The 138,131-nt window shown below is 57.9% G+C and overlaps 3 protein-coding genes, 1 non-coding gene and 1 pseudogene across 13 annotated transcripts in view; 3 read left to right on the top strand and 2 right to left on the bottom strand.

Moving 5' to 3' along the window:
• The window catches only part of PACS2 (phosphofurin acidic cluster sorting protein 2), a 64,278-nt gene extending 24,309 nt beyond the window's left edge, over positions 1 to 39,969 (bottom strand). For all 4 annotated transcript variants that reach the window (XM_069490862.1, XM_069490857.1, XM_069490868.1 and 1 more), the window contains exons 1-4: positions 39,800 to 39,969; positions 9,959 to 10,046; positions 7,213 to 7,302; positions 6,244 to 6,369 (exon numbers count right to left, since the gene is read on the bottom strand). In XM_069490862.1, the coding sequence (XP_069346963.1) occupies positions 6,244 to 6,369; positions 7,213 to 7,302; positions 9,959 to 10,046; positions 39,800 to 39,918 (423 nt within the window). In that variant the 5' untranslated portion in view covers positions 39,919 to 39,969. The remainder of the gene's footprint in view (positions 1 to 6,243; positions 6,370 to 7,212; positions 7,303 to 9,958; positions 10,047 to 39,799) is intronic.
• An 11,705-nt stretch (positions 39,970 to 51,674) lies between these two features.
• On the top strand, positions 51,675 to 51,860 carry LOC138380961 (small nucleolar RNA U3; annotated as a pseudogene).
• Positions 51,861 to 56,882: 5,022 nt separating this feature from the next.
• Positions 56,883 to 121,485, top strand: BRF1 (BRF1 general transcription factor IIIB subunit). Of its 5 annotated transcripts, XM_069490804.1 has the most exons (20): positions 56,883 to 57,152; positions 65,974 to 66,063; positions 68,263 to 68,294; positions 72,938 to 72,951; positions 74,808 to 74,956; positions 89,262 to 89,293; positions 93,103 to 93,175; positions 102,811 to 102,960; positions 104,217 to 104,310; positions 105,777 to 105,903; positions 106,864 to 106,903; positions 106,993 to 107,085; positions 109,991 to 110,260; positions 111,924 to 111,985; positions 112,893 to 112,974; positions 113,056 to 113,111; positions 114,263 to 114,519; positions 118,407 to 118,458; positions 119,395 to 119,566; positions 120,197 to 121,485. In XM_069490804.1, exons 1-20 carry the CDS (start codon positions 56,969 to 56,971, stop codon positions 120,232 to 120,234), a joined length of 2,067 nt encoding a protein of 688 aa, XP_069346905.1. In that variant the 5' UTR covers positions 56,883 to 56,968; the 3' UTR covers positions 120,235 to 121,485. The 5 variants fall into 5 exon arrangements, with proteins under 5 accessions (XP_069346905.1, XP_069346896.1, XP_069346887.1 ...); XM_069490795.1 differs by lacking the exons at positions 68,263 to 68,294; positions 72,938 to 72,951 and having other exon boundaries at positions 65,974 to 66,054; positions 74,808 to 74,981; positions 111,927 to 111,985; XM_069490786.1 differs by lacking the exons at positions 68,263 to 68,294; positions 72,938 to 72,951 and having other exon boundaries at positions 65,974 to 66,054; positions 74,808 to 74,981.
• LOC138381228 (small nucleolar RNA U13) lies at positions 74,551 to 74,654 on the top strand. Its single transcript, XR_011233138.1, has one exon. It is a non-coding gene; the product is annotated as a small nucleolar RNA U13 (small nucleolar RNA).
• On the bottom strand, positions 91,284 to 97,504 carry BTBD6 (BTB domain containing 6). 3 transcript variants are annotated; one of them, XR_011235743.1, is made up of 5 exons: positions 96,972 to 97,388; positions 96,785 to 96,875; positions 96,496 to 96,614; positions 94,088 to 96,309; positions 91,284 to 91,754 (listed from the first exon to the last, which is right to left on the bottom strand). XR_011235743.1 is itself a non-coding variant. In XM_069490844.1 (5 exons), exons 2-5 carry the CDS (start codon positions 97,187 to 97,189, stop codon positions 95,277 to 95,279), a joined length of 1,461 nt encoding a protein of 486 aa, XP_069346945.1. In that variant the 5' UTR covers positions 97,190 to 97,278; positions 97,477 to 97,504; the 3' UTR covers positions 93,463 to 95,276. The 3 variants fall into 3 exon arrangements, 2 of the variants coding, with proteins under 2 accessions (XP_069346945.1, XP_069346931.1); XM_069490844.1 differs by lacking the exon at positions 91,284 to 91,754 and adding an exon at positions 97,477 to 97,504 and having other exon boundaries at positions 93,463 to 96,309; positions 96,972 to 97,278; XM_069490830.1 differs by lacking the exon at positions 91,284 to 91,754 and having other exon boundaries at positions 93,463 to 96,309.
• Positions 121,486 to 138,131: the final 16,646 nt, after the last annotated feature.

Genomic DNA, 138,131 nt, shown 5'->3' with positions numbered 1-138,131 from the left:
CCTCTCCTCGAGCCTTCCTCTTCCCTGAGACACAACAAGATTGAAATTAGGCCAATTAATAACCTTACAATGGCTTCTAAGTGTTCAAGTGAAAGGAAGAGTCATGTGTCTCTCACTCTAAATCTAAAACTATAGATGATCAAGCTTAGTGGGGAAGGCATGCCAAAAGCCATGACAAACTGAATGCTAGAGCCTCCTGTAGTTGTGAATGCAAAGGAAAAGCTCCTGAAAAAAATTAAAAATGATTCTCCAGTGAACAGAGAAATGATAAGAAAGTGAAACAGCCTTATTGCTGATATGGAGCCTCAGCCTCAGCCAGAGCAAGGCCCTAACTCTCTTCAATTCTATGAAAGCTGAGAGAGGTGAGGAAGCTGCAGAGAAAAGCTGGAGGCCGGCAGAGGTTGGCTCGTGAGGTTTAAGGAAAGAAGCCATCTCCACCACATGAACATGCACAGTGAAGCAACAAGGGCTGATGGACAAGCTGCGGCTACGATCACTGATGAAGGTGGCTACCCTAAGCAACAGATTTTCAATGTAGATGAAACAGTTTTATATTGGAAGAAGATGCCACCTAGGACTTTCATAGCTAGAGAGGAGAAGTCAATGCCTGGCTCCAAAGCTTCAAAGGACAAGCTGACTCTTTTGATAGGGACTAATGCAGTTGGTCACTTTAAGTTGAAGCCACTGCTCATTTACCATTCTGAAAATCTCAGGGCCCTCCAGAATTAGGCTAAATCTACTCTGCCTGTGCTCTAGAAATGGAACAACAGAGCCTGGATGACAGCACATCTGTTTACAGCATGGCCTACTGAATATTTTAAACCCACTGCTGAGACCGACTGCTCAGAAAAAGATTCCTTTCAAAACATGACTGCTCACTGACAATGCACCCTAACAGCAAGAGAACTAGAATCCGAAGTGGAGCCTGAGGATGGGACTGAAGTGCTGCAATCTCACGATGAAACCTGAACGCATGAGGAGTTGCTTCTTATGGATGAGCAAAGAAAGTGGTTTCTTGAGATGGAATCGACTCCTGGTGAGGACGCTGTGAACATTGTTGAGATGACAACAGAGGATTTAGAATATTCCACAAACGCAGTAGGTAAAGCAGCAGCAGGGGTTGAGAGGATTGAATCCTATTTGAAAGAAGTTCTACTGTGACCAAAATGCTGCCAAACAGCATCGCCTGCTACAGAGAAATCGTTCATGAAAGGAAGTCAATCAATGCAGCAAACTTCATTGTTGTCGTATTTTAAGAAATTGCCACAGCCACCCCAGCCTGCAGCAGCCACCACCTGGTCAGTCAACAGACACTAACACTGAGACAAGACCTTCCACCAGCAACGAGATCACAGCCTGTGGACGGCTCAGGTGATTTTAGCATTTTTAGCAATAAAGTACTGTTTAACTAAGGCATAATGCTATCATACCTAGTAGACAACAGTATAGCGTAAACATGATGTTATCAGTGCTGGAAACAAAATCATTCGTGTGACCCTCTTTACTGCAACACTCGCTCTGCCCGGCTGGTGCGGCGCCCGCCGGGCCACAGTGTCTGCCGGGGCTGCCCGTGCCCGCGGCCCACGGCCCTCGGCCACACGCACAGCACGTCGCGTGCTGAACACTGCAGGCAGCCCTGACACTGTGGCAGGTGCTTGTGCAGCCAAACATTTCTAAAAATAGAAAAGGTGCAGTAAAAATACGGCATAAAAGACAAAATGGCACACCTGTGCAGGGCACCTAGCACGACGGAGCCTGCAGGACGGGATGCCACCCTGGGCGAGTGGGCGGGCGAGTGGGGGGGCCGGTAGAGGGGCGGGGGAGGGGGCGAGGGGCGGGCGAGGGGCAGGTGAGAGGGGCGAGTGGGGGGCGGGGGGGCAGGGGAGGGGGTGGGGGAGGGGCGGGATGAAGGGGCAGGTGAGGGGCGGGGCGGGGGAGGGGGAGGGTGGGGCAGCGGGTGAGTGGGCAAGTGGGGGGCGGGGGAGGGGCCGGGGGAGGGGCGGGTGAGTGGGCAAGTGGGGGGCCGGGGGAGGGGCAGGGGAGGGGCGGGGGAGGGGCGGGGGAGAGGGCGAGTGGGGGGTGGGGGGGCAGGTGAGGGGGGTGGGGGAGGGGCCGGGGGAGGGGCAGGGGAGGGGCAGGGGAGGAGCGGGGGAGGGGGCGAGTGGGGGGTGGGGGGGCAGGGGAGGGGGGTGGGGGGCAGGGGAGGGGGGTGGGGGAGGGGCGAGGGAGGGGCGAGTGAACGTGACGGCGAGGACGTCCCTGCTCTCTGCTGTAGACATCACGAGCCAGTGCAGTGCACTCAGGCTACACTGACCTGACAGAGTAACAAAGCAGTCGTGCCACAAGGTGGGGACAGCTACAAGGTCACTCGTGACAGGAATCCTCCTTACTCGGTTATAACCTCATGGGACTCCTGTTGGATTCCATCTGTCGTCCCCTGAAATCACTCTCGAGTGGCGCGTGGCCGTCAGGCCCCCACGGGACAGACCACGGGGAAACGCAGCACGCAGACGGGGTCAGCCGGGCCACGGCTCCCGTGCTGTCCTCACCCTGCCATCTTCCCAGTGCCCCACCCAGAGCCGCCCGTCCCTGGACACCTGGGCCCCCAGGTCTCCTGGGCTGGACCTGGCCCGAGTGCTGTGTGCGGCGCGGGCGGAGGACCCGGGGGCAGGGTGGCATCACGAGGACAGCTTCCCCGGCCACTACCACGCTTCCAGGTCACCCAGAGGCGCCCACTGCGCTCCTGCAGCCTGGTCTCAGGCCAGCCGACCCCCTGGGTGTCACTGAGGAGCCCGACTGGCCGGGGCTCCTGCGTCCCCCAGGCCAGGTCCGCAGGCCCACAAGCCCACCACACGCGCTCCCGTCCCTAGGTGCAGGGGGCTCCCATCGCTGAGACCAGAGCCCTCGGTCTCCTGCCGGTCAGCTCGGTCACCCCGGGAGCTGTGAGAAAGAGGCAGCCGGTGGCAGAGGCGGCCCTGGACGCAGGGCCCAGCAGGGTGGTGGGCGCCGGTCCCTCCCAGACAGCTCAGCTGGGGGTCCGCACCAGAGAAGAACTGGGTCACCCCCCAGAGCGGAGCTGCCCCTCACCAACGTCCCGCTGGGCACCCACTTGGGCCCAGGCCCTCCGCCCCGCTTCTCGGCGCCTCAAGTGAGGGCGCAGGGGCCGGGCCATGAGCCCTGCGGGGCAGCGCTTGGGTGGTGGGGCCCAGGCCGCTCGAGAGGAGGTGACACCCGAGTGTCCTCGTGAGGCCTGCACGACTCTTCTCCCCACACACCCGAGGTCCCGCTCAGGGCCTGCCGCAGCCCTGCCTGTGTCTGGAGGGCCAGCAGGGGAGGGCGCGACTGCTCCAGGCCCCGGCCCTGCTCGGCTGCCCGGCCACGTCCACTGGCCCCGCGCTGCGCCCTCAGGACCCTTCCCTCCCGCTGGGGCCATGTCCGCTAGCCCCACCCCGTCCACTAACCCTGACCTGGGGCCCCACGGCCAGGCCTGGAGCCCACCTGGCGGAGCGGCCTTCACACCCGCGCCCACCTGTGCCTGCCGGGGCTGACACGGGCCTGGGGCTGCCCCAGACCTCACGGAACGACAAGCCCACAGCGGCTCACGGGTGGGAAACAGCCGCTGCAAGACGTAGGACACAGGACCAGAACTGCCCCAGTGCTCGGGGACACAAAGGGCCCCATCGGGTCCCGGGTCAGAGGCTGCCCTTAGGAGGAGATGCCTGAAGAGGCTGGAGGAGGGGAGCGCTGGGGAAGCGTGAGGGGCGGTCATGTGACCATGGCTTTGGGGGTGAAGGGGAGGGAGCTTTGGAGGTGACAGGCAGTGGGGCAGGGTCACACCCAGGGATGGGCCTTTCTCCAAGGACAGAGAGAAGGTGAGGGGCCATAAAGCAGCAGGTGACGTGCCAGGTGTGCCCCTTGGGAAGGTGACTCCGGCATCTCCCAGGGGTCGGCGGAGAGAGCGGAAGGTGGGGCAGGCAGGGGACGTTCCAGCAGAGACAGGACGGGGCCAGGCCCGTGCAGACGGCGTTCAGAGCATGGGCACCGCGCAAGGCGGCTAAGACGGGGCTGACAAGACAGGGGCCCTGCGCAGAGACCGGGTGCAGGGCGGGCACAGCCCACGTCACCAGGAGACACCAAGCACCCCAAGGCTTCTGCTCGACCACAGAAGTGACGGCTCCAGGGCAGGCCCTGTGGCCCCCAGAGCACCTCTGGCCTCTTGCGCACCCGATCCAGCCTGGGGGCAGGAGGGCCACGTGACTGGCGGCCTCAGGCCTGTGGAGGGGCCGCGGGCTTGTTCCCCCAGACGCCTGCTCCGCCCTGTGCCCTGCTGCAGGGACCCCCGGCCACCGAGGCTGGCCTGAGGCTCGGTTCCCACAGGGACAGAAGCCTTGGGTGGTGGCTCGCGCTCTCCACACCCTTCACGCGCAGGGGGAGGGGCTGAGCCCAGGGCTGTGCCAGTGCTTGTCCCGGACACAGGGGTGGGGGAGACAGGAGGGTGGGGGCGCGGGAGGGTGGGGGCGACAGGAGGGTGGGGGCGCGGGAGGGTGGGGGAGACAGGAGGGTGGGGGCGCAGGAGGGTGGGGGCGCAGGAGGGTGGGGGAGACAGGAGGGTGGGGGAGACAGGAGGGTGGGGGCGCAGGAGGGTGGGGGCGCAGGAGGGTGGGGGAGACAGGAGGGTGGGGGAGACAGGAGGGTGGGGGCGCGGGAGGGTGGGGGCGCAGGAGGGTGGGGGAGACAGGAGGGTGGGGGAGACAGGAGGGTGGGGGCGCGGGAGGGTGGGAGAGACAGGAGGGTGGGGGAGACAGGAGGGTGGGGGAGACAGGAGGGTGGGGGAGACAGGAGGGTGGGGGCGCAGGAGGGTGGGGGCGCAGGAGGGTGGGGGCGCAGGAGGGTGGGGGAGACAGGAGGGTGGGGGAGACAGGAGGGTGGGGGCGCGGGAGGGTGGGGGAGACAGGAGGGTGGGGGAGACAGGAGGGTGGGGGCGCGGGAGGGTGGGGGAGACAGGAGGGTGGGGGCGCGGGAGGGTGGGGGCGCGGGAGGGTGGGGGAGACAGGAGGGTGGGGGCGCGGGAGGGTGGGGGCGCGGGAGGGTGGGGGAGACAGGAGGGTGGGGGAGACAGGAGGGTGGGGGCGCGGGAGGGTGGGGGAGACAGGAGGGTGGGGGAGACAGGAGGGTGGGGGAGACAGGAGGGTGGGGGCGCGGGAGGGTGGGGGAGACAGGAGGGTGGGGGCGCAGGAGGGTGGGGGCGACAGGAGGGTGGGGGAGACAGGAGGGTGGGGGAGACAGGAGGGTGGGGGCGCGGGAGGGTGGGGGAGACAGGAGGGTGGGGGAGACAGGAGGGTGGGGGCGCGGGAGGGTGGGGGAGACAGGAGGGTGGGGGCGCAGGAGGGTGGGGGAGACAGGAGGGTGGGGGAGACAGGAGGGTGGGGGCGCAGGAGGGTGGGGGAGACAGGAGGGTGGGGGAGACAGGAGGGTGGGGGCGCGGGAGGGTGGGGGAGACGGGAGGGTGGGGGCGCGGGAGGGTGGGGGAGACAGGAGGGTGGGGGCGCGGGAGGGTGGGGGCGCGGGAGGGTGGGGGAGACAGGAGGGTGGGGGAGCGGGAGGGTGGGGGAGACAGGAGGGTGGGGGAGACAGGAGGGTGGGGGCGCGGGAGGGTGGGGGAGACAGGAGGGTGGGGGAGACAGGAGGGTGGGGGAGACAGGAGGGTGGGGGCGCGGGAGGGTGGGGCCGCGGGAGGGTGGGGGCGCGGGAGGGTGGGGGCGCGGGAGGGTGAGGGCGCGGGAGGGTGGGGGCGCGGGAGGGTGGGGGCGCAGGAGGCCTCAGACTCAAGCAGTGTGTGGGGGAGGCTGCGGACACCCCCACGGTTCAAGCTCTGCACTGAGACACAGGCATGGGACGAGACACGCGGACACGGGAACCAGGGAACCGGCCGGGGGTACACTTGTAGCGACGCCTCCTGGAATGGGCTCCAGAACAGCCCCACCCCGCCAGAATCCGCCCCCCTGAGGGCAAGACAGGCCGCTAGCGGGGCCCAGGGACACGCAGGCACGAGGGAGCCACGCCGAGTGGCGGGTGGGTGGCAGGAAGCCCCACTCAGGGCCCACATTCTGCCCCCACAGCGGCACCAGCCTCGAGGCGCCTCTGGGCATCGAGAGAAAAGTGGACGTTTGGAGCCGGGAGAGAACCCGCCCGGGCGCCCATGAGGCCCAGCCGGCCGCGGCGGCTGCCTGGCGCAGCACTCACCTCGGCCATGCTGACGGAGCCCGCGGCCAGCGTCTTGTAGCCCAGGATGGTCCGGTTCTTGTACCGCTTTCTGCGCTGCAGCATGATCTGAAGCTTGTTGCCTTCTCGCTTGAGGAAGTGAGGGTACTGGGGAGCGAGCGGGGGGCGCGGCCTGAGCATGTGCCCTCCGCGGCCCCAGGCAGCCCCCTCGGCCTCTGGCGTCCCTGCGGCACGTGGTAGGGTCAACCCGGCCAGCGAGGCGTGTGGAGACCAAGTGCCGACACGGCCCCGAGGGCAGGGTCACCGGGACCCTTCCTGCAGCCGACGGCAGCAAGAACGAGCGGGTGGCCACGCCCACTGCACCAGGCGGCCACGCGGCCTGGTCTCTGCGTTGGCAGCCACAGCGGCGGAGGGAGCTATCGTCCAGACGGTTGGGAACAGCTGTGGACGCCCAGACAGACCCGCAGCTCCCCTGCCCAGGAGGCCGAGCACGCGGTTCGGCCCACGCCGTGTGTGGCAGGGGCTCCACCAGCGGCACCCGCCCTCGAGGCCCACCCGAGGGTGCCGTGCGCGCGGCCCAGGTCGCCCGTGCGTCGTACGACGGCGGCTTCTGCAGCGCAGCAGCCTGTGTGCACGGAGCTCACGCTCACAAGCTTTTTCTTGAGAGTTCACAAAAACCGATTTAAAAAACTGTGGGAAATGGGACTGTTCGCTGCCCGACTGCGGTGGTCACAAGCCCGTGGGCAGGTTTCAAAGCCCGGGGACCCCTGCACTGCAACAGGGCGAACTACGTTTCGTAAATCACACTTCAATAAACCTGATGCCCCAAAGGAAAGAATCAGACACAGAACCCAGACGCTGCTTTGCTGGGTGTCGGCTCCCACACGCAGGCCCCGTGTAACCTGCACACGGGGAGAGACGGCTGGGGAGGGTCCCGCCACCCGGGGACACCCACGAGGATGGTCCTGCCGCCCAGGTGCAGGGACCCACCTGCAGTGAGAAGGTCAGGGCCAGGTCCGTCTCCACCTGCCCGCTGGGGGGCAGCACAATCTCGTGGGACCGCAGGATCCGCTTGGAGCCCTGTGAGGGGACAAGGAGAGCAGCCAAAGGCACGGTCACGTGCTGTCGGGCAGGCGGAGTCGCGGAGGCGCCCTGGGTGCTCAGCAGGGGCCTCCGGAGTGTCCGAATCCTGCAGCCGCAGCAGCACCTCTCGGAGCCGTCCTGGGACCCCAGAGAGATCAGGATGGGTCCCGCCAACCACAGCGCGGTGACCCCAGAGACGCAGTGAAGGGGACAGAGGTCCCTGGACAACCCGAAGCCCAAGTCTGTCTGCACGAGCAGCCGCTCGGGACACGGAGCAGTCGTGTGAAAACTAGAATGACCAGGACTGACTGGTCCTCACAGAGAATGACCCGTAAAATCCGGAGACGCTGTCACAGGACAGGGAGCTGAGGAGCCTAGAGACAGACCCAGAAAGTGCACAGCTGGACACACACGCACTCGGTGCCCAGTGAGTGACGCCTCGGGACAGGAGGGACACTGGCCAGCAGGCGGTCGTGGTGCGTGGAGAACGGATCCCTCTGTGTGATAAAGCAGGATCCCAGCCCCAGACTGCACACTGGAACACGCCCCACGCGGGTCACACGGCTCCTCACACAACTGCTGAAAAGCAGCTGGCCAGGCAGGGACGGGCCTCGAGGACTTCACGCCAAGTGCCGCGGCACCCGGGACGCCAGGTTCCAGGAGTGGGTCGGAGGTTACGGGGCGTGAAGAGTGGGGGCTGGAGGGGTGGGGGGCGATGAGGGCTGCAGAGAAACGGGGGGGGGGTCCAGGACGGACGGAAGCCAGGCGGAGGCCCACGTTCGGGTGGGAGCAGAGAGGTGGCAGGGACAGCGGGGGTGGCACGCGGAGGCTCGGCTTGGCCGTCCCGCTGCCCAGCTCTGGGCCACACGTCACACGCTGCGGCTGAGGCAGCACTGCAGCCCCCGCCAGTCCCAAGCCCCCCTTCCAGGCCCCGCTGCCGTCTGGGCTCTCCCTGCCCCTCCCCAGGGCCTCACAGACGTGTCCCCCAAACCCCTGCGCCAAGGCCACCTCAGCACCTGCTGCTCAGAGGACACGGACGGACCCGGCCACACGGAGCACCGAGGACAGAGGACACCCCAGAGGGCCGAGTGCTCAGTCAGGACAGGGCCTGGGGCGGCACCACAGGGACAGACGGTGGCCGGGGGAGGGGCCCAGGAACAGGGTCAGCGTGGGTGGGTCAGCAGTGTCAGGGTGACAGCACCAGGTCCAGAAGCCACCGACGGGCCAAGTCCGCCTCCTAGACTTTCTGCAGGGCTCTGAAGACCTGGTGAGACCTGACCCCTCCCCAGCCAGGAGGCCCGGACACGGCCTTGTGTGGCCTGGTGGCCGCCCCTGAGAGGGCTCCCACGGGCCCAGGATGGCCCGTGCCCACAGCACCTGCGCCGGGGGAGGGCTGGGCGGGGCCGGATACCCGTCACCTCCGCCTGCCCACGAGCCCCCGGGTGTCCTGGCTCCGTGGTCCCAGCAAGTGCCACGCACGCAGCACTCGCCTGGCCTGGGTGGAGCATTTTCTCCAGTCGTTATCTAAAAATGTTATTTTCTGGGAGGGGGGGAGCTGCCCGGGGAGGCGCCGCGGGGCCCCCACACGCCAGACCCCAGCCTCAGCACAGAGGACAGCCCGGCTGCGGGCGCGTCACGCTGGCCCAAGGCTCCGGGCGCTGCTCCCCTGGGCCCAGCAGGTCCTCAAGACCCCGAATCAGAGCAACCGCAGGTGTCGTGCTGCAGGGCAGGGACCGGCCACGAGCTCCATCAACAGGACACTGTCCCCACGGGGCTGACAGGCTGGGGGCAAGACCTGCTCTTGCTACACTTCGATGGCCACACAGAAGGGCAATCCCCCCTCCGAGGATGCAGGGCAGAGCGGCGCAGTCGGGCACACAGGCCACCTGAGAGCCTGGTGCTGGCTGGGGAGGGGCTGCCAGAGGCCAGCCCTGCACACTCCGCACCGGGACTGCTGGGCAGCGAGGGTGGCAGCCACCTCCCATTCCCTAGGGTGGGCCTGGAGCCCAGCGGCAGCCCACGCGGCTGGGGGGACACCAGAGAAGCCAGAGAAGCAGGCAGCACCGGGGCCAGGCGTGGGCAGGAGGCCAGCATGACCCCTTCTGAAACAGCGACTTGTTCAGAGCCTCGAACAAAACGAAACTGAAGCCTGTGACAGGTTTGACTAAGGAAGCTGTGCAAGGTTGGAGGGCCAGCTGGGGTCAGCGGGGAGGGCCGGCTGGGGTCAACGGGGAGGCCCGGGGACCAGGGGCCGGGAGTCCTGGTCCAGCGCTTGTCCCCTCTGCCCCGCCCCCGCCGGGAGCTTCCTGCTTCCCCCTCCCCCCAGGCCTCTTACCCACGGAAGGCGGGCGGGAGGGTGCGGGCGCCGAGTGCAGCCCACCTCCAGGCACCCTCCGGCCTGCCCTGCAAGTGACCTCCAAGTCCTGAAGGCTGGGCCCGCCTCTCCTGGGGGGGACAGGACTGTGCCTGGGAGTTTCCAGCCCTGTGGTCCCAGATCCCCGGTTCCCCGAGACGGCGCCGGCCACCCACTGTTGCGTGTGGGACTCACGTTTGTGCACCGGGCCGACGCACCCCCTGCGCGTGGGACGGGGACGGGGACGGGGACGGCCTGCCCAGCGCCCTGCAGCAGCCGCAGGGGGCGGGAGAGCCTCACCTGCATCTTGACAGCGATCACCACGGAGATGAGCTCCTTCTCCAGCTCCTTGAAGACCACCAGCTTCTTCAGGGTCAGGCTGCACAACCTGCAAGGGCGGGGCGGGGCTCAGGCCTCAGGACGGCCTCTGGGGCGCGCGCCCTCCACCCGGCCCTCCCTGTCCTGCGTCTTCCCAGCGCCCCGGTCACCCCTGCAGACCAGAGGTCTCACCCCCAAGAGCCCTTCCCTGGGCCTGGTCAGGCTGCAGCCACCCTCCGAGTCCCTGCACGTGGCAGGCACCCGCTCAGCACCCCTCGGCTGTGGGGCCTGGGATCCCCTGTCCTGAGGTCCCCTGAGAGCGGGTGTCCCCTCCAGTGGAGGTGGCTCAGTGTGGGTCTGTGGACAGACAGGCAATCTGAGAGCTGCGCGTTCAAGACCACAGAACAAGGAGGCCCACCGGCCCAGCTCCAGCTGAGAGGGCACGGCCTGCCCGCCCCCACCAGCCACCCTGGGCCGGTCAGGGCGTTCCTCTCACCCTCCTCCCACTCTTTACCCGCCACCATGCTGTGCCGAGGCCAGGTGTCACGGAGGTGCCTGCTGCCCCAGCTGGGACAGTCTCGGGGACATGCCCGGCGACCAGTGGTTCCGCCCCTGGGGAACAAAGACGGCGCAGTCCCGGCTGCCCAGGCGGAGCCCGGCGTGCGTGACTGCTGCCCTGTGCTGACACGTGTCTTCTGCAGGCACCTGCCACACACGCCGGGTCCCTGGACCACCCCAGTGAAGATGCCCACGGCTGCCGCCCCTCCCAGGACATGTGGGAGCGCAATGGAATCCGCACACTTTCCAGAAACTCCTCCTTAGCTCTTTCAAATCCAGCTCATTCTCTGCTCCCACAGGGACAAAGTAAGGGAGAAGGCGCAACTGTCCACACCGACTGGACAGCACGGCTTCACAGCCCAGACAGACGCGCTCCCGAGTGTCTGCGTGAGGTCCCGCGTGGGGAAGCTGGGCTCTTGGTGCAGTCACGTGGCCAGCCTCGGACAATGCCACCACGTGCCCAGGAACTGTGTGTGGGGACACCGCGGCAGGAAGGCAGGCCTCGGCCCCTCCAACGCCCTCTACTGGAAGAACCCAGGCAGCAGATACAGGATCTGGTGGCCCCAGGATGTCACGGGGTCCCTGTGTACCCATCAACCGACCTGACAGATGGAGGCCCAGCCCCTGCGCTGGCTTAAGATGGAGTCCAGCTCCCCGTCCTGGGATAAACGAGCCCCCGCCTGGTGTGGGCTGAAGACGGAGACCCCATTCCTATCCTGGCCCCGTAGGTGACGACGGTGACACTGCACTCCGCTGAGCTCAGAAGGCCGAAGGTCAGACACAGGGGCTCCCAGGCAGGACATGCCTGACACACAGTGGGCGTGGCAGGCTGGTGGCCAAGGAAACTGCCCGACAGCACCTGGCACACGAGAGGACTGAGGCCGAGCCCAGCGGGGGCCTTGTCAGTACACAGCCCCCACAAGGCAAGACAGGGCTGCAGACTCCAGGGGCCCCGGACAGGTCGGGCTGCGCGACACCTGCAGGGGACCCGACTCAGGGACGAGCACCGTGTTCCAGACAAGACCACGGAAGCACAGACCAACCCGGCAGGGGTCTGCTTTTCCAAACTGTATATAGACCTGCCCAGCTCAGAACATGTTTGAATTTTTTTAAGAGTTCCAAGTGAGATGTCTGTAAGTCCAGTCTTTAAGATAAGCTGGCATGGAGCTTGAAGAACCAGAATGAAAACCAAACACAGAAACCTGTCGGAGTCCCAGAAGTCACTGTCCTGTGCCGGCGTCGGGCCAGCTCCACTGCCCCTCAGTCTCTGTGTGCACGCCAGGCGTACTGAGCCGCCCGAGGGCTTACGGTCCCCCTCACGCCCACCTGTGACAACAGGAGAATGCCGGGAATCAAGTCAGAGTCTCAGGGACTCGGCAGCTGGTGCCCTGACTGTGTCTGGGAGCTGAGCAGGCAAATTCAACCAAATATTAAAGGAAGAAATAACACCAATTCTACATAATATCTTGCACAAAACCTAAGAGGAAGGAACACTTCCCAAGTCACTTTATGAGATCTGTATCACCCTAAAACCAACACCAGACAAAATCAGTACAAAAAAGAAAACTAAACACCAATATCCCTCATGGACATAGATGTAAAAATTGTCAATAAAATATTAGGAAACTGAATCTGCCAATATAGAAAAATAGTAATTAAAATATCACGATTAACTGGGGTTGCTTCAGGAATGCAAGGCTGGTTCAACACCTGAAAATTGTGATTTGCCATACCAACAAGCTAAGTCAGAAAAAATATATAATCACCTCAATCAACTCAGAAAACCTTTTGAAAAAATTCAATATCCACTTGTAATAAAAACTCTCAGCAAACAAGAAAGTGAATGGAACTTCCTCAACCTGATAAAAAGCATCTATAGGCCACAGGCAGTGGCACACTCCTGTAGTCCCAGCCCTTTGGGAGGCCGAGCGAGAGGATCCCTTGAGGCCTGGAGCAACAGAGTGACACTCAGTCTCTACAAAAAATAAAAAATTAACCAGGCATGGTGGCGCACGCCCATAGTCCCAGATACTCGGGAGGCTAAGATGAAAAGGTAGTTTGAGCCCAGGAGTTTGAGGCTGCAGTGAGCTATCATGGGGCCACCGAATTCTAGCTTGGGCAACTGAGCTGTCTCAAAAAATGATAAATAAATAAATGAACGCTCAGAACAACAGGAAAACAAACAACCTCATAAAAAGTGAGCAAAATATTTGAACAGACATTTCAAACGAAAAAAACAGACATTTCAAAAAAAGAAAACAATCACCACAAAGAAAAACTCAGAGTTGCATATAAAAAAAGGGGAGAGGTGGGAGTAGGGGACAAAACTCTACTATATGATCATTTTTATTTTTTAAATTTTGCTTATATTTTTGGAGACAGAGTCTTACTCTGTTACCTCGGCTTAGAGTGCAGTGGAGTCATGATAGCTCACTGCAACCTCCAACTCCAGAGCTTAAAGCAATCCTCCTGCCTCAGCCTCCCGAGTAGCTGAGACTACAGGCGCAGACCACTGTGCCTGGCCCTATGTGATCATTTTTAAAGATTTCAAAAAGGCAGGGCGCAGTGGCTCATGCCTGTAATCCCAGCACTCTGGGAGGCCGGGGTGGGTGGATCGTTTGAGCTCAGGAGTTTGAGATCAGCCTGAGCAACAGTGAGACCCTGTTGCTACCAAAAATAGAAAGAAATTAACCGGACAACTGAAAATATACAGAAAAAATTAGCCAGGCATGGTGGCGCATGCCTGTAGGCCCAGCTACTTAGGAGGCTGAGGCAGGAGGATCACTTGAGCCCAGGAGTTTGAGGTTGCTGTGAGCTAGGCTGACGCCACAGCACTCTAGCCAGGACAACAGAGCAAGACTCTTGTTTCAAAAAAAAAAAAAAAAAAAATTAAAAATTAAAGAAAAAAAAGAGCAGACCTCAGAGACTATCAACCAATTGCAAACAAGCAGCTCTGCTTGGATCCTGCTTCGGATGAACTAACTATAAACAAACCACAGACGATACTTATCTGGGGGCAGGTTTTAAGACCTGTCCAAATTCCCTCCTCCCCGTTGCTACCACAGCCCTTGTTTCTAGAAGTCCACATTCCTCGCCATTCGTCTTGACCCGGGGCTGGGGGGAGCCTAGCGTTTACTGTCCGCGTGGCGCAGCCCAGCGGCTCTGCACGCTCCTGTCCCAGAACCAGCAGGAGGCCAGAGCCAGCTGCCGAGGGAGGGGCTCCTCCGCAGACGCGCGCGGGAACAGCCAGGGCCCGCTGGTGAGCACGGGGGGAGCGGGGGACACGCCTGCTCCTCTGAGGCACAGCTCTGCCACCACCACGCACACCTACGGCCATTTGGATTCTTCCCCAGTATTCTAAGGTACGTTCAAGCTGATGCTATTTGTGCAAATAACATTAAAAGCATAAAAGAATCATTAGCACACAGAAACCGAGCAGATAAACAACAAACATCACTGGTTTATTATCCGAGGCTGGTCGATTAGACAGCCAGGCAAGACTTGTCACATTATACTTGGCCCTCAAGGAAATCATGGACAAACACAGTGAAAAAATCTACAAAAGAAGGTGATTCATCACGAACCTGCAACTTAATCAAACACCTTCCAATGTCACAGATTCAGTAGTAACAAAAATAAAACAAAGCATATTTTAAAGGCATCTATGTAAAATACACAGGCAGCCCTGGGCTGGGGACAAGCCGCATTGCTGTCTTCAGGTGGGGTCCGCATGTGACTGGGGTCCCCGAGGAGCAGCGCGCTGAGCCATGACAACGCCACGATGACGCGTGTGTAACAGTACCATAAAAATAACACCCCTGTGCTGTGGTACGAAGCTACGGGAACCACTGTGCTCTTTAATTCATACAGACAGAACATAAAGACAAACTCACACAAAAAGTTTAGACACGAGACATTTTTAAAAAGACTAGTAAAGGTTAACACTGCCCTAACGTTGCGTCGACGCTAGGTTAACAGGCATGTTTCGTGTACTTTGACCTTCTAACCGAATCAGTAACCACCTTTCCGGTTCAGCCGTCCGTGTAGCACACTGACGCGTGTCGCTGACGCGCCCACCGGGGCCTGCCTGGCACAGGTCCCCCCATGCCACCTCCCGCTTTGTGACGTTTGCACAGCGAGAGAACAGTGGCATCTGGCCTTTCTCCGAGCCCTGAATTATTTCCACCTCCGTTTCCGCCGTCGTCCCCTTTCTCTGCGCCCGGGCTCACCTGGGCCCGCCGTGGACTCTCGCCTCGGGGCGTGGTCGTCAGGGCAAACACAGACTCGCAAAATCAAAGGGAGAAGTTGAGGTGAAAGGGACGCTGGGCGCGCGTGGCCGTGTAGTCGAGTTGAGGCGCCAACGCACCCTGGACGCCACGTGGGCTGGTTTCCACGTGGGGAGAAACCGGTTCCCGAGTTGTTAACTGCGTTACCCCCGCGGGGAGCCTGGGGAGCCCACGCGTCATCACAGAACCGTGTAAGCCGGGTCATCCTTACCCCGGGGGCCGCGTGACACCCCACTGCCGGGCGAAACCTCCGTGCTCACAACAAAGACAACTTGCCGAACGCCCCGCGCTCCCTGCTGTGCTGCTGTGTCCGCGCAAAACAGGTGACCAAGAACCGGCGTTAACCCCAGTCCTACGGAGTGACGCTCCCCTCTCTGAAACGAGGCACGCAGGGACGCAGGAGAAGCCACGGAGCAGCCACAGAACACACGTGCCACCAGCAAGAGTTGACAGATGTTCTCTGTGCAGACTTATTCTTTTAAGGAAACAAAGGGGCCAGACCACAGAAACCCACTATGTCCTCTCCCCATCACCCTCCCTTCTTGCCCCCTGAAGGAACCACCATCCAGAGGACGGGCGTGCTAGGGCGGCCGAGATCACCAGCTGTCCCCAGACTCCGTCCTCCCCACCCTCCCTTGGCAGTGACCTCCCTCACGCTAGCTGTGTGGCGACGGCTCCCCCGACACAGCCCTGTGGCAGGACGGCTGCACAGGTGGCCCGGGCGGCGTGCGCCCACTTCCCGGAGAGGAGCCCCCTGCCTCTCTCTTCTCCCTGGCTTCAGCGGCAGGACCCAGAGGTGGGAGCCCAGCCCAGCAGAGCCACCTGGCCAGCCCTGGACCCGTCCCTGCCACGTCACAGCAGGCAGCAGACAGCACCAGCTTGTCAGCTCCAGTCCGGCTCCGTTACAGACACGGCGGCCGTGCCCCAGGCTACGAGGCACAGCACACGCTTACTACACGCACATGTGAGCGGCAAAGCGTGTGGCTCATTAGGGTGGGCCCTCATCCATGTGACCGACGTCCTTCTCCGAGGAGGAAATTCCAGCACCGGGAGGCCGTGCGGCCCAGGCAGGCGCCAGCCGCGGTGCCCCGTGAGCCGCCGGTCTGCACAGCCGCTGCCTACCCTGCTGCCGGGCTGACTTTCCCTGCTGATGGCTAAGAATCTTCATCCTGCATGTTAGTCATGGGACTGCGCGCTGCAAGCATCTCCCAGCTGCAGGATGGGACACGAATAAGGCCTTAAAACCTGTTTATCTGACCAAACACGGCTCTGTGACTCGTGTCCCCCTCCCAGCCCGCTGCGCCCCCTCCCTCAGTGCGGTCACTCCCCACGTGGGGCTGTTTGGGGTATGTGTGAGGCAGTGATCTGACTTTTCATTTCCCCTACGAACGTCCAGCTGTCCCCAACCTGTCTGCTCCACGTCCCCACTGATGAGTGGCGTCGCCCTGAAGCGCACCAGGGCCGTGTGTCTGAGCCTCTCTGCTCCCCGTACGTTTGTCCGTGCACCTGCCAAGCCCACGTTCTGTTACCTGGTACAGCTAATTTAAATAAACACGTATCTGCTAAGGAAGCCATTCCCTGCTGAGGACTTCCCTGTTCATGGCCCCCCCAAAATTCATGTGGAAATTCTAACCCGCAAGTGATGGTCCCAGGGGGTGGGGCCTTTTGGAGGCCACGAGGCCACGAGGTCAGGGCTGTCACGAATGGGACTAGTGCTCTTACAAACGACTCCCCGGAGAGCTCGCCTGCTCCTTCCGCCACGTGAGGACACGGCGAGCAGAGGGCTGTCCACCGCCCAGGGGTGGCCCTGCCCAGACACCAAGTCTGCACTGGGACCTCAGACTTCCAGCCTGCGTGACCGTGAGAAGCCAGCGTCCGTGGAATTCTGTCCCAGCAGCCCGGACAGATGAAAATTCCCTCAACCCAAACGCCTCCATTTCTCTTTAACGTTGCTTGTCTACTGCGTACGAATTTTAGAATTGTCTTGCCAAGTTTAATGGAAAATTCCTATACAGAATTTCATGGAACTGAACTGCATTTAGGGAAAGCTGACATCTTTGTGATGTTGAGTCTTTGCATCTCTTTACTCAAGAGTTTCATAACATTCTTGATAAAATGATTAGATGTTTCTCCTGTGAAAGGAGAAACCTTTATTCAATTTATTTCCGGATAGCTACTAGTTGCTTTTATGCATAGCATTTTATTCAAATTGATTACCACAGGTTTTCCAACACTGTTGACTCTACGTGTTGATTGCGTATCAGTCAGCCTTCTAAGACTCTTGTTGGTTCTCATAACTTGTATACTTTTTTTTCCCTATTTTTAAAAGACACGTTCTCACGCTTTGCTGAGATATCTATATACAGATATAGATATAGACATAGATAAAGACACAGATACAGGTATCTCGCTTAAGACATGGTGTCATACCTAAGAAACCATTGCCTAACCCAAGGTCCTAAAAGGTACTTCTGTTTTCTTTTAAGATTTTTACAGTTTTAGTTTACATTTATGTATGTCTGTGTTCATTTTGAGTTAATTATGGTGTGAGGTAAGGGGTCCATCTTCATTCTTGTGTGTCTGGATATCCAGGTATCTCAGCAACATTTGTTAAAAAGACTATACTTGTCTCATTGAATCATCACTCTGAGAACTCTCCAAGGGCCACACGGACCTGGAGGACCCAGAACCCTGAGCAGGCCCAGGGAGCCGGGAGGAGCCGGGCGCAGGGAGGCCGGGCCGTGGGGCTAGGCCATGGCGCCCCTGTGGGTCAGGGGAGATGGGAGGGGGGCGCTCTCTACCCCTCTGGATGCCCCGCAGTGACGCCAGGGAGGAGGGACGCACCACACACCCCTCACCTCTGGTTTTTGTGAGTTGCAAAATAAGTGACATTTCAGAAGGACCATAGAAACCTGACTCAGAAATGTCCCTACACACAAGGCCGAGGAGGCACTTCCATTTCAACACTTTCCAGGCCCAACTCCGCCCACCCCTCCCCAGTCACAGCCCACAGCAGCGGCCACTGGTCCCCTAGGAAGGCCAGGCCAGCACCAGCCCCAGGACAGGCCCCTCAGCCACCTGCCCACCGAGTGGGATGCAAGCCGGAGGCCAGGGGCCGGGGCGCTGCTGCCGCTGAGGAGCACACACAGGTGGTGGCTTAGGGGGCTGCCGTCCACGCACCCCAGGGGAGCGGGGCCGGACACCCCTTTAAACCACCCCATGCTGCGAGGCCGAGCCAGGGCTCTCAGGGCCGGGGCCGGGGCCGGGGCAGGTCCCACCCCTGGGGACTGGTCTTGGGGTTGGGGACCATGTCCACCCTGAACAGGAAGCCGAGAGCCACCCGAGGCCAGCCAGGCACAGCAAGGGGCACAGCCAACCCCAGACAGGTGCCCAACGCTGTCAGCACCGTGGCTTTGGGACTTAATTTTTTTTTCCTGGTAGGAGTGTCATTTGGGGGAACAGTTTGGCAATGTTGATTTCTTTCTCTTTTTTTATTGCGGTAAATACGTGTAACATAAAAGGTACCATTTAACCATTTTTAAGTGTATGTGTCAGTGGCCTTAACACATTCCCCGTGCCGTGTGACCATCACCACCTGCACAACCTTCTCACGTGGCACGTCTGAAACTGTCCCCGGTAGACAACAGCCCCCACCGCACACTTTCCTTCTCTCTGGTGTTGAGGCTGCAGGACGTCCTACGAGTGGAGTCCCACGGCACTCGTCCCTCTGCGACCGGGGTGTCACTCAGCACGGTGTCCTCAGGGCCCCCCGTGCTGCAGCTCCTGCCAGACTCCCCTTCCTTTCAAGGGTGGGAACACGCGGGCGCGCAGCTCTCGCCTTGCCTGTCGGTGGCTGCCCCGTGGCCTGGGGACCGGGAACGGTGCTGTGGACCTGGGAGCGCGGACACCCTCGAGACCTGCTTCCAGCCCCATGCAGTCTACACCCAGGGCGGTGCCCGGGTGCCGTGGTCACTCTGCTTAGTTTTCTGACGCACCTCTGCGCTGCCTTCCACGGCGGCTGCGCCACAGCACGCTCCCGCCAGCAGCGCCCAGGGGGCTGGCCGAGCTTCGAGCAAAAGCTTCTGTGGAGAGAGCTCCACTACAGTCGCCCCCGACACACAGGGCTCCGCAACCCCAGCGGGGAAGCAAGACCCTCACCCAGCAGCACCCTCGGCCCCCCGGAGCGTGGGGCGGGCATGCCCCCGTTCATGCATTCATTCACTGAGCAGGTCCCGATGAGGCAGGGGCGCTGGAGAAAGCTGAGCATGGCTGGTGGTAGCTGGCGGCCACCCAGGCGCGGGTGCTGGCGATGCAGGTGGCCCTGCAGGGCTCCCTTGTGAGAACCGCCCGTGCCCGGGTAGCCTCTGCAGCCTCGCCCCACAATGGTGCCCCGGCCCAGCTGCGAGGACAGCTGCAGGGGCACCCGGAGCCTGGGCAGGGTGCTGGCATGTGGCGTTCCTCTGCCCACAGGGCGGCGGGGCGTGGGGGACGCATGTGGCCAGCTGCCACCGCAGGCCCAGCGCCCACGCGGGGAGGCTCACGCCGTGTATGAGGGCAGCTCCAGGAAACAAAGGCTCCTCAGTTTTCCCTCCAAACAGGACAGCAGGGTTGGGACCCGGTGGCCAGGGCCTCTGCCATCTGTGCTCCCCGTGTGCCTGGAGGGAAGTGGGGAGGCCACGTTCCCCATCGAGGGCCTGCCAGGCTACTGCTGTGTCCTTCAGAAACCCACAAAATGCTCTTCTTGTCCTCCTCGGGCTCTGCCCTCGTGGGGGACGGCAGGGCCCAGGGCCAGGGGGACAGAGTTGGGCCCCCAGCCTGCTCGGGTGGCCTGGGGCCCAGTGTGCACGCGCTCTGCAGTGGCTAGGCGGTGGGGGTGCTGGTCCACGCCCCGCCTGGAGAGCGGGGTCCCCAGGTGACTAGTGTCCGTGGTGGGCAGCGGGGGCTTGGGGAGGAGCAGGCTGACGAGCGGCTGTGGCTGTCACCAGGCCGTGCGGTGGGCCCTGCTCAGGAAGAGGCGATGGTTCGTGTGCCCCTCAGGCAGCCCCACGCGTGCACCCCTGCACCCATGCTCAGGCTTCTCCTGGGAGCTGCCGCGCGGTCTTGGCAGCAGGTCTGGAGCCCAGAGGGTGGAGCAGCGTCCACACCGTCATCCCAGATGGCTGGCAGCCGCACAGTGACAGCCCTGGCCCCTTTTCCCTTCATCCCGAAGGTAAAGTTTCCCTTTTCTGGCACGAGGGCCACTTGCGCATCTAGAGGTGGGAGCGTGAGCCTTCCAGTGTCCCCAGGGGCCCCCAACACGGAGGGGACGGAGGGGACAAGCACCGCTGCCCAGGGAGGAAGCGGGTGGGAGCACCGGGACGGGGGCAGGCGCAGAGCGTGGCGTCCTGTAGGAAGAGGCTCCTGCGTGTGGGGCCGGGCGGGAGCGGGACGCCAGGGCCTGCGCTCTGCCGCCGGCAACCAGGGCGACTGCTCGTCCGTGAAGCAGGTACCACGTGACTCAGCAAATCCCTGTTCACAGGAGTTGAAACAGGTGCCCCGAAGCTCAGGCACACACGTTTCTGTGGAGCGCTGTTCGCAAGAGCCAGAGGCAGAAGCTACGCAAGTGTCCGTGGTCAGATGATGGGAGAACGGAAGTGCGGCCCGTCCGTGGGGAGCAGCTCAGCCACGCGGCGGGAGGCTCCGGCGCGGCGGCACACGCACGGGATGGAGGGCCATACGCCAAGGAAGAGCCAGACACAGAAAGGCTGTGTGATTCCATGACGTGACGCGTCCGGGACAGGCAAACCCACGGGGACAGGGACGTGGGCGCCAGGCTGGGGTGGGGAGTGAGCGCTCGCGGTGTCAGGGAGCCCTTTGGGGTGACGGAGAGATTCTAACGCTGGGTCGTGGTGAGGGCTGCACAACCCTGTGAATACACTAAATGCCACTGAATCCTACACTTCAAATTTTATCATGTATTTTATGACTTTTAAAAAGTTTGTTTTTTTTTTTAAAGGCAGGGATGGCTCTAGATTTGAGGCATGACAGGTAGGTGGGAGAGTGCAGGTGCCTGCTGGGGTGGTGGGCCGGGGTTGGGGGAGGCACGGGGGCTGCGGGGCCACCATTCGCACAGAGGACGCCCGCGGGCTGCTTGTGGCTGCTGCAGGATCGCGGTGGGCTGCAGGTGCTCACCCGGCGCGTGGCCTGTCCGTAGCGGGAAGGTGTGGGGGAGGACACGGCCACACGGCCGCAGGGCGTGAACCAGCCTGGCACGGGGGTCCCGGAGCCGCCCCCTGCAGCGGCCACCATCCTGCAGCGGGGGAGTCTGTGCCCTGCAAGGCCCGGAGCCACGCGGGGCTTGTCCAGCCTTCTTCTCCTCCTCTTCCTCCTCCTGCCGCGTCTTTCTTCCCGCGATCGCGCCCTTCCTCAGGACCTGGGCTGTGCCAGATCCATTCCAGCCCCAGATGCTGTGGTCCCGTTGTCATGGAAGGGACTTTCTGCTTAGCGAGATGGGGGGACCAGGACCCACACGGTCAGCTCCCTGCAGTAAGTGCCGGCAGGGTGGGCGGCGGGCAGGGCGTGGGGCAGAGGCCGGGGGACCTGGGCAGCCTGCACTGGCTGGGCTGTGTGGCCAGGCGTGGCTTGGGGCCAGGTGTCCATCCTGTTTTGGGGTGCAGGGAGGTCACTGGTGGGGCTAGACAGAGGCTGTCTTTGGGGTCTGCTAGCCAAGCAAGGTACCTGCCACCCACTGGTGCCCTGCGAACAGCAGGAGGTCACTCTACACGGGCAGCTGGGATGCGACTGGGGAGGGTGACGCGGAGCCGAGGGCCTGGGGTCGGCCCGGGGGTCAGGAGGGTGCTGGCTGCGCGTGGGACAGGGACCACAGGACGGGCCCAGCGAGCCGGCAGCCGCGTGACTGGGAAGCTGGGCTGGCTCTGCAGGCCCCAGACGACCCCACGCCGCGCTCCTCACCCTCGGCGCCGGACGCTGTGCGCACGTCCAGCGGGAGGGATGGGAAGAGAGGGGGTCGGCTCGGAGACACGTGCACAGGACAGGAGGCTCTGGGAGAGGAATGTTCTGGTGCAGACGAGAGCAAGAACCAAAAGCTGGCGGCAGACATGGAGAGCCCAGTCCAGGGACAGCAGGGTGAAATCGAACAGCTCTCTCAGAAAGTGGAGCAGGCACAGGGACAGGGACAGAAACCAGGGAGAAAGGGGCCTTCGCCGGGGGCCTGGTGTCCCGATAGCAGGTGCTGCAGGGTCGGTGCAGCCCGGGCCCTCGGCCTGCCCTCCTGCCTCCTGCCTGGGCCCTGGCCTCTGCCGAGCCCGCGGGGCGCCGAGAGGTCCCGTCCCTGGCCCGCAAGCAACTGTCGGGGTTGCCCAGCCTCCTTGGGCCTGGCTCCCTCCACCCCTGACCCTGCACCCCAGGCTCCTGGGTACGGATCTTCCCCTGGCTCTGTCGGGGCTCGTCCCCTGCCCCATAGGTCCCCCCAGACGCGTCTCGGTCTGTAGCCACCCTCAGGGCACGTGGTCCACAGAGAGAAGAAACTGCAACGCTGCCCACAGGAGCGGAGCCCGGGCAGGAGACAGAGGATGACAGAGAGGACAGACCGCTCCAGGTATCCCCACAAAACTTATTTTAGGAATCAGACCACTCACCTATGGGGGGGCGGGTCACAGGAGGGCGTTTACAACAGGAGGGACGGGGGGATGCAATCACTGTCCAGCAGGGGACTCAGACCTCAGAACCCACCTCCTGGGCCCCAGGACTGAGGACCACCCAGGAGAGGAGGAGGGCAGAGGCCCAAAGCCGGAGCCTGGGCTGTGGACCTTGAGTCCTACCAGCACCACTAGCCACGTTTGTGCCAAGTGGCAAGAAGCCGCCCAGTCGCCCGAGAACGGAGCTCACGCTTGGGAAGAAGCGGAACTGCGGCTCACCCCAGGCCCGTCCCCATCCTCACTCCCCGTGCCCCAGCGGCCACAGGCCTCGAATAGGATCAGCACAGGCAAGGTCCTCAGCCAACAGAATCCCCAAGCTTCTACTCGGGAGGCTCCCACGACCCCCACTGTGTGGCCCAGCTCAGGAGGGGCCAGTGCACAGGCCCTGAGCACAGCGGCCGAGCGCACCGGGCAAGTCTGGCCCGCCTGGTCCTCCTGCTCCTCACTTGAATCCACGGAGCCCAGAGGGCCTCGAAGACACAAGGACAGCTGGGAAACCCACCCATGCACCATGCTGAGGGTCTGGTGACCAATCAGTAACACTGTCACCCTTTGTGGGGGTAACAGCTCACAAGGCGGAGGACAACTGCACATAAATAGCTCAAAATGGGAGCTCGAAGGGCAGGTTCCTCGTGGATTCAGAAGCAGGAGCACGAAGGCACACCCAGCCTCGCAGCGAGACGCCCTGGCCTGAGCTCGCTGCAGGGCGCAGGCTCCTCAGAAGCGGCCCGGAAATAGAAGGGGGTGCCTGGGCAGTTTCTACCCAGTAAAGGAAAATGCAACGTCTGACCAGATGCTGGCTGAGAATTCTTCTATGAAGAAAGACGGAAATGCTCTTATTAAGCAAACACAAAGTCCCAAGAAGGATAAAAAATAATAACATTGACAATGAATTCACACCCATACACTCCAAATTAAAAGAAAAACTCAGTTGGACACAGTGCTCACGCCTATAATACCAGCACTTTGGGAGGCTGAGGCAGGAGGACTGCTTGAGGCCAAGAGTTCAAGACCAACCTGGGCAACATAGCAAGACCTTGTCTCCGCAAAAAATTATCCAGGTGTGGTGGCACACACCTGGAGTCCTAGCTATTTGGGAGGCTGAGGCAGGAGGACTGCTTGAGCCCAGGAGTTGGGGGCTGCAGTGAGTTGTGATCACACCACTGCACTCCAGCCTTGGCAACAGAGTGAGACCAGGTCTCAAAAAGAAAAAAAAAGGCAGCTATACAGAACACACGTTACCCACAAAGGAACGAGGAGCAGACTTACTGCAAACTTCTGAAAACCACAACAAAGGCCAGAAGACAATAAAACAGAATCATCAAAATACTGAGGAAACAAATTGTCAACTTAGAACTCTTCAATCCCCAAGTGTTAGAGAGACAAAACGTCATCTGCAGGTATTCAAAGACAAAGTTTCCACTCACAACCTTGACTGAAAGAGCTACTGAAGGATATGCTCCAGGAAAAAGAAAACTACCCTCAGGAGGGAGAACTGGGAGGCAAGAGACAAGAGGAGAGCAAAGAACCAGCAAACTTTCAAGTAAAATAAATTCCTAGCAAATTAAATTCAGCTACTCATCGTAACAAATAATCCAGCAAGACCAAGTGGGCTTCATCCCTGCAGACATGCAGGAATGGTTCAACATATGCAAATCTATAACGTAATTCACCACATAAATAAAAATAAAAACAAAGACCACATGATCCTCTCAATAGATGCAAAAAAAGCATTTGACAAAATTCAGCACCCTTTTTTGATAAGAACAATTAACAAAATAGGCATATATGGGACTTACCTTAAAATGATAAAAGCCATATATGCCAAGCCCACAGCCAACATCATACTGAACGGGTACAAATTAAAAGCATTTCCCCTTAGAACTGGAACCAGACAAGGTTGCCCTCTATCACCTCTTCTATTCAACATAGTGCTGGAAGTTCTAGTCAGAGCAATCAGACAAGAGAAGGAAATTAAGGGCATCCAACTGTGGGCTGAAGAGATCAAACTATCACTCTTTGCTGGCAATATAATTTATATCTAGAAAACCCCAAAGATTCTCAAGAGACTTGGAGATAAACAAGACCTGGAATTGATAAACAAGTTCAGCAAAGTCTCAGGTGACAAAATTACTGTACACAAATCAGTAGCATTCATTTACACCAATAACAGTCAAACTGAGAACCAAATCAAAGACGTAATACCTTTCACAATACCAACAAAGAAAACAAAATACCTAGGAATACATTTATCTAAGGAGGTTAAGGACCTCTACAGGGAGAACTGAGAAATACTAAGCAAGGAAATAGCAGAGGACATAAACAGATGGAAAACCATAACATGTTTATGGATCGGCAGAATCAACATTGTTTTTACCACCCAAAGTGACCTACAGGTTCAATGCAATCCCTACTAAAATACCATCACTTTTCATAAATCTAGAAAAATAATTCTACATTTTGTATGGAACCAGGGGAGACCCCGTATAGCCAAAGCAATCTTAAGCAAAAAGAACAATCCGGGAGGCATCGATTTACCAGACTTCAAGTTATACTACAAGGCCATAGTAACCAAAACAGCACAGTATTGGCACAAGAACACAGACATAGATTAATGGAACAGGACTGAGAACCCAGATATAAAACCACCCACATATAGCTATCTGATTTTTGACAAAGCAAACAAGAACATACACTGGGGAAAAGAATCAATATTCAGTAAATGGTTCTGGGAAAACAATAGCCACATGTAGAAGACTGGAACAGGATCTGTACCTCTCACTGTTAACTCACGGTGGATAACAGACTTAAACCTAAGAAACCTAGAATGAAACCGTAAGAATTCTAGAAGAAAATGTTGGAAAAACTCTTACAGGCATCAGCCTAGACAAAGAATTTATGCGTAAGACCCCAAAAGCAATCACAGCAACAACAAAAATAAATGGGACCTGATCTAATTAAACGCTTCTGCACAACCAAGGAAACTACCACTACAGCAAATAGACAATCTACAGAAAGTGAGAAAATATGTGCATGCTATACATCCGATAAAGGCTGATAATTAGAATCTATATAGAACTCTGGAAAAATCAGTAAGAAAAAATCAACCCCATTAAAAAGTAGGCAAAGGACATGAACAGAAACTTTTCAAAAGAAGACAGACTAATGGCCAAGAAACATATGAAAAAATGCTCAACATCTCTAATGATCAGGGAAATGCAAATCAAAACCACAATGAGGTACCACTCACCTCCAGTGAGAATGGCTTATATCAAACAGTCCCAAAACAGCAAATGCTGGCGTGGTTGCTCCTGCACGCACAGTTGCTCCTTAGCCACCGGCTCTGCAGACACAGCGCCAGGGACTGACCCAGCCAAGCCCGGGGCCTCGTGACAGGCCCAGAAGCTCGCGGGGCAGGGGGCACCGGGCCGGCCTCCAGCAGGGTCTGCCCCGGAATCCATCTCAGCACAGTCCCCAGCGCTGCCCGACTATGTCAGCTCCACAGCAAGGCGGAGAAGCGCAGCTCACGCCCGGGAACGCTTGCATTTTCCCTGCGGCTACGCCCCCCAGCCGCGGACTCTGGATCCCGACGGCCCTCTCTCCGGGCCAATGACACGCAAAACGGGGCTGCTGGGATATGTCTCTCACTGAAAAAAAGACTCATCGTTACTCCTTACTCGCAACGGTAACTGGAAAGACACCAGAGAGGAAATTCACTAGAACTGTTTAAATGCGTCTAATCAAGCAGGTATCGGCTTGGCTGGAGGTTCCGGTCACACTGCTGCCACTGGGCCCCGAGCGTTCATTTCAACAGGAAGGTGCTGTCACACCGCTAGCACCCCTCGGGACACGGAAGCAGAGGGAAGACCACCCCCATACACAGGGAGCCCCCAGGCCTGCTACCCTGGTGACAGCAGCTCAGGGCTCCTACTAAAGGCACAGCATGCTTGCAGAACATTCCGGCTTTCAGGTGACACTGACCCCAGAGCAGAACTGCTACCAGTGTCCAGAGAGCACTGTGCCCCACGTTCTCCGGCTGGCGGTGGCAGCTGTCCCTGCGGTCACGTGCCAAGTGCCCCACCTCAGGCCTCTGTGCGGTGGTGGCGGTCACACAGCTCCCCAGCAGCGGGAACGTCAGCGCGTCCGATCGGCCATGCGGCCGTCCTCTCCTGAGGGCCGCCCTGAGCCTGGGAAGGCAGGCGGGTGGTGGGTGTTTCCCACCAGGTCATTGCTGAGGGGACGTGCTCCCCGGGAGGCAAAACGCGGAAGAGGGAACACGGGTGAGGACAGCGTCTCTGCAGCCTCCTCTCCCTCAGTCAAAGGACAGCCAGCGCCTGGGAACGCCAGCCGCCCCGCTGGACGCACGCGAGGCAGCCCCCGCTCGCTCTCCCTTCCTCACACCCCCTGCAGGGACACCCCCCTCGCCTGGACCAAGAGCCACCCGCTGTCAGCGCGGGGAACTCTCCCAGAGAGCGACCCTCGGGCTCACTCCCAGCACCGGGGCCACCTGAAGGTCGAGGGGGTTTTCTGCCAGTATGACCAAGACCATGGGTGACCCCAGCCAAACCGCAGGGGGCTGGGCTGTCGAGGGTCCCACCCCCTGGCTGGGAGCCGCCAGAGCTGGAGGTCACAACCTCTGGCTGTCACGTTACCAGTTAAAGAAACGTGGAGACCTTCCACGATCTGCCAGGGCCACGCGGTGCTCTGAAATCCACAGGGCACGTCTGAGACCACCCCCCCGCCCCCCCACACCCTCCCTGGCGATGCGCAGGGAAGCAGGGCTGAGGCATGACGGGCGCCCACTCCGCCCCCGCACAGACCCCGACGTGCTCTCGGCCGGACCCCTGCCACCAGCACGATTAAGCCGGACAGCGGCAGCGAGAGCAAACCTGAGCCTCCATCCTCCGGTCGCGACTCGCCGAGGGCGTGGGAAGCAAGCGGCTGGTGGAGGAGCTGCCCACAGGAGCAATGACCCCACCCCGGCTCCCGGCCCACCCCTGCAACCCCCAGGGCCCTGGGCCGTGAGCACAGCCTCCCAGCCACCCGCCAGGCCCCGAGGGGGCAGCCTGTAGCTGGCACTGGCTCAGCCCGGACACACCCCTCTCCTGCCACCCTAGGCTGCCACCACTGCCGGCCTCTGGGCCCACCCGGCCCCCCTCTGCGAAGCCTGCCCTCCGTCCTCCTTGCGTCCCAGGGCTGGCTCTGTGCTGGGCAGCGCCAGGCATCCAGAGTGTGGCCCCCCGCCCAGCCGCCAGCTCTGCCCTGGGAGACGCGCCTCTGGCCCGCTGGCCCCCAGGCCTGCCCTGCGGCTCCCCCTCCACAGCTGCTCGTCCCAAAGCAAACGCCGCCCACGGAGTTCACCTCCTGCCTGGCAACACACACCATGCTCAGCTCCACTTCCTGCCAGAGCTGCGGGCGGAGGAGAGGAGAGAGCTGACGCGGGTGTGATGCCGTCTGCGTCACTCTCTACTGAACTTCCTAAAGGGTGACAATCTTTAAGTTACGTTGCAACCCAGAGCAGCTCGGCCGTCACAACAGGAGGCCCGAAGCCCAGGCTGGAGCCTGACGGCAGGCGCGGGCCAGAGGGCACAGGTCACCAGAGGGCACAAGTCACCAGAGGGCACAGGTCACACACCCGGACCAGGGCAGGTCTCCACAGCCAGGACTCCCGGCCCCTTCTGCCAGGGGCACCCCAGGCCCGAGGCGGGTGGGGACAGGGAGCCGCCAGCCGTGCGGAGGGGACTCATTGCACGCCACAGGGCCGCCCGAGGACGTGGAAGGGCCGCCCACCCCACTGTCCCGCTGGGAGCACCTCCAGGAGGCCCCAGCAGGGCCTGCGCCCAGCCGCCCCCTCAGCGTCACATGAAGACACAGAAACGGGTCCGACGCCCACCAAGGCAGCACAGGGCCGTGAGGGGCTGGCCTGGCAGCCGGGCGTCGGCCTCCAGCGAGGCGGCTTCCCACGGCATGCTCAGGGGCGACTCGGGAGCCACGCTGTGCCGCCGCCCAGGCACAGCTGTGACACCACCGGTGGGCGGGGAAGCCCCCGCCCCGTCCGTGTCCAGAACTCACAGGCGCTGTCACGAGGCCCAGCGTGGACCACCCGTGCCCCTGAGCCCAGGAATGCAAAGGTGATGGGAAACGTCATCCAATCCTTCTGCATCTAAAACTAGGGAAGTCCTGGCTGGGGGTGACGCAGTAAGAGGAAAATATCGCGGATGCCTCCTGCGAGGGCAGCTGCAGTTACGAGGCTCAGGTTAAACAAGAGATGCCGGTGGTGTCCCCAGCCGTCAACGGGTCCCTGGTCACCACTGTCCTGACGCAGACGTGGGCCCTGCAAAGGGCGGGGAGCAAAGCAGCTGGGGGGACACCGAGCAGCCCTCAGGCCCCTCTCACGGCTCACGTGAGAAGCAGGTCTGAGAGGGGATGAGCACCTGAGGCTGACCCCGCAGGCCATGCCCGGCTGAGTGGGGGACAGCGCGGGTTGACCCCACACGGACCAGGCGGTGCCCACGCACGATGCAGGACGTCCGGTGAAGGGTGGACCCACCGCGCGGCCACCTCGAGGGCTCCTGGGGCTGCCGACTCGGGCACACGCCCAGCTGCTCCGCGACAGCTGCCGCGGGACGGGCGGAATCCAGACGCGGAGACTGGAGCGGCGGAGCCGGACCCGGCCTGAGCCCGGTGAGGCCGTCTGAGCACAAGTCCTCATGCGTCCCGCCGAGCTTGCCCAAGGATGGAAGTCGGGAGGTTGTGGGAGGAGGGGTGCACGGGGCTAAAGCCCCCGACCCCAGAAAGTGCTCCCAGCCCAGCCCACCCTGTCCCCCCGAGCGGGGGCTCCTCATAACCCATCTGCCTCCACGATGGCCGTGCAAGCCAGGAGAGAGCCTGCCGCCGGGGGGCAGAACCCACTGCAGGCCACCCCAACCCCTCCCACAAGCTGCCTGTCCTGGCCCCCACCACCGCCACCTGACCCCTGCCACCCTGACGACGGGCCCTCAGAGCTGGGCTGCAGGGTCTCAGCAGCAGCCAGGTGCCGTCTGTGGCCAAGGGGTGCAGAGCAAAGGCAGGTTGGGGCCGTGGGGATGGGAGAAGTGGCCGCTGGCCCCAGGCCCGTGAGCACCTGCAGCGGGAAGGGCAGACCCACTCTCCTCAAGCGACGCCCACAACCTGTTTCCGCTCCTCGTGGTCCCAGACCCCTCTGTTTAGGGGCCCCGCCACCCCAGGGGATCCATCCTGGCCCCAACCATGCAGGAGACCCAGGCCACGGCCTGACCACCCTGGGCACGACAGCAGCAGCCGGGCACAGGAGCCCTGCTGCCCGGGATTCCCAGAGCGCCTGCGCCCCGTCTGCAGGGCACAGACACAGGGCACTGCCTTCCTCTGCAGCTGGAGTCCCGGGGTGACACGGACGAGCTCGAGCACTGTTGCTAGAAATTCAGCTTCTCAAGGCAGTGACACCCTCCCCGTTCTTACAGCCCTTTGCAAAGTCGGCCTCTGGTCAAGCACACATCAGCTCCAACCCACCTCCCGCGCAGAGGGGAGCTCAGCTGCTAAATTTGTTCACACGCTATTTTTAGGGCCTCTCCCAGTGCCACTGTCAAGCAATCCACCGAAGCCGACCAGGAGCTCATACACACTCACCGTGGAAAGGCCACGTGGCCCCATCTCTCCTGAGTGCCAGCAGGACGGCCACAGAGAGAGCCGGTTCCCACGAGACAGAGCAGCAGGGGGGCAGCGTCGGGAATGCTTGACCAGCAAGCCGGACCCAACCCCCTGGGCCGGGGAGGCGTCACACCCAGATCAGGGCCTGGGTGGAACCACAGCGCAGGGGCACAGACCCCCTCCTGCCACCACCATCCCACGTGCACCCGAGCACCCCCACCTCTGCGAGGGCCACTCTGGCCACACGACGTGACACTCGGGCTCCCAAAGGGCCCAAGACCCCCCTGAGCTGACACTGCCCTGCTGCCTCCACACACCCAGCCCGGGGTCCGAGACCCCGGTCGTCAAGATGGACTGCAGACCCACTCTCTGGAACAGTCTCGCCTCCTGCCAGCTGCACCCACGGGCACCTGCTCCGTCACACCCTCCTGGGGCACCGGGCTCACCCCCCACAGAGGGAAGGAGGGAACGGGCTCCGATGCCCGGGAAGGGAGAAGGGACGTCGGGCTGACACCAGGGCCTCCCCGTGCCCAGGGGCACCATACCCTGCACAGTCCTCTGCACAAAAGCCAATCCAGGAAAATAAAGGGGTTCACAGCACTGAGAACCGCTAGGTATGAGGTTGCAGAGTGCCGGCAGCGACCACGGGCAAGGCAGAGTGAGCGCCTGGTCCTGCGAGCAGACGGGGGCAGAGGGGACGTGCGCTGTGCTGGCCGTGGCAGTAGACCAGGCCCTCCTGCAAACCCCACCCAGGCCTGCGGGCGCCACCGCCCTGCCCCTCGGCCCCGCCCTAGGCCACGGGCTGCCCAGGTCAGCTCCTCGGTGCAGCCGTCCACCTCAGACCACAGCAAACCACCCGAGACTCCACCCCCACCCCCCTCATCTCCTCCTCCAGCGAACTCTCATCAGCGCAGCCTGCCACCCAACCTGCACCGCTCTCCCAAACACACACCCTCGGAATAGTCCAGTGACTTCCCCATAACTCAGAATGAAACCCACATTCCTAAGCTTGGCATCTCGGTTCAATTACAGGAATGTCCGCCAAGTAGCTACTCATGCAGGCTCTGGCCGTACCAGGCAGGACACGGTCCCCACCGCTGGAACCACAGCCAGCCGCGGCAATGCTACAGGCGGGGGGGAGGCAGCTGGCCGTGGACAGAAGCGAAGGGAGGGCTGAGCACAGGCTGCTGCTCCGGGGCTGTGCGAGGCCTGCCCAGCCGCTGCCCCCTGCTGACACCACCCTCCAGACAAGAGTGTCCTGGGGAGGAGCAGCATGTCCCAGAGGTGAGAGGAGAGAATGAGGCAGAGGCAACACCTGCAGAGAGAGCAGCTGAGAACGTTCCAGCACTAAGGAAAATCATCCATCCCAAAGTCAGAGTGCATGAACCCCCAACTCGGCCAATCACAATGGAACCTGCACCCAACACGCCAGCACACAGTCGACCACAAGGCCACCCAGACCTCCTTCAAATGTGCCACGGCCGCTGGCCGCTGACTTCTCAATTGCAACACTGGAAGCCAAAGCCAGCTGAGTTATGCCTTCGACGTGCGGAGCGAGGAACATGCCACCATGGGGCCACGACCAGCACACACCTTCCAAGAACAAGGGCATACGAAACACTCTGAAACACACAGCCTCGGCCAGCGAGCAGAGATCCCCACCGCAGGGAACCCTGAGGATGTCTTTCCCACAGGAGGAGGAAAACGATTCTTAGTTCTGAGATGCGAGAAGAACAAAAAAAGTGGTGAGTTTTAAAGCTAATCAAATGGTAAGAGTATAGAGTAATAACAATAATATCTTGTAGGCTTAAAAAGATAACGATTAAAATACATAATAACAAAGCACACAAATATGAAAGGATTGGAGTAGAATAAAAGGCTTTTAAAGGCCCACGTGGCTCAGGAGGAAACTAAAACACAATTAACTCTAAAACATGACAGCCAGTGTGCACATTAAAAGGTACAGGGTGACCACTAAAGAAATAAAAGTAGTGGCCAGGCGCGGTGGCTCACGGCTGTAATCCTAGCACTCTGGGAGGCCGAGGCGGGTGGATCGCTCAAGGTCAGGAGTTCGAGGCCAGCCTGAGCAAGAGCGAGACCCTGTCTCTACTAAAAATAGAAACAAATTATATGGACAACTAAAAATATATATAGAAAAAATTAGCCGGGCATGGTGGCGCGTGCCTATAGTCCCAGCTACTCGGGAGGCTGAGGCAGTAGGATCGCTTGAGCCCAGTAGTTTGAGGTTGCTGTGAGCTAGGCTGACGCCATGGCACTCACTCTAGCCCGGGCAACAAAGTGAGACTCTGTCTCAAAAAAAAAAAAAAAAAAGAAAGAAAGAAAGAAATAAAAGTAGTGATAAATTTCACCACTTATCAAGGGGAAAAACGAAATAAGGAAAAAATTAGCCAGGCATGGGTGACACGAGCCTGTAGTCCCAGCTACCGGGGAGGCTGAGGCAGGAGGATGCCTGAGCCCAGGAGTTGGAGGCTGCAGTGAGCTGTGATGATGCCACTGCACTCCAGCCTGGGAGACAGAGAGAGACCTTGTCTCTAAAAAAAAAAAAAAAACAAAGAAAACAAAAAACAAAAAAAACGGAAGACATATACGATAATAAAAAGCACAAAAATAGCATGCATAAATCCAAACATCAGCAATTTAGACAAAGACAACTATAAATGGAATGGATATTGCACTTAAAAAACAAAGACTGTCAGATGGAATGAAAACAAAATTGAGATACGTGCCAAAAAAACAGACACATCTAATATGTAAGGATATACAAACATTTAAAGGAAAAAAGGTAGAAAAATATATAACAGGCAAATACTATCCAAAAGAACACTCACATAGCTATACTGTCATCAAAGTCAATACTAAGACAAAAAGCACTACTGCGTAGAAAAATAGCCACACAGTAAGTAAGTTGTTACAATTCAAACATGTAGGTACCTAATAACATAGCCCCAAAATGTATAAAGCAGAAACTGACAAAACCACAAGAGAAACAGACAAATCTACCCCCAGATTAGAAGATTCTACCATACTTCTCAAGTAGACAAAAAAGAAAAAGGATTTGAAGATCACAATAAACCAGCCTTGAGCTAAGGGACAGATAGGGAACACCACCAACTGCCAAACACATATTCCTTTTAAGTACAAACAGAACGTTTACAAAGACTAACCTCATAAAGTGCCATGAAACAAGGTGCAAAAAATGTTAAGGACTTGGTGTCACACTTGACGTCTTCTCTGACCACATAATAAAATTGGAAATGAATAATGGGAAAAAAGAGAAGAAAATAATTGACAATGAAAAAATAACTAGAAAAAAATGTTTATATATTAAGAAACTTAAAAGTATTATATAAGTTTAAAGAAGCAACAATAAAAATTTAAAAATATTATAACTGAATGATACTACATATAAAAGCTTGTGAAATGTGGGTAAAGCACTACTCAGAAGAAACTCTGTAGCTATTGATGCTTGCACGAAAGGAAAGAAAGGAAAAATAAGGAGCTATGTCTTTATCTTAAGAAATTAGAAAAAGAACAGCAAAATAAACCCAAGGAGTGCAAATGGAAGAAAATAAAGAACGAATATTCGTTTTTAAAAACTGCGGGACCTTTGGAGGTGGAGAGCAGAATGACAGAGACCTGGGCCCAGGAGGGTGTGGGCAGGTGGGGCTTGAGGAGAGGTAAGTCAGGGTACAGACGCACAGGTAGGTAGAAGGTGTAGTTCTCATGTTTGATAGCGGAGTAGGGCAACTATAGTTAGCAACAGTGTATCGTAGATTTCTCAGTAGCTGGAAGAGAGAAGTTGAAATGTTACCAACAAGTGAGTGAGGTGGAGGTGAAGGATACCCCAATACCGACTTGTTTACACATTCTGTACGTCCAACCTTTTTTAAAATTGATACGTAATATTTTAGATCACATGTACCCCACAAATATGTAAAATATTAGGTATCAATTTTTAAAACCCGATGCCCGCTTGGGGGAGACAGTTGGCGACAGCGCCTGTCCACACACACAAATGGTCACTGTGAGCAATCAAAAGGGGACAGCACTACCGATCTCGGATTTTTTTTAAATGAAAGAATATTATAAAAAACTTTATGCCAATAAACTTGAAGATCTGGATGAAATGGACAAATTTTCAGAAAAATATAATTTTCCGAAACTAACTGAAAGGAGGGGGAGCGTCCTCCAACCATTACAGAAATTGAACTTTCCACAAAGAAATTCCGAGGTCAGGTTATTTTACAAGAGAATTCTGCCAAACATCTGAGGAACAAACAATTCCCATGTCACACGAGCCACGCCACGCCACGCCACGCCACGCCCAGCAAAGGAGGAACCGCGGCTGACGCACCCGATCGGGGCATCCTGGCACCGCAGTCCGACCAGGGCATGGAAGGGAGGAAGATCGCGGGCCCAAGACACCAACGCGAAAGCCCTAAGGACGGTACTGATAACCCAAACCCACCAACGCACAGAAAGGGCCATGTAAGAGGACCAAGCTGGTACTGTTCCAAGAATAGATGGTTAATGTTCGCAAATCAATTTATGTAAATTACCACACTAGCAATGGAAGGACAATCACATAATGCTTTTAATAAAAGCTTCCCGTTATGTTCAACACCCACTAATAACAACTTCTTAAACAAGTCTTAGCAAGCCATGAATAGGATGGGATTTTTTGCCTTCATAAAGTATCTACAAAAAGTTACAGCACACATCATACGTGACGGTGAAACACTGAAAATTTTCCTTAAGGTCAGAACAAAACAAGGGTATCCACACAACCTTGCAGTGTGACGGTCGGCAAGGCAAGAAAAAAAAGGCATGAAGATTAGATTAGAAAGAGACAAATCTGTCATTTGCGAAAGATGAAAATATACACTTAGAAAACGCAAAAAAAAAAATCTATAAATAAGCTGTTAGGTTAAAAAATAGTAAAATTACTGGCTTCAAAAATCAACTGAATTTCTATACCGCAGCAACTAACATAATGAAAAGATGACTTTTACTATGACATCTAAAATACAAACATCTAGGAATAAATCTAACAAAAAATACAGCATGCAGAATCTATACAACTCTCAAGATACGTTAAAGACCTAAGTAAATAGAGACAGAGCACAGTTCAAGGAACAGAACACTCAGTATCACACAAAATGTCAATTCTCTCCTACCTGCTCCGTAGAGTGAAAAAACTTCCAATTATAAACCAAACACGGTTTCTGTGGAACTTAAAAAGATAATTCTAGAAGTTGTAAAGGCATTTCGACCCCATCTCACACCATATTCAAGTTAATTCAAGATGAATAACAGACCTAAATATAAAAGTTAAGACCATAAAGTTTCTAGAAAAAAGCAGAAAAATACCTTCATGAGCTTGAGATTTCTTAGATAGGATACCAAAACAACTAACCAAAAAGTAAATAAAGTGGATTTCATCAAAATTAAAAATTTCTCATCAAAAAACACCATCGAGAAATGAAAAGGCAAACCACAGACTGGGAGGAAATGTTTATAATCCGTGTATCTGACAAAAGACATCCACCTAAACTGCATAGAAAACTCCCACAACTTGGCCGGGTGCTTCGGCTCATGCCTGTAGTCTCAGCGCTTCGGGGGGCCGAGGCGGAAGGATCCCCTGAAGCCAGGAGTTCGACACCAGCCTGAGTAACACAGCAAGATCTCACCTCTACCAAAAATTTTTAAATATTGGCCAGGTATGGTGGCATGCGCCTGGAGTCCCAGCTACTCAGGAGGCTGAGGCAGGAGGATCACTTGAGCCCAGGAGTTGGAGGCTGCTATGAGCTGTGATGACGCCACTGCACTCTAGCCCAGGGCAACGGAGTTAGACTTTACCTCAAGAATATAAATAAATAAATAAAACTCCCACAACTCCACAAGAAAAAGTACCTAATTAAAAAACTAGACTTGACCAATGCTTCATGAAAATAAAGGAATAGCCAATAAGCGCATGAGAAAGTGCTCAACATCCCAGGTAAACACAGATTAAAACCCTAAGGAAAAACCATCACACGACCGTTAGCAAGGCTAAAATGGAAAAAAACAGAACAAAAAACCCAGGTAATACAGAACGCCACCCAGAACAGCTGGTGGGAGAGGAGGACGGAGCCACTGCTGCAGAACTTGGCAGTTTCTTACACAGGTGAACACACACCTCCCCTGTGGCCAGTTCTTACCAAAGAGCAGTGAAAACACGTGTCCATGAAAGCCCTGTACAGGAAAGGTCAAAGCAGCTGCAAACACACTAACCCCAAACTGGGAAGAACCCAGACGTCTGTCAGCAGGAGCAGTTTAAACAAGGCGTGGTCTGTTCTTGTAAGGGAATATCATGCAACAGTCAAGGAAAGAACTATCGACAATGCGACGCACAGACGGTCGCACACGCTCTAGGCTGCACGTTCCAGAACAGACGACTCGGACCGCGGTGGGGAGGGGGCAACCACGGGTCTGACCAGGGAGGTACCCAGGGACCTCAGGTGAGCCAAGGACCAGGGTTTGTGGAAATGAATATGCAAATGAGTGATAAGCACGTGAAAAGGCCTCTCGGAATGTAAAAATGAATTAATAACCCTCAACAGGAAAAATAAATCAAGTGAGAGGTACAAAGGCCCCAAATGGCCAAGTCCCTGCTGAAGAGTGTGCAGGGGGCCTGCTCCACGGCGGGGCACCCGGGAGGAAGCTCTGGGAATCCCGGCAGCGAGGCACAGACAGACCGCACAGAGGACAGGTGCAGACCCCCTGCCATGTGGACACTGCCCGAGGAACCCCCGCAGTAGCCCACCGAGAAGTGCCGCTGGGGACCGTGGGGGCCCAAGGCGCCGCAAGGAAAACCAGGACACTGGGTCTCCCTCACCTCATAGCCCAGAGTGCCGGCACAGAGCTGCCGGAGACAGAGACCTCTCCCAGCACCTCCCAGGAAGGAAGCAGAACCGAAACAAGAGCAATGCCAGAGCCCACGGTCGATGGAGAGAGCGCACCAGGCCGACACTGTGAGTGCATCAGAAGACTGCGGACTCACAGAGAGTCCATCAGAGAGCACAGGACGCTCGTCCCTGCAAGAGGGCATTCGCAACACATTTAGCCAAAAGAGGATCCCCGGCCTTAAAGAAACTGCTGAGACTCAAGCACAAAAAAAAGGAAAAGTTGGCAAAAGAAACGAACAGAAATTTCACTGATGAGGAAGTACAAATGGCCTAAATTAGTAATCGGAGAAATTCAAATTAAAACCATAATACCATTTCACACCCACTGCGTTGGCAAAAACTAAAAGTCAGACAAGTGTTGGCAAAAACGTGCAGTAATGGGGACTAACATCCCCGCTGGTGGGGGCTGGAGTTGGCACAACCACTCTGGGAAGCTGCCCAGTAGTACGCCGTGCGCACACCCCGCACCTCTCGATCCTGCTCCCGGGGCACGTGCCTAGGACACGCCCTGCCCGTCCGCAGGGAGAGGCACGCGCGAGGACAGGTACGGAACGTCTACAGCAGCACGTTCGTAACCAGCCAGAAACTGGAAACAAGCCAAGGCCTCTTACAGAAGCAGGGATGCACCAGGGACACCGCGTAGCGGCAAACACGTCCACAGCCATCAGCACAGAGGCGGCTCAGAAACTTAAAGACTGGGCAAAAGCAAGAAGTAGGAAAGATCACAGGGGGAATGGAACCTTTTAGTTAGAGTCCCCAAATGAGCAAACCTAAGTCACAGGGTGCGTGCACGGGTGGCACAGGCATACAGCAAGGCTGGAGAGGACAGGTACGGGGCAGCAGTCCACAACAGACTCTGCACCTGCCCACTCTGACAGCTGCTCCCCGGCCCCGCGGCCGTCGGCTCCACACCTGCTGTCCTCCTGCCTCACCCTTGCTCCCACACCCCGTCCGGGCCAGAGCCCCAGAACCCTCAGCACCTAGTGCTGCCCTGCCCCCACACCCTCCCCCCAAGCCGTCTCCACACAGACACAAGAGTGGGCTTTCCAGACCCTTCTAGAACAGAGCCCAGCTCCACAGCAGGGCTGAGAAGGCCCCTAGCTCCTCCTGTCACACTTCCCCACCTCCCTCAGGTCAAAGACTTCTGGGCTCATTTGGGGAGCGCCAGGAGGCCCCGGGAGGCTTCTGAGGAGCTGCAGCAAGGGCAGGCTACGCTCCATGCTGACTGCGGGGTGCTGCGGGCAAGCACGGGCTGGGAGACAGCCGACAGCCAGCACAGGGTCTGGGCTGGGCGTGATGGCAGTGAGGAGCCAGGAGCGCAGTCAGGAGGGGCTGGGGGGTCCAGCACGACCCCTGGGTGTGAGGCCTGATACGGGGGCAAGCGCCAAGACCAGGAAAGGAAAGGGGGCCAGGCCTGGGGAGACACTCCTAAGCTGGGCCCCAGAGACTTCCCAGAAGAGATGCAAATAGGCGAGTCGGGAGTCCCTGGCCCCAGACCTTGGGCTAATCCTGACCCTCGAGTTCCACGTGGACACCGAGTCCTCCGGAAGGCCCCGCCAGGTGTGGGATTCATTCTGTTGCCCGTCCTTCCTTTCCACTGTGCACAGCGCTGTGCTCCAGAGGGCGAGACCCGCTGCCCAGCGCCCTCTGCACCCCCAACACCTCACTCAGAAATACCTGTTGAAAGGGCCTCAGCAGAGTATAAGGGCCCACCTGAAGCGGACTTGCAGGGAAACAGCTCAACAGCAGGGAGCCCTCCGCCCCCCGTGGGGTCCCCTCAGCGGCCTAGCACCCCACTCCCTGCGCCTGGACGCCCTGCCCAGGTCCCTGTCGCAAGGGCCACCTGCCCTCACATCTCCCCAAGGAGAGCTCTCACCCTCACCTGCAGCCACCCCTCGGCCTGGCGTCTATTCCAGGGCCAGAACCCTGGGAGAGACTGCCTCTCCCTCCTCAGCCTGGGAGCTCCCCGAGCAGGAATCAAGTCGAGAAGAAATCACGAAAGTTTCAAGCTGAGCGGCATAAACGGGGAAGGTGCAAGTCGAAGGAGAGTCGGCTGCCCACACCTCTCACCGGCGCGTAAACCTTGCCACAGGTGACGGGGCCCCCGACAAACGGAGAGCGGCGAGCGCTTGCAACGGCAAGACTAACAGCAGGTCCCAAAGAGCAGAGCTGACTTAGGAGACGTCTCTAGGTGACCAGGGCAGCTCCGGCCGCTTCAGACGGGACGAATACACTCTGCAGTCGCGGCCTAAGTCTGCCTGAACCCGGGCACTGTGCCCCGAGGGCCACTCCCGGGCGCGGGTTTGACAGCGCTGCTCGACGCGACAGGAAACCTGTGGTACCCGGAGCGGAGGAAACAGCCTGGGTGCGCTCGGCCGGCGCTGCGGCAGGAGGCAGGTGCACAGGTGTACAGGCGAGAGCGCACGGGAGCGCCCCGGGGCACGGCCCGGCCCGAGCCGCACCGCGTCCCCGAAAGCCCCGCGCAGCCCTCCCGGCGGGGCCCGGCGCCCGCAGGCCAGGCTCGCGGGCGGCGGCGGGGCTGGGCCGCGGGGCGCGGGCGGCGGGGTCGGCGAGACGGCGGCCGCAGGCCCGCGGAGGCCCGGCCGCCCGGCAGGTGCGGCGGACAAAGCGCGGCGGGCGCGGCCGTACCTGGGCACGCAGCTGGGGCTGGAGCCGTCCACCTCCCAGGTGGCGAACAGGTTCATGGGCACCGGCGTGTTGAGCGCGCCGGGCGCGCCGGGGAGGCCGAGGCGGCCCCGCTCGGCCATGGCGCCGGCCCCGCCGCTCCCTCGGGGCCTGGGGCTGCGGCGGGCCGCGGACGCGCGGGGCGGGCCGGGCGGAGGGCGGCGGCGCGGTCACATGGCTGCCGGGCAGCTGCGGGACGGGCCGGGCCGCGCGTCGGACAGGCCCGCGGGCGGCGACGAGCTGCGGCCGCTCCGCCCCGCCCCTCCGGCCGCCCCGCCCGCCGCGCCGCGCGCCCGCCCCCCTCGCCCCGGGGCCACCGATTGGCCGCCAGGGAGCGCGCTCGCCGGCCCAGGCCAATCGCCGCCTGCGGGGCGGGGCGCGCGCCGGAAGTGAGGTCCCCGCGCCCCGGGGCGCCCCCGCCCGCCGCCCGGGAGCGCGCACCCGCGCCTGCGCACAGGCCCCGCCCGGCGCGCCCCGCCCCGCCCCCCGGGAGCAGCCGGGGGCCTCGGGGACCCGCCCCCGCGCGCCGTCCTGACCCCGGCCCCGCCTCGTGGCCGCGCGGCCCTCGGAGGTCGCAGGCCTGGGGACGCGGAGCAGCCCGGGCGCCCCGCCCGCGAGCCCCGTGGGGCCTGGTCTCGCCCGAGCCCCGAGCGCGGTGGCCACTCCTCGGGGCGACGGAGAGCGGCCCCGGGACGGGCCCTCCCGCCTCTGGGCGGTTCTGGCCAGACCCGCGGGTCCCGGTGGCCGCACTCGGGGAGGCCTTTCCGGCCCCTGTTGCGTCCGCGCACGCAGGGCGCTGCCGGAGCCTTTCCCTGCCGCCCCCGCCGTGTCCACGCGTGTCTCCCTGAAGCGAGCCCAGCCCGAGCGAGCGGACCTGGAGCCGACCCTCCCGCCCGGCCGGGCCGCCCTGTCGCCGGGAAGGCCCCAGGCCGCTCCCTCCCCCGCCAGGACCGGCCTCCAGCCGCGACTCCCGAGCGGGAGCTGCAAACAGCTGCGGCTGCTTAAAGCCAGGGTCCCCCTTTGGCGAGAACAAGGGAATCTGTGTTTCCCACATGTTGCCGGCTTCTTTGGGGTGGTCTCTCCGTCCCCGCCAGCTGACGGGGATTGTCTTACACCGCTGTTCTGGGGGCAGAGCTTGCGGGTCTCCTACCTATGAGATGGGGGAGGGGTGACTGCCCAGAGAGGGGGTGACAGTGGGCTCTGAGCACAGGCTGCCTTTGATGGGAGGGCGGAAGACAGGGCTCCATTCACCCCAGCGTTTGGCCTGCGGTGCGCGGGACAGGACAGAGGGTGCGGTGGCATCAGATGAATGGGCCGCCTGACACATTGTGTCTGTGTGTGCCAGCATCTACCCGGGCAGGGAGTGCGGCTGAGGGTGGAGTGAGGAGATGCAGGGTGACTAAGCCGTGCACACTGGGGCTTGACACCAGCCGCCACTGTTGCGCTGTGCCCCGCCCCTGTACCAGGCACTGTTGGGAGCCCTTAGTGCATAGGATGGCTCTTTTCCATCCCAGTTTACAGAGGAAGAAACTGAGGCACGTGAGATCGTGCAGCTACTGAGGTGAGGAGTCAGGGAATGGACCCACACAGTCTGGCCCAGGGTCACCCCAAGTAGCCACCACGGTACGTGTACTTAAATACTTCTAGGCAGAGAGGCATGGAGTCAGAACCACTGTGTGCACCGTGCCTGACTCTGTGTTTGTTCTTAAAGGTGGGATCATGTGGACACCAGAGTGTTGGTGGTGATGGGATTGCGGTCTCGTGTATTTTCCAAGTGGACAGATGTTGCTTTGGTAATCAGAGGTATGTTTTCAGCCAGAACCTGTTGCTTGCACTGTCACCCCCGTTTGAAAATGATGCTGTGTTCATCCTCTTGTGGGCGGTGGGTCCCAGGATGAGCCCCCCGAAGCCTGGGAGACACCCCTCCCCATGAGCCTGGCATGGTGTGACCCCCCCCAACCCTAATGTTTGGAGCACATTTTCTCTTTCTGATGATTTTTTCTTTAAAGCAGAAGCTTAGTTGAAGACAAAGCTCTCTAGACAGCTGGGGTAGCTGGGGAGGAGGCCCAAGGACCGGGACCTTCAGAGCCCTGGGGTCCCAGGAGGACACCCTGAATCCCACTGATGAAGACATACAATATGCTGCCTGCCCACAGAGCTGGTGAGCTCGCTCGCTCCTTTCTTTTTTTTCTTTCTTTCTTTTTTTTTTTTTTTTTTTGAGACAGTCTTACTCTGTTGCTCAGGCTAAAGTGCAGTGGGGTGATCAGAGCTCACTGCAACCTCAAACTCCTGGGCTCAAGTGATCCTCCTGGCTCAGCCTCCAAGTAGCTGGCACTACAGGTATGCACCATGACACTCAGCTAATTTCTCTGGTATTTTTAGTAGAGACAGGGTCTCACTCTTGCTCAGGCTGGTCTCGAACTCCTGAGCTCAAGCGATTCTCCCACCTCAGCCTCCCAGAGTGCTAGGATTGCAGGCGTGAGCCACCGCACAGGCCGGTTTGTTTTTTTCTTTTTTTAAATGAATTAAAGGCTCCTGGTTCCAGATGGGCAGATGGGACTTCTGCGTTGTTAAAGAGATGAAAGCCCCAGCGACGGGACGCGATCCAGGCTCGCAAGCCCCTCCCCGTGGTCCCACTGGTGGGTGTCGCTGGGGTTCCCTCCACCTGCAGGTTAGGGCTTGGACATTTCTAGCTGGGGACTCTGGACTGTGGCCTCCTTGGAAGCTCATTCGTCCATCCAGCCTGCGTTAACATGGTGCTGATACATTCCAGGAGTGGGGAGTGATGCTGAATGAGGGTGCGGCCCCGCCCAAAAGAAGCCCCCTCTGTGTGCCAGGGCGGGGGTCTCCCGGGCTGGGGACCACTGCGTGCCCCTCAGCACAGGAGCACAGCAGGCCCCTGGCACGTAGGAAGCAGGAGAGGGCTTGCTGGTGCCGGGCTTCCCAGCACCCTCATCGGCGAGGGCTGCGTGCGCCTCTGTGCTGCTTTGGGGGCAGCTGCGGCCTGTCGGGTGAGTGGCCAGGGCTCCTGCAAGGCCGGGCAGGGGTCAGCCCAGTCAGACCAGCTCCATCAGCTTGGCAGCTCCAGCCCACAGCCCTGCCGCTCCTTCACCCGTGTGGCACGGCACGCAACAGCAGAAACCCCAGGTGTAGCCTCTCTCACATCCACTCCCGTGAGGGACGCGACCCATGGCGCTGAGCCGCTGTCTCGGAGGCAGAGGTGAAAACTTTTCCCAAAGAGGGTTCAGCAGGTCCTTCCTCCTGGACACACTTTGGGGAAGCCAGTGGGAGGGCGCACCACGGGCTCTGAGACCACCAGGGTCACTGAGCCCTGCGGCAACACCTGCGGGCGGCCCCTGCGAGCACACTGACACCAGCTCGCCTGCTTAGAGTGAGGCCTGGAGTCAACTCCAAGTTGCTGGAGCAGGACGGGGCCAGGTCAGCTGGGATGGAACCTGCAGAAGCTTCCCCAGCTGTCAGGAATAGTAGGTTAAAAATAGCTAAAAGTCAAATGGATAATGTCCTATTTGGTTAAACAAAACATATGTGTAAATGCATGTACATGTAAAATACGTATTTACATGTAAGTGATTACACATGTAAAAGACCTATTTTCAAGTACGGGAAAAATACAGGATACGAATTAATCCAGCGTGTTAAGAAATTGTCTCCATGTGGTGGGAATTCAGTTGATTTAGCTTTTCCTTTTTGCTTATCTTTATTTTGTATTTCTCCATAATGGACACGTATTAATCATGTAGGGAAAATAATACACGGTTCCACCATCAGACCCCGTCGGGATGAGCAGGCTGCTGGCAGGGGCTTCAGCCAGGCCTGAAAAAGCCAAATGACCAAAGAGAACCCCACCCCTGCAACAAACTGGGGTCGATCTTGGTAAGAATGCTGTTCCACTAGCGTAACATCCTCAATATCAAAGGAAATTATAGACATCTGTAAGACCGTTAATGAATCCCAGCGGAGATGGTTAGAGTAGCCACAGGAGATTTGCACAGAGTGAAACCGTTTGTCCATTGCCACGGAGATGGGGAATCTAAGTTACAACAAGATGAACATTCCACCGGTTTCCCTAATACTGACTAATGCAGACCTGATATGGACCCAAGGTCATGGCAACAGCCTTGGATCTGTGTCTTCCCCACGGCTGGCCCCTCCCGGTCACTCTCGGTGCAGGTGAGGCTCCTTCGCCTGGCTCCTGGGGGATGGGACCTGGGGCAGCCTTGGGATGGCCTGGCAGCAGTCTGGGGAGATTTGCCTGGGCTCATGCGTGTCCTGCGGTGTCCTGCAGGTGAGACGAGAAATGTCAGCAGGGACACGGGGTACAGGTGTGTGTGATATTTCAAATAGCAAAGCTCAGAGAAAAAACATCGGATGATGGGGAAATGACAAAGTCAGCCGTGGCTCATCCAAAGTGATGCTCACGCAGCTGTGACGACGTGGGAGCGTGCTCAGGGTGTGTCACCGCGAGGAAGACCGGGATGTGGAGCTGAACTCGCAGCATGGCCGGGACTCGGGAATAATGCACAGAAGGCCCGGCAGGCAGCGCCCCCGACCGTGGGTGTCGGGGAACAAGGACGCCCTTTGTGTTTACATTTTAATTCTTCTCTGTGTTTCCCACAATGGAAATATTGTCACAGTAGGCCAGGACATAACTTAAATATCAGAAAAGAAAGGAAAATGCCAAGGCCCTGAAACAGACATCGGGCACGGACACTCACAGATGGTTCCCGAAAGGCGGAGCGCCAGGCACTGCAGCGCGTGTGAGCCGGCGTCTAACCCCAGTGCTCTTTGTGCGGGGATGACTTCTGGTTTTCCTTAGGTTTTTCTTTATTTTTCTAATGTTACACAATAACCAAAATGGTTTTGGTAATCTGAAAGCAGCATTATTTCTTAAATCAAAGAAATAAAGTCAGGCCATGTCTTAGTTCAGTCAGGCTGCTATAACAAAATACCTGAGCTCACACCTGTAATCCTGGCACTCTAGGAGGCTGAGGCAGGAGGATCGCTCAAGGTCAGGAGTTCGAGACCAGCCTGAGCAAGAGCGAGACCCCGTCTCTACTAAAAATAGAAAGAAATTAGCCAGACAACTAAAAATATATAGAAAAAATTAGCCGGGCATGGTGGCGCATGCCTGTAGTCCCAGCTACTGCAGAGGCCGGGGCAGGAGGATGCTGGAGCCCAGGCGTTTGAGGTTGCTGTGAGCTGTGATGACACCACTGCACTCCAGCCCAGGCAGTGCAGCAAGGCTTTAAGGAAAAAAAAGGAAAAAGGAAAGGAGTGAGGTGTCACTGTGGAAGCCCTGGCGCAGAAGGGCTTCTCGGTCAGAGTCTTTCAGGTTTGTTGTGTGTTTGAAAATTTTCTGTAATAAAGCTCTGGGGTTGGGGTCTTCTTGCTGAAGTGCAGTGACCCGCAGTTCCTGGCTGTGCTTTCCTCTTCGGAAGTGAATTCCCAGGGAAAGGCTGCACCGGGCAGAGGGGCCAACAGATGCAAAAGCCCAAGGTGGGAACCGCCCGTCTGCCCACCTCAGTCTATTCCAGGTGTGGCAAGACACTCCCTGCTCCCAAGCCCGAGGGGGCGAGGGTGGGCCTGGTAGACTGCAGGACAGAAGGCAAGTGGGGGGGGGGTCCTGGAAGGAACCCCAGAGCCTAGACACAGGAAGGAACCTCGCCCCCCTCCAAAGCAAGCAGAGCCGGGGTCAACCTGGTACCCTGAGGTGCCCGCCCCAGGCCCTTCCAGACCAGGCCCCTTCCTCCCTGTATGGGTGTGTACTGCAGTCACGGGGTCAGCCAAGGCTTGGAGACACCTGTTGCTGTGTGTTCCGCAAGGATGTCCGAAAGACCTGGGTCCTTAACCTCAGGGTCTGCTCCCCAGGACACCATCGCAGAGGAACAGGTGCCTCACCTGGGTGTCCTGGCCCCTGTGCGTGACAAGCTGATGGGGGGTTTCCTCGGTGCAGCCCCAGGGCCACTAGGGCCCTTCCTCCATTTGCCAAGTCATGTCATTAAAGGGTTATAGAAGAATCAGATATGTATCAACTGGGTCTGCTGTTTTTCTCTTTCTTCTTCTCTTTTATCCCTTTTTTTTGTATCCGCAGAGGATGGTGTGCCCCGGCCTGCTGCAGTGCAAACTGCCAAGGTTGCTGCTCCCTTACCCACCTGGCTGCGTCCCCAGCTGCACTCCTGCGCCCAGTGAGCAACGCTGAGCCGATGGAACTAGAGGAAGGCTCCTTCCCCAAAAGGCAGCAGCCATGGCCACACAGCTGTGCCCCAAATGTGGTGCCCCTGTGTCTCAGGACATTCCAGATGCCCCGAGTTCAGGCACTTCACAGCAGACTGTGGTGTGTAGGCCTGGACGGGGCTGGAGAAAGCATTCAAGCCTCCTCCTCCCTGTCCAGGGCAGGGCAGGTGACAGCAGCAGGACCTGGGAGATGTTGTCAAGGCAGGTGACATAGGACCAGCCAACCTACTGCCTAGAGGAATCCTCCTGCCCCTTGTCTGGGAGGGGACTTGTGACTGACAGAGGTCACATGGTGATGTCCACCCAGGAGGCGGGATGTGGAGACTCCAGCCCCTGGCCGCAGTGGTGGAAGGTAGACTCGAACTCACCAAGCCTCACCCCATCAGGGACACACAGGACCAGGGACTTGCATTCTGAGCACCCTGTCCCTCAGACACTTCCTCAAGTGTTCCCCACGCTAGAGTGGAGGTGCCTCTGTCCTTGTTACTCGAACAAAGAAATAGAAACTTGGAGAAACTGAGGAGCTCGCCCAAGGCCAGGCAGCAGGTGGGAAGGTGGGGGTGGCTGCTGCTGGGGGGAGGCACTTCAGAGTGCACTGGGGTTGGCTTTAACCAGGTGTGGTGGCATGACAGGCGCAGGGACAGCTGCCGTTGACAGGAGAGTTCATTACTCACAGTTCCAGGAGGAGGGCAGGCCGTGCCCTCCAGGGTCACACGGGGCAGCCCCAGGGCCATGGGGACAGAGGGAGTGAGGGGCAGGGCAGGCGAGGCCCCTCATGGCGGTTGTCCAGGCGCGGCAGGGCGGGCAAGCCCAGCGGGCTCAGGACCTGGTCGTCCCAGTGGGTTCTGGGCTTGGGGGTGGTATCTCGCTGTCTGGCACCTGCCCTGGTATGGTTTGGGGCAGGGGCAGGAGCCTGCCAAGGGAGGCTCGGAGGTGTGGACCCAGGTGGCTGCTGTGGACCCAGGTGGCTGCTGCGGACCCAGGTGGCTGTGCACGTGGCCTGTGCTCTCCAGGAACTGGCTAACCCTGGGAGGCGCAGTCCCTTCCGAGATGTCCCATCCCGAGATGTCAAAGCACCATACAACATAGAAAGTAAAAACCATGACCAATGTGCAAGCCACCGGGAGTGGGCAGTTTGCAGGTGCCTGGGCTCTTCCACCAAACTGCAGTCCTGCTGGTCAGGTCTGGGAAAAGAAAATCCTTCCTGGTTCGAGTTTCAGCAGCACAGTCCGCTCAGACTAAAGCTGTTCTCTCGTTTCAAAGTGACACCCACGGTGCTTTGCAGCTCTCCGGGCCCCTGGGAAGGAAGGACCATTTGTGCCCAACCCTCAGCCTGGGCCCCACCTGCTGTTGTGATTGTCGGGGTCTGGTCTGGAGAAAACTCCAGGCCCCTCCCTGTCTGCGGTTTGACCTCCCTGGTCCCCTCTTCTGTGAGCTGCAGGTGGGTGTCCTGCCTGGCAGGGCTGGCTGAGAAGCAAGGAGGGTCACCTACACGGAGAGCCTCTCGTGCTGGGCCCACTGTGGGTGTTCAGGGGCAGCCGGTGCCACCCCCGCCTGACCCTCTGGGCTTGTCGGTCCCAAGTGTTCCCTGAGCTGCTCCTGTGTGCTGGCTGCTGGGCGTCCCCGGGGGCAGCTTCCCTACGTTCTCACTGTAAGCTGGTGCCATTCTTTGTACTTCACAGCCCTGCGGGGCCTCGCGCCCATCTGTCTGTCCGCACTGCAGTAACACACTACCACAGACCCAGTGGCTTGAGAACACCAGAATTTATTCCTCCCGTCTGGAAGCTGGAAGTCCAGGACCGAGGCCCTGGTGAGGGCTGCTCCCTGGTTCCTGGATGGCGCCTTCTAGTCCTCACACCGGTGGGGGGGGGGGCGCTCATCCCAGTCAGGAGGGATCGGCCCTCAAGGCCTTGTCAGCTTCCAAAGGCTCCATCCTGACATGACACCATCACCTTGGGGGTGAGGACTTCAACATATGAATTTGGAGGGGACACACAAATTCAGACCGTAGCACCCTGCCCTGTGGTCCACTCTGAGCACAGGCTTTTTAGTTCCAGCAGACCCCACCTTCCAGCCTCTGCCCGGTGGATCCGCACTCAGAACCTCTGGCCCTCGTAGGCGCTGTCCTCCCCAGCCTGCTCCTTAGGCTGGCAACCGTGCAGTGCCATCAGGGAGGGTCTCAGGGCTGCGGCCTGGGACGTGCCCCACTGCCCTGCACCCCCAGGGCAGCCCAGGGGCCACTCTCGTCAGGGAGCCCCTCCAGCGTGTCAGGGAGAGCAGGGATTCAACGTCCACACAGACTCAGACTTTGTCACCTACTGACTGTGTGACTTGGGGCTATCACCCCTCAAACTCTCAGGGGGGTCCTCTATAAAATGGGGACAACAGTGGCTGTGACCTAATGTTGTCATGAGGATTAAATGTCATCGTGTACACAGAGAGCATCTTGTGTAGAGATCAATCACAGATAGTCGGCCGGGCGCGGTGGCTCACGCCTGTAATCCTAGCACTCTGGGAGGCCGAGGCGGGTGGATCGCTCAAGGTCAGGAGTTCGAGACCAGCCTGAGTAAGAACGAGACCCCGTCTCTACTAAAAATAGAAAGAAATTATATGGACAACTAAAATATATATAGAAAAAATTAGCCGGGCATGGTGGCGCATGCCTGTAGTCCCAGCTACTCGGGAGGCTGAGGCAGTAGGATCGCTTAAGCCCAGGAGTTTGAGGTTGCTGTGAGCTAGGCTGACACCACGGCACTCACTCTAGCCAGGGCAACAAAGCAAGACTCTGTCTCAAAAAAAAAAAAAAAAACAGATAGTCGAGAACCGCCAGCTGTTTGGAAATGAAACAACACATTTCCAAATAACTCTTGGTCCAAGAAAAAATCAAAATGAAATTTTGAGTTGAATAAAAATAAAAACACATGCTCAACTCACTTATGGCAGCTTAAAAAAAATGAAAATACAACATATCCAAATGTGTGGGATTCAGGTAAAGTAGTAACTGTAGGGAAATATATAGCAATAGAATGCCTATGGGCCGGGCACGGTGGCTCGCACCTATAATCCTAGCACTCTGGGAGGCCAAGGCAGGAGGATCGCTTGAGGCTAGGAGTTGGAGACCAGCCTGGGCAACATCGAGAGACCCCATCTCTACAAAAAAAATTTTTAAAAATTAGCCAGGTGTGGTGGCGCACACCTGTAGTCCCAGCTACTCAGGAGGCTGAGGCAGTAGGATCGCTTAAGCCCAGGAGTTTGAGGTTGCTGCGAGCTAGGCTGATGCCATGGCACTCACTCTAGCCCGGGCAACAGAGCGAGATTCTGTCTCAAAAAAAAAAAAAAAAAAAAAAATTAGCCAGGTGTGGTGGCGCACACCTGTAGTCCCAGCTACTCAGGAGGCTGAGGCAGTAGGATCGCTTAAGCCCAGGAGTTTGAGGTTGCTGCGAGCTAGGCTGATGCCATGGCACTCACTCTAGCCCGGGCAACAGAGCGAGATTCTGTCTCAAAAAAAAAAAAAAAAAAAAAAAAATTAGCCAGGTGTGGTGGCGCACACCTGTAAGTCCCAGCTACTCGTGGGAGGCTGAGGCAGGAGGATCACTTGAGCCCGGGAGTTTGAGGTTGCAGTGAGCTGAAATCAAATCACGGCATTCCAGCCTAGGTGACAGATTGAGGCTCCATCTCAAAAAAAAAAAAAAAAAAAGACCAAAATCAGGGACATGAGTGTGAGAGGAACAAGAGAGCCCTTTCTGGGATGACGGATCTGTTCATTGTCTTAACTGTGACGGCTGCATGACTGTGTCCACTTTTCTAATAAGCTTTGGATCAAAGAAGAAATCAAAAGGGAAATATATCAAATTATGTTTTAAATAGGTGTAGTAATTGCATGTTAATTATACCTAAAAGAAGCTGTAAAAACAAAATGAAACCACAGAAGCAGTATCGGGAGAAATTTTGTTTTATTTATTTATTTTTAAGAGACAGGGTCTTGCTCTGTTGCCCTGGCTGGAGTGCAGTGGCATGATCACAGCTCACGGCAGCCTCCAACTCCTAGTCTCCAGTGATCCTCCAGCCTCAGCCCCATCCTCCTATGTAGCTGGGACTACACGCGCAACTACTGTGCCCAGCAAATTTAAAACGATCTAAATAAAGGGAGACAAAAAAGCCAAGAAGAGATTTTGGAAATCTCACAAAAGTTAAGAGTTCAAGACTTGCCGGAAGGGTCCCTGGTAAACAGGTCAGATTTCCAGTTTGATCCCTGAAGGGTTACACCTTGGGAATAAGAAACAGACCACCTTTCCCAAGGGCTGAAATAAAGCTTGGAGTCGTATCAATACCTGATGACATCAGGGGGTCTGCCGACACCCTATGTGATTGACGAAGAAAAATACAGTCTCCCTTAGTAACAGAAACACCCCCCAGCACTTCTACAGCTTTTCAGCACAATCATCCTTTCTACCAAAATTATCACGTGTGCCAGGAAATAGGATCACATAAACCAAGAATAAACAACAAAGGCTGGGCACGGTGGCTCACGCCTGTAATCCCAGCACTTTGGGAGGCCAGGGCAGGAAGATCGCTTGAGGCTAGGAGTTTGAGAGCAGCCTGAGCAACATAGTAAGACCCCGTCTCTACTAAAAATAAGATAAATTACCTGGGTGTGGTGGTGCGGCCTGTAGTCCCAGCTACTCGGGAGGCTGAGGCAGGAGGAGGATCACGTGAGCCCAGGAGTTGGAGGCTGCAGCAGGCTATGATGATGCCACTGCACTCCAGCCTGGGTGACAGAGCAAGACTCTATCTCAAGAAGAAAAAAAAAAAGAGAACAACAATAACAACAAAATAAGCCTAATAGACATAAATTCATAAGCTACCAGATATTGAAAATATTAGAACAAACCTTAAAGTGTGATTAATACATTCAAGAAAAAAATGAAGAGATGGAGAATTTCATGAGATGATTGGAATCTGTAGAAAGGAATCATACAGGCCGGGCGCAGTGGCTCACGCCTGTAATCCTGGCACTCTGGGAGGCCGAGGAGGGAGGATCGTTTGAGCTCAGGAGTTCGAGACCAGCCTGAGCAAGAGCGAGACCCCGTCTCTACTAAAGAAATTAGCTAGACAACTAAAAAAAAAAAAATATATATATATATATATATATATACATAAATTAGCAGGGAATGGTGGTGCATGCCTGTAATCCCAGCTACTCGGGAGGCTGAGGCAGGAAGATCGCTTGAGCCCAGGAGTTTGAGGTTGCTGTGAGCTAGGCTGATGCCACGGCACTCTAGCCTGGGCAACAGAGTGAGACTCTGTCTCAAAAAAAAAAAAAAGAATCATACAGAAATTCCAGAACGGATGTATAAAATAGCTGAAATGAAGAACTGAATGGATGGGCTAAAAGCAGTCCGTACCCAGCAGAGAGGATTAGGGAAGTGAAACCAGGTAAGTGGCAGTACCAGGTGGACGTGGGGGAAGCGAGCAGAGATGCCAGCCGAGTGCAGGCGCGTGGAGCCCGCGCGAAGGTGCAGCGTGGGTGTGGGCAGAGCGCAGGAAGGGAGGGACAGCGGAGCAGAGACAGTGTTTGCACAACGGGACGAAACGTGCAGCGATCCTTTCTGTAGCTCCTTTCTGGACCTCGCAGAGCACCCAGAAACCACGAGGGAGGTGGTGCAGCATCCTCTCCGAGCGAGAAGTGGCTTCGCTGCCATTGCCTGGATGGCTGACTGTCCCTCCCTTCCTTGGGGGATTAAGAGGGAGAAGATGCAGTCTGAGTGGTTAAAAAAAATTTTGCATGATATTGGCCAAGAATATTCAAGAACCTGTAAAAAACAAGAGGCCATAGATTTAAGAAGCTCTGTGAATTTGGATGAGCATAAATGCAAGCAAAACACACCCAGGAGTATTACAGTGAAGCTGCTGACAACCAAAAGTGTAAAAGCATCTTTAGGGTGGCCCCCCAGGGCTCCCCTCCCAGGCCCCTGATGGGAAGACGCCCAGCCCAGGCCCCTGGGATGGGGAAGGGCCTGCTCCCAGGAACGATGGTGCGAGCCACTGTGCCTCCAGTGCCGGGCCTGGCTGGGCACTCTGCAGGTGAGCGGGGGCCACGCTGGCACTCTGCAGGAGAGAGGGGCCCACGGTGGGCACTCTGCAGGAGAGAGGGGGCCAGGCTGGCACTCTGCAGGTGAGAGGGGGCCACGCTGGCACTCTGCAGGAGAGAGGAGCCCACGGTGGGCACTCTGCAGGAGAGAGGGGGCCAGGCTGGCACTCTGCAGGTGAGCGGGGGCCAGGCTGGCACTCTGCAGGAGAGAGGGGGCAAGGTTGGGCAGGCAGCTCTCCCTCAGCGTGGGGAAGCCAAGAGCCCCTGTCCTTATCTCTGGTGCTCCAGGGAGAGGAGAGTCCCAACCCACACCCTGTGCCCGCTCTCCCTGCCTTGCTCTGGTCTAGGTGACAGGTGTTGAGAGAGAGACAGAGACGGAGAGAGAGAGAGTGAGACAACACCAATGTCCCCAGCTCCCTGCCGCCTTTTCGCCTCTTTAGCTGCTCTGCTTTCAGGGTTCTGTCCTCGTTCTACTTGTTGCTTCGAGTCTTTTCTTGAACATTCTCTTGCACTGGTGCAGGCAGCACTATGTTCTCAGGATCCTCCTGTACCTCAGGTGTCCCCTCTCACGCTGGCTGGGAGCAGGCCTCCTCTCCCAGACGTCCCAGCTTCCTTCTGTTGTCAGAGCCACCCCCCCACCCCCGCGCCACCGCCGGGAAGTCCATCCACCACGCGTGTTCGTCTGGGCGGGGCAAGGTGCGGCTGGGGATGCCTTTAAATGTGTTCGCAAACCCTCCTTCCTCCAGGAGAAGCAGCCTCCTGCCCCCTTGGGTATGGCTGGAGAGGGACTTGCCTCCCACGCGTGGAGTGTGGCAGGAGAGAGGGAGGGTAGCCCACCCACAGCGTTGCAGCTGCCTTGCTCGGGGGAGCAGCCACCACGGCAGGACACTGGGCAGCCACACGGAGAGGCCCACACCGGGAGGAATGCAGCGTCGCACCACTTGCCACACGAGTGGGCTTCAAAGCGGAACCTGCATGCAGTTCCATTCAGGTCTTACGGTGACGGCAGCCTTCTGAGAGACTAAGCCGGGATCACCACCCAAGCCTCTTCCAGACCCCTGACCCTCAGACACCGTGTGAGATGATAGATATTAGGCAGGGATCAAGTCTGCAGGTGGCAGACACAGCCCGGGAGGGCGGTTCCTAGGGGCAGAGAAGGTGGTGGGGGAAGGACTGCAGGAGACCGCAGGACACCCGACCATCATGTGTATCAGTCACCCGGTAACACCCCACACCTCCCTGCAGCAGCCTGCCCCGGACCAGGCCAACACGAGGGAACCACCTGGGTGTCCTTAACATCTTCTCCACTCGTGGAGACTGACCTCCTCCTCTCTGGAACGTACTCTCGCTTTGTACAGCTCCCTTGTTTCTGCAGCAGAAGCCGTTTGTGTGGGATTGCTTGCTGTCTGCCATCTCTCCGTCGCACCAGCCTGCCGGTGAATTTCCCAAGCAATGAACCAAAGGACCAGGACAACAGTCCAAGAGGCCGGACCTGACAGTAAATGTGTGTCGTTTTAAGCTGCTAAGTTTTGGGGAGATTTGCTTTGCAGCAATAGATAACTAATATACCTAGAGTTTGGCCAAAATGTGGAACACTATTGGACTATGGGACTGTAATTTCATACGACAATTTTGGAGAACAATTTGGCAATACCAGGAAAATTGAAGGTATATGTGCCCTGCATTCAGTGACGGCACTGCTGGGCTTCCTCCTAGAGAAATGCCACACGTGCATGGGCACACAGGCAAGAGCGTTCACTGCAGCAACCTCAGTTTCCCTAGCAGGAGATGCATAAATAAATTATGCTTTGTTCTTTTAACAAAAAGGAATGTCTCAATGGAAATAAATGTCAGAAACACTGATGAGGGGAAAAAGCAACTGGTAGGAGGTTAGGTATGAGGTCATTTATGCACAATTTTAAAACATGCAAAACAATAGTACTCATTGTTTATGGAAAGTATAAAAACCTGTTTGGCACTGATGATCAAACAGGGTGGGTTAACAGTTACCTTTGGGCAGAGAGGGAGTGGAATTGATTCTGGAAAGACTCAGGGGCTCTAGAATGTTCCAGCAACTCTAGAGAAACCCCCCCAAAAAAACCCAAAACAAAACAAAACTAAAAAAACCACAAACTAAAAGAGCTGAACCAAATAGCAAATGTGGGAAAATGCTACCCTTGGTGTGCCTGAGACCCTTGGTCTTTTTCGGTTTTCTCTCTATTTTAGCTGTGCTTGCCCCTAGTTTATTTAGGTCTTCCACAGCGCAGAAATTCCCTGGCTTTCACCTCCAACGTGGTTTTGCGTGTCCTCATCTGCACAATTTGGAGCTTGGCTCATGGGCCTGCCCTCGCCCTGCAGGGGACAGGCTGGCACCCGCAGGCTGGAGGGGACAGAGGCTTCACACCAAGGACAGGGATCAGGTGCCAGCGCTGCTCCTCCCATGGTAGATATTTACTGAAGATTTAAAATCTTCCCTTGTATGTGATCCCACTAGTCTTATGGCTTTGCTTTTACCATTAGCTCTTAATATGGCTTGGCATTTAATTTTACAACAGTGTGAGGTCAGGATTCAATTTACCCTTTTCCTCCTCTCCATGGAAATCCTAAACTTATTGAAGACTCTGTCTTTTCCTCATTTATTTGAGGTTCCTAAATTTCCTGTACACTGGGACAATTTCTGCAGTCTTGGATTTATTCCACTTGTCCCTGCACAAATACCAGTTGGTCTTAATGGCTATAATTTGATGTAATTTTTAGATATACAAAAGGGCAATTGTGTCCGCCTTCGGTTTTCTTTTCTTTTCATTTCCTTTCTTCTTTTTTCTGAGACAGGATCTCCCTCTGTTGCCCGGGCTGGAGTTGAGCGGTGAGGTCATCACAGCTCACTGCAGCTTCGAACTCCTGGCCTCTCAGAATGCTGGGATTCCAGGCGCAGCCACCACGCCTGGCCTCTTTTCTAAGATATATATATATATATATTTTACCATTCTCGTGGATTATCTCTTCCAGATGACTTTAGGATCAGCTTATTAAACTCTTTGGAAAATTCTGTGGACATTTTGATTGGGATTACATCAGCTTACAAACTAGCTGGTGAAGAATTGACATGTTTACAACTTTCCTTCCATGTGGGAATGGAGCTTTTTGCTGATTTGATTTGAGCTCGTGTTATGTTCTACAGTCAAGGGTTAGAGTTCTTCAAAAATGTGGTCTTGCACGTTTCTTTTTCTTTCTGTCGGTTTTTTTTTTTTTTTTTGAGACAGGGTCTCACTCTGTCGCCCAGGCTGAGGTGGAGTGGCGTCATCACAGCTCACTGCATCCTCCACCTCCTGGGCTCCAGCGTCCTCCTGCCTCAGCCTCCCCCGTTGCTGGGACTCCAGGCGCCACCACGCTGGGCTCACATTTCTTTTCAGGCTTATTCCTGGGGAGGTCACAGTGTGAATGACATCTGCAGAGACGCAAGTTCCACTCCGGGCAGGGACACACAGCTACTTGACTGTCACTGGCAATCACAGGTGGCAGCAAGTAACTGTCGGAAAGTGGGGAGTCCTGGAGGAACAAACAAGGGGGCAGGGGAGGCTCTGGACCATTGGCGCGCGGTGGGCGGGCGGGGCGTCCAGGGGCTGGGGGTCTCTCTCCCAGACCTGAGCGGTTGGGTCTCCGAGTGCAGCTTCCCAGGCCGCGCACCCAGCTCGGAATCGGGTCCCAGGCCGCGCCCAGCACCCAAGGCCCGCTCCCGGCCCCCCGCTCCCGGCCCCCCGCTCCCGGCCCCCCGCTCCCGGCCCCCCGCTCCCGGCCCCCCGCTCCCGGCCCCCCGCTCCCGGCCCCCCGCTCCCGGCCCCCCGCTCCCGGCCCCCCGCTCCCGGCCCCCCGCTCCCGGCCCCGCCCTACCTAGCCGCCCCGCCCCCCCAACCCGGCCCTGCCCGCCGCTCCCGGCTCCGCCCTTCTCTGACGGCCCCGCCTTCTAATCCCGGCCCCCTCCCTCCTCTCCTGGCCCCGCCCCAGGCTCCGCCCCCAGCCGGGGGCCCGTCCTGGCCCACGCTCAGCACCCAAGGCCCGCCCCCCGCTTCCGGCCCCGCCCCTCACCCCGCCCCGCCCCGCCCTCCGCTCAGGCCCGGCCCCAGGCTCCGCTCCCAGCTCGAGCCGCCCAGGCCGCGCTCAGCACCCGAGGCCCGTCCTCCGCTCCCGGCCCCGCCCCAGGCTCCGCCCCCAGCTCGAGCCGCCCAGGCCGCGCTCAGCACCCGAGGCCCGCCCTCCGCTCCCGGCCCCTCCCCAGGCTCCGCCCCCAGCTCGAGCCGTCCCAGGCTGCGCTCAGCACCCAAGGCCCGCCCTCCGCTCCCGGCCCCGCCCCAGGCCCCGCCCCCAGCTCGAGCCGCCCAGGCCGCGCTCAGCACCCAAGGCCCGCCCTCCGCTCCCGGCCCCGCCCCAGGAGGGCCCACAGTTCCGGGCCCCGCCCCGCCCCCTCCCGCCGCGCGGAGGCGCCGCGGGAGAGGCCCGCTGGTTCGCGGTGTGTAGGCCTTGCGGTCGCTCCGGCCCGGAGGTCGCCGGTTCGAGTCTTCGTGTCCCCACCGCGGTCCCGGTGTCCGTCTCGGTCCCGCGGGCGCGGCCGTTGCGGGCGGCGCGGCCCGGGCGCGCGCGGCGAATCTGCGGCTGCGAATCTGCGGCTGCGAATCGCGAGAGCGGCGGGGCCTGGGCGGGCGCGGCGGAGCCTGGCGGACGCTCGGCGGCACCGCGACCCAGCACCGCGGGCCTAAGGCGGGCGCCCGGCCCGCGCGGCCGCCGGCACCATGACGGGCCGCGTGTGCCGCGGCTGCGGCGGCACCGACATCGAGCTGGACGCGGCGCGCGGCGACGCGGTGTGCACCGGCTGCGGCTCGGTGCTCGAGGACAACATCATCGTGTCCGAGGTGCAGTTCGTGGAGAGCAGCGGCGGCGGCTCCGCGGCCGTGGGCCAGTTTGTGTCGCTCGACGGTGCGTCCGGCGCGGCGTGCGTGCGTGCGGGCGGGCGGGGGACCCTGAGGGACGACGGGGACGCGCGGGGCTGGGGGACATGGACGGGGCGTGCGGGGCCGGGGCACAATGAGGGTTCAGACGAACAGCGTGCGGGGCGGGGGTACCCTGATGGGACGGCGGGGGTGGGGCGTGCGGGCCCTGGGAGCTGTGCGGGGTAACGGATCTAAGGTGGGATTTTGAGGCCGCGGCCTGGCTCTGGGGACACCGCCGTCCCCTGTAAGCAGCGTCGGCCAGAGGGGTGCATCCCGCGCGGCTCTGTGCAGCCCAAACAGCAGATCGGCCGCCGCCGCAGGGAGCGTGAGGAAAAGTTCTGTCAGCCCAGAAAGTCCCTGGAGCGTCCCCTCCCCGCCGCTCTCTCCGCACCCTCGTTCTGCGTTCAGGGGTGTCCGACGCGAGGGTCACATGGTTGGTGGCCTTTGGGACTGGCTCTTTCCCCGGCCTCACGCACCAGACTCGGCCGGTTGCTGTGGACAGCGGGGCCTTTGTGTTTTGCGGTGGCGGCTGGCGGCGTCGCGGGGTGCGGGAGCGGGTCCGCGGAAGGACGTCCCGCGTCGTGGCCCGTCCAGCTGTGTGCGGGCGGAGCTGCCGAAAGCAGTCGCGCGTGACTTTCCGTGCGCACGTGTTTTCATTCGTCCAGGGAAGTCAGCGGTGCGTTTAACTGTGTAAGAAATCGTCCGGCTTTTTCAATGTGCTGCACAATTTTTGGATTCTCACCAGTTGTTCCACATCTGCACCAGCACTTGGTTTCGTCAGTGTTTTTTGTTTTAGTCATTTTAGTAGCCACGTGGTATCTCATCGTGTTGTTAATTTGCATTTCCCTAATTACTGGTGATGTTAAACGTCTTTTAATGTGGGTATTTGCTATCCCTGACTCCTGTTTGCTGAAATGTCTGTTCAAGTCTTTTGTTCATGTTCTGGGTTGTTTTCCTACTGTTGAGTTTTTAGAGTTCTTTGTGTAGTCTAGTTGCAAGTCCTTTGTAGTATATGTGATTTGCAAAGCAAAAGTTTTTTTTTAAGAGATGGGGTCTCTCTTTGTCGCCTAGGCTGGAGTGCAGTGGTGTCATCATAGGTCACTGCAGCCTCAAACTCCTGGGCTCAAGCAATTCTCCTGCCCAAGTAGCTGGGACTGTAGATGCACACCGCCACACCTGGTTACTTTTTCTATCTTTTGTAGAGATGGGATCTCACTGTGTTGCTTAGTTTGTACTCAACTCCTGGCCTCAAGCTGTCTTCCTGCCTCAGCCTCCCAAAGTGCTAAGATTACAGTCGTGAGCCACCATGCCCAGCCTAGAAGTTTTAAATTTTAACTAAAAGTGTTACGTTTTGATGAAGTCCAATTTATCAATTTTTTTTTCTTTTATAGATCATACTTTTGCTGTCATGCCCAGTAACTATACCTAACCCAAAGTCATGACATTTTCCTTCTAAAAGTTTTTGTTTTACTGTTAGAACTATAATCCATTTTAGGTTAAGTTTTTTTTTTTTATAAGGTGTGATCTGTAGGTTGAGGTTCATTTTTTGCATGTCAATGTCTAGTGGTTCCTGCACTAGCTGTTGAAAGACTGCCCTTTCTCCACTGAATTGCCTTGCTTCTTTGGCAAAGATCACTGGACCATATCTGTGTGGGTCTGTGTCTGGACCCTCTGTTCTGTGACCATTTTCTTTTTTCAATTATCTGCTCAAGAAGATGATGCTATTTTCTTTGTCAACATCACACTGTCTTGTTTATTGTACATTTTATATTGTCTTGAAATCAGATACTGTGAGTCCTCCAACTTTGTTTTTCCTTTTAAAAATTATAGCTATTGTGACTTTTCCTTTCCCTTTAATTTTAGATTAATTCTGTGTGTATCTACAGGTTTTTAGTTTCCTTTTTCTGAAATACTTAGTACCAAGTGTTTGGGATTTCGGATTTCTTTGGATTCTGGAATATTTGCGTTACACCTGTCTGAGCGTCCCTTATCAGAAAATCTGAAATCCAAGATGCTGCGATGAGGATTTAGTGTTATGTCCGTGCTCAAAAATTTCAGATTTTGAAGCATTTTGGATTTCAGATTTTCAGATTTGGGATGTTCAACCTGTACAAAAAGTCTTGCTGGGGTTTTGATTGGAATTACATTAAATCTCTTGATAAATGCAGAGCGATTTGACATTTTTACTATATTAAGTCTTCCAGTTAATAAACACAATATGCCTCTGCATTCATTTAGGTTTACTTTGATATAGTCCATCAGTGTTCGGAAGTTTTCAGCATATAGGTCTTATACATTTTTTAGGTGTATACCCCTAAGATCTATTTGGAGGTTTTTTTTGTTTTTTGGTGTTTGGTTTGGTTTGGTTTGGTTTGTTTTTTTTTTTTTTTTTTTTTTTGGAGACAAGATCTTACTACGTTGCCCAGGCTGGTCTCAAACTCCTAGTCTCAAGTGATCACCTTGGCCTCCCAAAGTGCTGAGATTACAGGTGTGAGCCACTCCACCTGGCCCATTTGGTATTTTTTTTAGATTCAGTTTTCAATTGTTCATTGCCCATATTTGGAAATTTGGTTGACTTCTGTCTGTTAGCCTGTTTTCTATGACCTTGCCAAATTTACTTGTTAGTCCCTGGAGTTTTTTGTAGACTCCCTGAGATTTTCTACATAGACAGTCATATTATGTATTTTTAAGGACTGTTTATTTTCTTCCTTTTGTTTCCCTTTTTTGCCTTAGAGCAGACATTTTTGCCTTGTTCCTAATCTCAGGGGGAGGCATTGTGTCTCTTACTGTTCTGTGTGATAATAGCAGTAGGTTTTTGTTACCAGCACTTTATCAATAATGTTGAGGAAGCTCCCTTTCTAGTTCTAGTTTGCTGAGAGTTTTTATCATGAGCAGATGTTGAATTTTGTCAGATGCTTTTTCTGTATCAACTGATAAATCATATGTTTTTCTTCTGTAGTCTGTCATTGTGGCTGATTTTTTTTTTTTTAGAGGCTTTTTTTCTGAGACAGGGCCTTACTCTGTCTTCAGGGCTAGAGTGCAGTGGCGTCACTGTAGCTCACAGCAGCCTCCAGCTCCTGGGCTCAAGTGATTCTCCTGCCTCAGCCTCCCGAGTAGCTGGGACTACAGGCGCCACCACCACAAGTGGCTGATTTTTGAATGTTGAAGCTGCCTTGCATTCCTGGGATAAACCCACTTGGTCATGGGGTATTATTCTTTGTATGTGTTGCTGGATTACATTTGCTAATATTTTGTTGAGGATTTTGTTTATATTCCTGTGGGATATTGGTCTATAGTTTTCTTATAATGCCTTTGTCTTGGATATCAAGGTAATTCGCCTTATGGTGGAATGGGTTGGGAACTATTTCCTCATCTATTTTCTGGAAGAAATTGTGTAGGATTGGTGTTATTTCTTTTTGAAATGTTTGGTAGAATTCACCAGTATAGCCATGTACAGCCACCTGAGCCTGGAGTGATTTTTTTTTTCTTTTCTTCTTTTGTTTTTGGGACAGAGTCTTGCTTTGTCACCCTGGCTACAGTGCCGTGGCGTCATCACAGCTCACTACAACCTCCAACTCCTGGGCTCAAGGGATCCTCCTGTTTCAGCCTCCTGAGTAGCTGGGACTCCAGGAGCACAGCGCCATACCTGGCTGATTTTTCTATTTTTAGTAGAGATGGGGGCCTCACTCTTGCTCAGGCTGGTCTCAAACTCAGACAGTCCTCCTGCCTCGACCCCCCAGAGTGCTAGGGTTACAGGTGGACGTGAGCCACCGTGCCCCACGTGGAGGTTTTTTTTGTTTTTTTTTTTTTTGAAGGGTCTGCCTTCAGTTTATTTCATAGTTGAAGTTACAGTTTTGTACATATATATTTATATATATATTTTTATATATGTATACTTATTTTTAGAGTCAGGGTCTCGCTCTGTCACCCATGTTGCAGTGCGATGGTGTGATCATAGCTCACTGCAGTTTTGAACTCCCTCTTTGGCCTCTGCAAGTGCTGGAATTGCAGGTGTGAGCCACCACTGCTGGCCTGGAATCGGTGCTTTTGATCTAGTTGTTGATTTTATGCACACAGAGTTGTCTGAAGCATTCCCGTATCCTTTTGATGTCTGCAGGTTCTGTAGTGACATCCCTTTTACTTTTAGAAGTTGGTGTGTTGTGTTTTCTGTCTCCCTTTGCCTCTCTTGCTAGAAGTTTATCAGTGTTACCATTTCAGAGACCCAGCTTTGGGTTTCATTGAGTTTTCTCCCCTGCTCTTCTCTCCCCATCATCTAGTCTATTTCATGCATGACTAGGGCCTTTGTTCTCTGTGGGGGACTTCCCAAGGGTGCCTTCTAGGACTGCTGGGCTTTGTCACACGTTGCCAAGACTTTCTTTGATGCCTGTTGGGATGATAATAACAACAGTAATAAAAAACAAATCATCATGCTAGTAGACACTTAGGCTTTTCTGTGGGAAGACACTGTGCTAAGTGTACCCCATGGCTAGTGACAGTGCATTGTCCTCAGTGTGCCCTGGGATGGAAGGAAGGGGGTGTGGAGCAGGTGCAAGGCGGGAAATATGTCGTGCTGTTAGGTGGCACCAGGATGCCTCTCTAGCCCAGGCTTGCTCTCTGGAGGGAGGGGCAGCCCCAGCAACCAACTGTCTCGGCCCCAAGGAAGTGCCGCGGGGGCTGTGGATTCTTAGCCCCTGGGGACCACCAGTGCAGGTGGGGTTGGGCAGAGAGTGGGGAGAAGGGGCGTCAGCTGCTCAGGCAGCCCCTCAGCCTCCCTGGCAGGCTGTCCAGGCTTCCACCGCGCATCTTCCTTTCCTCATCATAGCAGCAGTTACACGGCTGGAAACTTGGTGCCTCCTCGGTCCCCCTGGCACCCGAGTAGGTCCCCGGCCGGTCCCCCTGGCACCCGAGTAGGTCCCTGGCCGGTCCCCCTGGCACCCGAGTAGGTCCCTGGCCACCCCTCGCTTAGCTCACCCTTGCTCTGGCTTCACCTTGAAAGCTGAGCTTTCTCTTTCAGTTGCTGTTTTCTAGGTCCCAAAGCCACTGTCTTTCCTGAGCATTCTTGCTTCTTAATTGAGAACTAAGCTCAACACTTAGCAGTTTACTCTGGAATATGTAACTGAGCCATAAGGGTGGCCAGAGGCTCGCAGCAGGAGAGTCCCCAGGAGGGTCTTGACCGTGGAAACTGAACCCCAGCGTCCAGCGGCCTTTCCAGGCACAGGGGTAGGACCCGCTGAGTCCCTCTCCATCCTGCCCCGCCCAGCTGGGCCTCCCACAGATGTCTCCATGGAAAGGAGTTTCACAGCAGCAACTGCGGCCCCTCAGTTAAGTCCAATTAGCACACACTTGTGCAGTGTTTCTTCCCTGCGTTGGGGAATCCGCGTGTGAAAGGGAGGATGGCGCTACCCCTCTGGGCCGCCTCTCTTGCTGGCATGGGGTGTTGCCGGCTCTGTCCGGGCCGCAGAGGAGCCAGCATGGACTCGCCGCTGCAGCCGCCTGGGGCGGGCTCTGGAGCCTTTTGCCTCCCCACGGGCTGGGCCCGCTCCCGCGCAGTGGCAGGGCCATCCCCTGCTGTCCACACGGGGGCGGGCGTGGCCAGACCCACAAAGGCTGGCACCTTCCACGGGTTAGTTCCAGCTTGGATTTTTTTTTAATAGAAACTTGTTATAGAAAGTGTCAGCTGTTTTTAGAAGAAGAGGGCATCTGAAGGGCAAGCGTGCGTGTGCTGGCAGTTCCAGGCTGAGGAGACAGGCTTCCTTCTCCTCGGGGGAGCCCACCCCATGGGCGAGCGCCCGACATGGGCGGGGCAAGCACCTGTCCGCGTGTGCCTTCCATGTGTGTGCGTGCACGGGTGCACGCGTGACGGGCAGCAGAAAAGCAAGGGGACAGCTCCCAGAGCAGGTGCAGCTGGAGTGGTCCCAGGAAAGGTGACGGCGTGGGGGCCTGAGGGTGAAGGGGAGAGTGGCGGAGGGGAGGCGTGTGGCGGGATGTGGCGTGCCTCTGCAGCGCCCTGGGGGTGACGCCGATCGTGGTGGAAGATTGAAGAGGTTGCATTAAACACTCAACCAAAAGCGAAGTCTCCACTAATGAATTGAATGTGGCATCTGTCTGTGGCGCTGTCCTGTCAGAAGCGTGCCTCCTTGCCTTCCTGTCTGTCTAAGCAGGGAACGGTGGCTGGAACGGAGCGTCCCTTATTCCTGGAGGGTGGGGCTTCAGGGGCTTTCTATACTTCGTCATTGTCCTTTTTCTAATGCGATACTATTTGAACTATTTATTAAAAGCATGTAGCCTTTTTAATTATAACCACAGGGTGATCTTTGTTTCCTTTTCCTAAAACAAAAATTGAGGCTAGATGCACTGGCTCTCCCTTTAGTCCTAGCCAATCGGGAGGCTGAGGCTGGAGGATCCCTTGAGCCCAGGAGTTTCAGACCAGCCTGGGGAAGGTAGCGAGACCCTGTCTCAAAAACAGAAAAGTTGGTGGGGAGTGTGTGCTGGAAATAAGCATGCTGAGATGTGGCCGTCCTGGTCAAGCCACTGCCAATGGTTGTGGTCTTCAGTGGGTTTCCATTCTCTAAAAGCTTTCAAATGTAAAACTTCCAAAACTTAAACTATCGCCCACAAAGCAAAGAACTCTGACAGCAGGGTAGAAGGTGCAGGCACCTTGATCTCAGCCCAGTGAGACCTGTGTTGGATTCTACAGAGTTGATACGTTGGTGTTTGAAGCCCCCTCATTCCTGTATGAGGTGGACCGGGGAGCAGAGCTGGATGGCTTCCCCTGGGCCCTGCATCACTCCCTGGCCTCTCTCCCGGATTTCTGTGTCAGCAGGCTCCCCGCTGTGCCCCTGCCTGGTCCTCTCCAGCGCTGACAAGGGCACACCGCTGGGACCTGCTCTAGCTTCTTGAAGGCCACTAGGTTTTGGGGAATTTGTTACGGCAGCCATAGAAAACTAATACACGCCCCCTAGTTGCCACAACCCAAACGGTCTCCAGGCCTTGCCCCTGCCCCCAGCACCACCGCTGTTGGAGAGGGCCTGTGTCAGTGCCTGTCCCCAGCTGGCTGGGCGGCCCTGTGTCCACACTAACTGGCAGGAGGCCAGCTCTGAGCCTCAGCCCTGAGAAGGCCCCGAGGCTTTGTTTCTGCTGCTAAGATGGGGAGAGCTGAGTGCCCCCTGACCCTGCTCAGTTCTTACTTCCGGGTCAGGCCCAGCAGCCGCCCAGCCAGGCTCACTCACTGTTCTTTTCAAAGTTTTCCTGGCTACTCTCATTCCTTTTTGCTTGCAGCTGAACTTTAGTATTGAGATCTTTAATGGATCTCGTTAGTATTTGAGATTCAGTTACATTCACAGATAAGCTAGACGCTGTGCTTGTTCTATGCACGGTCGGTCCAGGTGGCCACCCCATGGGTGACACCAAGGTCCCTGCTGGCGCCATACTTTCCCCAGAGGGTCTGGCCCTAGACTTCACTTCTGCGTTTGCATTGCATTCTCACCTGTGTCCCTCCGACAGGCCCTGCACTTGGCTGAGGTTGCGTATGTGTCCCTTAATTAAAGAAGCCTCCAGTCCTTGTGTCTATACTTTGTCACAGATGTGCTGGCCTTGGTGCTGGCTGCTGAGGGCCAGTGCCCACCGGACGGGAGGTGCTTTCCAGTTCCACTGACATTGCTCATGCCCCAGGTCCCTCAGTTTAGCACATGCTCGTTAGAAGACCAGGCTTCAGGCCAGGCATGATGGTTCACACCTGTAGTCCCAGCACTTTGGGAGGCCAAGGCCGAGGAGCCCAGGAGTTGGAGGCTACAGTGAGCCGTGATTATGCCACTACACTCTAGCCTGGGTGACAGAGCCAAACCTTGTCTCTAAAAAAAAAAAGACTAGGCTTCGGTGGTCAGGTTTATACATCTGTGAACAATCTATATGTTCACCTGATGTTTCCAAAGGGCATGGGCCCCAAAGTGCTGCAGGGCAGAGTGTGGTGGGACATCCTGGGCTTGTTCCCACTTGGCAGAGTGCCACAGCAGAGTGGCAGGTCTGGCTGTGGCCACACTGCACGGGGCTCCCCTTGCTGCTGCTCTCTGCGGTGGACGGTGCGTAGCTGGGTGGAGGTGTGGGGCCTTCCGCAGACCAGCTGGCTGTGGCAGCTCTAGGGCCGTGCAGAACACAGTCCCTGCCCTCCAGGAACCAGCAGGAAAATGGACGCATTCACACGCAGTCACTACGGTTGTGACGTCTGTGTGTGGGCTGGCAGGGGCCCAGCCGAGGGCCCAGCCCATGCTGCACAGGCAAGCCCATGCGGTGCCGGTGGTCTCACTACGGTTTGGAGGCAGAACCATGCCCTGCCTGGCGGCTGTGTGATAGCGGTCCTCTCTGGACTTGCAGTGTGTTAGGAACATGGTTAGAAAATGTGGAGAGCAGAGGCAGGTGTGGTGGCTCACTCCTGTAGTCCCAGCTACTCCAGGAGGCTGAGGCGGAAGGATGGCTTGAGCCCAGGAGTTTGAGACCAGCCTGGGCAACATAGCAAGAGCCTGTCCCCCACAAAAAAGAAAGAGAATGCAGATATGCTGGGTCCACCATCCCCAGCTCCAGGTCGAGGCCACAACCCTGTTGCCTGGGCGGAGTGAGGGGCATTTCCTCCACGGGGGTTCCTGGGCTCAGCGTGAATGACGGGAGAGAGGTTCGACCTGCTGCGGTTGCCTGTATGAGCAGTGCCGACCCCTGCTTTTCTCTCACTTTGTGTATTTGGATATGCCGAAAGGGCTGTAAAGGCAGATTTGCTTGGTCAAGTTTTGGCTAATCAGTCTTTTCTGTGTTTCTAGGTGCTGGCAAAACTCCGACCCTGGGTGGAGGCTTCCATGTGAATCTGGGGAAGGAGTCAAGAGCACAGACCCTGCAGAATGGTATTTCCCGTGCAGATGCCCTGACTGTGGGGTGGGCTACAGGAGCCGGGGCTGGCGATGCTGGCATGGGGGGTCCTGCAGTGCCCACCCGCTCCGGCCTCACGCCTCGTGCCTGCTACTTCCTGGGCACCTTCTCGCCCAGCCCAGGCTGCAGTTCCTGGAGGAATTGTGCCTTGAGTCCCCTCCCGCCATCAGGGCCCTCCTGGGCATCCTCAAAGACCCTTTGCCAGGGCTGCTCAGTGCCAGGTCCATGGACCCTGCTGGGCCCACGACTGTTGGTTACTGGTCTCACTGGAGGTGAATACACAATTTATAGCAGTTTGATCCTTCAGTGACATTTTCATCGTGTTTTTAAAAGTACCAGTTCACAACAAATTAGAGAAACGTCTGTTGGGTTGTTTTGTTATTGAGTTAGAAGAGTTGTTTATGTATTTTAGATATGTCTTTTATCAGATATATGATTTACAGAAAATTTTCACCCATTTCATGTTTTGTCTTTTTTTTGTCTTTTCATTTTCCTGATGGTGCCCTTTGAAGCACAAAAGTCTTTAATTCCGATGATGTCCAATTTTATTCATTTATGCTTTTGTTGACTGTGCTTTTGGTATCATAACTAAGAAACTTTGCTCAATCCAAATCATGAAAATTTATGCTTATGATTTTGTGAGTTTTGTTGTTTTACCTCTCACATTTAGGTTTCGAGCCACAGTGAGTTAATTTTTGCACATGGTAAGCCCCAACTTCATTCTTTCGCACATGGTTGTCCAGTTTTCCCAGGACCGTTTTTTGAAAAGACTGTTGTCCCAGTTGGCACCCTCTTGGTACCCTCCTTGAAAATCAATTGACCATAAGTGTTAAGGTTTATTTGTGGATTCTCAGTTCTATCCCATTGGTCTAAATGGCTGTCGTTTGCTAATACCACACTGTTTTGGTTATTATAGCTGTGTAGTAAGTTTTAAAATCGAGATGTGTAAGTCGTCTACCTTTGTTCTTTTTAAGAGTGTTATGTTGACCATTTTGAGTCCCTTGAATATGAGTACGAATTTTAGGATCAGCTTGTCAGTTTCTGCAGTGAAGTCAGCTGGGATTTTGATGGGAATTGCGTTAATCTGTAGATCACTTTGGGGAGTATTATCCTCTAAACAGTACGAAGTCTTCTGATCTCTGAATGTGGGATATCTTTCCATTAATTTAAGTCTTTAATTTGTTTCAACAATTTTAGTAGTTTTCAGAGTGTAAGTTTCACACTTCTTTTGTTAAATTTATTCCCAGTTGATATTCATATATTGATCTTGTGTACTATAACCTTGCTGAATTCGTATTTTAGTTCTAGTAGCTTTTTAGTGTATTCCTTAGGATTTTCTATATACAAGATTTGTCATCTATAAATAGGTACAGCTTTCCTTTTCCTTTCAATCTAGCTGGGATTTTTTTCTTGCCGGGTGGCCCTGGCTAGACCTCCGGTACCATGTTGAATAGCAGTGGTGAGAACAGACATCCTCGTCTTGTCCCTGCCCTAGGGAAGCATCCAGCCTTCGCTGTCACGTGTGCTGCTAGCTGTGGGTCAGTCCAGGCAGGGCGACTCTGTGCTGGGACCCTCGGACTCGGTGTTTCCTTTGGTCACTCAGGAACGTTGGCGACCATAGGAGAGAGTCTCCTGATTAGGTGCATCCCTGGGTCCCGCCGTCTTTACCTGCATGCTGGAGGTGGCCTGGCCGAGGTAGCATGCCTCTGGTTGGATGGCATGTCACCCCGCTCATTTCCCCTTGAATCTCTCTGGGAGGTCACAGCGCTCTTGGACCTGCCTCTCCTGGCTGCTGCTGCAGGTGGCGGTGGCCAGCACGGACATGGCCCGAACCTGGCCCAGGCCACAGGGCTGGTCTGCGTTGGCACCTGCCACAGGGGAGTTGGGCTTGTGATCGTAACTCACAGCAAAACGAGTCTTTAAATTTCCGTTATGTTCTTTTTCTTTGACCCCTGTGAATTTATTAGTAGATCAGTGTAGTTAGCGCTTTCCCTGGTTTCTGGCTTCAGGCTTCTGTAGTCAGATGTCACTCTCCGTGTGAGTCCGTCCTCTGCAGTACTTCCAGGCTTGCCTCAGGGCCCAGCTTACGGTCAGTTTTGGTAAAAGTACCTGTGTAGTGGGCCTTGAGAACGCCCTTCCGGCCGTAAGTGGGGTGCACTGTTCTGCACACAGCATGTAGTCAGCCTTCCTCCTTGTCCCCGTCGGTTTGGGTTCTGCTCATGCTGTCTGTCACTGAGAGGGTGACTATGGGTTTGTCTGTTCCACCCACAGCTTTGTAGGCTTTTTGCTTTGCCTAAGACTGTTACTCGCACACACAAACTGAAAAGTCTTCCTGGCTGGTGGCCCAGCCTTACACTGCTAAGTAGCACCCCGGCTTCGGGCCCTGGTGTTGCCTGGCTTCACACACTGCCTGTAGCGCCCCAGGTCCGCTCTTCCGCTGACTTTAAGATCTTCTCCTTGTGAAGAACTTTGTTCCCAGTCGAGAATACTGTCTGCATTTTCCCAGAAACCTGTGGTGTTTACTAGAGTTGGTTGTACCTCAGACCCAAACTGTAAAGAGTATTGCTAGTGCAGACATGTTCATTGCAATAAAATTGGAAATCAACAACAAAGAGAGAAATAATCCATCTTACTTTAAAAAGAAAAATGCCTCTGAAATGCCCTTGGTTTAAGGAAGAACTCAAACCAGAACAGGCAGGCTCCCTGGGGTGGCTGTCAGTGACGGTGCGCGGGTGACCCTCACTCCCACGCGCTGTGTGGGGAAGTGCCAGGGGTGGGAGCTGCATCCCTGGGGGAGCCGTACTGTGTGGGTGGGTGGTCCCGGGAGACCTTTCCGCTTGGCCCCCGCCAGCTGGTAGCCAGTGGCCTGGGCGTCCCGCTGTCCTCCGTGCTCTGCCTGTTCATTTCTCCTCCTCCCTGACCTTTGCACCGTCTCCATCGTTTTGCCTTTTCCAGAACGTCATGTGGTGGCAGTCACACGGCACATAGGTTGGCTTCTTTCACTCAGTGACGTGCACGTAAGAGCTTCCTCCATGTCTTTCTGTAGCCTTGTATGTCTTTGGGATTTATCAGTTTTCCAATTTTAGTCTTTCTGGTGGGTGTGTGGAGTACTCGTGATTTTAATTTGTTTCCCTGGTGAGTCATTACGTTGACCACCTTTGTTTATGCTTTTTGTCCATTTGGACATCATACATGTGAAATGCCTATTGTTGTCTTTTGCACATGTTTCTTTTTGTTAATGATTTGTAGAAGTTCTTTATATATTACGGATTTGAGTCCTTTATCAGATATGCATATTTCAAATCCTTCTCCCAAATCTATAGCTTGTCTTTTCACTCTTTTAGTGTTGTCTTTTTCTTTTTTTTTCTTTTCCAGCTTTTTTTTTTTTTTTTTTGAGACAGAGTCTCGCTCTGTTGCCCGGGCTAGAATACCATGGCATCAGCCTAGCAGACAGCAACCTCAAACTCCTGGGTTCAAGCAATCCTCCGGCCTCAGCCTCCCTAGTGGTTGGGACTACAGGCACGCACCACCATGACCAGCTAATTTTTTCTATATTTAGTAGATATGGGGTCTCATTCTTGCTCAGGCGGGTCTCAAACTCCTGAGCTCAGGTGATCCTCCTGCCTCAGCCTCCTAGAGTGCTAGGATTACAGTGTGGGCCATGGCACCCAACCTCTTAATGTTGTCTTTTGATGAACAGAAATTTAAAAATCTTAGTAAAGTCCTAATATATCAGTTTTTTATGGATAGGTCTTTTTGTGGCTTAAGAAATTCTTTTCTACCCCAAGGTCTGAAGATACTCTCCTGTGTTTTGTATTTTCGTCTGGAAGCCTTATTGTTTTATATTCCACGTTTAGGTTTATGATATGCCTTAAATGAATTTTTTTTTAAAGACAGGATCTTGATCTTTTGCCTAGGCTGGAGTGCAGTAGCGTCATCAGAGCTCACTGCCGCCTCAAACTCCTGGGCTGAATGATCCTCCTGCCTCAGCCTTCTGAGTACCTGGGACTATAAGTGCACCAACACACTTAGCTAATTTTTTCTATATTTAGTAGAGATGGGGTCCCGCTCTTGCTCAGACTGATCTCGAACTCCTGATCTCAAGGAATCCTCCCACCTCAGCCTCCTAAAGTGCTAGGATTACAGGCGTGAGCCACCACACCCAGCCTTAAATCACTTTTTTGTGTATGGTGTGAAGTAGGGGTTGAGGTTTACATTTTTCAATATGGGTATCCAAGTTCACCATCTTTTCCTCACTACAGTGCATTGAGTCCTTTGTCATAAATCAGGTGACTAGATATGTCCGAGTGTATTTGCAGACTCTAGTGTGACACCACAGGTAGACTTTCTTAATTGCTACAAGTTTGTTTGTCACCTGTCATCCAAACCCCATTGGATCATGATGCATTATTCTTTTTTTATGCATCCCTGAGTTAGAGTTTACATCTTTTGATTAAGACTTTGGAGTCTAAGGTCATGAAAAATATTGGCCTGTTATTTTCTTTTCTCATGATGTCAGATTTTAATTATCAGGATTATGCTGGCTATAAATGAGTTGGGGGATTGTTTCTTCCTGTGTTCCCTGCACCAGCTGACATGTGACTACATGCCTTAGTCTCCTCCGATCTGTGACGGTTTCCCTGTCATCCTTCCGTTTGGGTTTGTCTCATGCTTTCTCCAGGTTAGAATGGGGTTGTGGATTTTGGGCAAGATCCTACGGAGGCGGGGTGCCCTTCCCTTTGCTCCATATCAGGGTGTGTCATGTCGCCTTGATGACCTGGTTAAGTCCCTGCCGGGTGCCTCCACGTGAAGTCGTGAAGTCGCTATTTTGTGTTTCCACATCCTCTTAGTCCACCCACTCTCAAATTGAGCTCCCTTCCTGGAGGGAGGGAGGTTCAAGTGAGCACTGGGCAAGCCAGTGCGGTTGCTAGAAGTGTCGGAATGGGGACACACTGAGGCTGCACAGCACTGGTCTCTCCCGGGGGCTCTGCCCACTGTTCTCAGCATTCCCCACCGTGGGTCGTCGCTCTTGCTGTGGTGGTTATTCTTCTGTTCCATAGCCGGCTTTTTGTCTCCTCATTCCATCAACACTTCAGTAATTGGAATTTACCAACCAGAATTCTGCCTGGAAGGCGTCTGCTGTGGGGCTGTCAGTGCTCGCTGTGTGCGTTCTGAAGCCATGTTAGGTCCGCACTTTGTGGGCTGTTACTCCTCTCTGTTGAGCTCCCTGGCTGTGGCACAACCTCGTCATTTCTGATCGTCTTTCTTGCCCCGGAGTCTGTCACCCATGTGGGTGTGAGCCCCGCCCTGGTCCTCCCCGGCGGGGCAGCTGCTCCTCCGGAACTGCCCTCAGAGAACCCCGGGCCCAGCTCCTCCTCCTTTTCCAGCTTCATCTGGGCTCGTGCTGCAGTTGAATTATTTTTGAGTTTTCAAAAAAATTCCATGATCATATTTTAGATTTTCAAGGACCATGTCTTTTTCATTACAGGCTGTTTATACATTTTCAAGGACTGGTGTCCTTTCTCCTATTTCCAGGGTGCAGTGGAGCTTGGGAAGCTTCTGTTAGCACATCTGCCTGTTGAGTTTGGTGTTCCTCCGTCACGTGTTGACTTTTTCCTCACCCGTCGGCGGCTCTTGGTTGTCAGTTCACGTTTATGTGCCTGCGGGTCTGAAATCGCTCCTGCTGCTCCTGCAGGCCCCGGGGCACCTATTGGCTTCTGGGTACATGGTGGAGTCCGGAACAGTGCGACCCACAGCCAGCTGGCATCCCTGGAGGCTGTGCTGGCCTGACATTGGGGCCAGCCATGTGGGAGCCCCGGGGCTTTGGGTCTCCTCTGGCCCCGGGGTCTGTAGCTTCGTGCACGAGCAGAGTCTGGCCCCGTATCCTTCTCCAGGGGCCCTGCCCTGCCTGTGATGTCACTCTGTTTCCAGCTGTCCCTCCCCTGTGGTCGCGGGGCGGGTCGTGGGAGGCTGCTATTCAGCTGCTGGCTCAAATGGAAAGGCAGGCCTTATTTTTACAAAACGTCAACATTTTGAAGGCACCTGCGTGCTGGTGACTTTACTTGTAGAATTCATTTATCAGAAGGAAGCGTAAGGAGACACGTAAGCTGTGGTTAGTTAATTTGTAATTGGTTTTTACATGAATTTGTATTTATTAGTAACCTCTTTGTACGTTTACAAATCACACATGTCTAAGATGTGTGATTTGTTCTGTCTGCTGATGGTGCTTGCTGGACTCGTATGAAGTTCAAACTTACTTGGGAGTGGGCGGGGAGTGAGTGCTGATGGCTGCGGGGTTTCTTTCTGGGGCGATGGAAAACGTGCTGAGCTGCGCCAGGCGCACAGCTCTGTGGTACGCTGAAGCCACTGACGTGCACACTTTAAGTGGGTAAGTACATGTATTATATTCAATAAAGATGCCGAAAAACAACTTACTGTCGCAATCGAAGGCCCCCGTCTTAGTCTTTTCAGGCTGCTCTAACAGATACACAGACTGGGACACCTAAACAAATTTATTTCTTGCAGTGCGGAGGCTGGAGGCCTGAGACTGAGGCGCGGGTGCACAGCCATCTACCCCCACTCTCTGGTGAGGGCAGAGATGGTGCCTTCCGGCCGTGTCCCCGCATGAGAGAAGGGCTGAGCTGACTCTCTGGGTCCCCCTGTTTAAGGATACCAGTCTCATCATGAGGGCTCTGCCCTGTGACCTAACCACCTGCCAAGGCCCCAAATACCATCCCCCTGGGGGTTAGGTTTCGATGTATGAATTTTGGGTAGACACGAAATTCAGACCACAGCACCCCAAAGCCACCTCTTGCCTGTTGGGAATGTGGGCTGGTGCTGGCAACCACCCCCTGTAAGCTTGCTGGGATCGGGTCCTAGCTCAGGCACATGGCCTCTGGAGAGAGCCTGTCTCTCCCTTACCTTTTATTATGGAATTTTCCGAACACATGCCAAAGAGCTAGTAGGTAAGGAAGCCCTAGCTCCAGTGGGTCCCTGTCCGCTTACTCTGTTGACAGCTGAGCCTTGCTGGGCCTTGGGGTGGTCTGTGCCCGTGTGTCTGCTGTCTTTCTGCCCAGGCGTCGGCTCTGGGGACGATGACCCACCCTCCATGGTGGTTCAGCCTCAGAGCTGCTGAGCTCCAGGCAGATGTCCTTGGTGCTTGAAGGAGCAGGGCCACAGCAGGGTGGGGCTCTGTGTGGCTGTGCTGGCTGCCAGGTGCCTCCGGTGTGAGGATTGTCCCCAACCTGCCAGACCACACACCCTGGGCATTGGCTTCCTCAGGGCACGGGCTCACCAGGTGCTGCGTTTGGCTGACAGTCACCTTGGGTGCAGCTTGGCCCTGAGCAGAGCACCAGCCCTTGCCTTCCCCAGCCCGCATGTTCTTATCAAAGAAATCAGGGGGGGTCACTATTTAACTTTTCTGTGGGCAAAGTGGAGGTCACCTCAGGTGGCCTTTGCAGGAGGACTTTGGGTAGATACAAAATTGGGGTGTCAGAGGACGCTGGTGGGAACTGGAAATCCCTGTGACGGCAGTTCTCCCTGGTGTCCTGAGCCTTGACCACCCCTGGGCATTCTCTGCGTACCCCAGTGGGCCTCTGGCCTGGAGGGGGGACTCTGCCTGCCACGGCACCCACACTGCAGACGGAAGTGGGGTGTCAGGTCGGCCCGGAGTGTTGAGATAAACAGCGGTCCACTCCCCTGCTCTCCCCACACAGCTCTCCTGACGCTGCCTTTGAGTGTCTGTTCCGCACTTACATTTGTGTTCGCCAGGTGGCCTGTGGTTACTTTTCCTGCCTAGGGGGCAGTACCTCTGCTTCCTTCTTGATACCATCTTTTGGCCCATAGCTTTTGGGAAGGTCTTGCTCCGGGAAAGTATATGGACTCAGATGCTGCAGTCCTGGCCACATCCGGTGTCTTGCAGTCCCTAGAAGGGCCCAGTGGTCTTAAATATGCTGTGTGTTGCACACGCCGTTGGTGTGGCCGTTTCCCGTAGGTGGGCATGGAGGAGGTGGTGGTCAGGTTGGACCTTGCTATGGTCCTTTCTGGCCAGGCAGCTCCTGGAGAAGAGGCTGGCGGTGGGGGCCAGGCTGGTCAGGGCTGGACTGAGCAGAGAGGGCCTGCTGGGAAGGGCAGGGCGGCTGTCCCCGCCCCGGTGCCACTGGGGCAGGAGGTGGTGCCCAGCACCCCTGGCTGTGGGGGGGGACTTCCACTGCAGGTCCCAGTGGTCAGGGAGGGAGCACCAGGCTGACCAGGCAAAACCGAGCCCTTTCCAGACACCCCAGACTTCAGGGAGCGCTGGGGGAGGCGCATTCAGCCACACTGCACACACCTGCTCAGAGCCTAAAGCGTGAAACATGTGGAAGAGGATTTCAGGGCGAGTGGAAATCGTAGGAAACTCATCTTTCAGAGTCCGTAAATAAAAGTTGGTTGGAACACACACACGAAAAGTGAATTTAAAAACTTACAAGGAGATCCTTTTGTAGTTCCTGAGCGTGATGATTGAGTTTTCGTGCGGATGTGTGGTGTGTGCTTGCCTCAAACCTTGTTACGACGTCAGCACATTACCCGCCTGACGTGAACAAAAAAAAAATTATAAGGAAAAGGGAAAATCCATATTCTTAATCTTAAATTGCTCAGGTGGCCATGTGACACTTGTTTTTTAAGTTCTCAGTTAATTGAACGCTACGAATCTGGTAACATGTACGCGTTGTTTTGTGCTGTGTCCCAGGGAGGCGTCACATCCATCACCTGGGGAACCAGCTGCAGTTGAACCAGCACTGCCTGGACACGGCCTTCAACTTCTTCAAGATGGCCGTGAGCAAGCACCTGACCCGGGGCCGGAGGATGGCGCACGTGACCGCCGCCTGTCTCTACCTGGTCTGCCGCACGGAGGGCACACCGCGTATCCTTTGGGTTGGGCGCCTTCGGAGACCTCCATCTTGGTGCTTTGTTGTGATCTGGCAGTTCAGGAACGCGGTGTTTGCATTGAATTGGAAACCACTTCCTGGGTTAACAGTCCCAGTTGATCCAGGGCTTTCTGAATTTGGGGTCGCCTTTTACCAGGTGGAAGAATCGGGAAGCTGGGCACCTGCTCTCCTCCCACAGCCCTTGGGAAGATGGAATGAGGATTCTGCTGGTCCCTGGACACCCTTCCCTGAGTTTTCTTCCCGCTCTCAGACCAGCTGGGACCCGGGCGCTGTCTTGCGCACCTTCCTGTGGTTCGGACCCGCCTCTGGTGTGAGGTGGCGAAGCGCTACGGCCCCGTGGGTGGTAGCCAGGCTGGGCTCCGTGTGCCTGCCCTGTGGTGGATGAGGGAGCGGCTGACTCTCAGTGGTCTGCAGCTCTGCGGCTCTGCCTTATCTGGAGGGGACGGTGGTCTGGTCTTCTCTCGTGCCTGGGTTTCCGTGTACCTGGCTGTGCGTCCAGCCCTGTGCTCTCCGCTGCCCTCTGCAGACACACACGTGCATCAGAAGCTCTGTCAGATGGGTCTTGTGAGGAGACTTTCTGGAGCTTTCTGTCCTCTTTCGCTCTGGGCTGTCCTGCCACGCACGTGCGTGTGTGGAGCTTCCTTTCCCCGTTACTCTGGGTTCCCTTTGCCTCTCCCGTGTGGCACCCTGCTTCCTGGCTCACGCCCTCGGCTGCGGAGGGCACCTTCTGCGGAGGCTCCCTGGGAAAGGCCTTCACGCCCACCGTGCTCCAGCAGTCTGTGCTTGGCGTGGCCCTGCTGCCTCTCGCCCCCGGCATGCTCGTCGGGTGGTTCCGTGCCTCTCCGGTTCCCGATCCTCGGGTGTGGCTGGCATACTTTTCTCTGAAAGCCTGTAGCCCCTTTTCTTTAATTTCAGTGTTGAGAAATTTCGCAGTATATGAATGTCGCAGACCCTTTCTGCCTGCAGTCTCCTGTTCTGCAGTTCTCTGGAGGCCGTTTCCATTTCTCTCCCTTTTTGTCTTGGTGACCTCTGCCTGCCCCACACCGGCCTCTAGTTGTCCGTCTTTCCTTCCCACCTACTTACCGTTTTGCTTTGGGAGAACTTCCAGCGAAGCCATGGCTTTTCTGCTCTCTTGTTTTCAATTTCTAAGAGCTCTTCTGTTCTCTGAACATTTGTTTTTTATACAATACTCCATTCTTCACGGTTGTGGCATCTTCTCATCTTGTAGCCAATAGTGGTACGTGGTTGAGGTCTTTCTCCTGGGGTCTGCTGCTTTCAGTCTGGCCTCCCTCGGAGGCCGTCCTCAGTGTCGGCCGACCCTGCCGGGCGGCGCTGGAGACGTGTGCTGGGTGATGTGCGGACTGTGCTTCCCGCCCGGCAGCCCTTAATTCCAGAATCTTTCATCAAAATGCCCTTTTAAATTTTTGAAATGTAGCATTTCAGCATAAAAATGTATAAAGCACACACGTGCCTTAAGGGATGATGCGGGGCACCCCGGCGGGCCCCCTGCCCCGCCGGGCGCCACCCGCCCGCCTGCTTTCTGGTGCCCTCCCAGCTCCTCCCCGGAGGTCGCTCTGAGAGGCCGGCTCCAGCCTGGCTCAGTGCACCGCGGTCAGACGGAGGCCTGGAAGAGAAACTGAGCGGAGTCTTCGCGTCTCTGGCTTGGCCTCCTGAGAGTCTGTAGGAGCCATTTGGGGGCTGCTCCGGAGCAGGACCCGGTATGCAGGCGGCACTAGAAATCTGGGCTAGCGCAGTGGGACAGCAGATTGCACCGCGTCTGTGTGCCCACCCCCACTGCGCCCTCCTGCAGGGGAAGGCGTGCCCTCGGCTGCTCCAGGACGTGGGGACCTCGTAGCGTAGCGAGGTGATGAAGACAGACAGGACAGACAGGTCCTGCTGGCTGGCCACTGCTTCGCCACTGCTGGCAGGAGGGGAGAGTGGCACAGCCCCTGGAAAGCTGTTTCCCTACGGTCAGCCACAGAGGGAGCGTGTGAGCCAGCAGTCCCACTGCCAGGCGTCCACCCAAGGGACAGGAGAGCCCGTGTCCACACCGAGACCTGTATTCCAGTGTTCACAGTGGCATCGTCCGTGTGGCTAAAAGGTGGAAGCAACCCAGGTGTCCCCCAACCCATGAGGGATTAGCAGAGCTATGCAGCCATGGAAAGGAACGAAGCCGCGGAGGAGCCTCAGAAACGCTGTGCCCAGTGACAGGGCCAGACATCGCAGGCCACGTGTTCGTGATTCCTTTATTACGAAATGTCCAGAATGGGCGAATCACAGAGATAGAAGGCGGATTGGTGGTTGCCAGGGGGCTGCGGAGGGGAGATAGGGAGTGACTGCTGAGGGTCTGGGGTTTCTTTCTTTCTTGAGACCAGTCTTGCTCTGTCACCCAGGCTGGAATGCAGTGGCTCCATCATAGCTCACTGTGGCCTTGAAATCCTGGGCTCAGGTGATCCTGCTGCCTCAGCCTCCTGAGTAGCTGGGACTACAGGGGTGCGCCAGCACGCCTGGCCTCGTACAATTTCTCTATCTCCAGGTGGCCATAGCTCACGTCCCAGCTTTCCCCTGGTCTGGCAGTGCTTTAGTGGGAAGTGGCAAAAGGTCCCTCTCTGTCCTCTCTTCAGGTTGGTGGCAGCAGCATGCCCTCGACCTTCCAGCCACTCCCCCTGGACATGCCTCTGTCTCTCACCACCCTCCCCTTGGTCTCCAGTCCTCGCCCTTTCTCCCTCGCTGCTCGCCCTGGCTTGGCATGTGGCCATCCTGGCCTCCTCTTCTGGCCCCTGGCCGGGCTCACGCGCTGCCTCGTTCCTTCAGGCCCCCACGTCCCTTCCACAGAAGATCCGTCTCTGGGAGGACACGTGAGGCCTGGCTCTCTTTTCCTTGCCCGGGGGCTGCCGGGTGCAGCCTGTGGGGGCCGTGACTGCGCCCCACCTCTCGGCACCCCCTGCCTGTGGGACTCCTGGTCGTCACCCAGGACTGCCCCTTTTCCCCAGGGGAGGCAACTGCACCTTCACTTGCTGTCAGTGGGACTCGGGAGGGTCCTGTGTGGTGAGGACCCCCACCTTGGGAGAGACATCCCTGGGACCCTTCCGTCCCCCTATCCAGCCGTGAGTAGAAGCAATGTCCTGGGCACAGGACACAGGAAGTCCTCATTCAGAAAGAACCAGGGCTGTGTTTAAAACATTCAAGCTCATTCTTTCTCCTCCTGCCACCCTTCATTCTTGCCAGGCCCCCAGACATGTCCACCAACACCAGGGAGCGCAGGCACTGTGCTCGGGCCCTGCACGCACAGCCCTTCTCCTCACCCTGCAGCCCGGCCGAGGGACACGGCCAGCCCTGGTTCACAGAGGAGGAGCCGAGTCCACCCGAGTCTGGAGAGTCAGGGCCTGGCCAGGCCTGGCCGTCCCCTGGGCCTGAGTCTGCTCCTGGTTCTCCGCCGGGTCAGCATGGGGCAGCAGGGCTGAGAGGGACCTTCTGCCTGGACCTGCTCTCGGGCAGGACCTGGACATGATGGGCAGAAACCTTAGGGCTATGACAAGCACCCCTTCGTGGCCAAGCAGGTAACTTGTGGCCGGAACATTTTTCCTGAGTTGTGTGTCCAGATTTGTCATTGTAACTGTGTGTGAAACACATTAGTGGAAGGTGGTGCTGTTGCCCACAGCTAGTTTTTAAGTCTTTGCTATTTTTTCAGTTTTAGCTTGGCTTCTCCAGGCCCGCATGTGAGCAAGATGTCTAAGTATAGAGAGGACGGGTAGGGGGGCCTTAGCGGGAGTCTAAGCCAGGAAGCTGGCGGGGGCTGCCCAGGAGGGAGGAGGCCAAGCAACCGCCCATCGCTTTGCCTTTCCTGTCTGCCTGTTCCGGACATTTCATACAAATGGGATCATGCGTGTCATTGGTAACTTACTATTTTCCATAGTGGCTGTACCATTTTACTTTCCCACCAGCTGTGTAAGAGAGTTCCAGTATCTCTGTGTCCTCAATAATGCTTTTTTTTTAAATGAAATTTTTATTTGGTGCTAAAACAGTATCTTTTAAATTAAAAACTAGACAAATCTTTTTGTACCTTTTGAGGTTTCCTTTTAAGCCACATGCCTATATTATCTATTTAAAGAATAATTTTACAAATGCATACACAGGGACAAGCCATAAAGCTGCGCCACCTGGATCCAAGATCCTCTTTCCCCAGGGGCAGCCCATTCTCGGTTCTTCAACAGCACTTTCCTCAGCCTTAGAGAACCAGACTTTTGCTTTGTTGTTCATCTGCGTTGTATGTGTATAATATATTTCATTGATTTCTTTCTATTATTTCTTTCCTTCTATTTATTTTCCCTGGGTTTAATTTACTATTTTTCCAGCATCTTGAGACATGCTTAGGTTCTTGGTTTTCATCTTACAGTTTTTTCTAATATAAGCAGTTAAGACTATAAACTTCTCTCTGTTACATCACAGTTTTGATGTGTCACATTTTTATTACCATCTCGTTCAAAGTATTTTTAAATTTTCATTGTTATTTCTTCTGAGATCCATAAGTCATTTAGCAGTGTATTGCTTATTCTGAAAACAGGAGTTTTCTAGTCACCTTTTTATTATTGATTTCTAGTATAATTCCATTGTGGTCAGAGAACATACACTGAATGATCTCTGCATTTTCCAATTTGTTGAGATTTGATATACAGCGCAACAGACTATTTTGGTAACTGTCCCGTGTGCGCTTGAAGAGACTGTGTAGCTGCAGTTGTTGGGTGGAGTGTGCTATAAATGCCAGTCAGGTCAAATTGGCTAGTCATGTTCAAATCATCCTTACTGATTTTTTTTGCCTATTTTTGTCCTGAAAGAATACTGTGAAAGTCTCCCACTGTAACTGTGGAATTGTCTACTTTTCTTTTATCTTGTCAGTTTTCCGTTGTATTTTGAAGCTGTGTTATTAGGAGGATACAAATTCAGGACTGTATGTTTTCCTGATGGAATTGACTCTTTAATGTTGTGAAATGTCCCTCCTTAACACTAACATTTTTCCCTTAAATTCTACCTTGTTTGAAACTAGTATAACTATGCCACCTTCTTTTGGTTAGTGTTAGCATGGTATATCTTTTTCTGTCTTTTAAAATTCAGTCCTTCTGATGTGCAGTTGACCCTTGAACAACACAGGTTTGAACTGTGAGGGTCCAACTTATATGTGGACTTTCTTCTGCCTTTGCCACCCTGACACAGCAAGACCTGCCCCTCTTCCTCAGCCTACTCAGCGTGGAGACCACGAGGATGAAGACCTCTATCGTGATCCACTTCCACTTAATGAAGACTAAATATGTTTTCTCTTCTTTATGGTTTTCTGAATAACATTTTCTTTTCTCTAGCTTGCTTTATTGTAAGCATCTAGTGTATAGTACGTGTAATGGACAAAGTATGTGTCAATCTACTGTTTGTGTTACCAGTAAGGCTTCTGCTCAACAGTAGGCATTATTAGTTAAATTTCTGGGGAGTTGAAAGTTATATGTGGATTTTCAACTGTGCAAGGGGTCAGTGCTCCTAACCCCCACGTTGTTCAAGTTTCAACTGTATTTAAGATGTGGTGTGGTTTTTTTTTTTTTTTCTGTAAGCAGCAATATAATTGTGTGTTTTGGTGCAATTTTTTTTTTTTTTTTTACCAGAGATAGGATCTTGCTCTGTCAGCCAGGCTAGAGTGCAGTGGTGCAGTCATGGCTCGCTATAACCTCCAACTCCTGGGCTCAGGCAGTCCTCCCACCGCAGCCTCCTGGGTGGCTGGGACTACAGGTATACACCACTAAGCCTAGGTAATTTTTCTGTTTTTTGTAGAGATGTGGTCTTGCTGTGTTGCCCAGGCTGGTCTCGAACTCCTGGCCTCAAGTGATCCTCCTGCCTCAACCTCCCAAAGTGTTGGGATTACAGGTGTGAGCCTGGTCCAGTTTTTAAATCAAGTCTTGAGATATTTGTTTTTTTAATTAGAGAATTTTATCTATTTAAATTTAATGTGATTATTAGTGTAGCTGAGTTTAATTTTATCTCTTTCTACATTTTCTATTTCCTCCATTTTTCTCCCCCTCCACTGTCTTACCACCTCTTAGAGTAATCAGATTTTTATTATTCTATTTTTCTTTTAAGTAGCTTGTTGGTTATACATTTATTTATTATTGGTTTAGTGGCTACTCTAGAGATGTTATCCTGTATCCTTAACTTGTGAGAATCTTCCCTAAATTAGAATATAATATTTCCCAGGCAGTACAGACTCTGCAAGGTACCACCATTTCTGCTGCTTTCAACTGTTAGGATTCATTCAGATTTACCCCGTTTTGACTCTCCATTGTTCTTCGTTCCTTCTTGTGTTTCTCTGCTTTCTTCTGCGATTATTTTCTTTCTGTCTGAAGAACATTCTTTTATATTTCTTTTAGTATGTCTGCTGACAAAAAAAATTCTCTCAGCTTTTGTTTGTGTAAAAGTATATTTTGTCTTCATTTTTAAAAAATATTTTCACTGGGTATAGAATTCTGGGTCGGCATTTTTCTTTTAATACTTTGTCACTGTCATTCCATTTTCTTCTGCCTTCCATTGTTTCTGTTGAGAAGTCAGCTATAAATCTTGTTACTTTTTCAAGGTAATTGTCTCATATTACTACCTGCTTTTAAAGATGTTTTTCCATTTATGTATTTAAGAATATTGAGGGAATACAAATGTTTTTATTACATGGATAACCTTGTATAATGTTTCAGTCAGGGGTTTTGGTGTGCCCATCAGGGGAATAGTGTGTATTGTACCAAATGGGTAGGTTTTTATCCCTCAGCCCCCCACGCTCCCCCCTTCCTGGTTTCCAGTGTCCTTTATGTCTCTTTGTCTCATGTGTGCCCATCATTTAGCTCCCACTTACTAGTGAGAACGTGTGGTCACTGCCTGCTCTTAAGAAATCCCTTTGTCTTTGGTTTCAGGAGTCTGATGTATTTAGATGTGGTTTCCTTTGTACTTATCCATGTTATCATCTGTAAAGCTTCTAGAACTTGAGACTTGATGTCTTTTGTCTCTTTTAGAGCAATCTGAGGTGGTATCCTTTCAAATATAGTTTCTGCCCCATTCTCTCTCTTTTCCTTCTCTGGGGCCCCAAGTACCAGAAGTGTGTTAGGCCTTTCTTTGCTTCAGGTGTTACACCCTCTATTAACTTCTTAGTTTCAATGATTTGTTTTTCGTTGGTTCCTTTTACAGAGTCCAGTTCTTTGGCAAAATTCTTCATTTCTGGAGTTATAGGAAAGTCTTTGATAACTCCAGTAGTTGGATCACTTGCGGTTCTGTTTCTGTTGTCTTAATTTTCTTTTTTGTTGTTGTTGTTCATTTGGTCCTTTCTTTTGTCATGCTTGGTAATTTGTTTTATTGAATTGCTGGATATTATATTTGAAAAATTATAGAGACAGTGGATACTTTTCCCCCCAGAGGGTGTTTAATTTTCCTTGAGCCAGCAGAGAGCATATGGGCTGCTGGTCCAGATCCACTTGCGGCTGGTCCGTCTTGGGTCCTGACTGAAGGACCGTGGCGGGACCCAGCTGTGTCCCTCATGGCGCCTTGTGGCTGCAGAACTCCTGCCAGCTCTTCAGCGTCAGCCTTCCAGCTCTGACTTCGCTGGGCTTCGTGAGTCCAGCCCTTGCACCTGTGCGGCTCAGAAGTTAGCAGGTGCCTTGGCGGGAACTTGTGTGCACAGTGTTGGGCCCAGTTCTTGAAGTTTCTGCCTCTTCTCTTAGTACTCGGGCCCCTTGAGTCTAGCTGTCTTGGAAGCCCCTGAAGTCTAAATTTTCTCTTCCCCTGCCAGGTGAGACTGTGTGAGCCTGATGCTCCTACTTTCATTGGCCTCTGTGCTTTGCCCTGGGAAGTGGCAGATGCCCTGGGGGGCAGACCAGAGCACGTGGTCCCTCTGGCTCACCTGACTTTTGCAGTTGTTCTCTGCTGGAGGTCACTCTGCCACCACCTCCCCGCCCTCACTCGAGTCTGTGGTCCCTGCTCTTGCCTAGCTGTCACTGCACCTGCTTACTCTCCTGGCCCTGCGTGCATTTGCCTCGAGCACTTGGCCAGTCCTTTCTGGACTCAAATCACGGCTTGCTGATTCCTTGCCCCAAACTCTCCAATGGCTTCCCCCACGTGTGGAATAAAATCCACGTCCTTCTCCTGTGGCCACTCGGGCTGTGACCTCTGACCTCCCCCGTCTCACTCTCCCTCCTCGATATTTTCTGGCCTCACTGGCCACCTCGATCCTCCAGGACATGCCAGGCATGCCGTCTCCTAGGCCTGGTCTCCTCCCTGGATCACCCCAGCCCAGGACCCCAGCGTACCGGCAAGACTGGGAGCAGATAACTAAAACAGGTTAGGACTGGAATGACGCCCAGTCCGAGAAAGCGCATCTGTCCCCGTGCTCTCAGCTTCTCCCAGGGCTGTCAGCATGCTGGCCGCACGCACGTGCTTGAAAGCAGAGTCTGCGAGCATGAGGTGGCCGCTCGAATGGCGGCTAGATCATCTGTGGTTGGACGGAGCTGGGCCCCTGGCTTTGGGGGAGGCTCCGTCCTAAGGGCAGGGGGCTTTGAGATGGCACTTGGATACCTTTACACCTTACAAATGTCACACATAATGATAATGGTGGTGCTGGATTATTTGAGGTGTGTCGTACACAAAGGAGAACACATGGTAGGGTACTGCAGCCCAGCCTGGCTCCAGGATTTGGTTTGCCGTGGGGGGATGGGCAAGGCCGAGCAATGACTCACTGGCCCTTCCTAGAGGCTGGTCCTTCCGGGGGGATCCACGGCGGGCTGGAGGAAGGGGAGTCGGCAGGTCTACCGCCCCTCATCACTCGTTCAGCAGACTTTCCCAGGGCACCTGCTCTCTGCCGGGCTGAGGAGGAGGGTGATCATTGGGGAGCACCCTGTGGGGACAGGGCTGCTCATGACCGGGGAGCTGGGTCCTCGTGGGACATGCTCTCAAGCAGCTGAGGCCTCCTGAGCCCTAGGGTGAGTGATATCCAAGACCTGTCAGAGCCTGGCCCACTGGGTGTGGGGCCTAAAGGTGCACTCTCTGCCCGCCAGGTTCCCGCTTTAGGAAGCTTGCAGTGAAGGCTCTGAACCCACAGGTTATTTCTCTTTCACATGTCTGAAATTACAGCTGATTCTGTGCTACTGCAGGGAGCTGTGCTGTGCAGGAGTTCAGGGGAATGTGCTTCTGGAGCTTCTGCCCGTTGTCATCATCCGCGTGGGGGGGCAGGGAGCAAGGCTCTCACATCCCGAGGGGCTGCTCCTGCGTCATCCTGTGGGGAGGGGTGGGGATCCTGTGGGGTCAAGAAGGGGCCAGGAGCCAGGCTGTTTCATGCTAGCTCCACTTCTCGGTGGGCAGCCTCAGCCACAGCCCCAGTCTCAGTTACCCTCGAAGCAAACAGGGAAAGTGGCTCCAACACCACCCTGGCATGCTTCCCAGAGAACAGGTGTCAGGGTTGTGTGACAGCAGGCATCAGCACCGTGCGGACAGCAGATGTCCGTATTGTGTGAGCAGCAGGCAGCAGTGCGGCGCGGTGCTGTGTATGCAGCGGGCGTCAGTGGTATGTAGATGGTGGGCATCAGTGCTGTGTATGCAGTGGGTGTCAGTGCTGTGTGTGCAGCAGGCGTCAGTGTGGTATAGGAGCAAGTATCAGTACAGTGTATGCAGTGGGTGTCAGTGCTGTGTAGATAGTGCTGTGTATGTAGTGGGTGTCAGTGCTGTGTATGCAGCAGGCGTCAGTGTGGATAGGAGCAAGTATCAGTACTGTGTATGCAGTAGGTGTCAGTGCTGTGTAGATAGTGCTGTGTATGTAGTGGGTGTCAGTGCTGTGTATGCAGTAGGTGTCAGTGCTGTGTATGCAGCGGGCGTCAGTGTGGTGTGCAGGCAGCAGGCGTCAGTGGTGTATAGATGGTGGGCATCAGTGCTGTGTATGCAGTGGGTGTCAGTGCTGTGTGTGCAGCGGGTATCAGTGTGGTGCAGGCAGTGGGTGTTAGTGCTGTGTAGACGGTGGGTGTCAGTGCTGTACGTGCAGCTGGCATTCAGAGCCCCCGTGGGGTGCTCCTCGTCATGGCTGGCAGGCGCTGCTTGTGCGTGGGTTGGGGCGCCTGGCACTCCTGGTGGCCTTTGTCCTCATAGACGTGGCCAGTAGCTCATGCTCTAACAGAGGTGTGGGTGGGGCTGTGCATAAATGTGCCAAATAGTGTTGGCTGCCTGGGGGAGGATTAGTCAGAGCAAGAGGGACCCACGAAAGTCGGGTGTGGCGGTGGATGGGGGCCAGCCTGGTTGTCCTTCTGGGAGAAGTGGAGATTTTCCTCCTTGGTCCTGATGCCATGTCTACAATCCCCTCTCTGGTCCCATGAGGCTTGGGAATGGCGTTGGCTCAGGCTGGGGCCACCCCGCCGGTCCCTATTCATCTGTGAACTTTTGCGGCATAGACCCTTCTATCGGACCGTACGCACAGGGGCAGGTTTCCTTGTTTCTCTCTTGGGGCTCCCAGAAGAAACATTTATATGTGAGGCTGCTCGGAGAAATTTCATGTTCTTTAGAGTTTTAGTTCTGCCTTATTTAAATCTGTGTAAACTTTGCTACTATGGAAAACGTGTCCATAGTTGTCTTACTACAGCCAGCCAAATGGTGTGGACAGCCTCAGTTTCTCCCGCCCTCTTCACAGTGGAGTGGCCATCCTCCCACCCCCGCGTTGCCTGTGACTTGGTGGGGAAGCCTGGTTCACCCCAGGTGCCGGGGCGGTGCGGTGGCACAGTAGTGGGCACACTGCTGCACACCACAGCATCGGAACCACTGACACACTTCATTAAACCCAGCGATGGTCTCATGGGGGCCTCATGCGCTTGGGTCTGTTCTAACCCTCAGGAAAGTCCAGAATGTTTGAAGGTGCTTGTCACCCACCAGTCTTGTTTATACATCTCTTCTGTGACTGGCACTCAAGGCTCATTGAGCAGAAGTGCCACCTACCAGAACATGGCAGGGACCAGCGGACAGCATAGAGGCTCTCATGCCCTCAGGGCCTCAGCAAGGCACTTTTGCCGCTGACTTTTTTTTTTTTTTCTTTTTTTTTTTGAGACAGAGTCTCACTCTGTTGCCCAGGCTAGAGTGAGTGCCGTGGCGTCAGCCTAGCTCACAGCAACCTCAAACTCCTGAGCTCAAGCGATCCTCCTGTCTCAGCCTCCCGAGTAGCTGGGACTACAGGCATGCACCACCATGCCCGGCTAATTTTTTCTATATATATTTTTAGCTGTCCATATAATTTCTTTCTATTTTTAGTAGAGATGGGGTCTCGCTCTTGCTCAGGCTGGTCTCGAACTCCTGAGCTCAAACGATCCGCCCACCTCGGCCTCCCAGAGTGCTAGGATTACAGGCGTGAGCCACCGCGCCCGGCCAGCCGCTGACTTTTAATTCCAGCTGGGAGGATAGAAGCAGCTGCTTAGCAAGAGGGAGGGGCCCCTGGGAGGGGACAGGCCCTCTGGCCATGCTGGGCAGAAGATGCTTAGAAGCCAGCAGCAGATCCCCAGACGTTCAGTGGTTGGGGTACCTGGGAACGGGGCCCCAGGGACATTAATGGGCTCTGGCCCAGGGTGGGCCCTGGGGGCATGTGGCTGTCCCTTACACAGCTGAGCCTGCTATCGGAATCCCCGGGAGTGCTCCTGGCAGAGCCAGGTGGTCCAGGATCAAGTGTCAGGAGATTTTCATTTCAAGGGAAGTAATCATTTTAACTCGTTCAAAAGTGTCATTCCAAGCTCCTTTGATTCATAAAATGTACACACTTACTTCCACGTTTTTATGATGAAGATTTTCAAACACCTGCAAAGTTGAAGTAATTGTAAAGTTGCTCCCTAACACATGAGGTCTAAGCCCCATCCCTGACGACCGCACCCCTGCTATGCGTCCCTGAGCCGTCTCACTTTCTGGCACATTTAAAAGAACGACACAGACATCTGCCCACTCCCCACAAAGCCCCTCAGCAGGCAGGTCATTAGCTGGTTCCTTCTTTCCTTTGGGGGCAAAGCTGGCCCTAAGTGGAACGCCAGGCCCCGTTGCTGTGTGTTCCGACAAAGGGTGCGCCCCTGCCCCGCTCCCGTCGGGGCCAGAGCAGCGCCAGGACCGGAGCGCACAGAGCTTTTGCCCTTCCGGTCGGGAGGCAGCCGCTGTTCTGATATCCTTCCACCATCAGCATGTCGTGCTTGTAGTAGAGTGTCTTACAGGTGAAATCATACGGCCTGTGTTCCTTCTGGAAGGTTTCTACAGCTGGCATGCTTTTGAGATTTACCCATGTTGATGTGCTGAGTAGTACCACTGTGTGACCCCAGACAGCTAGATATCTGTTCTTCTCTCGATAGACACCTGGGCTGTTCCCAGTTTTTGGCTACTGTGAATAAAGCTGCTGTGAACGCTCTTTTATAAGTCTTTCTGTGAACATGTTTTTATTTTTCTTGGGTAAATACCTAGGAGTAGAATAGCTAAGTCAAAAGGTAGGTATATGTTTAGTTTTATAAGTAACTTCCAGGACCTTCCCCAAAGAGCGTACACCGTTTACACCCCCACCAGCAGGGTGGGAGTTGCGAGGACGCCGGCATTTGGTGCTGTTGCAGGTGTGTGGTGGTGTCTTGCTTTCCTTTGTGTTTCTGTGGTGACTGATGCTGTTGAGTTCTTTTTTATGTGCTTCTTGGCTCTTTGTTTCTCTTTGTTAAGCTTCTGTTCAAAAGTTTTACACATTCTTTGGCCATTGTTATTATTTAAATAGACTTTATTTTGTAGAGCAGTTTTGGGTTTACAGAAAGTGTGCAGCCAGTCCCGAGGGCTCCCACGTGCCCTTCCGCCGCAGCCCTCCCCCCCCACTTCGACTTCCGTCTGCATGAGTGTGGTGTCTTTGTTACAGCCCCCGAGCCATCCACGCGGTATTGCTAAAGTCACCATTTACGGCAGGGTTCACTCTTGCTGCTGTACATTCTGTGGGCTCTGACAGATGGCGGTGACGTGTGTCCACCCCGCTGTGTTGTACAGAGGGTTGCACTGCCCTAAAGCTCCTGCGTGCCCCAGCCCTGGCAACCACGGATCCTTCTGCTGTCTCCACAGTCTTGCCTCTTCCAGAACCGCAGAGTTGGAGCCATGCGGGATGTAGCCTGTTGGCATTAACTTTTTCTGTTGCTTGTCTGTCTTTGATGACGTTGATTTTCATAGTTAGCGTTGCCTTCCTTTCCTTTCCTTTGGTTTTACTCTGCTCTTTCCTTTTTCTCACAGTTCTTCTCACTCGTTTGCTGGTCTCCACTGCAGTATTTTCTTTCTTGTTGTTGCCACCCTCCACGAAGTGCGTACCCTCAGGGGTGCCTTTGAGCTCACGCCTTGGCGGTCCGTGGCTGTGTGAGGTTGTAGCATCATGGGACTTTGTTTCCCCTTGACACGCGTGGTCCGAGGATTTTCCTTGGATACCTGCTCAGGACTTCTGGTTCAGCACCACGAGGATTTCTTTATTAGTTGCTTCTCAAAGCTGTAGCAGAGCCATGAATGAGGTAGATTGTAACTTCATCTGAGTTGCCTTAACCTATGACTGTGTTTGATGGTTTTGTTCGTGTGTCCATCTGAGTTTTGAGTCACTTAGGACGTATTCTTGGCACCATGTATTTGTCTGCTGAGAGCAAGAACAGGTCCCCTCAAGCACGAGCACTGTGCCTGCTGGGGCTCACCTGTGTAGCAGAGGCTGGCCCCGTGTCTGTGCGTCTGCCTCCCGGGAGTCTGTGGTGCTGGGGCTGAGCACTGTGCCGGGCTCTCCGTCCCAGGACACTGCCTGGCCCTGAACAGGTGCTCCGTAAATGCTCGTGGGGTAGAGGACAGGTTCTGTTGTCCGAATCTGCTGTGTCGGGGCGAAGACCCTCTGTAGTGGACACCTGACTGGGAGCTGCTCTGTGAAGGCGGAGTTGTCTCTTGAGGATTATATTGAAGCCCACCCCCATTTCAGTGCCCTTGGCCTGGCTCCCCACTTCTTGCAGCCCCTTGTCCTGGTAGTGAGTTCACAGAGGTTTTCCTCAGCGCCTGAGGGGGCGGAGGGTTCTGGTGGGACCTGTTGTGTGTGTGGGAGGGGACGGGGCCTTCTCCTTTCTGATCGAGTGTTGAGCTGAGACTCTCGGCGAGCACATCTTCCATTCCCGGATGTGCAGTCTTTACTCTTTGAAGTTTGTCGTGTGACCTGAGCCCGCGGCCTCCGAGAACATCCTTGACTCCTGCTCCAGACATGCTCCTCGACCTCAGCGACCTGCTTCAGGTAGACTGCTTACCTTCCCGAGCCTCTGTCCCCACCTGAGGCTGTGACTAGGGCACACCCTGCACCCTCCACACCTGTTGGAGGCCAGTCTGTTCCCTGCCCTGACGGGAGCCTTTGGTGTGTAGTACAGAGAGGCCTTCGTGACATGGGGGTCCCAAGGCCAAGACACGTCTCTGCACGGTGTCACGGGTCATGGGGTTGTCCCCACAGGGCAGCCCAGCCTTGGGACGACTTGAGAAAGCCAAGTGCACTTTCTTATTTTTAAGAGACAGGGTGGGTGCATGCCACTTTGCCCAGCTTTCCAAGTGAACTGTTGTCCCTAAGCAGGGCAGATTCTTTAAAAAAAAAAAAAAAAAATAGAAAAAATTAGACTCATATGCATGCATTTGAAATTGTAGAAAAACCTTATGTTTATGGTCTGTTCAGAGACGCTTGCTTTCTGGGTACCAAAGAAGGGATTTGCTGTTGCATCTCTCTTTCCAAACTACTGGACATAGTAGAAAGACCAACACCAGGGACACCTGTGCAGATGAGACACTAACGGGGTTGGGGACATTGAGGCTCCACATTTTGTCCTTGTTGACAGTGCTGGGGGCTGGCTGGGGGCTGGACTCAAGTCCTTGGCCCCATGCCCTGGGTTGTAGTAGAGCTCCAGGGTCCATAGTGATCACTCTACTGAGGACTCGGAAAGAGAAGTATTATCATTGAAAATAAGCGTGACTACATTGTGCAGATTCATGCAGAATTGACATGGATTTTGTACCTAGAAGGGAAATCTTCCATCCAGATCTGGGTGCCCCATGGCGTCCTATAACTATGCTACCACCTCTGGTTCTTGGGGGTTCAGTGCCCTTGGGCAGTGACCAACAGTTAGACTTCTGCCAGGATCAGATGGCGCCTGTGTCTTTGTCTCCCCAGCTGTCTTTATAAATGGCATCTCTGAGAAGCTATTGCTGAAATATTTTGTGGTCAAGCTAAAAATAATCTGCTGGAATTGTGATAATCCAGTGACTCCACATTTCAGATGCTCCGTGCTCAGTTCAGGGCAAGGCCCGTGACCCTGTTTCTAATCCAGTCTCTTCCCAGGAAAGATGGGCATGGGGGCTAGGGACAGGGCGGCCACTCCCGAAGTGGCTTGGGCACCACTTGGAGGGAGAAGGAGGTGTTCTAGTAGTTTCTCTATACGCAGCCTTTGGAAATGGGGTATTAATCAGGTTGTCAAAATGGAAGAAGGATTATACTATATAACCATTATAGGAAGTGGATGTTCCTGCTCACCCAGGCTGAACCCAGGCATGTGGTGAAGGTCGCTGTGCCACCCAGGGACAGTCCCAGTCAGGGCTGGACACACAGAGACAGTTTGCTTTGACCTTCTGACTCAGAGGAGGGGCAGAGCCGAGTGCCAGTACTACCATGCCTGCTGGAGGCTGGGCCATGCCTGCATGCTGGGAGGGTGTGAGGTGACCTGGCAGGCAGGGACTGGATGAGGCTGGCCCCTTCCTGGAGGGGTCCACAGCATGTTCCTTTGTGCCTGTGTGATCTCCCTGGGGGCCCAGGATGGGCCTGGCACTCACAGCACAGATGTTTTACACCTGTCTATGGGCGCAGAGCATGGCCACATCAGGTGAGGACCTTTCCCGGGGGGCTTGCCGCAGGCAAGAGCTGACTGCTTTGGGGAAATGACTTAGAATTGGAAGAGGCCACCATGTTGAGGTTCTCCTTTTATTGTTGGTTCATACACATGCCAAAGGTTAGACTTCTCCCCAGTGTTGAGCTCACACTCAATGACCGTCTGGCTGGAACCCGTGGAGGTGGGGCCTGGTGCTCTCACAGCCCAGCCTGGCATGCGCTTCCCCTGGGAGACTGCTTGTTCCTCCAGCAGGCCCACGCACGGCCTCTTGATCCCTGCCTTAAGATAGACACAGGGTGGCTCACTTGCCCGGGCGCACAGCTCCTCAGAGGTAGAGCCTGTAGGCCCCAGAGAGCCGTCTGTATGCGCAGTCCACCTGCAGTCCTGGGAGAGAAGCAGGAGAGCTGCCGGCCACGCCCAGCTCTGACCATCTGCCCTCAGGGAGCAGCCTTCAACCAGATGCCCAGGAGAGGGAACCATCGGCCTGTTAGTGGGACGACTTCCGATAAACAGTACTCATACACATTAGCATCTCTGGAGAGAACGGCGTGCATTTTACATGCACAGCTTTATTAAAATTTGATTTTCCATTTGAAATCCCTTTAGAGAATCCCTTTCTGTAGTGTTCGGGTCTCATAATCCAGCCTCTGTGTCTGTCTGGGTCACAGGTCAGGGTGGAGGGGAGTTTGAGGTGGGCTGGCGGAAGTCAGGGAGGTCCCTCCAACGAGTCCTGGCCATCCCAGCAGCAGATCATAGTTTTGCTGTGGTCAAAACAGACGTGGAATCGGGAGGGTGAAGACGCAGGAGCCTGGTGGGAGTCCAGCACAAGGCCTGGGAAGACACACGCTCACATGTTGCATGTGTGCACACTTAAGACATGCACCACATGTTCACACTCACGTACCACACATGCTTACACCATATGTGCAAGCTCACACACACCACAGTTTGGGGAGCAGACCCAGGGACTCCTAGACCCATGGAAACTCCTCGAGAAGGCACACTTCCTCGAGAAGGCACACTCTGTGAGCCACCAGCCTTACGATGGAGCCCTCAGAGGTACATCGAGGAAGGTAGAAACTGTGCCCAGCCAGGGGCAAAAGGCAACCAGCACAGTTGCCTGCGGCTGCTGGACATACAGGCCCGGCCCCGGCCTTCCCAGCTGGGCAGGTTCCCCCAGCTGACGTGGCCCCACAAACACAATCTCCAGCTCCTGCCTCTAACGTAGACCCCCTTTGTGTACCATCTCTGAGACCCCCAGGTCCCTTGGAATCAGCATGTGCCTGAAGTACCACCTGCACTCTAGGGCCTTGCCCAGGGGCCCACAGGCTGGGCTTGATCAGGAGAGGGCGTTCTTCGGGGAGGCCAGAGGCAGAGGGCCAGACTGGCCAAACACGGGAGGCATAGGGGTGCAGGGTTGCAAGCCCGGGTGAAGACAGGGCAGGCGGGGCTTTCTCACACTGACCACAGACCCTGCTCAGAAGCATCCTCCCCACAGCCTGCCTGTGCCTCCCCCACCAGGGCTCCTTAGGGGAGCCCGGCCCGTTGCAGGGCCACGTGCAGTGTTTGTGTGCAGGCTGGGGTCCTTGCTTTCTCAAGGACGAGCAGCGGTGCTCCCACCACTGACTGCCAGCCCCTTCCAGGTCTGGCCCTCACCCCCACTGCCCTGTGGCAGAAAGAGAGGATAGCAGGTGATGAAGGCAGGGGACGGCAGGCTGGGCGTGGATTTGGATCGGGATCCCAGCAAGGGGTCTGAGGCTGAGACCAAGAGGGCCCATCGGGTCATGGGGTGGAAGAGGTGTGACCAGGGGGAATGTGTGTGGGTACACAGGCCTCGTGTTCAGGCATGCATGATTCTGAATTAAACACACGTGCACTGTGTGGTTATGCCCCGACAAGGACCCTCCAGGCAGGTTTCCTTGTAAGCAGATGTAGTCATTGGTGAGGCTGGGCAGCAAGGTCCAAAGCAGTGGCCTGGGGGGAAGAGGGCAGGCCCTGGGATCTAGAGGCCAAGTATAGGACAGCCAGGCTCGCTGGAGGTGGGGTGGGTGCTCCACAGGCTGCAGGCGGCCCTGATGTTGAATTCTTTAAAGATTGAACAGTGAAATATGCATTTTAAGCAAGAAAAGGCACACATCTGAACACCAGTGCTTTTCTGGTTGTGATCTCTCCATCCCAGGTGAACGTGTATGTGCTGGGAAAGACGTTTCTTCTCTTGGCAAGAGAGCTCTGCATCAACGCACCAGCCATAGGTACGTGTCTGGGCTAAGGTAGGGGTCCAAGGGCTGCTTAGAAACCAGTGTGCCACGGCTGTAGTCCTAGCAGTCTGGGAGGCCGAGGCGGGCGGATTGTTTGAGCTCGGGAGTTGGAGACCAGCCTGAGCAAGAGCAAGACCCTGTCTCTACTAAAAAAATAGAAAGAAATTAGCTGGGCAACGAAAAATATATAGAAAAAATTAGCCAGGCATGGTGGCGCATGCCTGTAGTCCCAGCTACTTGGGAGGCTAAGGCAGGAGGATCGCTTGAGCCCAGGAGTTGGAGGTTGCTGTCAGCTAGGCTGATGCCACGGCACTCTAGCCCGGCCAACAGAGTGTCTGTCTCAAAAAAAAAAAAAAAAAAAAAAAGAAAGAAACCAGTGTGCCAAATGTGTTTTGAAGAACGGGCGGGAAATCCTATCAAAGTGCAGCACCTCTCAAGGTAAGAAATGTCTCCTAAAACTGCTGGGGACTCAGCAAGAGGGGCTTTATTCTCGTGTGACCAGCAGGCCCACTGTGAGTGCCCGTCAAGTGTGGACAGGGTCACAGACAGGGAAGCGGAGGGCTGCTGTGTGTGGGACAAGGCTTGGGAAATAGTGGTCTCCAGGTGCCTCTGAGAAGGTGGCATTTCCACACAGACAGGAATGGGGGGGGGGACGCCTCCTGTGGAGTCCGCTTTGTGGCCACAGCCCATTCTTGGGGTTTTTTTTGTCACTTTGTGTTCACTGAGCTTCCAGCGTGGCAACCTTATAGAACTGTGTTTTCTTCTTTCAGCATGTGGAAAGGGTAGAGTAAGTCCTGTTTCCCCCGTGGGCAGCACCAGTGTTCATGCATGTAGAATCAGACCTAATGGAAAAATCTAGAAGGAAGGGATCAGAACAGCACTTTCTACCTGATCTTTTTGACTTACCCTTTCTTTACTTGAGCTTCACCAAGAGGACTGGTTTCCACGGCCAGCTCAGAGGGCCATCTCCTCACCTGGCCCGTCAGCACCTGCAAGTGTCTCCTCAGCTGGGTGGCATGTGGGGCCGGGCCCCGTGCTGGGCAGGGTGGGCCCGTTGTCCCAGTGTCAGGGTGTCGGACCAGGCTGGGGCTCCATGCCTGGCCCACACCCTCTCCCAGAAGGCCCGAGCACTGTGCCAGCGGAGGCCATCCCTCCCCCTTGGGGGTCAGGCTGAGGTTTTCCAGAAACAAAGCAGCTGCGTGTGGGGTGTGCAGTGTGGGGGGACAGAGGCAAGGGCCTGGGAGAGCCTGCTTTACCCTGTGGTGCACACCCGCAGCAGGCTGTCCCTGCAGCAGCGTGACTGCTGGTGACGCAGCCGGCCAGCCTGAGGCCAGCGGTCTGTTCCCAGGGGCCCAGCAGGGTGTGCCCCGACCAGTCCAATCCACACAGTCGGACTTCATCTGAGGTGCTGGTGATGCTTTAGGAAGTACAGAGACAACCAGACTCCTGGCATTTTCCAGAGTGTTCTAGCCACAGCCCTAGAGAGGAAGCCAGCCCCGACTGGTAGGGGCCAGGGGACACATGGGCATCTTGGGGACATAGTTGGCTTCTAACCAGTAAGCATTATTCAGAACTGTAGGTTTTCCTCTAGTGACGGCAGGGAGGGCCTGTTCTCGTGTGAAAGAGAGAGCACCTCAGTGTATGACTCCCACGATCATTTACCTACACGCGGCTACCATTTTATGCAACCTTTATTATGAAAATCTACTTTAATAGATGAACTATTTTAAGTGACTAATTTTAGGTTTGAAGGGAAGGTCTCATGTTAAGCTTGGAACCACTTAGAACCCAAGAGGGTGGGAGGGACATCCAACCCCTCAAAGCAGGCAGCGTGGGTGCCACCGAGAGGGGATCTGGGGCCTGCCTTGTGCCCCAAGTCTGCCTCCACCTGCGCTTGCACCCCCAGTGTCCGGAGATGCCTGAGATTCAGACACCTGGGCGCTGGCTGTGTAGAAAAGGTTTCTATTTCACAGAGTCGGGCTACAGCTGTCTACATACCAAAGAGATGCCAAGTGAGCGCAGCTGCAGAGCTGGGTGCTTCTGCTGCCCCTGCGCTGACTCAGTGGCACAGCCTCCCCGGGCCCTGCCTGATGTCTCAGGCGTAGAAGATAAGCTCAGGGATCTGTCCACCCTGGACCCCCGTCCCGTTGGTGCTGTCCGAGGAGCACTGGAACTGGAAGGTCACCTTCCCACACTGCACTTCTGTCATCCCCTCCTGCCCAAAGTAGCTGAGCTCGCTGCCATCAAGGACGGCGCTGGCTGTGTAGAAGGTGTCTTGCTCAACCTGGACTGGGTGTTCAAACCAGACTGAGAAGGTGTTACTGGATCCGTCCGACACAAACTTGGTCAAGTTCTGAGCCAGGACCACCCCCAGCCGCTTGAGTTCAATCTTCACGCTGTACTCGGCCTTCCCACAGCTGGACCCGTACAAGCCCAGCCCTGCAATAAATACCCTTCTGTCCACCGCAAACTGGATGCTGTCGCAGCGCCCGCGGTACCGCCACTGGTTGCTGCGGTACGCGGAAGACTGGAAGCGGTGGCACCTCTGCGGGGCGAGGCCCTTCCTCTTGGTCAGGGGGAAGTCCAGGCGGGGCTTGTTGGCAGCCGTGTACCACAGGAAGATGTGGTGGGTCTCCTCCAGCGTCAAGATGTCTGACTGGGCAGCGCCATTGGCAAACTCCTCCAGGGTCATGGTTGGAATTCGGACCAGATAGAGGGCTCGCCCCAAAACGTGCCTCTTGTTGCGTGGGGTCACCGGCAGGCCCTGCCTCTTGCACTCTGCTTCCGCCCAGTGTAGGACAGCCTCGAACACCACCGCCTCCTTGGTGTTAAGGGCCTCCCGAGTCAGGACGATCTCCAGGGTCTGCCGGTCGATTTCACAGAAGCCTTCAGACCGCAGGGCCATCTCGGCCTGCGCGTCGATGACCTCCCAGCAGCGCTGGGTCAGCTCAGGCTCCTCAAACAGCCGGCTCTGGGACAGCAGGACGCAGGCATTTTTGGCTTCCAGACTTGTCTCCAGAAAGTTGACGCAGGCTTTTGCCAGTGCGGGGACAATGTACTTCTTAGCAGCATACAGAGTGGCCAGCACCGTGTCGGCTTCGAGATCGATCTCGTCACTGTACATGTACCTAGGCAAGGCAGGCACAGCGGCTGCTGGGGGCTGGCTCCTGAGCACCGGTCACCAGGCGGTGCGGGCCTGGGAGGGGTGCCCGTCAGCTGCTGTGTGCGTCCCCTCAGAAGCTGTGGGATGCTGCCTGGTAGTGACCAGGCGGAAAGAAGAAACCCCCATCCTAAGCCCCTCGGAGCAGACTTACTTTAGCAAGATCAGGAAAGCTGCGGGCTCCACATCCGGTATGTGGATTTCTGACTTGACTTCTGCAAGGTCCCCGTAAAACATGGCATAGAAGACGGAGCTGCCGACAGCCAAGACATACTGTGGATGAGGAAGAGAGCTGCGTGAGCCCCGAGACGCCCCCCAACCCCAGCTGGCTGCAGGCGCAGTAAGGCAGGCAGGCTCTGTCCAGCCACGCCGGGTCGCGGCAGTCCGTTCTTGGGAGGTGGCCCGTCGCCTTTGGGAGCTCAAAGGGTTGACCCTCTACCAACCTTGTGGGCAGGCACCCTCCTGGTCGCCCCCAGGGGCCCCACGATGAAGTGGACGTCAGCCATGAGCTCGTTGTTGAACATGAGCGCGTTCCTGCAAAGGACAGGGCACACGGGCTTGGCTCCACAGGCCGCGCGGCGCAGGCCGCCGGCCCGGGGGCGCGCGGGGCGGGGTGTCGGGCGGGCTCACCTCTCGCGCAGGGTCGGGTGGAAGGACTGCCAGTTGGGGCTCTCCAAGTTGTTGTTGCTGGGCGCGGGCGGCGTGGGCTCGGGCGGCGGCGGCGCGGGGGCCGGGGCGCTGGGCGGGCTGCGCGGGCCGGCCTTCCTGCCCGCGGCGGCGGCGTTGCTGTTGGCGATGTCCGTGGCTGCGGCCGCGGCGTTGGCCGGCGGGTAGAGCTCCGCGGCCATCTTCGCGGGCAGCGCGGCGGGGGCGGCCTCTGCGCAGGTCTGCGCCGCGCCGCGCGCCCTGGCGCCGCGCGGGGGCTTCGGGGGCGGCTCTGCAAGCACAAGGAGGGCGGTGAGGCACTGTGCGACGCGGCCGTGCAGGCAGGCCAGGGGCAGCAGCATGGGGCCGCGCCGGGCGGCGGGCGGGGCAGCTCCCCGCGCCGCGGCCCCGCCCGGCCCTGCGACCCCCGCCGGAGCCCGAGCCCGAGCCCGGCCGCAGGGGGCGCCGTCCCGCCCGCCCTCGCCCGTACCCGCGGCGGCGCCGGCGCGTCTCGGTGCGTCACGGTGCGCCCGACGCCCCGCCCTGCTGGCAGACGCCGACGCCCCGCCCTCGGCCCGAGGCCCCGCCCTGCCGGAGGACGCCGAAGCCCCGCCGGCGGGCCGGGAGGGACCGAGACGGTGCCACCGGGGAGTCGGGGCGCGAGGGCCTCCGCCTGGCTTACAGGTGGGCGCGTGCTGCCTGCACTGGGGTGGCCGTTCAGCTGTCCGCTATCGCCTCCAAACACCTCCCTCCCACTTTTTAATTGATTCATTTTTTTGTCACCCCAAAATGAAATGTTAGTAGCTCAAATTTTGTAGAAATGCCTGATGTGGAAAGGTAATTCCTTTCCTTTTCAGAAGAAATTATTCTTAGCTTGGTGACGACTTAGCCTGTTCCCATCCTTAACTGCATATCCTCATGGCGTGTGGCCCCGGGTCACCGGTGTTGCAGTCGGTGGGGTCTCTCCCACCTGGGGTCTGACACCACGTCAGGATCTATGCATCCACCTTGTAATTTACTTGGAAGATCTTGGTGACATCTGTTGTGGGAACCCCCGTGTCCCGTTCTCTTGCTGACGGGTAATTTACAGGATGGGAACGTGAAGGTTCTGGGGCTGTGTCTGTGCATCCTTCTTCCCATCTGAATTAGTGGTTGGTGTGTTGTGTTTTGTTTGTTTTGTGAAGCAATTCATTAGACGTGAAATGCTGGCTCAGAGGATCATTTCTTTATTTTCTGGCTTTAGGGGTCAGGGGTTGCTGCTGCTCTAGGCACGCTGCCAATTTTCACCCCTCGGGGTGTGAGAGGCCTCATTTCCCATAGCCTTGTCAGCGCCCACTTTATTTCTTCTCTTGTACTTTAGTACATGGAAAATGACGTCCCATTGTTTCAGTTTGCATATTTTTAATTATGAATGCAGCTGAGTATGTTTTCCTGTGTTTATTGGTCAGCTGCATTTTTCTGGATTTTATGCTTATGGGCTTTACCATTTTTATTGGCCTATTGGTAGTCTTCCTCTAGCTTGTCTGAACACTCCATCACTCCATACTTTAGATTATTGCAGGTATCAGAAGCAAACACTCATAGATAGCACTTGCCAACCTGCTCTGGGTGCTCTACATACTGAGTCCTGAGGTGGCAGGAGCTGCCATTTCCCCTACGTTGTCCTTGAGGAAGCAGGCACAGAGAGGCTAGTAATGTGCTCTAAGTCACACAGCTCGTAGGTGAATTTGGTCCCAGGCATCCAGCTCTGGACCCTGGTCTCCCAAGGGGATGCTCACCTGCCTCCGCTGGTCTGTCAGAAGTGACCTTTTCTACTCTGTCCCAGGTAGTCATGACTCACCTTGTTTGGACATCATGTTGAATGTCACACTTGGCGGCCTTCTAGCTGGCATTGCTCAGGCATGACAGCGACCTCCACATACTCCATGCACGGCCACTTGGCAGCCTTGTGCCAGTCCTGGGAGTCATATGACACTGGACACTTGTCTTTGCAGATGAGGAGACCCAACTTCAGAGGTCGTGTCCCCTCCCCAGGCCATGCAGCTGGTGTGCGGCCGGCCCTGGATTCAGACTTGCAATCTCAGAGTCTTTGCTTTCAGAGGGGCTTCCTCACTTAAGGTCACGTGTGTAACCTCCTGCGTGTCCCTGCGCTCCACGTTGGGGAAATGCACAGGACACAGCTGAGTAGCTCAGTGGCTGGTCAGTGGGCAGCCCCTTGGTCACCCCACCCCAGGTCTGAAAATCAAACAGGAGCTCTCTGTTTCTTCCATCGTTGTCATTGGTCTATTCAAGTTTTCAGCCTACTTAATTTTTGTAAATGTCCCCAAGGAAAACATCCCTTTTAGAAAATATTTGCTGTATTTTTCACAAAAGACTATCCAGAAGATGAAGAACTGCAAGTCAGGAAGAAAAATGCTGACAACCCAATTTTTAAAAAATGGACAAAAGAGGTGAACAGACACTACCCAAATGGCCAAAAGTGCTCACATCATTAGTTATTTGGGGAATGGGGCACCACTGAACTCCCCCCGCCGCCATGTGGCTGAACTTAAGGAGACCGATAATACAGGTGTTGGTGAAGATGTGGAGCAACTGGAACTCGCGCGCTGCTGGTGGGAGCGTCACCTCTGGGCAGGGGCAGCGCACACACTAGAGCCCGGGAAGTCCCAGGAGAAACCGTGCGTGTGCCCACCCAGGGCACAGCCACAGATACCACAGCAGCACTTTCAGAACTGTGGGAACCCCGCTGGCAAAGATGGGCTGGCCACTGTGGCCATGGTTTATGTTCCAACTGTCTATTTTCATGGAAAATGGTAAAGAGCGTAAACCATTTTCAGGAACAAAAATACAAATGGGCACAGAGTGGAAACAGTTCACATGTCCATTAGCAATGGAAAAGATCAGCAAATTGTGGTAGATTCATACAATGAATGCAGTGAGAATAATTAAATTATAACTACCTGCAAAGCTTGGGGGGACGTTTTCTCAGAATGGGGTGCTAGGTGGGGTCTGCTGGGCAGTCAGAGGTAGTCAGCTTCTTGATCTGGATGGGAGTGTGGGGTGTGTGGATATCTAAAAATATTTCAGTAAAAAAGAAGAAAATACCTATCCTTTGTCCTTTAAATTTTTAGTGTATTATAATGTTCTGAATAATATTTAGTCAGTTTTAAAAATCTCCACCTCTCTGTTTAAGGCCCTTTTTTTTTTTTTGAGACATAGTCTCACTCTATCACCCGGGCTAGAGTGCCGTGACATCAGCCTCGCCTCGCTCACAGCAACCTCAAACTCCTGGGCTTAAGCGATCCTTCTGCCTCAGCCTCCCGAGTGGCTGGGACTATAGGCATGTGCCACCATGCCCGGATAATTTTTTTCTGTATATATTTTTAGCTGTCGAGATCATTTCTTTCTATTTTTAGTAGAGACAGGGTCTCGCTCTTGCTCAGGCTGGTCTCAAACTCCTGGGCTGAAGCAATTCTCCCTCCTCGGCCTCCCAAACTGCTGGGATTACAGGTGTGAGCCACCGTGCCTGGCCTTGTTTTTCTTTATTAGTCCCTTTTGCTTACTTTAAATAATTTAATTAATTTTGTTAATTTAAAATTTTCTGTTATTTGACTACTTAGTTCATTATTTCATTGTTTCTTCCTTAATTATAAGAAATATTTGTCTATAAAATTACCTGAAGGATTATTCTTTAGTTTCCTAATAGTGCTTGGAGGTGAGAGAACTGTGTTTCTTTTTTTGCTAATTTTTAGTTTTATTGCACTTGTGGTCAGGGGGCAGGTCCTGTGAGGTTTCTGTCATCTAGACTAGATTGATGGTTTGTTGTTAAATACATGGTTGTTTCCATAACTGATCCACAGCCTCTGCAGGACACAGAATTTAAAATATACTTGTTAAATTGAGCCTGTGGTGATATGTCTAATTCACCGTTTAGTCTTTTTTTTTTCCTTAATCAGTCTGTCAAATTTGAGGAAACTATGTTAAAATTTCCTATTATTGTAGTTTTGAAATTTGTTTCCAGTGCCTTTTGCTTCATTTAATTCTTCCTGTGTTACTGTGTGCCTACAGATCCATGACTTTAAAACTGTTGTTTTCTTTCCATCTATAATGTTTGTGTTTGTCCCTCAACACCGCCCTGTCTGTCACTGCACGCTGGCCGGCCAGTAGTGTCACTGCCGCCCAGTCCCACTTGCCCCACCTGTCTCCTGACATATCTGTTTTGAAATGTTTGCCAGTGTTCTGAGCTCAGTTTTCTGCTTCAAGAATTAATCAGTATCGGAGTCCCACCGCGCCGGGATGTCTTTTACCACACGTTACAGCTCTGGCTCCAGTGCTGGCGTTTTATTGAAAAATTTTAGAAACGTTAACGATTATATTACTCTTAAAATACCTCTTATTTTTCTCCCAGTAATATCTTTTTTCAGCAACCAAATCACCAAAAGTATTTTTTAAATGGTGGAAATGGGCTGTAGATCTAGACAGCTCAGACTTAAGCCTGAGTCCAGCCCGTGGGACCACATGGCCACAGCTCACTCGGAAAGGGGGACAAGGGGTCGCAGCTACCTGGGTTGGGCGGCTGGCGGGATGGCTGTCAGGACCCTGTGGTGGGACACACCGAGGGCTTTGCTCACTCACGTCACAGCCCCACGTGGTTGGTGTGCAGGAGTGTGGCCAGGGTCCATGCAGTCCCTCGGGTCCCAGGCTGCAGCCGTCCTCTCCAGCCTCCGAAACAGTCCCCGGGTGTTTTGTGTGAGCTGGAAATGCAAGGGAACACTTGTAGGATCTCACAGGGCTTCCAGGGGCCAGAGCTCAGTCACATAGGCCCTCGTAGATGCAGGAGGCTGGTAGGAGGGGTCCGTGGAGAGCCAGGGAAGGAGGGCCCCAGGGAGTGGTGAGTAGCTAGGGTTGGTGGCTCACTGCTCAGGCTGGAGCGGGAAGAGAAACAGCCCACTGGTCCCCTCGCTGTGCCTCCAGGGCTTTCTGTGACCTGCAGTTCCCTCCTCCATTGTCATCTGCTCGCAGGGGCCCACTTCCAGCTTGGACCAGGCCCTCTCCTGCTCAGACCTCAGCCCAAACGGCCCCTCCCTCACGAGGCTCCTCTGCACAGGGCCGCCGACGTGCTCTTATGGAGCTCGTGCAGCTCCCTCGGTGCGCTCCTGGCCTCGCACCAGTCAACTGTGTTCCTTCAACTGCCCGGTTCTTCCCACTCGCCCAGCGGGCCGTGTGTCTGCGCACGTCCGGCAAGCGCCAGGCCTCTGTGTGCACATGTCCCCCCACAGCACTGCCCGATGCTGGTGGAGATGCCGAGAGAGGGCCCTCCTCTGGCCTGCGAGTGTGAGCTGACACGAGCCACTGGTGGGTTCAGAGGGTGGTTTGTGTGCCCGGGCCTGTGCTGCTCAAGAACCCCAGAGAATGTTGTTGGGGGTGGCACTGTCTACATGGTCTGGAGGGAAGGCTGCTGGCTGTGAGCACCCCTGCTGCGCCCTGAGCAGGGGGCCGTGAGCATCAGCAAGGCCGTGCCTGCCGCCCCACGCTCGGGTGCACTGCCCAGGGCCCCCGCATGTCTGCAGCAGGCCAGCCTGGTGGCGGGAAGGCAGTCGCTCTCTTTGGCACAGTGTCTGCAGCCCCTGCAGCTGAGGGTCAGGAGGCCGTCAGGACGGGGGGCCCCTGGGGCTCTTGTGTGCATGGAAAGACAGGGTCGCCCAAGTCTGGGGGTGCCCTCTGGGCTGTGTTGTGTGTACCGTGCACGCACACTCTAAAGGCTCCTTGCAAGGTGTGCTCTTGGCATCGGTGAGGCTGGCGCTGAGGGCTGTGTCTGCCGCAGACCCATGCCTGTACATCCCACGCTTCGCCCACCTGCTGGAGTTCGGGGAGAAGAACCATGAGGTGTCCATGACAGCCCTGAGGCTCCTGCAGAGGATGAAGAGGGACTGGATGCACACCGGCCGGCGCCCCTCGGGCCTCTGCGGAGCAGGTACGGCGGGAGTCCCAGGCCCCTTCCTGTGGGACGGTGCCCTCAGTCCCGGAATCACACCGGCCCAGACTCGCTGGCCACTGCGGTCGAGTTCTCTGTCCTGACTCTTGAGCAGGCCGAGCCCGAGTCGTGCCTGTGTTCCCAGAGCTGGCCTCGCACTGCGAGCAACCTCCCCGCCGCCTGGGCCTAGCACTGACCTGTCTTAAGGGTCCTGGGCCCTCGAGGCCTTTCCTGGCTCTCCTGTCAGCCTCTGCAGGCCCCAGGATAAGGGACAGGACCCTCGCAGGCAGAGTGGACTGGCCGGCTCCCTGGTCCTGACCCTGCGTTGCCCGCTTGTAGGGAGAAGCCGCACAGAGTGCCTGGCTCCTGGCATGGTTACCGGTGTGGCCTCTCAGCTGAGATGCCAAGTTGTTACTGCAGGCGGTGCCCGGGGCTTTCAGGCTAATCTGCCACCCCCAGCAGGACAGCTGATTGGTCACACTCTGAGGGCCCCTCTGGGTGCAGCTCGCACGTAGACCCTGGCTTAGCTCCAGGTGTTGGTGGGGTAGAGGGGACATGGTCTGGCTAACTGTGCAGCCCCTGCGCAGGGTGAGCCCCTCGGGTCGGCAAGGCCCTCACTCCCCTCTGGTGCCCACAGGTTCTACTCCTTTCCAGAAGGCCAGGTGCCAGTGTCCCTGCACTCTGCTAAAGGCAGGATTAATGTGACTGGACATTCATTTTCCATCTAAAAACCTGATTTCCACATTTGCATATCTGCACTGCAGGGCCCAGGCCTCTCTGAGGCCCACGACAGCCCACCTGGGGCATCCCCCTTCCCACCCTGGCCTGGGCCCTGTCCTCAGACTCCTCACTCCCGTCACAGCCAGCGTTTCACACACGTCATCTCGAAGTTCGCTAATTGCTCTGAGGGGTTGCATCAAAGCAGCTCTCCAACCCTCTGTTTTCATTCTTGTATTTAAAAGTGGAGTGTGGTAGAGCACCTCCTCCACGAGGTAGAGAATGTGGTGGTCCCAGAAGTCCCCGCAGAGCACGGGAATGCTCAGAAACGGTAGATGTGCCTGGTCAGCCGCCGCTCCTCTAGAGTGGCTGCACCAGGCGAGGGTCTTGCTGCTCCGGCACAGATAAATTGTGCCCAGGCCGTCACCTCCCTAAGCGCAGGGCTGGTCCCAGCCATCCTGAGCTGCAGCAGAGATGCTGTGCTTTCTTGGTTCCCAGTCCTGGCCAGGGCTTACGAGGACCCTCTTGTTCCTTTCTAGCACTTCTGGTGGCAGCCAGAATGCATGATTTCAGGAGAACCGTCAAGGAGGTCATCAGCGTGGTCAAAGTGTGCGAGTCCACACTGCGGAAGAGGTAGGCAGCTCTGGCCAGGGTGCGGGGACCATGCCAGCGTCTGGTCCATCCAGCTGAGCGAGGCCTGCTTGCCAGAGCCACTGCTGCCTCCCAGGGTCCTGCTGCCTCCGGCCTGGTTGTGCGGTGGTGCTGGTGCCCAGGACCCAGCGTGGCCCTGATTGCACAAGGGCTCACATGTGCTGGGGGCCACCCCACCTCCCTCCCCAGTGTTCTCTTCCAGTCCTCCTGGGGCCCAGCCCTGCCCAAGAAAGGTATCCCCTTCCTTTCCACCCCAGTGTTTCTACGTTAAGGTGGAGGTTGTGACATTGCCCTCAGTCACACGCAGGAGGCAGGCAGGAGGTCAGGTGGAACAGCAGTGAGAGGCCTCACGTGTCTCCTGTTTGATGTGGCCCATCCTGGACTTTGAGATCCTGAGTGACCCGTCCCCCACTGGGAAGCCGGAGTCACATGAGGGCCGTTGCAAAACGGCAGTGAGCCTGGCAGACGTGGGGCAGGGGGCTGCGCAGTTCTGCTGTGTTGCTGACAGCAGTTACTCACAGCTCGTCTGGAGGGACAGCTTCATGGGAATAGACCTGACAAGGGAAATACGACAGCGAGTTCTTACAGACCTGTAGTGGCTGCTATGTTTATCGCAAATCGGAAACACCTGATTGCTGGTTTCAACTGAGATCGTATCCTATGGCGCTTTCCGAAAGCAGATGGAAAGTTAATTTTGCCTTATATATTTGGCCTCTAATTCTCTTTAAAAATGATTTTACTAAACATTTTGGGCCAGGCGCGGTGGCTCACGCCTGTAATCCTAGCACTCTGGGAGGCCGAGGCGTGAGGATCGCTCAAAGTCAGGAGTTCAAGACCAGCCTGAGCAAGAGCGAGACCCTGTCTCTTCTAAAAATAGAAAGAAATTATCTGGACAAGTAAAAATATATATAGAAAAAATTACCCAGGCATGGTGGCGCATGCCTGTAGTCCCAGCTACTCGGGAGGCTGAGGCAGGAGGATTGCTTGAGCCCAGGAGTTTGAGATTGCTGTGAGCTAAGCTGACGCCACGGCACTCTAGCCCAGGCAACAGAGCGAGACTCTGTCTCAAAAAAAAAAAAACCCCACCATTTTGAAGATTGAATAAAATGTAGAAGAGTTGATAAGAGTTAAGCCTCAGTCAGTCACAGAAGCGCAGGCTCCATGCCTGCCGGGGCCTGGCTCAGCCTCCTTCCCGCTCTGTGTCTTGCGACCGGCATCCCGGGGCGTATGTGTGGAAATGAAGAGGGTGCCCGTGGGCTTTTCTCCAGGGACCTGAGTTACTGCCAGGATTGGGGGTGGGGGGCAGGACGCTGTTGGGAAGCAGCTGGGCTCGCATTTGTAGCTGAGTGTGGCTGGGGAACCCGGCCCCGTGGAGGGACCGTCCGGTACACTCAGTTTCCAGTGGCTGTTCTCAGGGCACTGGACTCCGCTTCACATCTCTGTTTTAGGCTCACAGAATTTGAAGACACCCCTACCAGCCAGCTGACCATCGATGAGTTCATGAAGATCGACTTGGAGGAGGAATGTGACCCCCCCTCGTACACGGCTGGACAGAGGAAGCTGCGCATGAAGCAGGTAGCGCCGGCCTCACGCCTGGCTGCGCCTCACCTGCTCGGCAGCCGTGTTTCTCGTAGATGTGCAGCCCTGACACTTCACACCTGTCATTTCTCAATACGTGGCTCAGTTGCACAGGCCAGACTGTCTGCAGCCGGGCCCGGGCTGCGTGTGTGGCCGGCTGGCGGCGCGTGGCTTGGCTTCGTGAGGCCTCAAGCAAGGGGCCCTGACTCACCACACGTGGAGCCGGAGCCCCAGCACCTCCACCTTGGCTTTGCTGCCAGCCTTCCGCCCCCACTGGGCCCCTCCCCACAGAAGCACTTAGTGTCTGGTTTTGTTCCAAAATGCTAGGATATAAAGTAGATTCCCAAAGTGATATGTACTTTGGAATATACCGAAAGTCCAATGAAGTGCAAAATGCCCCATCTCACCGCCTGGAGGCAGCCTCTGCTCAAGGTGTATTTCCTTCCGTTACTGTGTTGTGGGCTTTTGTAGGCCCAGCTCTGTCACAGTCAGGGCCTGGCAGGACACATGCCACACGCTATGGGGTGGCTACAGGGAGGGACAGCCAGGGCCAGAGCGGGGACTGAACCCTGGAGGGGACACACAGGAACCCTGCACACGGCCGCGGGGGCAGACATTCAGCGCCTGCCTGCTGGCTTGCGCCTGGCTTGGGAGGGAAGCTGAGGAGCCCCCGGTCCAGGGGCGGTGCAGCCGTGGTGGTCTTGCTTCTGCCTGCAGCACCCTACGCCGGCCAGGGCCCTGCTCTCCCTGTGTCCAGCACGGGGACTCTGAGAGGCAGGCCTCTCTCCAGGCCAGGCGCAGGTGGGGCCCACGGGTCCATCTCTGCTGCTTTTCTCCGGGCAGCCCCAGTGGGGCGAGTAGGGCAGCCTGTGGTCGGTGAGGCCCTGGGGGCGTCCCTGGAGGCTCCAGTTCCCGCGCAGTGGACCCCTCACTAACGCTCTCCTCCTGTACTTTCAGCTTGAACAGGTCCTGTCAAAAAAACTGGAGGAGGTTGAAGGTAACCAACCACTATTCTCATATAGATACTTTAGTTTTGTCAGAAAAATTGATTTGTGCTAACTCTATGCTTTTAACTCCCTACTCTAGGTGAAATATCCACTTACCAAGACGCCATTGAGATTGAGCTAGAGAACAGCCGGCCAAAGGCCAAGGGGGCCCTGGCCAGCCTGACCAAGGATGGTGAGCGCGCCCTGCCCTCTCGGCCACCTCCCCCGTGTGCTGACCTTTTAATCTAGCCCCTCCTGCCACCCCCTTCCTGGGCCATCTGGTCCTACGTCACAGGGCCACCTTCGGGCTCCAGTACCCTGTCCTGAGTGTCCTGCTGCTCCTGGACACCCTCCCCCCGGCCCCCCAGTCTCCCCCCAGCCCTCTCCCTGGCCAGTCTCCATCCCTGTGCCCTCGGGCTGCCGTCCTGAGGCCCTCGGGCCATTATGCTCACACCTGGCCCCACTGCTGCCTGCAGGAGAGACCTCAGCCTCCCTCCTTGTGCTCAGGCCGTGTGCTGGGCTGCGGGAAGCCGGCTGTGGGTACAAGTTGGCCTGCACCCCTCTCCCCCGCTAAGGGGGCCCGTGCACATCCAGTTTCCAATTTGGGGCTTTCAGGGCAGCTGCAGCGTCCTGAAACAGGTCTGCCCGTGCTCACCTTGTTCCCCATGATGCGGGGTGCTGCCTTCCTGGCACGTAGGGGCCCTCTGGGCTGTTCTGAGGTCTTTTCTGGGGACTGGGTGAGATGCGCACTGTCCGTGCTCATGGACACCAGCCGGCCCCGTTGCTCTCTCTGCATGTTGGAGCCAGCACCACTCGCTGATGCTTCCTGCCCCTGATCAGAGATGGTTGGCGTCTGGAAGGAAAGGGGCCACCTCCTCATGCCCCTGTGGGGTTTTGCGGCCACTCTTGTTTATTTTTGCATGTAAACATTAGGATCCTCTTGCCTGTCCCCTGCCAGCCCATTTCTCTGCTTCACCTAGGAGCTTGGACAAAGTGGGCGACATCCTTACTCTGACCCTACTCTGTCTCCTCCTCCTGGGAGCAGCCCTCTCTTCCCTCCCGGGTTTCTCCTCCCCATGCAAAAGCCCTGCGATGTCCCTCATCCAGGCCCTGCCACCTCCTCTGTTGCTGCCGTAAATGGTCCTGTTGTGCCGACTGTGAAGGACACTGAATGCCACGTGCTAACCTTGTGCTGTCGTGTTGGGGGGAACTCTCCCGTCCCTTTTAATAGTGTCCAACTTATCACTGGGTTTTGCAAGTGATGAGTTTTGTCATCTACAAACAGCGATTCTGTTACCGTTTCTCACCAGGTTTTATGCCCCGAATTTCTTTCTCACGTCTAGTCTGTTGCTTGGTCCCTGAGCACTTCATGGAATCACGTTGGTGGCTGCGGGCACAATCCCGGCTTCCAGGCAGGGCCTCCTGTGCCTCCCCGGGATACAGGGCACAGCCTGTGGGCCGGGATGGCAGGGTCTGTCACGTGGAGGAAATGCCCACTCGTGTTTTCACGCGTGTCCCTGTCTCAAGCAAGTGTCCCAGATGTGTGTAGGGTCAGTGGAGAGACCACAGCCCGTTCCTCTGATGTGCGCATGTGATCCATCGTGGTGGCCTCCCGCATCGGGCCTGCCTGGGGTCCACCGAGGCACCGCTCGGCCACAGTGGCTCAGGCCACCCTGTTGGTGCTTACACCGGAGTGTCCGTCCCGTCCATTTGCAGGGCTGAGTGAAGTTGTGTCTTATGATACTTTTGATTTATTTTTGTCTCTGAATTTTCTTTTTTGTCATTTCTTACTTTTCGTAGTTTTGTTTTCTGGGTTTTTTCCCAGCTGGTTATTGATTTCCCTATTAATCCAGTTTTCGAGTTGATGCATTGGCTCTCCTGCCTTCCTGCTTGCCAGGTGAGTAGCCTGCGCTTTATCTACGTGCCCCTGGCAGCTTCTCCCAGACCCCGTCTCTCAGTCCCCGCGCGGCTGATTCACCCGGTGTCCTGGTGCCTGCACACGGTCGGGCAGTGGGCTTTTCTCCGGGCATCATTTCAGCTGTGATCCTGCCGTGAAGTGTTTTCAGCTTCTCAGTCTCAGGTTGTGTTTTCCTCTTCCCTGTATGAGGAGTTTTGAAAGTTCTGGGGAATGGGCCGTGGTTTTCGATTTTCTTGCCGATTTCTGCTCTCCTTGCCTGGGACCAGGGAGTGTTGCCGGCCCCTCCCCCTTTGATGGTTCGACTGTGTGTTGGTGGCCCGTGTCCACCAACACGGGCATGTTTGCGAGCACCTGTGTGTGCTCGGCTAGGAGGCAGTTGCACGTATTTAAAATGCACCCTTTGGTTTTTGGGTTGTGACATCTACACACACCTGTGAAGCCGTCACCATAATCAGAATGACCCGTGGAACTGTCACTCCCAACGGTGTCCTCAGGCCCCTGAGAGCCCACCCCAGCCTCCCTGCCCCAGGCTGCCACTGAACTGCCGTCACTATGAATCAGCCATGTTTTCTAGAATTTTATATAAATGGGTCACCTAGTACGTGCTGCTTTCCTCTGGCTTTCTTCACTCAGTGTGGTTGTTTTGAGTCGTCCATCGGCAGTTGGTTGCTTTATCATGGTGTCGTGGTCCGTAGATACACTGAAGTTGTCTACGCATTAACCTGTTGGAGGGCATTGGGTTCCTTCCAGTTTGGGACTGTTACAAATAAACTGCTGTGAAATCTGTACACAAGTCTTTGCATGGACGTGTTTTTCCTCTTGGGTAAATGCCAAGGAGCAGAATTGCTGGGTCGTGTGGAAGGTGAGTGTTAGGCCTTTAGGAAGCACCCGGCTGTTGCAGGGCGCCCACGCCATTGCACTCCCGCTGGCAGTGCTCTTAGTGTTTTCTGAACGTTTACGCTTCTGGCTCACCGAGGTCTGCGAGCCGTCCGCGATCGTTGTGTAAAGTGCTAGGCGTGGGTCAGGCTCATCCTTGTGCGCATGGGCGGCCAGCACTGTTTGCTGACGGTCCGTCTTTCCCACTGGTTATCTGGCAGCCGGGCGCAGTGTCTCTCGTCCGAGAGCAGACTCGCTCTGCGCTCTCCGGGCTAAGGCGGGTGTGCGGGTCGTGTGTCCCTAGGCTCCGTCGAGGACACCACGTCCAGCTTGCTTGGAGAGGAGGACACGGAGGACGAGGAGCTGGAGGCCGCTGCCAGCCACCTGAACAAGGACTTCTACCGGGAGCTCCTTGGCGGCAGCACCCCAGGCAGCTCAGAAGCCGCAGGAGGCCCTGAGGCGGGCAGCAGGCCCCCAGCCCTGGAGTCCCTGCTGGGCCCCCTGCCCACAGCGGCCAGCCTGGGCATCTCTGACTCCATCCGAGAGTGCATTTCCTCCCAGAGCCGGGACCCCAGTGAGTACCACGGTGGGTGGGGGACAGAGTGACCTGGAAGCCGACATTGTCTGTCTGGGAGGTTCTAGCAGGGTGGGCTTGGGTGGGGCACTGCCACTCCTCCCGCTCAGGCCTGTGAGAGCGGTCAGTGGTCCCAACACGAAGAGCTGGGTGTTTGCCAATACCCCAAATGCCCATCAGGTTTTGTCACCCTCACTGGGACTGTCTGCTGGCCACAGGCTCCCTCCTGCCTCAGCAGCCCCTTGCTGGCATGTGGCCCAAAGCCCTGAGAGCCCATGGGCACCATGTGGAAATTGTAATCACGCTGAGAAGTCATGCTGGGAGTTGTGGAGGGGCCTGCGGGGCAGGGACCAGCCTTTCTTGCCCTTCCTCCATGTGTGTGATGCGGTGGCAGAGCCCAGACGGGTCACATCTCCACTGCTCAGAGGAACGTTGCTTGCTGAGCTTGGCACAGCAGTGACAAGACACCCTGAGCAGGGCATGGCCACCCCGCCCCACGGTGCCCAGACCAGGCCACGGCAGACAGTCCTGCTGTTCCTCACTCCTCCCGTTCTGTAAAACGTCATCGAGGTCAGGGCCAGGAAGGGCCAGGTGGTGGCAGCTCTAGGAGAAAGCAGGTGGTCCCGTCCCTGCACCCTGCCAGGACAACCCTTCCTGGCAGCACAGAGCCTGGTCCCTCCCTTGGCACTTCACCCCCAGGCCCTGCCTGCACCAGGCACCTGGGCTTGGCCTCTGTCCACGAGGCGCCTCCTTGAGGGTCGCTGCGCAGTCCATGGATGGGTGTTTATCGAGCGACCTCTGGGCCAGGCCTGGAGATGGATAGTCACGCACCTGCCCTTGTGGCGGGGGTTGCTGTGTTAGCAGAGGCACTGGGCAGAGGGCCCGTGCAAAGGCCCTGGGGCAGCCAAGGTACAGTGACCTCAGAGCAGAAAGGGCCATTCTGGCCAGAGCTGAGAGAGCAAGGGGAACGAGGCAGGCCGGGGAGGGTCTCGGGGGAACGTCTGAGCACCGAGAGCAGCCATCGGGGCCTCAGTCCCGGAGCGGCGTGGCAGGAGCGAGCCCCAGACAGCCTGGCTGCGTGACTGGACTTGACAGGACTCAGCCGACGGGCGGCGAGGGTTTGCAGAGGGGACAGACTGCCCTGATTCTGGGCTCTGCAGAGCGTGCCCTCAACCACGCCGGGCAAGAGGGTGGTGGCCACAGGTTTGGGGACAGCCTGGGCACAGTAACGGGAGGCTCCCTGAGTCACCGTCATTTCTACCCCCAGGCCTGAGAGCACCACACCCGGAATCCGCAGCCCTTCCTCTGCGGCAGGACTTACGTCCCCTGGGCCCCGCTCACCACCGTGCCCCCTTCCCTCTGTCGGGCCGGAGAGCTGTGTCTCCCAGTCTAAGAAAAGCTCGTTTCTTACGCTAAAGCCCAGGAGTGTCGAGTAGCTTTATTGTAGCTTCAGTTTAGTGTCCTGCTTTCTTCACGTGGCGCCTGAAGTGAGCATTTAGAGAAACACAAGGCCATGTCGGGCAAGTGCTGGGACTGCAGTGCAGAGCGGGAGCTTCTAGAAGCCCCTTGGCCCAAACCCCAGGGTGTGAGCCAGCCAGATGGTGTTTGTGCCCCTCTAATCAGAACTGACCCTCGGTGACACTGACACTGTGCTTCCCTCTAGCAGACACCTCCGGAGATGGTGAGCTGGACCTCAGTGGCATCGACGACGTTGAGATTGACAGAGTAAGCCCTGCGTGGCCCTCACCTTCCCAGCAGGCAGTTGGCTCTGCGGCCGGGACAGCACGGGGACGGGGGTGGGGTTGGCGGCCTCGCCTGCCCAGGGCTGGCCTTTGGCCTCTGGGATGGTTGCCCCTTGGCCTCTCCAGACACTCCCTGGCCTGAGGTGGTCTCGTGGTCTAGCCCACCACTGTCCCCAGCCCCACCCTTCTAGACTGGCTCCAGGGCGGTCACCGCAAACGCATGCCCTTCCCACGGGAAGCCAGAGCCAACCTCTGGGCCGGTGCCCACCGGTAGGGCCCTGCACTCTGCACCTGGCCTTTGCCACCACCTGGGCACGTGGCCTGTGGTAAACACAAGTCCCACCCGGGTTGGGCCCATTCGGGGGTCTCCAGTCACGGAGGCGCCCGCTGACTCCAGGGGTATCGAATACCTCAAGTTCTGGGGCGCGAGTCGTTTGTTCTGGCTCCTCGCTGTTGATCTCAGCAGTACTTGCCCTCTGTCAGGCAAGGAGTCTGTCTTCCTTCGATTTTATGACCACGTGGTGCCCAGAGCCGGCTGCCATTTGCTCCTAAACTGGCACCTCACAGCCTCACCTGGGCTCTTCATGGGACCCGGGGCCCTGCCCTCTGGCTGGCCGGCATCGTGGTGGCGGTGGGGCCTGGGAGTGCCACAGCGCTGGCTCACAGACAGCCTGCGTGGGTGGCCTCGGAAAGGGCAGTGGAGCAAGGGGTGTCCCCAGCCTGTTCTCGGCCACGAGGCCTCAGCCTGGTCTCCACACGGAATGGAGGCCTGCCCGTGTACCCCTCCCTCGACAATTTACGTGCACACACGGGACGCGCTCACTGGCGAGAGAGCTTAGCCCGCCCTCGGTGTGAAAGAAAGTTGACGGCAGCTCCCTGTGCTTGCCCAGTACATACTGAACGAGTCCGAAGCCCGCGTGAAGGCCGAGCTGTGGATGAAGGAGAACGCCGAGTACCTGCGAGAGCAGAGGGGTAAGCGCCCCCTGCCCACCCCCCGGGCCCCGGCCTGGGGCAGGGCCGCTGCTGACACGGGCCGCTGTGTTCAACTTGCAGAGAAAGAGGCGAGGATAGCCAAGGAGAAGGAGCTCGGCATCTACAAGGAGCACAAGGTAGGCATCTCGTGACGCACCAGGAGCCTCTTCTGGGAGACGTCCAAGTTCGTAGGAGGAAACCGTCTCTGTGGAATGTTTCTTCCGTGTGTGTCAAGAGCAGCCACAGACCCTGAACCCATGTCCCTGGCCACAGGCACCCCGGTGTCAGCTTCACCACAGGTGGACGGGCCCCTCAGCTTGGGCAAGGTCCTGAGTGTGACTCCAGGGTAGACTTGGTGGAGACTCAGGGCTGGACACTGAGGTCCCTGGACTCGAGTCCCTTGTCAAGGACACAAGAGGCCCCACCTCTGTGTCCGGGTCTTTGTTCTTCTGGTGACCTGGGAAAGCTCATGGCGACTGGGCTCAGCGGCTCACTCCACGGTTTGAACATAATGTTGATAACATGGTAAATTTGGAAGTGGTTCTATGTCTGAGTGACTGAACAGGAGAAAGGACAGGTCCACTTCCAGTGACACTGGGCTTCCCAGCACCACGGGGAGGGAGGCCCAGAGGACAGACACATGGCCTGCCAGCTCGGGAGGACCCCTGGGGAGTTCAGGTGGGACCCCACCCACCTGACAGCATATCCCACCCTCTGCTGGGGGCTGCGCAGGGAAGGCTGGTGTGCAGGAAGTGAGGTGGGGGCTGGCATGAGCTGGCACAGCCAGGGTGGCCCAAGGCCGGCTGGTGGGGCCCAACCCGTGCAGGCTGCTCGCCGAGGTGGTCTGTACTCCCGCCCTTGGGATGAGATCTGTGATCCTTGACCCTGGCCTCAGTGCTGGGACAGGTGGTCTGTCTGTGTTCTGGTGATGTCCCTGCTGTGGTCCTCACAAGGCAGCACCTCCCTCTGCCACGTTCATGTGGCCCTGTGCTGGGTCAGGCGCCGGGGGTCCGAGTGGTGGACCATGGGCAGGTCTGCTGCTGTTGCTGCCTCACGGCCCCTCGGGCACCCAGCCGGCCGGACACCGCAGGGCCTTGCCCCAGCCCAGGGCCGAGGGGCTGCCCTCAGTGCCCACTCAGCTGGGAGGGCGCGGCTGGACTTGGGCTGGCTGGGACCCCTGCCCCACCCCACGCTCGGCTCCCTGTGGGGACTGATGGCCAGGCGCTGCCCTCCCCACGCCCACCCACGCGTGACTCACAGCAGACATTTCTTTTGTGCTTCGATCAAGCCCAAGAAGTCTTGCAAACGACGGGAGCCCATTCAGGCCAGCACAGCCGGGGAGGCCATTGAAAAGATGCTGGAGCAGAAGAAGATCTCCAGCAAGATCAACTACAGTGTGTTGCGGGACCTCAACAGCACGGGCTCGGGCAGCCCGCGGGGGGAAGACGCCCGGCCCGAGGACAGGGCCAGTGCCAGGAAACTGTCACGGAGGAGAATGCCAGCCAGCAGAAATGGGGCCGACCCCGTGACCAGCGTGGGGAAGAGGTACCGTCCTGTCCCGTCAGGGTGGGTGTCGGGGCAGGCCGAGGCCTGAGGCCTCAGGTCTGGGGGCGGTCATGGGCTGACTGGGGCTTGCGGAGCGCCCAGAGCCATGTTTGCCCGACTGCGCGAGGGGGAATGGCGGGCTGTCTCCACGTGTGGGCGTCGACTGGGTCCTGACTGCCCTTCGCAGGTGGGGCTGTGAGCTGAGGGGGGCTCCGGCCCTCAAAGTGTCCTGCAGTGCCGGGGTCCGCTCTGCCTCAAGGAGGCGATGGGACGCTTGGGCCCCTTCTCCAGCCCAGGGTTGGTTTCATGGGAGAGGAGCCAGCCACAGCGCTCGCGGCCCCTCTGTGCGCCCCGGGCTGCTGAGCAAGGAGGACGTGGGTAGAGAAAACGGGACACAGGACGGGTCAAGGGCCTGAATGTGCTGGCCTCGGCGAGCCAGACAGCACTGTCCTGCAGCTCCGCCAGGGGCCACCCTGAGGGTGTCTAAGCCACATGTGGCCCTTGTTGCCCCAGGCTAGAGCCAGCCTCTGTGCCATGGCCATCGGGCAGTGGCTGCAGGCTCTCCTGCTGAGGCCACGGCCCTGAGGGCCCGGCCACGCCCACGCTGGTCAGTGCCTTCCCCCGGCCACGGAGACGGAGACGGGGCTGGGCGGCTCAGCTCCGTCAGCACCCAGCCTGCCGTGGGCGGTTGCGCCACGTCTCCAGGGCCCCGGGCCACACGAGTGCTCTTCCTGGCCCTGTGGGATCTTCAGTCTGGTCTTCCAGCTGCTGCTGCGTGTGGGGAAGCGCTGAACCACGGCACGTGCCTCTTGTTCCCATCAGCCCTGTTGGTCTCCTGTTGTCTATAGAGGTTTTCTGTGGCCTTTTGAGTTCTTGGGTAGCTGCTCTGTCACCTGCCAAAGTTGGCTGTGTTGCTGTCCCCCTGCCGTCGCTGTCCCCCTGCCGTTGCTGTCCCCCTGTTGTCGCTGTCCCCGTGTGCCGCTTTGCGAAGGAGCTTTACTTGCTTTCTCAGCAGCCGTGGGATGAATCCCTGGCACGGCCTCCTTGTGGGCGGGGGAGGCCTGGCAGGCAGAGGTGGGGTCGGAGCAGGTCCCGTGGCTCAGAGCCCTGCGCCTGAGCACTCGGAGGTGGGACCGAAGCTGTGTCTGAGCCTGCCTCGGCCGCCTCTGGCCACCCGGCCAGGCCTCTGGCCGCGCTGGGAGGGTGCCGGCCCGTGCAGTGACGCTGGCGCCCAGTCACTGGGTTCGCAGCCCCCTGCATCCCATCTGAGCAGCTGGCCTGGGCACGCCCTGGGGGTGGGTGTGTCTGTGTGTGTGCCCGTGGCACGTGTGCGCGTGTCTGTGTACTCGTGTCTGTATGTGCGGCTTGCTCCATTGGTAGCCTATTGACCTTCCCCCGGGCGGCCAGGACTTGAGTCTGTGAGCATTTAACATCCTGAGAAAGGAGTAGGGAGGCCTCGGGGGTGGGGAGCCGGGCCTGGGCAGCTCAGGCAGTTCCGGCAGGGCAGGGAACGGGAAGGGGCTCCGTGAGGCAAAAGGGCAGGTCCTAGTTTGTCCCCACAGTCCTTGGGGACAGCCTTTCGTCTACACTGGGAGATGAGGAAAGAGGGGCTTGGGCAGGCCGCAGCACCGAGCGGGGCAGGAGCAGCCCCAAGACCACAGCGTCACTTGGTGGCAGAGGCTGCGCTTCACAGTCTGGCTGCTTGAATGGCCCCTCCTCAGTGCCGGGCCCCTCATCCCCCTTCTGGTTGCCCCACCCGTCACCGTCTGGCCAGCTGCTCCCCTGGCCCTGCACTGGGATGGGGGCTCCATCTGAGGACGGCCACAGACCCAAGCCGGGTGATGCAGGGGCTCAGGTAGCCACTGCCTCTGAGCTTCTCTCCCCTCCCCCGCACTCCACGGGCACTCGTGGTCCCTCGGTGGGCCCTGAGCGTGGGCTGCTGTGACCCGCAGGTCTTGCCTCTGCCCAGGCGGGTCGGTCTGCTCTTGTGCGAGCCCCTGTAGCCCCTGTCTGGGTCTCCCCCTCCGGGGGAGGCAAAGGAGCAGGCGTGGGCTGCAGCCCTCAGCACCCACCTCTGGAAGGGGACCGAGGCAGACCCAGCAGGCACGCCGCCTCCTGCCCTGCTCACAGGCTCTGGGCTTCTCCCTGCCAGGCTCCGGCAGAGCAGGATCAGGGCCCCAGGAACCAGGTGTGGCGTTTGCCATCCAGGCCAGGAGGGGCAGCAGCTGGAACACAGTGGTGGGTTTGGGTGAAAGGTGGGGGAAGCAGCCCCAGGTCCCCCAGGCCTCTGGCTGGCTGGGGACCAACCAGGCAAACAGGCCCCGGGCCAAGGAGATGCTGGGCAGGAATTTGTTCTCTGGGTATTTGCAGACGCTCCCTTGGGGCCTGGGGTTCACGCAGGATCCTGTGGAGACCGACCGCGGCACACTGGAGGACGGGAAGCTCCAGGGACAGGCCCCACGGTTGGGCCCAGACCCTGCCCCACTTTGGCCATCGTGCTCTGGGACCCTTGTGGTTTCTTGCCCTTGAGTACCAGCCATCCTGACTGAACCCCAAGTTCTCTGGCCCGGCCTCCCCTGTAGGGAGCTCTGTGGCCACGCAGGGTGAGGGCTGGCACAGCCGCCTCCTGGTTCTGGCGAATCTGGCTTTTTCTGCCAGAGCCTTGGGACATTGCTGCATGTCTTGTGGCTTCAGGTCATAGGTGGGGACAGGGAAGGCCTGTCCCTGCAAGAGCGACTGCATCCTGATGTGAGTTTTCTAGTCTAGTTACCGTTTCTGATCAGGTCACGGTTTTCTTGTCCCCTGGCCTTGCCCTTGCGTCTGTCCTCTGTTCCTCCCATCTGGCTAAGGTGTGGCCTGTCTGAAGCCAGAGAAACTGCTCCTTGAGCCAGTGGGGTCTCGGGGCCAATTGCAGATCCCCCTGTGCCCTCCTTGGCAGGGGCCTGCTGGCTGGATCTTCCTAGAGGAGGGGCTGTGCAGAGAGCAGCCCCGGGCCTGCCCCGTGGACGCCAGCCCTGCCCTGGTGGGGAGACCACAGCGGGGCACCTGCCCTGGGCGAGGTCCGCCTACCGAGGAGAGGCTGCTGTGCTGCAGAACGGGCCTGGGGGGCGCGGGGTGGGCAAGGCAGCACGGCCTGGTCTGGGGGTGGGTGTCAGCAGGCCCCGCGCTGTGTGCTCGCGTGTGCTCCCTGCTCACAGCAGGCGGGAGGCCTTGGGGAGCCTCGCCAGGAGCGGGCCCAGCACCTGGGCTGACCAGGTTCCCTCTGCCTCAGGCCTCGGGCCTGGCCCACACATGGGTGCCAGCTCCGTGTTTAGTGCTCTGCAAATGTCCACCTGCTCCAGGGTCCCTTCCCGGTGCCCATAGGGCTCATCCAGCACGTCACAGCAGGGCAGGGCCAGGCCTCTGAGGGCCCAGCTGCAGAGTGTGTGGCTCCAGCCCTCCGACTGCCCACACGGCTGTGCTTCCCATCCTCCCCCACAGGCCCAGAGCCCACTCACACCGGCCTGCACGGACCCAGGTGGCCACAGCAGTGTGTGGGAGGAAAGCCCGCCCCTCTCCTCTGGGGCTCCCCCGTCCCTGGGGCTCCCGCCTCCCCGGGGCTCCCGCCTCCCCGGGGCTCCCGCCTCCCTGGGGCTCCTGCCTCCCCTGGGCGGACCAGCAGCCTCCAGGGACACCTGGCCGTGTGGGGTAGAAGGCACCTCTGTGTTTGGGAGTCTGCCCTTCTTCCCGCTGGGTGAGGCAGGTGCCCCGGGCATCTACACTGGAGCAGGCGTCAGTCCCTCGCGTCCAGCTGGAGGTGGCTGCGACAAGGTGCCTCGGCAGCGGCTCACATCCTCCTGGTTACCAGGAGGCAGGGGCTGAGGCCGCCACACTGTGCTCTCTTTCAGGTTGAGGCCTCTGGTGTCTACACAGCCAGCTAAGAAGGTGGCTACGGGAGAGGTGCGTTGTCGCATGTGGCCTGGGGTAGGGATCTCGGGGAGCAGCTCACTCATTCGTTCCTGAGCCCATTCGTACCATGTGTGAGCCAGTTGGGAACAGGCTCCACACTGGCCTCGCACAGGCAGAGAATCAAGTCCCTGGGAGCCAGGTCTCAGGTTCCAGGAGTGGGCAGGAGGCAAGGACAGGGCCGGCTGAGGGTGAGCGGTCGCCAGTGTGTGCCCAGCGGCCAGAGCACAGCCTGCAGAGCCTCCTCCCTGGGCCTGGCAAGAGCCTTCACGTGGGGAGCGAGGCCCCTGCCCAGGTCTCTGGGTCCCACTCTGTAGCCCAGGGCCTGGCGTGAGGCCTTCCTCTGGGTGACAGCCTTGGCTCGCCAGGCCAGGGCTCAGGGGTCTTCCTCCTGGACCACTACTTGTCGCTGGGCGCTGGTCTGGCCCAGGAGGCACAGGAGCGGCAGGGATGGCTGGTGCAGCTGAAGGCGCTGGCCCAGGGTTAGGGGTGGTGTCACGGGGGGCGAGGGGGCCTGGGCCAGTGCTGGACCACCAGCCTCCCCACAGACTGCTGTGCTACTGGGGACAGGGCCTCGGTGCTGAGACCGTGGTGTCCTTGAGGCTGAGTCCTGCTGTGGGGAAGGAAGCCCTCTGGGTGCTCCCGGCAGTGCACGGGAGAGGGGCTGGGGGGAGGCAAAGGGGCAGGCGTGGGCTGCAGCCCTCAGCAGCCACCTCTGGAAGGGGACCCAGGCAGACCCAGCAGGCACGCCGCCTCCTGCCCTGCTCACAGGCTCTGGGGTTCCCCCGGCCAGGCTCTGGCCGAGCAGGGTCAGGGCCCCAGGAACAGCCCCGGCACAGCCCCTGGCGGACCAGGGGAGTAGCTGAGGCTCGTCCCGGGGAAGGACAGCCCTGGCTCCGCCCGCCATCCCAGAGCCCCCCGTTGTTCCAGGCCTTGCTCCCAAGCCCCCCGGCCCTGGGAGCCCAGCCGGTCAGGCCCGAGGCGGTCCTGGTGGAGAGTGGACCTGTGTCGTACCACCCCGAGGAGGAGGCAGATGAGGAGGACCCTGACGAGGAGGACGGGGAGCCCTGCGTCAGCGCCCTGCAGATGATGGGCGGCAGCGGTGGGTGGGGGCGCCCTCGCCGGCCGGGCCTGAGTCGGTGTGGGGTGTCTCTGCGTGGTTGGTGGCCCACACAGGAATTGGGTGGCGGGGAGGTGGGGGCGGGGGTGGTTCTGGAGAAAGAGAGGTACAAACCGTCTCCCCTTTACAATACCTGAACTCAGGCATCAAACTAAATTTTCATTTCTCCCTGGAAGGAAATTTGAAGTAGGACATTTTGTAAATTGGCCATATTGGCTTTGAGGCCCCAGAGTGTGCTGGAGTTGGCCAGGGTCAGAGGCCAGTTCCACTGGGACAGCAAGGTGTCTGCGTGAAGGCCCGTCGGCCAGCAGAGTGGGGCTCCCGGGTCTACACAGGCCGAGGGTGACATACTGCTCACGTGTGGCTTCAACAGGAACCCAGGCCCCACGCTGTGCACACACCAGCCCCGGGCTCGCAGGGATGAGGAGACCAAAATGGCGGTGCCCGTCAGTGGTGGGGCCGTGTGGGGATGAGGCCGGTGGGGCGGGTATGAGAGCGTCACCAGGGAGCGGCCAGGGCCTGGGGCCCAGGGGCAGGGCAGGAGGATGGCACCTGGGCCCCTTGACCACACAGAGGTCCTCGGCGTCCCTGATTCTCCTCTGTGCTCTGCAGATTACGGCTGTGATGGTGACGACGATGACGGCTACTAAGCGTAGCCTCAAGGCCAGCAGGGCCCCGGCGGTGGTCCCAGCGTATCTCCTGAGGACCAGATGGGCCTCCCAGCCGTGCTCACAGGCACGGGGGCCGAGACTGGGACAGTGGGACAGTGGGACGAGTGCTGCCCTACCTGCTCCGCAGACCATCCCATGGCCACATGTGGCGTCCGTGGTACTTACCGTCGGGATCATGTTTTGAGCAATGGAAGGAATGTTTTTACCTGGCAAGAGAAACAGGACTGAACGTCTACGTGTGTCTGAGCGGACGTGGGCCGGAGTGCCCGAGGCTGCATCCCACAGCGGGGCCCAGGCCGCTGGCCCTCGACCCCCCCACGAACCCCCACTGTAAGGAAGCCGAGGCGTGAGGCAGCCCCACTGCTAGTCCGAGGGAGCGGAGGGCTGAGCGTTGGCCCTGAGGCTGCGGGACCCAGCCCTCCTTGGCCTGCGTGCTCCGCTCCCGCCCGCCCTGTCCGCCTAAGCGCTGTGCCCAGCGCCCTCTGCTGGAGCCTGGTGTCAGGGAAGGCGGTGGGAGGTCAAGGTCTCCCCGAGGTCACTGGGCGCTTGGCGGCTCCCCCACACTGGGTGGCTGTGTTGGACCGGAGGTGCCCTCAGCGGCCAGCTGCAGCCCCTCCTCCTGACCCCACCGCCCTCAGGTCCTGCCCACCGCCTTGCGCCTGGCGCTCCAGGGCCCCGGGTCCCCCCAGGAGGCCGTGCGGCTGGGCATGGTAGACAAGTGTGGTCCGGCAGCTCTGCCGCATCTGCCTGTGCAGCTCGCTGGGCGACGTGGCCAGCCTGCCTGGTGTCCTGGCGCGGGGTGTGCCTGTGGCACACACAGCCGGGACTGGGCTGTGCGTCCATGCGGGGAGGGCAGGCGGGGTCCTGAGCCGCCCTGAGGCCCGGGCCTCTTCACTGGGAGGCCAAGGACCACTGTGGGGTCTTAGCTTGGGCATCAGCGCCCGAGGGGGACGGCAGGTACTTCCAGCCCTGGATGTGGCTCCAGCGTGTCCCCCTAGGAGAGGGTGGCCTCGATGGCAGAGCTGTGCCACAGTGCCCTCCTGGGGCCTAGCCCTCAGCCTCCTGGTGGGGTGGGCTGGGCGTCCTGCCATCGCTCGGCCTCCAGCAGGCCAGACCGCAGCCCCAGAGTGCAGCAGAGTCCTCGTGGCTGTGCTCTCTGCCTCCACCCTGTGGCCAGCCTGCATCCCTGCCTTCTAGAAGGCTGGGGAGAGATGGATTTAGTGAAACAGAGATCTGTTACTTGAACAAAACTGGCTGAGGCTGTTGTCTGTGATTCCTCATCCGGCTCCGTGGCCTGCCTTGTGCCCCGCCAGGGCCCAGGGGTGCTGGGCCTCTCGGGCCGTGCCGCGCAGGCTGGAGACGAGCCTTAGGCGGCCTCCAGCTGGGTGCACCTGTCCCTGGTGTGCCGTGGGAAACCCCAGCTGGGGACGTCCTCAGAGCCAGCCCTTCCAGCTTCGCCAGCACCCGCCACAGGCTGTCCCCACGTCCTGACTGCCTGGGCTCAGGCGAGGGCTGGACTCTGACTCAGGTTGAGAGCTGGGGGCTGCTGGCCGCCGGGCTCAGCCCTTCCTGGCACTCGGCCACAGAGGAGGCTCCAGAAGCCGGGGTGCCCTGAGTGGGAAGAAGGGGTACCCAGGTTGCCGGGTCCCCAGGTGCCCCCCGACTGCAGCGGCTCTACGTCGGCATGGGTCTGCTGGGTCTGCCTGGGCTGGGCATGGGCCGGACACAGCTGTGCTTTGGGGATGGATGGACAAGCTCCCTATGGGCCTCCAGTGCAGTGGGGACAGCCGAAGGGCTCCAGGGGCAGGTGTGCAGTGAGGAAAGGGCGGGATGGGGCCACGCCTGCAGGGGCATCCCTGGGCCTGAGTGACAGGAGGCAGCACTGTGCCAGGTGAAGGGCAGAGCCCCGAGGATCCCTTGTGGGCTGCAGGGCAGGGCGTGGCTCTTTGCAGAGGAGCCCTGAGGCGCGGCCCGAGGGGCCCGACGTGGCTGTGCCTGCCCTGAGATGGCAGGGTGGGTGGTGCGGAGACAGAAGAGGACAGCTGTGGGGGTCTAGGGGGACAGTGGGCGACACTTGCCATTGGATCCCAGTGGGGGAGTGTGGAAATGCCCAGAATGAGGGCCCTCCTAGGGTTTGTGTGGAGCAGCCAGGTATAGTGCAGGGTTGGGATATGCGGAATTTGGCTCTGGTTGCACCGTCTGCCTGGCTGCGGGGCCCCAGGGGGAGCTGGGGGCTCTGCGGGAGGGGCGCTGGAGCTGCCTCCAGGCGGCTGGGTGTCGGAGGCGGCTGTTCATGGGGGGCAGAGCTCTGGCTGGACGTTCCACTTGCCAGGCCGGGACGGGGAGTCCGGGCAGGCCGCAGCAGCAGGGGTGGTGTTCGCGGAAGGGCCTGCCAGAGCGGGGAGGGTGGGGGAGGGGGAGGAGACAGCAGGGGAAGGGGGGCCAGGAGAGGCTGTGCCTCGTCCTTCCCTCGGGGGCAGCTGCGAAGGATGGCTGCGGTGCGAGGCCGAGGGCGCAGGTGGGCCAGGCAGTGGCCAGGGTGCAGGCGTCAAGCCCCAGGATGGCAGGGGAAGGACTGTCCCCTGGGCGAGGGCACAGCCTGGGGGCCCGGAGCAGGGGAGGCATCCACACCTGGGCAGCTAAGGTGCTGAGGGGCAGCCATGTGTGGGGCCGCGTGTTTGGAGTTTTTCTGCCATGAGTGTAGAGCGCAGGGAGGTATTAGGGTCTGTGCACCTCTGTCCCACAGGAGGCTTGGGGACCACATCTGCAGGCCCCGCTCTTGGCACGGAGGCTGACCAAAGCCTGTGGTGGTGCCTGGCCGGCTGTGACCCTCTGCGGCTGCACTGGGCCTGCCGTGGGCAGCTTCCTTGGCCCCGAAGCCCACACTGAGCCTGGCCCCGTCCTGGGCAGCCCGGAACCAGAGCACGCTGCAGCCCCCATAGCTCCGCACCGTTGTTCTCAGCTCCGCCTGCCAGCTGTCCCTGTGAATGCTGCGTGCTAGGCTGGGCCCTGCCAGGTGTGCGTACTGCCCCTGAGCAGACAGCAGCCCCGCCTCTCCCAGCCTCCCCTCTGCTTTTCCCTGTAGCCTGCCCACCCCCATGGGGCAGCCTGCCTGGAGGAGGCACCCTCCAAGGGCCTTACAGCTAGCCGAGGCCCCTGGTGTTTGGTGATTGCCACCACCCTGGGGATACTGGGTTACACTGGGGTAGGACCCAGTAACAACCACAGGGTGCCCAGCAGCTGTGTGGTGGGCACCAGGGCTTTGCCAGGGTGTGTGCCCACCTTTAGAGGTGGGGGGAGGTGGTCTCACAGTGACAGTGCGTGTCACTGGCCGTGACTGCGGGCCCAGCTCCTATCACAGGTCCGTGCTGGGGCCTGTGGGGCGCGGGGCCTGTGGCTGTCCCCTGCCAGGCTGTGGGCTGGGTCAGAGGCCTTGCCCACAGCCTGCATCACAGGAGCGGGTGCTCCAAGGGCTCTGGAAGCCTCCTGGGGGCCCCAGCTGGGGAGGGACACAGGGCCAAGGGGGCCCCTAGGCCACGTGGTGAGAAGAACAGGGCCCTCGGAAGCCTCTCCTCTGACCCCTGGGTCACGGTCACCGGAGGTTCTCGATGGCCTGTGGGCTGCCCTGGTGTGGCAGCCACGCAGTTCAGGCTGGGGGTGCGTCTGGCAGCTGGCCATGTGATCTCTCTGCTGGGGCGCCCCCAGCTTGTGTCCCGTACAGTCCTGGTTCCCTCTCCTGTGCCCCCTGCCACCCCCAGGCCTCTGCCACACCGGGTGTCCCTGGAGCCTGCTCTGCCCTGGGCCTGGTGGCCGTCTGTGGGTGCTGCCCGGTCCCAGCCAGCACCGGTCACTGCTCACAGCTACTGAGGCGGACGCCGGTTCCACCATGGCCTCACAGTTGAGGCTGGACAGGCACAGGAGCTGGATGACCACCCAAGGTGGCCCAGGCACCTGTGCCTCCCAGAGTCCCCTCTGTGCCCTGCTAGGGGTCAGCACCACCCCCCCCGCACAGAGCTGTCACGAGCCCCTAAACCGTACCACCCCAGCTCGTTTTCCTGGGGGAAGGCCTAGGCAACAGCCACACCTGTCCCCTCTTCCTCCCATCCCCTCCCCCAGCCCCCTGCAGGCTGAGTCTCTGGAGACACTGACGGAGCAGACTGTACCCCTGTTCCAGGCCCTTCTGCACCCTGGTGTCCTGTTCCTGGTGGGCTGGGGGCTGTTGCGTGGGGAGGGGCTGCCAGGCCTGGGGCCAAGAGTGGGAGGCTTTTTTGTCACTGGCCGGGGCCTGGGCCTGCCACCTGCTCCCCTGGGTCAAGGAAGTCGAGCCCAGAGGAGTGTCAAGTGCTCCCTTCCCAACACCCCTGGCTCGGGCGGGGGTCCAGGCCCTGCTGGGTGGTGGCGGGGCTGAGGGTACCTTGCAGGGCTCTCCAGCAGGCAGGCTGGGAGCGGAGCTCTGGGGTCCCTGCCAGACACCGAGACAGCTGACAGTGCTCTGCAGGCTCCCTGCCGCTGCGTGGATGGGGGGGCCGTGCGTGCCGCCCGCGGGTGGATGGGGCCCGTGTGTGGTGCCCGCGGGTGGATGGGCCCACGGGTGGATGGGGGTCCTGTGCGTGCTGCCCGCGGGTGGATGGGCCCACGGGTGGATGGGGGGCCTGTGCGTGCTGCCCGCGGGTGGATGGGCCCACGGGTGGATGGGGGGCCTGTGCGTGCTGCCCGCGGGTGGATGGGCCCATGTGTGGTGCCCGCGGGTGGATGGGGGGTCCTGTGCGTGCCGCCCGCGGGTGGATGGGGGGGGCCTGTGCGTGCCGCCCGCGGGTGGATGGGGGGTCCTGTGCGTGCCGCCCGCGGGTGGATGGGGGTCCTGTGCGTGCCGCCTGTGGGTGGATGGGGGGTCCTGTACATGCCGCCCGCGGGTGGATGGGGCACCTGCAGAGCCGGCTAGTCCGGGAGACCTGGCTGGCCCGCCCCCTGGTGGCCACAAGCGGCACAACCTACAGGCAGGCAGCGGGGTGCCGCCTCCCCCAGTTCCCTGCATAAAGCCCACCTAGCGCCCCATGAAACCACAGGACTGCGGCGCCTCCATCTGGATGTGGTCCTCCTCGTGAGGCCCACCGAGATGCCTTTATTCGCTTTATCATCGCTCAAGGTCTCTGACGAACCCTTGCTGTCACCCGGGGGAACCCGGCCCCACCCGACACAAGCATGGCCTTCTTGCCTTCCTCTGCACCCCTTCCCTTTTGGGGTCTGCGGAGCCCCTCAGCGGGCAGACAGCAGAGATGGGCACGCAGAGGAAGTAACCTCCAGACCCGGCTCCCGGTGGGCCACCCCTGCCCCAAGCCCACAGTTCCCAGCCCCTTCTCTGCCCAGGGGCTCCCACTGCCCCCTCCACGCATGGCCACTGAGCTGAGTGCATGGCCAGAGTCCCCGCCTCACCCCTGCCCGCGACCCCAGAGAGCCCCCAGTTGTGCACCCCACGGCAGGACTGGCCTCAGTCTCTGCATCCCCCAGCCCTGCAGCCTAGACAGGGGGTGCCCCAGGACCAGCTGGGCTTGGTGGGGAGAATTTGCCAGGCTGGGGTCAAGGGACACACACATTGTGGGGCAGCCCCTCTTCGTGTCCCCTGTCCCGGCGAGGACAGACGGCCCTGTCCGGGTCTGGAGCCCTGAGGCCCTACTCCTGCCCCGGCCTCGGAATGCCTGTCCCAGGGCCGACACCCTCTGCCCAGCCCATAACTGTCAGCCCCCACAGGGCGCAGCTGCCCTGCCGATGTGCCCTAGCCCCCTGGGGGTCTCCAGCCTGTGGTGAGCTCCAGGAGGGGGTCCTGAGCCAGGGCCCGGGACTCTGCATCCTTGCCAAGCTCTGGCACCGTGTTCAGGGCCCCTGCCTGCAGGGGGCCGGCTGCTGCCTTGACTGGTCAGTACCTGTCCCTGCCGTCCTGTGCTACGTGCCTGGCGGGCTGGCCAGTCCCTGGGGAGGCCTGGGCCCGGGCCAGTCTGGCAAGGGGTTGGGGCGAGGGACAGGCTCCAAGGCTACGGTCCATGCCTGGGGCCTGCCCAGCCCCTTCAAAGGGGTGGGAGTGGGGGTGGCAGAGTGGAGGCTCTTTACGGTTTTCCTGCCGGGAGAGGAACCTGGCTGAGGGAGCCATTGTCCCCACACAATGGGCTCGGCTGGGACTGTGAGGGCAGGAGCACCAGGCTGGTGGGACCCAACCTTGGTCTCAACCCTGACGCTGACCCCGACCTTGACCCTGATCCGGCACTGATACTCGTCCTGCAGTGCTCTCTGTTACGGCCACCCCAGCCGACCCTGCCAGGGAGGAGCCACAGCCGGCATTGGAGGGAGGGGGCTGTCCTAGGGCAGCTCCAGTGGGCCTTGGTAGAGGAAGTGGCCTGCGGCCCAGGCCAGCTCGCAGGCCGGAGAGCCCAAGCAGAGGGTCGGGGGGAAATACCATCCACTACCGGGAGCAGACTGCTGGAGGACACGCACCCACTCGCGGCAAAGCCGAGACCAGGGGCCAGCCCTGCTGGTTAGCTGGAAGCCCAGGAGGCCATGGCAGACAGAGGCCTGGTCATGCCTGGGTGGTGAAGGCAATGCCCGCCCTGCCAGATGATGTGGGAAATGCCTGCTCCCCACCCACGGCGCCTCCTTGCCCTGGTGGCTGAGGGGCCTTTGCACCAGCCCAACTGAGTAATTGCTTCTCTTCATGTGAATAACAATGTCATCTGCCAGGTGCTCACCTCAGCGAGGCCTGGCTGCCTGGCCTGTCGCAGGCGGATGGCCACCCCCAGCCTCAAGAGCGTGGAGCTGAGCTGCCTGCTGCAGGGACGTCCCTGCCGTGGGAGGGCATGGGTCAGACTCCAGCACCGCCGCAGTGTCTGGCAGGGCCTGACTGCAGGTGGCTGCAGGTCCTGGCAGATGGAGGTGGGTGCTGTGGGCCAAGGTCGAGCCAGGGTCAGCACCAGGGTGCAGCCTGCCTAGCCAGGGTGGGCACACATGCGCACACACACAGAGACACAGGCACACGTTCACGTCAACGGTAGGGACAGTGGGGAAAAGCAAGGTTTCTGTCTGTGTGCCCCTGCCCGGCATTCCTGGACTCCAGGCTGGGAGGATGGGGAGTGGGCTGCCGTCCCCCAACATCGCCCTCAGGCCTCACTGCCTCCCAGTTCCCCTCCCTCGAGATCCTTTACCAGAACATTCCCTCCAGCCACGCACAGGACTCCAGAAAGCACATGTTTCTCATTCATCCATTCGTGAATTCATTCAGTGAACAAGCGTTGAGTTGACACAGCCTCATAACAAAGCATTTGCTCTGAGGCTGGTGAGGACGTTTTGTGGGGGAGACACACTCTGAGCCACACCCGTGTGCACGCACGCCTGCGCGTGCAGGGACCCGTGGACACGGGCCTGTGTGGAGAAATCAAGCAGGCGGGCCGGCTGCAGCGGACGGCGCAGGAGGAGCAGAGCCCTGCTGGCCGCGGACGGGCAGGCACCGGGGCGAGGCCGGAGCGGAGCCCATGCCCAGTGCCTGTTTCTCTGTTTCTGAACGCTCCCGCTGGCCGCTGGGGCAAAAGCGAAGAGGGCTCAGAGGCGGGCGTACGCTGGTGGGGCGGGGAGGAGGGGGCAGGGCTGGCTCCTGGGGAGGGTCTGAGCAGGGGCCGGGTGGTTGTGGTTAGGGGATGGGGGGTGTGGGGGAGCGGGCTCAGGTGGGGCCGAGTTCAGGGCCTGTACGATGGGGGGTGCGGATCTGGGGCTCAGCATCCTGATGTAGCCTTCAAGACCTGTGGGTGGTCCCTTGGGCTGGCCTGCCCTGCCTGGCCCTGGGCAGGCTCCTGTTCAGAGACAAAATTTTCTAGCCACCCACACGGACCCCACCTGGGAGTTCTGGGGAGATGTGTGGTGGTCACATGGCCCCGGCCTCTGGGCACACAGCATGCCTGTACACACACACGCACAGGGGTGCACAGGGGTGCGCCGATGCGGCTCCACTCTTGGTAGGCTCTGCAAGCTGGGGGCAGCCTTGGCCCTGGCCATCGGGCAGTGCTGCCAGACACCTGGGCCAGGGGCTGGGTGGGGAGCCTGAGCCTCTGGCAGGTTCCGCAGGTGCTTGGGGGGGTGCGGCTCAGCGTTGAGGGGAGGGTGTGCCCAAAACCTGCATCAGCCCCGTGGAAGGGGTCATTGAGGGAGGGCAGGCCCCTGAGATGTTCGGATCCTTTGCCACCTGGATTTGGGGGTGCCCTGCACGGCCAGACCTAGGGGAACCTCCCCAACTCCCATTCTCATCCTTGTCCACGGGGGCCCCAGGGGAGTTGGGTGAGGGTGTGCTGGGGTGGGGTGGAGGGTGGGCTTTGCCAGGGGAGCACACTCTGGGTTCCTGCTGAGAGTCAGTGATGCCCGGAGACATGCTCCGTGGGGTGTGGCACCCATGAGGGGGAGGGCTGCGGTGGAAGGGGTGTAGGGGTCAAGCTGGGAAGGCTTCCCAGAGGAGGAAGGGTCCACACTGGGCCCCAAAGGAGAAGCTGGCCAGGCTGACAGAAGGTCCTAGGTGACAGAGGGCGTGTGAGGGCAGGGCCGATGCAGCGAGGGGTGGGTGTGAGGGGTGCAGTGGGGGAGGGCAGAGCAGAGGTCGGCAAGAACCCACAGCAGGAGGCGGTGAGGGCCTGAGTGTGGGAGCGGTCGGGTCCCCAGAGGTTAGGGTGTCATGCTCATCACAGAGTGGGGGATGGGAAACAGGCATGTGGCCACGCAGCCCAGGCCAGAGTGGGAGCTCGGCTGAGCACCTCAAGTGTGCTGCTGAGGACTGGGCTCCGAGCGGCCCCGCAGCCAGGCACGGGCTGGTGGGCAGGCGGGCACGGGGTGTCCCCATGCTGGGCTCCGGATGAGTCACTGCTGACCCGGCGTCCAGGCGCCGAGGGGACCCTGGCTGCAGGAAGCGGCGCGGGCTGATAAAGGGTGGGAGTGGGAAGCCGCCGGGCCTCCGCTTCCTGCAGTGGGGCAGGGCGCGGCGGGCATCTGCTCATGCAGGCCCTGTGTCCTCAGCCTGGGCTGGGTGGCTCACGAAACAACGCAAACGTGACCTGTGACCTGCCTGGCCGAGCCTGCCGAGGGCGTGGCGGAAGACACCCCAGTGGGGTGTGAGGCGTCCCAGGTGGCTGCCTGCAGGAAGGACAGCTCTGGCGTGCAGTGGAGAGGGTGGTCCCAGCAGGCAGGAGGAGGGCGTGGCAGGCCTGTGTCCACCTGACCAAGTTGCAGAGGGGGTCGGGGGTGCCCAAGGGACGGGGATGCGCGTGGCATGAGAGGGCAGGCTGAGGCTGGCTCCTGGGGTGACGGGACTCCTGCTCGTGGCTCATGGGGTGGGCAGTGGGGCTGAGAGGCACCGAGCCCCCGTGGCTGCAGCCCTCCGAACCCCAGCTCTCTGTTGTGCCGTGGCCACAAGCCCCGGCCACCGCAGTGTGATCGTGCTCACCCCGACCACTGCCAGAGTGGTCCTGTCTCGCCAGGGTCGCCCCAGCACCATCTACCCGTACCACCCTACTGCAGTCACCCGCACCTGACCCGACACCTGGGGTCTTTGGCAAAGAGTCACCACAGGGGTGTTCTCACTGCCAGGCTGTCGCCACCACAGCCTCGAGCAGTGCTGGGAGTGGGGTGCACAGGACAGCTGAGACTGCTACATTGGAGCCTCCGGCCCCGCTGTCCCCACCTGTGCTCCCTGGACTCCTTGCCCCGAACACCTGGCTCTCCCCTGACTCTGGCTGCACCCTGCTCCTTCCACCTTCCCTCCATCCCCTCCTCCCCTGGCAAACTCAACGCAAGGGTCACGTCCTCCAAAAAGCCCTCCGTGCCCCCTCCACCCCCACAGCTGGGTCAGAGCCCTCTGGGGGGCCCCTGCAGCCCGCAAGTGTCCCCTATCGTGACTGCACACCTGTGTCAACTCTGTCCTGGGGGAGGCTCCCAGCAGGCCAGGGGCTGCTGGCTGGTAGAGATGGCACCAGGAAGAGCTGTGGCCTGGATGTCTGCCTGGGGCCTGCCAAGATGGAAAGTGGGCCTGGGCCACCTCATCCTGCCCAGAAGACAGGGTCTGCCTCAGTTTCCCCAAACCTCTGGGCTCCTGCCAGAAAATGCTGGGACAATACCCGCAGCACCCCCTCCGCCCCCTTGGCCCTAATGACAGCTCTGTGCCTGCCTCATCCACAAAAACTCCCCAAATTAGGGAGGGAACCTGGTGCCCCTGGGCCCTCCAGAGCCAGCACAGAGCTGGGCCCAGGAGAGTCCGACTTCACGTGGAGCTGGCTCCCAGGTGCCCCTCCGCACACCCAGGGAGGCCCAGGGCCTCGGGAGGGGAGGAGTCCCAAGGAGAGTCTTCCAGAAATACGGCCCTGGAGGCGGGAGGCCTCAGGACAGTCCTGCAGAGTCCGGGGGGCAGAAGGAACGCGGCCTCTGCCCCCGGTGGCCCAGAAGGGCGGGGGCTGGGAACCGGCGGTGGAGACGGGGTCTGACCGGGGCAGACCCTCCCCCAGGCCGCGGCTCTCGCGGAACACTCGGCGGCCGCGGACCCTGGCAGAAACCCGAGATCCCCCCGGGCCGCCATTCCACCCGAGACGATGCGGAGAAAGCTCAGCCGAGGTCGCACGCTCCCAGCACCGCGACGTCTGCGGCCCTGCGCAGACAGCAAAGCCGCAGACAGCCCTCCGCAGCGCGGGGCGCGGCCTCGCTCGCGCGGGCACCCGGCGGGCGGGGCGGGGCCGCGGGGCGGGGCCAGCTCGCGAGGGCGGGGCCGACTCCCGGTGCGCTCCCAGGATTGGTCCCTGAGCGCTCGACTCGCGCGCGCCGCCTCCCCATTGGCCCGCAGCCTGCCGGGCGGGACACCGCCCCCAGAGGCCGCGGCGGAACCGCCCGCGCGCGCCCGCGGTCCCGAGCTCCCGCCCCGCCGGCGGGGGTGGGACGCGCAGAGCCGGGGGTCCGCCCCCGCGCGGGGCTCGGCGGAGCGGGTCTTATCGGCGCGGGCAGCTGGCGGCCTGTGCCTGCGCGAGCTCCCGGCCCAATTCAATGGCCATTGTCCGCCGGTCCCTTTGTTCGGGGTGGCCGCTTCCTGCAGGCCGGGCTGGGGCGGCGGGCAGGAAACCCCCCCAGCTGGGCCCAGACGCGGAGGCCGGCCCAGCCTGGGGCCGGAGGCGACACGGCCCTGCCCCGGGGGCTCCCTGGGCGGGGGCTCGGTCTGCGGGGCTGTCCGTGAGGCCCCGCCCTAGGAAGCCACGGTGGGGGCTGGGCCCCGGAGCGGGTGCGCGCTGGGGGAGGGGCCGAGCAGGGGGCGGAAGACCCTCAGACGGGGCCCGCCCAGGTCTGCGGTCATCCTCCGCTCCCCGGCCGGGTGACAGGTGGGACTCAGGTTTCAGGGGATGGAAACCAACGCCCACTGCCTCAGGAGCCCACTCGGGGTTCAGCTGGGGAGAGGGGCCATGGCGTGGGGGGAGCCTCCCTGGGCTCTGGGGGCGCCGTCCCTGTCCCTCTGCTCCCAGGCTGCCCCCACTCACTAGGCCCCACGGGCCAACACAGCCGGCACCTGATTGCCGGGCTTGGGCTGTGACACCACAGTGGGAGCAGGGTGTGTGGGAGCTGGCAGGAGGGCGTTGGTGTCGGTGCCACAGCCCACCAGTCCTCCCCATGGCACCCAAGACCACCAGCCCGTCCAGGCAGGATGGTCACAGCCTTTGCTCACTTTCCCACCTTGTGCTGGGGGCTCCAGCCCTGCCCTCTCCCCAGGGCCCCGAGGTCTCTTGCAGTTCCTCTCTGTGCAGCACCCCCTTGACTCAGTCCAAGTCTATCAGAAAACAGAGACCACCATGGCGTTTCAAATAGCATCTGGTGACAAAGGACGTGGAGAGGCCGGAGGAGCGTGGAGAACAGTCAGGCAGCCCAGAAACGGAGGTCCTGCTCCTGGGATGCCGAGACTGCTGTGTCCCTCAAGGCTGGGCTGGTGGACAAGCCCTCTTGCTGATGTCACTGCCACCATCACCAGTGCCACCACGTCGTCCCTGCTGCCGCCACCACCATCAACAGAGGCTGCCAGAGCTGGGCGGAAGTGGCCTCTGCCTTCTCCTGCCCAGACTTCCAAGGGCAGAGCTCAGGAGGAAGCCGTCCAGCAGGGGGGTCTGGGAAATGGGGGTGGTGGACTCCCCGGGGGGCGGAGAGAGGGACCCACGACACACGAGTTCAGCAGCCACCCCCATTCCTCCCTACAGGCCCGGGGGGTCTGGGAAATGGGGGTGGTGGACTCCCCGGGGGGCGGAGAGAGGGACCCACGACACACGAGTTCAGCAGCCACCCCCATTCCTCCCTACAGGCCCGGGGCGTCTGGGAAATGGGGGTGGTGGACTCCCCGGGGGGCGGAGAGAGGGACCCACGACACACGAGTTCAGCAGCCACCCCCATTCCTCCCTACAGGCCCGGGGGGTCTGGGAAATGGGGGTGGTGGACTCCCCGGGGGGCGGAGAGAGGGACCCACGACACACGAGTTCAGCAGCCACCCCCATTCCTCCCTACAGGCCCGGGGGGTCTGGGAAATGGGGGTGGTGGACTCCCCGGGGGGCGGAGAGAGGGACCCTCGACACACGAGTTCAGCAGCCACCCCCATTCCTCCCTACAGGCCCGGGGGGTCTGGGAAATGGGGGTGGTGGACTCCCCGGGGGGCGGAGAGAGGGACCCACGACACACGAGTTCAGCAGCCACCCCCATTCCTCCCTACAGGCCCGGGGCGTCTGAGGGCAAGCTGGTGGCCACCCAGCCCAGCTGCCTGTCCCTTCGCAAGTCTTGCCTGTCTCGGAGCCTCCTTGGGCATAATGTGGGGGGTCACTTGGGTGAAAGGAGGTGTCGCCTGGAGAGCGCCTGGCACAGTGCCAGGACGGCGGTGCGTGTTTATGGGGGACCATGGGCAGCTGTGCCCTGCTGGTGCCTGCAACCTGGTCACGGGAGAGGGAAGCCCTTGGCACGAGGAGCCAGAGGTCACAAGGTCCAGGAGAAGGCAGTGGGACCTGAACTGGAACCTCCCACCTGCGCCTCTGCTGCCGCCGTCCTGGAACCCTTGGGCTGCCGTCCCCACGGCCCCGTGGTGCCCCAGCCCCCAGCACCCATGCCTGGCTCCTCAGGGCAAGGCCGCACCGACCACGCTGACCCTAGACCCTCCGTCCCCCACGGCTCTGCAGTGTCAGCACTTGGTCCCCCTCTCTCCTCCGGAAGCCGCTGAAGCCTGGGAGGGGGTCCCAGGACAGCAGTGGACCCTCAGACCCTGGCCCGCCCCGGGTCTGGGTGGGGGGGCTCTGGGGCACCCAGGGGGCCTGTCCTGGTGGGAGGCCCCTGCGTGGTGTGAATCACCCCTTCAGGCGCAGGCACAAATGCAGGAAACTGCCATTCTATTAAACTCTATTTTCCCTCACACAGGGGAAAGTCTGTCACACGAAGGCCATTGTTCCATGGGCCAGTGCCTTCCGGGTGGGCTCGCTCGAAACTGGGGCTGGGGCTCGTGTGCGCTGGGGCTCTGGGCTGAGCTGTTTCCCTTCGAGACCCAGGGGCGCCTAGAGGTCGGGAACGTGGGGTCCCGGTCCAGCCCAAGCCCTGGGTGACACCAGCACTTCCACAAGGCGCATGCCTGGCAGGAGCCTGGGTTGGGGGCCCATGGGAGGCAGGGGGTAGGCCGGCCAGAGTGGGGTCACGAGGGTTCACGTGCCACCCCCACACGGGGCCGGGCCCACTGGGAGGGCAGGGGTGTCCTCCTGAGCCCTGTCCCCAGGAAGGCTGCCTCCTCCCCCTGCAGCCCTAGAGACCTGGCCAGGGCCCCCCCCACCAGCCCCTGCCCCTCCCAGGCAGACCCCAGCCCCACGCTCAGCTTGGCTCTGGGCCTGCAGGGCTCCTCTGTCCTGGGGAGTCCCTGCCAGGGCAGGGGGCTGGGCCTACGCGGGCCAGGGCAGCGCCCCAGGGTTCATATCGAATCCCCTGGGGTAAGTGGGGTAGGGGCAGCTGTGTCCCCTCCCCTTAGTCACTGCCCCGTAAACAGGGAATCTGCATGGATGGGCTGCCACTAGGACCAGGTGCCCCTCCCCACGTCCTCGAGGCCAGGCAGGGGTGGGCAGCCAAGGAGACACAGCCGAGGTTGGGGGAGGAAGCGCCTCCCCTTGCCCTGAGCACTCTGCACTCCAGGCAGAGTCTGGGCGTCAGGGTCACCTGCGTCTTCTACCTTTGGCCAGACTCCTCCACCCAGGCCAGAGCCACTTCTCGTCTGAGCTCTGTCTCCAAGCCTTTGGCCTGGCATTGGCGGCCCCAGATCCTGGCCCTGCTCTCTGGCTGGCCGGCCACCGCCCTCCCGCCCACCACGGTCCGGTGTGGGGCGGTTGCTGGCCTGGGCAGCGGCCCTGCAGCCTCCCCGCGGCACCTACCACCGGGCCTCACCTGCCCTCGGCCACCCCAGCTTGCCCAGCCCACACTGGGGACTCTCCCTGAGTCGGGCCTGCCTGGGTGCTGCAGGGGTCCTGGGCCCTCAGGGGGCACACCCAGAATGCACGCGCAGTGACACAGAGACCCACACGCGTGTTCTCACATGTGCACCCCCCCCGCCCCCGCTGTCTTCACTTTACCCTGAAATGACAGGAACAGAACAGACCAACAGAGGAGACAAGGCCCGGTGAGAAGGGTACACAGGCTTAGAACATGGCAGGTGGTCCTGGCACCGCCGGGCACTCCGGCTCCTGGAGACTTGGCGGGCCAGACGGCCGCGGCCGTGTGTGGCCTCCTCCCACCTCTGGGGCCCGCTGGGGAGATCAGTCTCCGGGAGGGGCGCAAAGAGCCCGCTTGTGCCGGGCAGACCAGACGGGGCCTCGCGGGACGGCTCGGGCAGAGCAGCAGCTCAGAGAAGACCCTCACGGGCCCTGCACGCCCCGAGCACGTGTGGTGCCCTAGGAGGGGGTCTGAGCGACGTCCCAGGGAGGGACCCTCCCAGAACACACCGTGGGAACGAGGGACAGCAGCCACGCTGTCACATGTCTGGCCAGTGTTTCACAGAGAACAGGGAGACGGCGGACCGGGAGCCCTTGAACTACACTGAACATGTGGGACTCAGCTGGGGGCTCTCAGGGGGCCAAAGGGACAGGTGAAGGGGATGCACCGGGGGTCCCAGGCCTCCCGTGCTGCCTGCCAGACCCCGCGAGTCTGGGCCCTGCTGCTCCCGGGTTCTGCCTGGGGTACCCTCCAGCGTTCCTGGGAGCCTCCCCTGCCGCCGTCTTCAGCCCACGGAGGCGTCAGGGGCAGCAGTGCAGCCCCCCCACCCCCACACGCAGAGGACGACTCCCGCCCAGCCCCCCACGCCAGTTCACACCGTGGGCATCTGACCATGCTGCCCACCCTTCACGTGCACAGCCAGTGGCGACACACACGTTTTTCCTGTTTTTTTTTTTCTGTTTGGAGACAGGGTCTTGCTCTGTCACCCAGGCTAAAGTGCAGTGGTGTCATCGTAGCTCACTGCAGCCTCCGACTCCTGGGCTCAAGCATCCTCCTGCCTCAGCCTCCCGAGAAGCTGGGACTGCAGTTGCCACCATGCCCGGCTGCAATTTTTTTTATTGTAGTAAAATACACATAATGGAAAATTTACCATCTTAACCATTTCAAAACATTTTTTAAATTAAAAGAGTGATACGTGCCACGGTAAACTGCAAACAGTACTTAACGGAACATCTCCTTAGCCAGAGTCAGCCGCTGTTAACAGGTGTGTGTGTGTGTTTATTGTGTTACAACACGCAAGACCTGTACATCTGGCCACCTGTGAGGCCAGTGGCATTAAACACAGCGATGCTGCTGTGCAGCCCTGACACCGTCCCGTCCAGAACTCCCTTCGTCTTGCGAGACTGGAACTGTGTCCCCCGTGTGCGACACGGAGCACAGGCAAACAGCCGCTTGCTCACCTGTTGGCCAGCACCGCGGCCCAGGCCCGACTCCAGGGACGAGAGCTGCCCCTCTGGAAGGGTGCTTAGCGGACGAAGGCGGAGGGGCTCGCGGCCCGCGCCTCTTACCCGGGTCTCTGTGTCCCTTGAGGGAAACAGTCCCTGCCTGTTGCACACGCGAGGCCACGTCTGACAGTCAGTGTCACCTGTAGCCAGACGCGCTCTCGCACCCAGACCTTGGGCGCGCCTGTGCACGCACCGAGCCTCCCCGCCCGTGTTCAGGCCGGGGCCGGCGAGTCCGACACGGCCTCTTGGGTTTCTCCGGGCCGCAGCCCTCCGTCCGGGGTCCTCAGTAAGACTGCTGACTTCAGTTCTCCAAAGCTTGGCTTTTTTCCTGAGTCGACACCTGTTAAACGCTAACTCCCGCTTTCCCGCTCCGGCCGGCACCCACCTACTTTCTGCGAATCCGACAGCTCTCGGGACCTCCGGCAGGTGGGATGGTAAAGCCCGTGTCCCTGTGTCTGGCTCCTGCCGCTCAGCACAGCGTCCTCAAGGTCCACCCACGTGCCGGGACTGCCCTCGTCACGCCGCGCCGCACGGCCCTGAGCGGACACGCCGCGTCCGCTCTCTCTCTCACGCCTCTGTCCACGGACACCGCGGTCTTCCACACACAAGTCTTAATTTTTCATAAAGTCAGCTTTGTCTACTCTTCCTTCTGCTGCCTGGGCCTTTGGCGTCACATCAAAACAATCACTGCCAGGTCGAGCGTCACCACGCTTTCCTCCCGTGTTTTTCCGAAGCGTTTTATGGGTTTAGCTCTTACGTTTAGACTTTTCATCCACTGTGAGTTAATCCCGGTTTCTGGTGTTTGGTGAGGATCCAGCTTCCCTCTTTTGCACGTGGACATCCCGTTTTGCTAGGGACGCCTCACATGTGTGTTCAAACAGCCCCCAGCCCCCACCCCCTCCACGGAGAGAACCACACGCCCCGCCCCGGCTGCCCCGGCCAGAAACCCTGGGCAGCAGCCTGCGCTCTGCCGTTCCCGCGTACTTGGCGTGTGTTGGGTCTGCCGCGGAGAAACATTCGGGGTCAGGCCCGGGCTCACGGGCCTCATGGCAGAGAGAGTGTGCAGACCAGACCGTCCCTGAGGGTTTCTGCCACGCGCAGCGTCCAGAGCCACAGGAGTGACAGCGACACGCCTCCGCCACCCCTCCTGGCCGGCTCCCTGCTCCCACGCCTCCTCCCTGCACTCTGTTCTCTTTTTAAAAACTGTTTATTCTGCAAATGTCTTGAAACATACACAAAAGTAGACAGAAGAGTACAGAACTTCCACGGGCCCTTCACTGAGCCTCAGCGGTCTTCAACTCGGGGCTGGCTCTTTTCCCTCCCCAAACACGATTATTTTGAAATCAACTCCAGACATCACTTCCTATTTCACCTGCTCCGCATTTGCTCAAGCATCCACAAGGAAAGATGTGGACAATTTGAGAACGCAACCGAGAACACATGCTGTTCTCCAGTGCAAACGGAACGTTCTCCACATGGACACATATTTGCAGCCCCAGACAGGCCTCAGAATGGCTTGGGAAGTGGAAGAAAGCAGCCCCTGGGGGCAGAGGGAAGACGGGGTGATGCCTGCCAACTGCTGGGGGACAGTGACTTCCAGCCCAGAATTCCATACCCGGCCCAGCTATCATTCACGTGTGTGGGTGTAATAAAGACATTCTTAGATGTAGGTGTTCAAGATGTATTTTCCACGCACCCTGTCTCAAGAAGCTGCTGCAGGATGTGCTCCCTTAAAATGAGAGTGTAAACCAAGACAGAGAAGCCCCACGTCTACCTCGGGAGTGAGGGGAAAGGGTCCTCAGGGGCTGTGAAGGGGCCGTCTGAAGGGCAGAGTCGCTGTCCAGACCGGACAGTAACCCAGCGCAGCCCGGGCTATGTCTGCTT

This window comes from Eulemur rufifrons, chromosome 2, assembly GCF_041146395.1.
Source record: "Eulemur rufifrons isolate Redbay chromosome 2, OSU_ERuf_1, whole genome shotgun sequence".
In the NCBI taxonomy this organism is placed as follows: domain Eukaryota; kingdom Metazoa; phylum Chordata; class Mammalia; order Primates; family Lemuridae; genus Eulemur; species Eulemur rufifrons.
The sequence above is the reverse complement of the archived record's forward strand: the minus strand, read 5'-3'. Positions and strand labels throughout refer to the sequence as shown.

Bases quoted from the DNA above. Each gene is read 5' to 3' on its own strand.
- BRF1 (XM_069490804.1), top strand. From the start codon at position 56,969: ATGACGGGCCGCGTGTGCCGCGGCTGCGGCGGCACCGACATCGAGCTG. The intron at 89,294-93,102 runs GTAGACTGCTTA...TCTCCATCCCAG, and splicing joins ACCTCAGCGACCTGCTTCAG to GTGAACGTGTATGTGCTGGG. The intron at 105,904-106,863 runs GTAGCGCCGGCC...CTGTACTTTCAG, and splicing joins GGAAGCTGCGCATGAAGCAG to CTTGAACAGGTCCTGTCAAA.
- BTBD6 (XM_069490830.1), bottom strand. From the start codon at position 97,348: ATGCTGCTGCCCCTGGCCTGCCTGCACGGCCGCGTCGCACAGTGCCTC. The intron at 96,876-96,971 runs GTGAGCCCGCCC...TGTCCTTTGCAG, and splicing joins CACCCGACCCTGCGCGAGAG to GAACGCGCTCATGTTCAACA. The intron at 96,310-96,495 runs GTAAGTCTGCTC...TGCCTTGCCTAG, and splicing joins GCTTTCCTGATCTTGCTAAA to GTACATGTACAGTGACGAGA.